This window comes from Mesoplodon bidens (assembly GCF_964165515.1).
Source record: "Mesoplodon bidens genome assembly, chromosome: 15".
NCBI classification, from domain to species: domain Eukaryota; kingdom Metazoa; phylum Chordata; class Mammalia; order Artiodactyla; family Ziphiidae; genus Mesoplodon; species Mesoplodon bidens.
Window position 1 is genome coordinate 68,227,312 of NC_138171.1, and position 143,200 is coordinate 68,370,511.

General features: G+C 47.9%; 1 protein-coding gene across 2 annotated transcripts; it reads left to right on the forward strand.

Annotated features, from left to right (window-relative positions):
• The first annotated feature begins 9,032 nt into the window (after positions 1-9,032).
• DTD1 (D-aminoacyl-tRNA deacylase 1) lies at positions 9,033-118,451 on the forward strand. Of its 2 annotated transcripts, XM_081256839.1 has the most exons (6): positions 9,033-9,161; positions 14,755-14,845; positions 16,785-17,020; positions 34,960-35,066; positions 109,745-109,912; positions 117,884-118,451. In XM_081256839.1, exons 1-5 carry the CDS (start codon positions 9,119-9,121, stop codon positions 109,895-109,897), a joined length of 630 nt encoding a protein of 209 aa, XP_081112965.1. In that variant the 5' UTR covers positions 9,033-9,118; the 3' UTR covers positions 109,898-109,912; positions 117,884-118,451. The 2 variants fall into 2 exon arrangements, with proteins under 2 accessions (XP_081112965.1, XP_081112964.1); XM_081256838.1 differs by lacking the exons at positions 109,745-109,912; positions 117,884-118,451 and adding an exon at positions 35,217-35,450.
• The last annotated feature ends 24,749 nt before the right edge of the window (positions 118,452-143,200 follow it).

Consider the following 143,200-nt stretch of genomic DNA (forward strand, 5'->3'; position numbering starts at 1 on the left):
AAGTGAGGACAGCGGGTTTCCTGCCCTTGAGTGCCGCAGTGTTCTCTCCGCTGGTCTCGTTTGGTTGCAAGTAACAAACCCACATAAGTGCGATTAAATCAGAAAGAGATGTTTATTAAAAATGTGTGTGGACAGGGAATTACCTGGTGGTCCAGTGGTTAGGACTCGGTGCTTTCGCTGCTGTGGGCGTGGGTGCAATCCCTGGTCGGGGAACTAAGATCCCACAAGCTGTGCAGCGTGGCCAAAAAAAAAAAAAAAACAAACTGAGTATAGACAGCTCAGAATTCAAGCAGAGTATGTTGAGGTCTTCGGAGGGCCTGGCAGCAGGAACTGGAATGTAGCCACTCACTGAGCCTGCCTGGGGATTGCCTGCCTTGTTGCCTTTCTCACTGCACACCAGTTTTGTCCCCGTTACTTCTGTAGTAACATCACTTTGCAGCTGCAGTGTCAAAGTCTGATCAGCTTCTTCCCAAGCCAGAGTTTGTCTTCCACTCCTGTGAGAGTCAGTTCCCTGTGTATCGGATCCCTTCCCGTGGATCACTGGGTCCTGCCTCAGTTAGTAAGAAACCAGCATTCGTTGCCCATTTGGGTAGTGTTTCTTGTGCGCAGCTATTTGGGACCCTGTGAGGACTAGGGATTCCTGGTAGGACAGGAATGGGACACTTCTGGATTGCTGCTATAGTACTGTCACCTTCAAACCTTTGCCTTGATTCCTCCTTGGTGTCAGTTCTACCTTGTGGGTGGCCTGAGCAGTGCTTTGGGGCAGTCAACCTAAGTGACAGAGGCTCCAAGATGGCAAGTAGCAGCTTCAGATGTCAGCAGCAGAGGCTCCTTACTGGACATCAGAGGTCAAGAATGGGTCAGTGCCAGGGGGGTGGGCACCCTGGTGGACCCCTGTAATGGGCATCAAACATGCAAGAAGCAGCATACGATGGTGGAAAGGAGTTTCTGAGTGGCTTCCCAGAGCAGCCTGCTTCTCATCACTCACCTTGGAATCTCAGTTTCATGCCTGGGCCCCGGCTGCCAGGGAGACTGGGAAAGTGCATTTCTGGCTTCCGCATCAGGGATGTATTGACCCTCAAAGTGGGGCATCTCCTAGATATAGGAAGGATGATCACAGCATGATGGGCAGGTAGATACCAGGACAAATGTCCACTCCAGGCAGCAAGCCAGACTTTCATCGGGAGGCACTAAGATACCTGCCTCTGTAGGTCAGTTTCCCCAGAGAAGGTTTCTCCACCCCGGGGTGGATGCCTGGCTGTAGGAATTCTGGGAGCTGAGAGTGTGTGTGTGAGTGTGTGTGTGTGTGTGTGTGTGTGTGTGTGTGTGTGTGTGTAATATATATTATATATATATAATATATACATATATATTTATATATGTAATATATATATATATATTCCTTCTAGTTTAAAACACTTCAACCCCAACTGCTTGTGCTAAGACCATGTTCTCTCTCCATAACGCTTATTACTGACCGACCAGTAAAACAGTTGTGGCTCCAAACAGCCTGGAGCTTCAACAATTCCCGTAGTTCTGCTGAATCTTGGCTTAAATAGGCCTTTGTGGACTAATCTAACAACCAAAATATAATTTAAAGTGTTCTTCTGGGAAAAGGTTTTCAGAATTCCAAACGTCTATCTTGCAGGTGCAGTTGGAACGTGGTCTGTTCAGAAGTTGGGAATCGCCCATTGAAGGAGAGTTTGCAGGATTGGAAATAAGTTTCCCGAAATTCTGAGATCTGGTAGTATTTAGAGGGAGTGGGTTTTCTTTTCTTTTTTTTTTTTTAAGATGTATGTATCTCCGGGGCGTGCGCCCCCTTCCTGACATCCGTCCCGCTGGAGGAGCCATCGCGGACCATTCAGATGAAAAGGACTCCTGAGGGATAGTGGAGCACCAAGAGACAAGGAATTGGGTTTTCTGGCCCTGTGGAGTACCACACAGCCCAGGGCTTTAGGAGAGAAAGAATCAACTTCTACGTAGTTTAAGCCATTGTGACTTTGGGTCCCTGCTACAGTTGATGTAACTCTAAGCAAATCACATCTCCCTATTAATTTATTTTTAAAAATGGAACCTAACTTTTCGTGATAGAAAAATCCCCTGTGTTTTCTGAGCTTTGGTTTCTTTTGAAGAAGAGGTATAATATCTAGCCTGTCTACTAATAGGGTTGTGACTGTCAAAGGAGAAAGTGTTTGTGCACACATGATTATTCTCAGGAGTAGAATGTCTTAGCTACTCCTGGAAATGAGGTGTGAAAGGCCTTTTTTCTGGTGATAAATGCAGTCTGCTTCTGGCTTTGCTTTCTTCCCTGTGGCTCCCCAGGGAGTTACCTCGTCACAACTGGCCTGTCCTCTGAAAACAGGGCTTCCATGGGTAGTAACTTGCTTCTTCAGCACAGCAGGTTAGCAGCGTGTATCAACATGGAAAATGGCACATCCTTGGGTCCGGCAATCTCACTTTCAAGAATTTGGGAGATTCCTGACAAGATTTAGGAAGATGCCTCTTCAACATCACTCGTTCAACATGGCCTCGAGCTGAAACAACCTCTTGGCCGACCGTGCTGATTGCCTTCCCAGCACCCACTGATCCCACTCCCCTTTTATAGCAGACCCTGAGCTCACCCCGTCAGGTGCTTCAGGGGGACTGGCCCAGGTCCTGATTGGTCCAGGTCAGTGTTTCTCCAGGGGGCACTGCAGCCTCCGTGGATGCGAGAGTCCATTTTGTGAGCTGCCCCAGGTGTTGCAAGAGCTTTAGCATTTCAAGTTCCTTGGGCACTAAACGCCTGTAACAATCTTCACACCTTGTGACAGCTTCAGACACCCCTCCCCACACACATTTCCGGTAAGCCCTGGGGGGCTCTATGCCCCAGGTGTTGCAAGAGCTTTAGCATTTCAAGTTCCTTGGGCACTAAACGCCTGTAACAATCTTCACACCTTGTGACAGCTTCAGACACCCCTCCCCACACACATTTCCGGTAAGCCCTGGGGGGCTCTATGCCCCAGGTGTTGCAAGAGCTTTAGCATTTCAAGTTCCTTGGGCACTAAACGCCTGTAACAATCTTCACACCTTGTGACAGCTTCAGACACCCCTCCCCACACACATTTCCGGTAAGCCCTGGGGGGCTCTATGCCCCAGGTGTTGCAAGAGCTTTAGCATTTCAAGTTCCTTGGGCACTAAACGCCTGTAACAATCTTCACACCTTGTGACACCTTCAGACACCCCTCCCCACACACATTTCCGGTAAGCCCTGGGGGGCTCTATGCCCCAGGTGTTGCAAGAGCTTTAGCATTTCAAGTTCCTTGGGCACTAAACGCCTGTAACAATCTTCACACCTTGTGACAGCTTCAGACACCCCTCCCCACACACATTTCCGGTAAGCCCTGGGGGGCTCTATGCCCCAGGTGTTGCAAGAGCTTTAGCATTTCAAGTTCCTTGGGCACTAAATGCCTGTAACAATCTTCACACCTTGTGACAGCTTCAGACACCCCTCCCCACACACATTTCCGGTAAGCCCTGGGGGGCTCTATGCCCCAGGTGTTGCAAGAGCTTTAGCATTTCAAGTTCCTTGGGCACTAAACGCCTGTAACAATCTTCACACCTTGTGACAGCTTCAGACACCCCTCCCCACACACATTTCCGGTAAGCCCTGGGGGGCTCTATGCCCCAGGTGTTGCAAGAGCTTTAGCATTTCAAGTTCCTTGGGCACTAAACGCCTGTAACAATCTTCACACCTTGTGACAGCTTCAGACACCCCTCCCCACACACATTTCCGGTAAGCCCTGGGGGGCTCTATGCCCCAGGTGTTGCAAGAGCTTTAGCATTTCAAGTTCCTTGGGCACTAAACGCCTGTAACAATCTTCACACCTTGTGACAGCTTCAGACACCCCTCCCCACACACATTTCCGGTAAGCCCTGGGGGGCTCTATGCCCCAGGTGTTGCAAGAGCTTTAGCATTTCAAGTTCCTTGGGCACTAAACGCCTGTAACAATCTTCACACCTTGTGACAGCTTCAGACACCCCTCCCCACACACATTTCCGGTAACCCCTGGGGGGCTCTATGCCCCAGGTGAGAACCTCTTATCTGAGCCAGTCAGGGGGAGTAGTTCCCATCTCCCTTGCTAGTGATGGGGTTAAGCATGGTCATGTGATCTCACGCTGGCTGGTAAAACTCGAGGGGCTTCTGGGCAGGGTGTCCCAGCTTCAGAGGAAGCACCGGGAGGAGATAGTCTCCCGTACTTCTGAATGTTGTGTCTGGTTAGGATGCCCAGTACAGCCACAGCCATACTGTAAATCTGTGACCCCCTGTTAGCCAAAAAATCAAGTTCACACCTGTATTCATTCAGCAATGTTATCTGAGCTCCAGGCAGTGTGCTAGATGCTTAGGATAGAATGGTAAGCGTGAGATACTAATAGAACACATTATCGGGCACTGGAGTGATTGGAAGTTGCCAGGAAAAAAAAAAAAGTTGCCAGAAGATTATGAGGGGAAAACCATAGGGTAGCGATGGAGAATAATGGGGAACCAGGACTCTTTGTCTGTGTGGTCAGAGAAGTTCTCTCCGATGAGGAGGCATTTAAGCTGAAAATGAAAGGAAGGAGAGGAGTGAGATGGACAAAGAATGGGGGAAGGGCATTCCAGGTGGAGGACCAGCGGATGCTGAGGTCCCGAGGTAGCAGCGAATGGATGACCTGAGCAATTTAAAGAAGATCAGAGTCTGGAACGTGAAGACTGTATTCTAGGAACCACTTGTATCTCTTATGGAGAATGGATTGGGTGAAGACAAAAGTGGCAGTAAGGAGACCACTGAGCAGCCGTAGTAGATGCAGGTGAGAGATGACGGGGCCATGGAGCAGGATGGCACTGGGGCTGGAGAGAAGAGGGCGCATGGGGTTCATTTGGGGGAATGAGGAGGTTTGTTGATGGACTAGATACTCAGGGAGAGGGAAAGAGCAATCATGAGTCACTTATGGCTGGAGGAAACAGTGGAGCCATTTATTTGAATCAGGGTGGCCCAGCTGGTGGAGTGGGGGGGGTTTGGGTGGACTGCAATTCAGTCCTGGCACTAACCACCCAGACTTAGCACAGACCCTGCAAGTCTAAGGGCACGTCCCCAAAAGGGCAGCCCTCAGTTCAGATGCCAGGTGCACCTTGGGGGTCCCCAAGCCACCTTTACTTCCGACCAACTGGCTACAAACTTGGGAGTTTTTTTTATGACTCCTACAGGTTTGATAACTTACTGCAGTGACTCACTGAACTCAAGAAAGCCTTATACTTACAGTTTTATTATAAAGGATACAAATCAGGACTAGCCAAACGAAGGAACACATCAGGCAAGGTCTGTGAAGGTCCCCAACAGAGAGCTTCAGTGCTCTCTCGGTGGAACCAGGGTGCAGGTTCCTCATCCGTGTGTTCACCAGCCAGGACGCCCTGCTAAGGTTCAGTGTCCACAGCTTTTATTGGGGTTCCATCTCGTACGCCCAACTGATGGACTCATCTGCTGTGTGACTGAACTCAATCTCCAGCCGCACCCCACCACCCCTCCTCAAAGTCCTACCCTCTAACCACATGATTGGTCTTTCTGGTGACCGGCTCCCACTCTGAAATGTTTCATTAGGAACTCCTATCCCTTGGGAAATTCCAAGGATTTTAGAAGCTCCATGCCAGAAACCCAGAACAAAGACCAAATTCTTTTTTATACGGCAGGGGTGGAAAGCCTGAATCCCATTTTCAGTCTGTTAATTTGGTTCATGGAAGTGGAGAGGTCAAGAAGGCATTTGGAAGCACAAGCACAGAGGATGTGCTGGGAATGGAAATGAAAACGTGCGAGTCAATAGCACAAGGTGGAATTCAAAAACATGAGGAAAGTGGTGATTTAGCTGGCAAAGGAGAGCGTGCAGAGGGAAGGAGGCACCGCAAGAGGTGCTGCTGGATGCTTTTGCCTCCTGATATTGACCTTTTCGAGCTCGATAAATATGTAAAAAGAATCCTGGTGTTTTGGTATATTTTTTAAATGTTTTATTTTGAAATAAGTTACCTTCACTTATAGCCCAAGTGGTCAACATTTTACTTTGCTTTATCACTCTCTTTATTTCCTCTGTATATATCATTCTTCGCCAGATCTGAAAGTTGGAGATATGTTGTCCCTTTACCCCTAAGTACGTGTGTGTATTTCCTAAAAACAAGGATGTTCTCTTACATAAAAATCAGGAAATTAATATTGATTCAATGCCATTATCAAATCCAGCAGTTCTCAAAGCATTCTCTGAGATCCTCCTTAGAGCTGAGATTTCCAACTATTTTTTTTTTTTTTTTTTTTTTTTTTTTTTTTTTGCGGTACACGGGCCTCTCACTGCTGTGGCCTCTCCCGTTGAGGAGCACAGGCTCCAGACGCACAGGCTCACCAGCCATGGCTCACGGGCCCAGCCGCTCCGCGGCATGTGGGATCTTCCCGGACCGGGGCACGAACCCGCGTCCCCTGCATCGGCAGGCAGACTCTTAACCACTGCGCCACCAGGGAAGCCCTCCAACTATTTTTATAATAACATATAGACAGTATTTGACTTTTTCATTCCTATTCTTTCAAGAGTGTACAATGGGGTTTTCAGAGGCTTCATGGTAAGTCATGATCTCATTGCTCTAATGTCAGTATATAATGGATTTATTATTGTCATTTAAAAAATTATCATGAGTCAATATTTAACAATTTTTCTAGGTTGTAATTTCTCGTACAAGTAAAAATCTTAAGATATAAGCTATTTGGGGTGTTCAATAATTTTTAAGAATGTAAAGGGGTCTTGAGATCAAAATGTTTTGAGATATGTTGATTTGATGCAAAATTTAAAAAAAAATTTACCAATTGTCCCAATATGCACTTCTTTCTTTTTATTTTTTTTCTGGCTAGGATAAAACTCAGTTCATGTATCACATTTAGTTTTCCTGTCTCTTTAAAAGTCCCCTTTAACTTGGAACAGTTCTTCAGACTTTCTTTTTCTTGACATTTTTGAAGGATCCTTCTAGTTATTTTGTAGAGTGTTCCTTAATTTAGGTTTGTCTGATGTTTCTTCATGATTGGATTCAGATTCTACATTTTTGGCAGAAATACCACAAAAGTGACATGGTGTCTTTCTTGGTCCAATATCAGAAGTATATTCATTACTGGTGATGCTACCTTTGGCAATTTAGTGTGCAGTATTTAACACTCAAGTATATTAGTATAGTCTTTTCTGGCCAAATGATTCTTCCTTGTTCTCCATTTGAAGCTTTTTCTTGTAGGAGAGGAAAAAGTTTCTCTCACTCTCCTGAGGTCCCTGGCTGGGTCTGAAAATTAAAGTGACAAAGACAGATGAACAAAAGAAAAGCAGGGTTTTCCTGGTGGCGCAGTGGTTGAGAGTCTGCCTGCTGATGCAGGGGACGCGGGTTCGTGCCCCGGTCCGGGAAGATACCACATGCCGCTGAGCAGCTGGGCCCGGGAGCCATGGCTGCTGAGCCTGCGCGTCCGGAGCCTGTGCTCCGCAATGGGAGAGGCCATAACAGTGAGAGGCCTGTGTACCGCAAAAAAAAAAAAAGAGAGAAAAGCATACAAATTTATAAGTTTTACATGACATGAGAGCCTTCATAAGGAGATGAAAACCCAAAGAAACAGACATGTATAATTTTTTTTTTTTTTTTTGCGGTACGCGGGCCTCTCACTGTTGTGGCCTCTCCCGCTGGCCTCATGCCCAGCTGGAGCGGCATGTGGGATCTTCCTGGACCGGGGCACGAATCCGTGTCCCCTGCATCGGCAGGCGGATTCTCAACCACTGCGCCACCAGGGAAGCCCGACATGTGTAATTTTTGTTGTTAGGTTTGACGAAGCATGAGTACTCATGGAGGAACATGATAGGTTAAGGAATATGAGGTAGGCAGGGTAAACTGGGGGAAATTTATCAAGGCCTGTTGGTTCAGATTCTTCTTGGTGTGCTTTTGTCTTTGGAGATAAGGCTGCTCCCTCCCTCCCAGTATAGATAGGGCACCTCTCACATTTATGACCTGTTTCAGGAGAGAAGGGTGGGGACCTGGGGCCCTCTACCTGAGCGCTTGCACCTGGACAAACATCTCCTACAGCAACAGATACAAAGAAACTATGAGACTGCAAATAACTGCACCCGTGCACATTCAGAGGGGCAGTTATGAACAATAAGACACGAAAAGGCCACAAACCAACTGCCACTTCTGAGGCGCCAGGAGGAAAAGCAGGGTAGAGCAGACCCAAGTTTGGTTCAGGAACATCCTGAACTCCCTCCCTCTACACCCACCAGCACTATTAGGCTGTAAGAAGAAGACACACTGAGAAGGGCTTGTTTTTATCAGTGATAATAATTTGTTAGAGTAATACTTGTACAGTCCTTTGCAGCTTTCTAATACTTTTGCACGGTGTATATTATTCAAATCTTCAAATCTGGGAGAGGGGCCAAGTATCAGTATTAGAGGAGGAATTACAATTACAGAATCACGTATCTGCGCACTGCCAGGACACGGCTAAGTCAAATGAATACCAAAACAGTTAAATGACTATTTTAGGCAGCAGATACTCTCCTGTCTGGTTTCTGAGGAGTTACAGAGGCAGGAAGACAAGGGAAAAAGAATTTGGGAGAATCTGGGGGCAGAAGGGTGGAAACATGGAAGGAGGCACACGATTAGGATTAGGATTCAGCACAAAGCTGGGATTCAGGGATGACTGTCTCTCAGGCCGGGGTCTGTGAAAAGAAACCGGGGCAGAAACTACTGTCTGGGCACCAGTGAGTCGGGCTGGGGTGTGGGGGCGGAGAAGGGGGTTGCGGGACTCCAGCATCCGGGCGGGGCTCATCTAGCTGTACGGGGGACAGGACCAAGAGTGGGCGGGGCCGGACCGAGAGCGGGTGGGGCCTCTCGCGGGGGCGGGGCCCCACGGAGAGCTCAGATGGGCGGGACCAACCGGTGGTGGGCGCGGCCTACGTGGGCGGGCCGTCGACTCGCGGGTTCGGGGGGTCGGAGCGCGCTTCCAGGTGTCCCCGGCAGAGGGCGCGGGCAGCTGCGCAGCCCGCGGAGTCCCGAGGCCGGAAGCCGCGCGGCGCCGCCCCGCTCGCCCCAGCCGTCGCCATGAAGGCCGTGGTGCAGCGCGTCACCCGGGCCAGCGTCACAGGTCAGTCGGGCGGGGCCGGGCCGGGCTGGACGCCCCCGGGCCGCCGCCGGCCGCGCGCGAGCCCGGCCCCCGCCGCCCCGAGTCCCCGCCGTCCTGGGGCGCCGTCCACGGGCTGCAGGGTCTCCGCCTAGTGTCGCGGTGACCGCGCCTCGTCGTCTTCTGCAGCGTTTCCTTTAGTCCGGAGCGCAGGTGGCCTCCCGCATCCCCCGAGCGTCCCCCGAGCATCCCCCGGCCCGCCCTTCCACGCGGTGTTGCACAGACGACGCGTTCGGAGCGTTTCCGGGGCACACACCCCCTCCCCAGCCTTCTGCTCCGCGTTTCCCTTTCTAGCCGGTTTTCTCCGTGTCCCGGTTCACCTGGAGCTTGACTTCCCTAAGGTGCCCACTCGTGACAGGTGCTCGTAGGGGTGGGTTCTGACCGTGTCTGCCCACGTGACCCGGGTGGGAGCCCAGAGGATCCAGGATGAGATGTTTCTCTTTTCCACCAGTTTCATGTGAACCGAGCCACGCAACCATCAGTCATGGCTTGAACACTGCGGTCTAGTTTGAACATCAGGGGTCCAGATGATTAATAGGTAGAAGGAAGTCCTTTTAAAAACTCAAGCCAAGATAAGCAGAAATAGAGACACAGAGGTAGAGAACAAATGAATGGACACCAAGGGGGAAGGGGTGGGTGGGATGGATTGGGAGATGGGGATTGACATATATACACCTACACTATTGATACTATGTATAAAATAGATAACTAATGAGAGCCTACTGTACAGCACAGGGAACTCTACTCAGTGCTCTGTGGTGACCTAAATGGGAAGGAAATCTAAAAAAGAGGGGATATATATACACATATAGCTGATACACTTTGCTGTACATCAGAAACTAACACAACATTGTAAAGCAACTATACTCCGATTAAAAAAAAAACCGAGTGAAGATAGTATAGATGTTAAAAATTCTTTGAATGATTAACTTTACATTGTCTTATAGTCTTTCCTGTTTTTATTGGCAGAATTCTAATATTGTTTCAGTTCAAGTAGTTCTAGATATCCTTTCCTTCAAGCCTATACCAAATGTGTGTTTCTATGTTCAGGAAAGTATAAATCTAAAAACGAAACAACAAAATCTGCTAAAGAAACGATCAAACTCAGTAAAACCATATATTTAGATCCGAGATTCTACTTTTCAGTTCTGGCTAATGATTTCTAAGCTGTTCTGATAAGTGATTTTTTTTTTTTTTTTTTTGCGGTACGCGGGCCTCTCACTGTCGTGGCCTCTCCAGTTGCGGAGCACAGGCTCCGGACGCGCAGGCTCAGCGGCCATGGCTCACGGGCCCAGCCGGTCCGCGGCATGTGGGATCTTCCCGGACCGGGGCATGAACCCGTGTCCCCTGCATCGGCAGGCGGACTCTCAACCACTGCGCCACCAGGGAAGCCCTGATAAGTGATTTTGGATATCGTCCTGGAGTAGTAGGGAATAGTATAGCTCTGGGATTTATGGAATTTTAAAACAAAGTGTTTTTTTTTTTTTTTTTTTTTTTTTTTTAGCATTTTAGTTAATATGTAACTTCACTAAAACTGGGAAAATTCATAGATGAAAAGATTTTCTTGCTTTTTTTGAGAAGAATCTTACAGCCTGGCCTGTGTGGTCATGATGGCCAGTGAGCAGACTTCGGAGAATGTAAGTTTTGATCAGAATGGAGAACTCTCCATTGTGCTGATCTGGAATATCAAAAACACATTTCTGTGAGATTAGCCGAGTAGTTTGAATGATCTTACTTTACTATTTAAGTTGTATGCTTTTAGTTAAAAACAACAAGTTAACTGTGCTGGAGGAAACTTTGAGTTAGCCTTGTCTTCTACTTGCATTGTAATGGAGAGAGGTTTTCTGATTCCTTTAGAATGTGACTGACTGGCTTCACTTCCCATGTGGCCTTTCTCGAATGGCATTTTATTTCAAAGGTTCTAAAATGTCACTTCCGGTTTTATAGGTGGGACAGAGTGTTAGGAGTCACATATTACGTGGCAGGCTCACTTTATGAGCTTGGTCAGGCACATTTGATGCCTTAACATGGTTATTGTGATGATCCAATTTTAAAAGCTTTATGACAGAACACTTCAAACATATTCATGTGGTTACACAGATGGAATAGTACCATAACCCCCATGTCCATCCCTCAGCTTTATAAGCCGAAATCTGAATAGAATCATAGAATGTTGGGAAGAGATTGGTTGGGTTTGAATGCGTTAATTTGCGAGCTAGTGAATTCTTCTCAAAGAGGAGGTCTTGGGTGATGCCACTGTACATGGCATCAAATAAACATTGACCAAATAGCTCAGGTCTTTTCTAGCCCTGTGACCTTTTGTCTAAAATGGTGATTCTTAAGTTTTTCCCCTTGGAAATCCGTTTGTCTATAATAAAACATCCCTTTAACCTCGTAATTCTTCTGCCTGAAGGAGGGACAAAACTTCTCCAAAATGAGAGAGCGAATTGTGTCATCTCAAGGCTTTGGTGCATAATTCATTTCTTGTTAGGATAATACCACATTATAAAAATATTGGAACTGTTCAAATAGTGATTTGAATCACTTCAAATAGTGATTCTATTTTTGAGAATCTATTCTAAGAAGATAATCCTAATTATAGAAAAAGCTTTAGAAGGATGAACAGGTGGAGCACAGAGGATCCTTAGGGCAGTGAAACTACTCTGTACGATACTGTCATGGTGGATACGTATCATTACATTTATCCAAACCGATAGAATGTCCAACACCAAGAGTGAGCCCTCATGTAAACTGTGGACTTTGAGTGATAATGAGGTGTCAGTGTAGGTTCATCATTTGGAACAAATGTACCATCTGGAGGACGTTGATAGTGGGGAGACTGCATGTGGGGCTGAGGGTATATGGGAAATCTCTATGCCCTCTGTTCAGTTTCACTGGGAACCTAAAACTGCTGTATATACGAAAGTATATTAAAAAAAACACCCAAAACTTTAGTGTATAAAGATTTTCACCACAGTGTTACCTATTGAAGTGAAAAATTTTAAAACAAGCCATTTATCCAGCCAAATAGGATGGTTAGTGCATCCATGGATGGAATGCAAATGTTCCACTGGATGGGCTGCAACTATTAAAAGATGCTTAGGAAAAGCTCATAATGTGGAAAAATCCTTATGAAATGTTAAAAAATGAGACACGGGCTTCCCTGGTGGCGCAGTGGTTGAGAGTCCGCCTGCCGATGCAGGGGACACGGGTTCGTGCCCCGGTCTGGGAGGATCCCACATGCCGCGGAGCGGCTGGACCCGTGAGCCATGGCCGCTGAGCCTGCGCGTCCGGAGCCTGTGCTCCGCAACGGGAGAGGCCACAACAGTGAGAGGCCCGCGTACCGCAAAAAAAAAGATGAGACACAAAAATTTATACACAATATTATTCTGGTAGTTGAGAACAAATATGAAGTAAAATCTGTGAATAGAGGAAATATCAAAAGGAAATCAGTAACGTACTAAAGTGCTTGTCTTCAGTTGTTCTTTTTTCTTTCCTGTTTCTTTTATTTTTTAAAGTTTTCTATACTGCATATGCATTACTTTAATGGTGGACATAGTTCAATCATCATTCTTTTTTAAGTTTTTAAAATATACTCGGGAAAATTTAAAAAATATATTGATATTGTAAGAAAATAATATTGACTTACTTAAAGAACAAATAAAGCCACAGTTTTCTAAAGCACTGCAAACAAGCAAGCAACCCCAGTTGTTTACTGCTTCTGTCAGGATAGCTGATTTCTGTTTCAGATTTTGAGTCAGTGGCTCAAAGGACAGTAAATCACTCATAGTCCATTATAAAAAAAAAGCAGCACAGAAGAAAATATTAAAATATTTGTGTCTTCTTAATCATAAAACTAAGAGAAGTTAAGCTTTAATAGGAATTATTTCAGGGACTTCCCTGGTGGTCTAGCGGTTAAGACTCCGTGCTCCCAATGCAGGGGGCTTGGGTTCGATCCCTGGTCAGGGAACTAGATCCCGCATGGCGCAACTAAGATCCTGTGTGCCGCAGCTAAGACTGGCTCAGCCAAAATAAATAAATCAGTAAATATTCTTTAAAAAAGAGTTATTTCAGGAACAAACTGATGCCCGTGCTCCCCTTGGGTCTGTCAGATGGTCCCTCGTCAGACACCTGCAGGAAGAGGGTTTCTCACTCTTCCTTAGCTTGCAGGATGTGGCAACATGGTACAGTCTGTGATGCCTTGTCGGGTATATTTATAAATATTATTATCTAGCAGAAGCGAATAATGAGAAAATGGCAGAATCGACCTTTCTCCTGATTGGAACATTAGGTCAGTATACAATAAAAGAACCAAACATCAATAATCTAATGAGCTTTGGCAAAAAGTTGGCCAAAAAAAAGGAAAATTATGAAGATCAACATTTGAAACATGGATTTAGTTTCACCACCATAATGATGTGTCTTGACCTAAGTACTGTGCCAGCACTGAGATACTGTCTAGTGGTAGCAGAGTGTACATTTGATGCTAAATACATATGCAAATGTTTGGAATAGGAATCTATGTTCAAAGAATTTTTTTTATGCATGGGCTGCCTCACTCAAAATGATTTGGAGATCATTGGCTTAGAATGCAACGTTAGTAATAAACTGGGAAATAATAGAAGTTTGCTGACTTGAAGCTTAACTTTTATTTTTTTTAATTTATTTATTTTAAATTAAATTAATTTATTTATTTATATTTTATTTTTGGCTGCGTTGGGTCTTCGTTGCTGTGCGCGGGCTTTCTCTAGTTGCAGCAAGTGGGAGCTACTCTTCGTTGTGGTGCGCAGGCTTCTCATTGCGGTGGCTTCTCTTGTTGCCGAGCATGGGCTCTAGGCATGCAGGTTCAGTAGCTGTGGCTCACGGGCTCTAGAGCACAGGCTCAGTAGTTGTGGCGCACGGGCTTAGTTGCTCCATGGCACGTGGGATCTTCCCGGACCAGGGCTCAAACCCATGTCCCCTGCGTTAGCAGGCGGATTCTTAACCACTGCGCCACCAGGGAAGCCCCTGGAAGCTTAACTTTTAAACTGTGTTTTTTATGTATGATATATTTATCTTTTCTGCAGTAAGTAGAGAAATCATTTATTTTTATGACACAAATGTTTTCCATTGTGCATTGTGTATTGTGTTATCAGGTTTGCTGATTTCCAAGAAGAGCAGGCATCTCCTTTTTGAGAATTACTGTAGCTGAGCTGGATTCTCTGGGGAGAAAAACTTTTGTTGTTACAGATGGGCAAATTCATAGAAAGTTTCAGGGGTCTCACCTAAGGTAGCACAGATGAAAACGCGGCCTGAGAATCCTGCGTAATGGTTGTTCACTTCACACCTCATTCATTCCAAATGTAAAGTCAGAATGGACAAAGTATGATTATCATACTGCATCGACGTAACCCCTTTCACGTTTCAGTACCTACTGACTTTGCCAGAGAAGTTACGAGAAGTATGTGTGATGTTTAAACTTTCCTGTGGATGCTCCAATGTGCTTCACAGCACCTGTTTGGTTTTCCCTTTTGTTTCCTTTCCCTTTTGTCTCTTTTCCCTTTTGTTTCCTTTCCAGTTGGTGGAGAACAGATAAGTGCCATCGGACGGGGCATCTGCGTGTTGCTGGGTATTTCCCTGGAAGATTCACAGAAGGAACTGGAGCACATGTAAGAGGCGGATCTCCACGTCACTGCCTTTCTAGTGGGACATGTGCTGGTCATCTAGCTGGCTGGCTAGCTATTTAAATAAATTATACATACATACATATATATATATATATATATATGGAACTTCCATAGTATTTTGCTCCTATAAAGTGAGACTCTGTCAGTTTTACCCATGTCCCTTTTTTTTTTTTTTTTTTGCGTTACGCGGGCCTCTCAGTGTTGTGGCCTCTCCCGTTGCGGCCTCTCCCGTTGCGGAGCACAGGCTCCGGACGCTCAGGCTCAGCGGCCATGGCTCACGGGCCCAGCCGCTCCGCGGCATGTGGGATCTTCCCGGACCGGGGCACGAACCCGTGTCCCCTGAATCGGCAAGCGGACGCTCAACCACTGCGCCACCAGGGAAGCCCCCATGTCCCTTTTGATGCAGTGTGGTTATCTCTGTGTCACAGATGGGGAGAGCGAGGAAGAGCCGTCACCCAGTGAGTCAGCGACAGGGCAGGAGCACAACTTAGCTTCTGTCCCTATTTGCTGCTGCAGCCTTGAACCATTCTCTTAGTGTGAAAACCAAGCCTCTTTTCATAGGAATGTTTTATGTTTTCAGTTTGAGCAGTATGATCTGGGCACTGTTTACACATGTTAAGAATGCCCAGTTGTTCACCATTCACATTAGGATATGGAGCTCAGAGAGGTTACGTTACCTGCCGAAGGTCATGCACACGTCCTTAGCAAAAAGCCTGACTCCACATTAGAACCTAGGCCACCTAGCCTGGAAGCCAGTGCTCTTTTTACTAAGGTGGGAGGTTTGTCATTGCTGTTGGCCCTTAGTACAGGCAGCCTGCCCCTCCTCATGTTCATTCTCCCCTGCACCACTTCGCACATGTACTTCAGATGCTTGGATCCATTTTCTCTGCCCCTGGTGCCCAGAGCCTATATGTGATGGTTGCCCAGTTGTCCCTTTTGTATTAGGTTGAAAACCAGACTTGGAACCAAGCTCCTGCTAAGGTGTTGATGACTAGTTCAATAACACTCACGGATGTTGGTATTTTAAAAGCTGTCCCCTGGATACGCAAAGAGGGAGCGAAGTGGTGTAGTGGTTAAAAGCCCGGGGACTGGTCTGAATCTCTCCGTGGCTCTGACAAAATGGAGAGCTAGTACCTAACTTGGTTAAGAGCAATGACTCAACATAAGGCAGACCCCGCTGTGGAGAAGGGGTGATGAATAGCACGCACCGCAGAGGGTGCCCATGTAAGGTGTCAGCGAATGAGTATTTGTTCAGGCTTTGAACAGGTCTTCAACATCATCCGGAAAGGTGGCTTCAAATGGTGGAATTGCAGCTTTCGCGGAGGTAGTTCTTTGTCATTCGTCTCAAGTCTGACCTTATAAATGCTACCTGGTCCTCCTCCTTGCCAGGGTGGTCGTCCTTTGTCATCCACGTGTATAGGGAAAACCCCGCTGGGGCGTAAGGAGCATGTGACATAGTTGTCAAGGTGTCTTTCCCCAGATTGTTTTGCATTTCTGCAATGACCATGAGTTTTCTCCAGGGTATTTGCTGAATTGTTCATTTTGAGAAGTTCCAAGAAAGGGTATAAAAGCGGGACATCGTTTATTCCAGTGTAGAGATGGAATTCTGTAAAAAATCAGAATTGAGCCCATGTTTCATCCGGTTCCCACCGGAAGCTGCTATGAATTGGAGGGGCTGACAAAAAAAAAAAAAAAGCAAATCACCAATCAACGCTAAGAGGTAGGACTATTATTACCCCTATTACAGATGCGGAAACTGAGGCACAGAGTAGAAAGTAACTTGCCTAAGGTCACCCCTCCTGTAAGTGATGGAGCCAGCACAATGTCCCTAGTCAGCAGGGTGCTGGTGACATTTGGGGGTGTGGGTGTGTCTGGGGGGCTTGTGATTCTCCAGGTGGCTCTCACCCCTGTTTTCCCCCAGGGTCCGGAAGATCTTAAACCTGCGTGTGTTTGAGGATGAAAGTGGGAAACACTGGTCGAAGAGCGTGATGGACAAGCAGTATGAGGTGCTGTGCATCAGCCAGTTCACCCTGCAGTGCGTCCTCAAGGGGAACAAGCCCGACTTCCACCTGGCGATGCCTTCAGAGCAGGCGGAGGGCTTCTACAACGGCTTCCTGGAGCAGCTGCGCAAGGCATACCGGCCGGAGCTTGTCAAAGGTAGGCGGGAGCCCAGCGCCCAGGAGGGCGTCCCCTGGACACTTCCCAGCAGGGGAGAGGCAATCTGCAGATGCAACATTTCCTTTTCCAGAAAGTTCACTGTTTACGCTTATTACTTTCTGAAAACAGCATGAGGGCCGCTGCCTCCACCACTGTTGTGCGTGTCCTCTGAATGCCCCAGTACTGTTTACCCTTCTTTATTCTTCTGTCCACATTTGGAACGTTTAGCAGCCCAGCAGTGCACTTGATACAGTGGTGGTTCATTTCGGTTGCTTATCCTGCGCAACAGAGAAATACAACTGCCAGACGCAAATGGGAGCCATGTGTCATTTTAAATTTCTAGGAGCCATATTAAAGAAAAACAAACAAGTGAAATTAATTTTAAAACTGTATTTCATTTAGCCCAGTATATCCACAATATTCTGATTTCACCCTGTCGTCAATGTAAAGAGTTATTAATGAGATAACTCACATTCCTTCTTCTTACTGAAGTCTTTCATCGTCACAGTGCATCTGGATTCAGACCAGCCACATGTCCAGCACCTGGTGGCCATGTGTGGCCCTCGGCTGTCATTTGGACAGTGTAGGCTTAACGGCTTGTCGTGGGGACTGCCAGCCTAGCCTGACTGATCAAGATTAAGCCTAGAAAACGCCTGAGAAGAGTGGGCCTGGTTTGTGGGAGGATTATGAATCGGAACTTATGAATCTTCTTAAGAGGGTGTGTTTCTAGTCTGTTTTCATGTTCCTAGTGTGCTTTTCCTTCAGAGTTACTGGGAAGCGTATTTAGCTTCCTTTGGTGATGCACCTCAGGGTGAGAACTTGCTCAGCAGGATGTCTGCTTCCGAGTCTGACCGCAGCTGCTCCTGCTGCTGTCGGACTCTCGTAGCTGTTGAGTAGTTGTTAATAGTTGACTCTGTAGTGTTTCCTACACTTTAACTTTCAGTGGGTTAGACAAACCCAGGTCCCTTTGTTATCGGGCCTGTTTTCAACCATAAGTAATAAAAGTCATGACATGACTTTGGAACTCTGTAGCAGAGCCCCACATCTCTGAGGATCGTCAGCTCCTCAGATGGCTCGTGTTCTGAGGAGTGATGTTCCAGCCCCTCACTGGTATTTCCTTTCGTTTTAATTCTCCTCTTACTTGTGTCAGGTGTCCATTTGCCAAAAGGACAAATGGATTCTATGTGATCAGGATCCTCCCGCCTTAAATTAAATCCTGCTCTTTACTTGGGTCCTGGTAGAGCAGCATATATTCGCTTCTTCGGGGAACATCCAAGTTTTAGAACTCCATTGGCACGTCCGGTTGTGGATGTCCACTGGGGTCCTCTGTCCGTCGTGGCTTTGCTGCAGACAAGGTTCTTCCCAGAATTAGCGATTAAGTCAAGTGCTTTGAATAATAATTTTTCTTGGCTGAGCCAAGGATTAATGCTGCCAGCATTGTCTTCTCTGCTTGATGTCTATAGAATCATCCCATTTCTGAGTAATCTCAGACGTATTTGGGGATGCACTGAAGTCCTTTGAAGGATGAGCAGAAGAATATCATGAAAGGGCTTCCCTGGTGGCGCAGTGGTTAAGAATCCGCCTGCCAGTGCAGGGGACACGGGTTCGAGCCCTGGTCCGGGAAAGATCCCACATGCCACAGAGCAACTAAGCCTGTGCTCTAGAGCCCACATGCCACAACTACTGAAGCCCGCCTAGAGCCCGTGCTCCGCAACAAGAGAAGCCACCGCGATGAGAAGCCCACGCACCGCAACGAAGAGTAGCCCCCGCTTGCCACAACTGGAGAAAGCCCGTGCGCAGCAATGAAGACCCAACGCAGCCAGAAATAAATAAATTTATACATAAAAAAAGGAATATCAGGAAAGCACAGGTGAAGGCCCTTTCCATGGGAGAACAGTGATGATCATGAAGGAATGCTGAAATTTATACATAAAAAAAGGAATATCATGAAAGCACAGGTGAAGGCCCTTTCCATGGGAGAACAGTGATGATCATGAAGGAATGCTTGAGTGAAAACAAAACCACTTTCATCTAAAGCCTTAAAGAGGAACGTTTTATTATTCAGTGCTTTGTGTTCCTAAAAACACCTTTTACGTTTTGAAAAAAATCTGTATTTCATCCAGGTTATTATATGAAGTGCCTGAAGCAATGTACTGTAAACAGTATAATTTTTTTTTTTTGCGGTACGCAGACCTCTCACTGTTGTGGCCTCTCCCGTTGCGGAGCACAGGCTCCGGATGCGCAGGCTCAGCAGCCATGGCTCACGGGCCCAGCCGCTCCATGGCATGTGGGATCTTCCCGGACCGGGGCACGAACCCGCGTCCCCTGCATCGGCAGGTGGACTCTCAACCACTGCGCCACCAGGGAAGCCCCAACAGCATAATTTTATAATGTATCAGAATTTAAGCTCATAGGATATGATACCTCTGATCATTTTGATGAAAAACCAACATGAATTATGCCACAGGTTTTAATCAGAATTTATTTTCTGCTCCTTTGGGCTTTCAGAGGCACTACAGTGATTTCCCAGGGCCTCACTCACTCTTCGCCTTTTATCTCCTTTATGGTCTTTAGTGGAATGAAGCGCAGGGAGCGTGTTTTACATGCTTGCTGTGTTTTGGTAAATTTTGAGATTCTGGCTTCCAGCTCCAGTACAGAAAGTCCTCTGTGACCTGGAGGGAAGATGGAACACAAACTGCTAAATACGTTTTCTTTCTTCTAGGATTTTCTGGACCTCTTTAGTGACTTTAAGACTTAAAGAGTTTCATTCAAAAATTAAAACATTTAACCCTAACCCTAAAAAATTAAAAACATTTTCCAGTTTTATTGAGGTATAGTTGACCTATAACACTCCATTAGTTTTAGTGGTACAACGTGGTGATTTGATATTCACATATATTGTGAAATGATCACGGCAATAAGTTCACAGCCATCACCTCACATGGGTTGACAGCTAAGGTAAGGGTGCTGCACCTCACATCCCCAGAACTTAGTTATCTTCTAACTGGAAGTTTGTACCTTTTGACCACCTGCACCCTCCAACTTTGGCAACCACCAGTCTCTTTGTATTTATGGGTTGGTTTTTTTTAGGTTTCGTAATATAAGTAAGATCAGACAGTGTCTTTCTTTGTCCAACTTTTTTCACTCAGCGTAAAGCCCTCACGGTCCATCCATGTCATCACGCATGGCAGGATCTCCTCCTTTTGTGGCTGACAGGTATCCCACTGTGTGGCGAGACCACATCTTCTTTATCCCTTCATCACCAGCGGACATTTAGGTTGCTTCCATGTCTTGGCTGTTAGTTGAATTAGACATTTATTTTCACTCCCTTCCTCTTTAATGACTGAAACTTTATTTCAAATGCGTATTTAATCTGCTTCCCTTACGTGTTGTTAAGGGCTGGATGGAGGGTGGCTCATCGTCCTTTTACTCCTCTCTCTTGCTCCTGCGCCTCCACTGGTACCCATTGCCTTCTGGCGCTTTCGCCAGCTGCAGCTCCTCTCCACTGCCCAGCCGTGGCTCATGGGCTGGATGGTGAGTCTGCTGATCCTGGCTCCCAGCCTGCTCGGTGCTGTGATGCCAAGCGCTTTCCCTGGGTTCCGTGTGGAATGGGAACCCTGGAGGGCAAAAGCTGTTTATGGTGTGGTCCTCAGATGTTTCTATTATAATTGTTACTATTATTAGTATTAGTGTAAAGCATGCCAGAAGACATCTCTCTGGGGCTTAGGATGTGCCAGGCGCCGTGCGAGAGTAAACACTCTTTGTGCTTACGTCACTGAACCCTCACAATGACCCTAGCAGGTGGGCACTGGGATCACCCCCATTCTGCACGTGAGAAGACTGAGGTGCAGCAGAGTAACCGAGGAAGGTCACTCAGCATCTAAGTGGCAAAGCCGGGAATGGAACCAGCCGGCATCTCTAGAGCCCGAGCTTCATTCTATAACTCACCCGCTCTTGATTTATTTTCCTTTTCATTATCCTTCTGAATTCATCACATCTATTGGGATGCCTTCTCTGCTGCTCAGACTCAAGTAGGTCCAGTAAGAGGGGAGCAGGAAGGCTTGAGGCCAGGGGGTCGTACATCTCGGAGCAGTGATGTTAATCCAGAATTTTAGTCCTGTTTCTGTTGGGGGAGATTTTACTGGTTCTTTCAAGTCATTTCTGTGCCTCCTGTGTCCGTAAGTCACTGTTTATCTGCCTGCCCCGTGCGGGGCTCTGGGTATATGGTGCTGTCCCTGCTGTGAAGGAGCTTCCAGTCCGGTGGGGAGAGAGAGGGCACATGGCTGCTTCTGTTAGAGCAGAGAGAGCCTCTCATTCTGCAAAACCACCTCTGCAACTGCCAGAGCTCATGGCAAACCACTGTTGACCTGTGGCTGGTCCAGAAGGGTGTGCACGCTTGTTTTCACTTTCATAAAATGCAGTCCAAAGAGCTGCTGCTGCTGGTGCCGGGGGCTTTCCTGTGCCCCCGCCGTCCCGCTGCCTTTGCCTGAAAACAGCTCTGACCCCGTGCAGCCTCTGCGCTGTGCACACACTCCCTTGTTTACCACTTGTGTATGAGCGAGTTCTCTCTATGGAAACAAGTAAGGGGCCAGAACCTTCTGTTATTTCGGTGTGATGCATGCTTTGAAGGACTGACCGACAGGGGTGGGTCCTAAGATGGCGGTGGCTGATGGTGTCTGTTCCCTGTTTACCTCCTTGACCCTTCACACTAATTCCCACCTGCAGGGTCGTTAACTCTTGATGCGTGTACTGGGCTTCTAAGTAGCACCCTGGCTACTCACAGTGGAAACACCCCGCTTGTTTCTCTTCCCCAAACTCTAGGGCCTCTTCCCCTCCTGTTGCCCTGACCTGGAGCACTGGACAGACGAACCTCAGAGCAGAGGTCAGGTTTACCAGGACTCTCCTGGATTTAGCGCTGGAAACCCTGCATTCCCAGAAACCCTTTGGTCCAGGGCAAACTGGGGCAGCTGGTCACCCTAGAAGCCGCTACGCAGCAGGGAGGTGCCCGGAGCTACCTGAGCCAGGTGGGGTCCTTAGTGCAGGGTGCACAGGTTCAGTCCTGTGAGCACAGCATGGGAGGTGAGGTGGGGCTGAGGGTGACCGTCCTCCCCACACCCACCTCATCTTATCCCCCAGGGCCTCCCCACATTGCTTGGCTTCTCGGAGTAGCTGGATTTCTACCACGGTGCCAGCAGTAGGTGCTCCAAGGGACAGGAAGTGGAAGCGCCAGCCCGTGAACCAGGTCTGGCAAGTGGCCCCACGTCACCCCCCAGATGCTGTTGGTCAGAGCAGTTTCTCAGCCCACCCAGCTTCAAGGGGAGGGGTGGAGACCTACCTTGCAGTGGAAGGAGTGTCAGAGTTTGTGGCCATCCTTACTCCCCCCCAGCTTGTAACTCTGGCACTCTCAAAGGGTTTTCTCTGGGCCCTCTTCAAATAATTGCTGTAGGGGGAAATCCCTACCGCGCAAATCCATCAGCTCTCCCCTCTCCTGCAGAATGAGCCCAAGGTGAAGGGTGCTTTATTGGACCCCCAGCCTGAGTGGGCCCTCTGCAGCCGGGAATCTCCATCCTTCGCATGAACGCTGAAAGCACCCTTCAGGGGGTCATTCACCACTCTCAGACTTGAGATTTGAGCATGCATTGCTTTTATAGTTAGGAAAAAAACAAATGTTATACCAGAATGGAATAGTTGAAAAGAGGGATCTCCACTCTCAAGCGTCTTGTTCCAACTCCGAGCTGTTTGTGATGGAGCCAGGAAAGCATTCACCCAAATCAGAAGCTTCCACGGTATTAAAAAGAGCTACCTGCGTATTCCCTGCGGGGCTGATCTGTCGTGGGCGGCAGAGAGCTAGAGAAATGTGGGAGAACGTGTAGGGAGTGCAGCAGCCGTCTGCCTGCCTCCCCTCTCTTCCCTCTGGGGGACCCCATCATACCCCAGCCCCTACAGGTTCATCTCGCAGAGAAGGTGCCAGAAGGAGGAAGACCACATCTAGTCTTTGCTTCATGGTTAGTGTTTAATTTTTCACGGGTTTGCTTAATTTTCTTCTCTTTTTACTACTTAAAACATGTTAGCAGCATGAGTGAGCTTTCAGTGGAAGCCTATTTTATGTATTTTGGTGATGGCTGTGATGCCAGAGGCATTATTATTCATGTAAATTTAGGAAATCACAATGTGGGATCACATTTTTGCTGTGATCTGAATATGCAGACCCTGAATCAATAAGGTTGTAAACTCTTCCTATTTCCCCTGCTGAAAGATTCAGACTTTTCTTTTCATCCTGAGTTATTTCAAGTCTTTGGACAGTGACAACAGTGAAAGGAGTTTCTTTCCACCTATACCTGTATCTTCTTTTTTTTTTTGCGGTACGCGGGCCTCTCACTGTTGTGGCCTCTCCCGTTGCGGAGCACAGGCTCCGGATGCACAGGCTCAGCGGCCATGGCTCACGGGCCAGCTGCTCTGCAGCATGTGGGATCTTCCCGGACCGGGGCACGAACCCACGTCCCCTGCATTGGCAGGCGGACTCTCAACCACTGCGCCACCAGGGAAGCCCATGTATCTTCTTTTTAAAAATTGCCTTTATTTCTTCTGATTGAATTGCTATTATAGATTCTGCTGGGCAAGAAGAAAGAGCTGGTCTCGCAATTCATGGCCAGAAGTATGGAGGAAGCTCTGGAAAAGAGATAAAGGGGACAAAAGAGAATAAGAACAGTAGGTAGAAGGAGTCTGAGAGGAAGAGGATGGATGGGGCAGCACAGCTACCAGGATGAGCCTGTCCTCATCTCCCTAGACCCAGAGGTATTCCTCGCACAAAACAACAAGACGCCGTGGTATGTGAGGTGCTGTGCCGTGTCCTCGGGGTCCTGAACCACTGCCTTGTCACTGACCCTGGTTTTAGGTGACACAGACACTTAGGCAGGAAAGGAGAGCTGGTAAAATCAGGTGGTTGTTAACTTTGGAATAATCAACTAAGCAAATCAAGGAAATCATGAAGAGCTAGGATTGAAAAACAAAAATGGGTAGAACTGGCCATTTGGGCAGAGGGAAGGTAAATTATGGTAGCTACAGAAATGACATAGCGTAAGTGTAAAGCAAAAAGAGAAATGAGGAAGTTGATCCTCAAAATACTGAAGAGAGGGCTTCCCTGGTGGCGCAGTGGTTGGGAGTCCGCCTGCTGATGCAGGGGACACGGGTTCGTGCCCCGGTCCGGGAGGATCCCACATGCCACGGAGCGGCTGGGCCCGTGAGCCATGGTCGCTGAGCCTGCGCGTCCAGAGCCTGTGCTCCACAACGGGAGAGGCCACAGCAGTGAGAGGCCCGCTTACCGCAAAAAAAAAAAAAAAAAAAAAAAAATACTGAAGAGAGTAAAAGAAAAGGAAGAACAGAAAATATGCATGGATTTGGCCAGAATCAGTCACAGGTCTCTATGAAACTCCTGCGTGACAGCTTTGGCCCAGGCTGCAGTCTGCCGGGTGGGCTCTGTCGGCCCTGCACCTTTTTGCGTGTGTGAGGCTGTAGTATCCCCAAAGCTTTGATCTTCTAGGGCTTTTACCACCTCATAGATGAAACTGGCATCTCATTGTAGTTCTAATGTGCAGTGTGTGTTTGAACAGTTTTCAGATGTTTGAGTGACTTATATTAAATTTCTGTGAACTGTTTAGGTTCTTTATTTCTGTGAGCTTTTTACATAAGCTATGACTTGCAGATATTTTTTCATTTATTTTGTCATATGTCCTTTGACCTTGCTTAGGGGATTATTTGCTGGACAGTCATTTTTCATCCTTAATTAGTTGATTATCATGTTTTGGAACTGTTTGTTGGATTTTTACTGTGCTTTTGTATCATGTAAGGTGTGTCTGGCCCACAGTACTCTTTGGAGTTTTCCTAGCTATTCTTTTTTTGGCCGCACCACGTGGCTTGCAGGATCTTAGTTCCCCAACCAGGGATCGAACCAGGGCCCCTGGCAGTGAGAGCACCAAGTCCTAACCACTGGACCACTAGGGAATTCCCCTAGCTATTCTTAAATGTTATTTTTCTATATGCATTTTAAAATCAGCTTGTCTAGTTCCAGAAAATAATCTGTTATTTTTATTTGATTTGCATTAAATTTATAAATTCATAATTCCTTTGTTTCATGATAATAATTACTCTTAGCGTATTTCCTTACCTCCCTTAACTGTTTCTTGGGACAAACTGCAGCCCTGGCAGGACGCCAGCCCTCAGCTTACCCTGGGCCCGTGCAGCTGAATGTGGCTGGAGACAACGTCCACATCAACTGGCCTCACGGTCATGACCTTGACCTGCAAGTTGGCTCAGCAATTGTGATATCATTCACTCGACTGTTCTCTCTCCTGAAAGCTCCATCCTTACTTCCCATTTTCCTGAGAAAACGGAAGCACTCAGAAGAGAACTTCCAGAATTCCGCCTGCTCCACCTGCTAGTATCTGCACCAGGAACCAGCCTGCCTTCCTTCGAGGTGGCTGACCTCATGCTCTCACCTGTGCAGGGACTGAGCAGGGACGTTCTTCTGCACCGTCTTCTGTCTCTGAGTCAGTTTTGCTCCCTCCGCCCAGACCATCCCCACCAGCTTGCAGGTCTGCTGTTGGTCCCCCCATTGTGGAGACAGCCTGTCAGCCCCACCTCCAGCTCCTGCCCCAGTTCTCTGCTCCACTTGACTGCGTGGTCTCTGGAGGGCTGTCTGCCCCCATCCCACTCCAGTCCGCCTTTGCCCCTCTCACCGCTGTAACTGCTCTTGGCGAGGCGCCATGCCCTCCACTTGGCCAGGTTAGTTCTCATCCTCAGCTCAGTGGCCCATCAGCAGGTTTAGTTCTGTTGCTTCCTCCCTCCTCGGTGGGACAGTAGTCGTTCACTGAGCGTTTAGGACTCCGCACTCTCCTGCTTTTCCTCGGGCTTCACCAATTGCCGCTTCTCAGTCCTTGGTTACTTCTTCCTACTTCCTCGGCTTTGTAACATTAGAGGGCTCTGGCCTTTGAACTTTTCTCATTTACACTGGGCCCTTGGGCATATTGTCCAATGGCTTTTAAAAGCCATCTAGGGAATTCCCTGGTGTTCCAGGACTCCACACTTCCATTGCAGGGGGCACAGGTTCGATCTCTGGTCAGGGAACTAAGATCCTTCAAGCCGCATGGTGTGGCCAAAAAAATAAAATAAAAATTAAATTCTTGGGCTTCCCTGGTGGTGCAGTGGTTGAGAGTCCGCCTGCCGATGCAGGGGACACGGGTTCGTGCCCCGGTCCGCGAAGATCCCACATGCCTTGGAGCGGCTGGGCCCGTGAGCCATGGCCGCTTAGCCTGCGCGTCCGGAGCCTGTGCTCCGCAACGGGAGAGGCCACAACAGTGAGAGGCCCGTGTACCGCAAAAAAAACCCCAAAAACCAAACAAACAAAAAAACAACCGAATTGAAAAATGGGTGGAAGACCTAAATAGACATTTCTTCAAAGAAGACATACCGATGGCCAAGAGGCACATGAAAAGATACTCAACATCACTAATTATTAGAGAAATGCAGATCAAAACTACAATGAGGTATCACCTCACACCAGTCAGAATGGCCATCATCAGAAAATCTACAAACAATAAATTCTGGAGAGGGTGTGGAGAAAAGGGAACCCTCCTACATGGTTGGTGGGAATGTAAATTGATACAGTTGCTATGGAGAACAGTATTGAGGTTCATTACAAAACTAAAAATAGAACTACCATATGACCCAGCAGGCCCACTACTGGGCATATACCCTGAGAAAACCATAATTCAAAAAGACTCATGTACCCCAGTGTTCTTTGCAGCACTATTTACAATAGCCAGGACATGGAAGCAACCTAAATGTCCATCAACAGAGGAATGGATAAAGAAGATGTGGTACGTGTAATTGAGTGGGCCAAAAAGTTCATTCAGGTTTTTCTGTAAGATGTTATCAAGCCTGAACGAACTTTTTGGCCAACCCAATACAATGGAGTATTACTCAGCCATAAAAAGGAACGAAAGTGGGTCATTTATAGAGATGTGGATAGACCTAGAGACTCATACAGAGTGAAGTTAGTCAGAAAGAGAAAAACAAATATATTAACACATATATGTGGAATCTAGAAAAATGGTACAGACGAACCTATTTGTAGGGCAGGAATGGAGATGCAGACATAGAGAACGGAGATGTGGACACAGAGGGGAAAGGGGAGGGTGGGACGAATTGGGAGATTAGGTTTGACATAAACACACTACCATGTGTAAAATAGCTAGTGGGAGCCTGCTGTATAGCACAGGGAACTCAGCTCGGTGCTCTGTGATGACCTAGATGGGTGGGATTGGGGGTGGGGGGTGGGAGGGAGTTCCAAGAGGGAGGGGATATGGAGATATATGTATACATATAGATGATTCACTTCATTGTACAGCAGAAACTAACACAACATTGTAAAGCAATTATACTCCAATTTAAAAAAATAGTGTATTTCCTCCAGCTTCTATTGATAATATTTGACATGGCCACAGTGCCCTTAATAAGACCAGGAAATTAACTTTGCTGAAGCGCTGTCGACTGACCTACAGACCTTGCGTGAATTCTGCCAGTGTTCCCACTGGCGTCCTTTTCCTGGTCCCAGGATCCAGTCCAGAACCCACGTTGCACTTGGTCGTTGCGTCTCTTCCTTAATCTCTTCCAAGGGGTGACGGTTCCTGGGTCCTTCCTCGTCTTTTGTGGCCACTTCGGAAGGGTGGCTAGTTTGGTCAGTTTGTCTGTCCATGTCCCGCAGCATGTGTTTGCCTGAAGTCTTCTCGACATTAGGTTCAGGTTGTGCGTTTTGGCAGGAACACCACGGAGGTGATCTTGTACATTAGATCCTGGGTACACGCTGTTGATCAGTCTGCTTATTTGCCAGATTTCTCTCTGGTCAAGTTATTCTTTTCCTCTTTGTGTAAATATCCTGTGTGGAGATACTGTGAGACTGCCAACATCCTGATATCCAACACACCCCACCCACTGATTTTATCTTCATCACTGGTCTTTGCTGCAGCAGTTATCACTGAGGTATTTGCCTAGTCAGTCCATCTTTTTAAGTGTCAGCTGTGCTGCCTGGGAGGTGGGGAAGGTCATCAGGGTGCCTTCGTTACCAACTGTGAAAAAAGCAGGTCACCACATAGTCTTTCTCAAGTTCAAAGGAGCGAGCTTCCCTTGCTAGCCGAGTGTTTCATTTTTAAATAGGCAGGGGAGTTGATTTTTTTCCAGTGCCTTTTTCTCTAAGTATTAACCTGGTGAATGCCCTTCCTAATCAGGGGCTGTGCTGACTCACCTTTCACTGGTCACTGCACCGTGTTCCTCTGGTGTGTGTGCCTGCGAGAAACTGCCCACATGTTCCTGTACAGTTTTTTGCCTCTGTATTCAAAGGCGAAAATGGACTATGCTTTTTTTTTTTTTTTTTTTTTTTGTATATCCAGTTTTTATGTTAGGGTAATACTAGCCTTGCAGAATAAATTGGAAAGCGTTTCATCGTTTTCCGTTGGTCTGGACCAATTTAATCAACAGAAAATATCTGTTTTAATAGATCTTGTCGGTCCAGCCCTTTGGGTGGCCTTCCTTGGTCACGGCCCTGGTCAGGATTCCCAGGACCCTTGAGCCCCTGTAGGCAGTTTGCCTGTGTCTCCTTTCCATCTGGAGTTTCAAATGCATCAGGAGGAAGCGTACAGATTTTTGGCGGGGGTGATTTAGAACGATCCCTGCATCTAGAATCATACCCTTTTCTCATTGTGGTTTGTTAGATGTATTTTCCCCCTTTGCTCTCTATCAGAGTTTTTAATATTTTTTCAGAAAACTAGCTCTTACTTAAGGAGACATACATAGCAACCAAATGAAATGTGTGCCCTTGTTTGGATCCTGACTGAAACAAACTAAGTTTTAAAAAGATTTTAAGATAATTATGGAAATTTAAACGAGGACTAGACATTTGATACTATTAAGGTATAATATTGTTAGATATGTCAATGGTTTTAAGGGGTTTTTTTTAGAGTCTTTATGTTAGATGTCATATTAAAATGCTTAGGGGATAAGGAAAAAAAAAGAAAACTAGCTCTTAATTTATGAAGTCTGGTTATATTTTTGTTTGATATTTTATTTTTTCCCCTTAATCTTCACTTTCGAAATTCTGTGTACCTCTTGTGTGTGGTCTATTTGGCTTCTTTTCCTGGTTCCATATTTCACGTACTTTCAGTCTTCTTCCCTGACAGGCGCATTTAAGGCCCAAAACTTCACTTTTGCTTGGCTCCTCTTTCCCCCATCAGCAGCTCCCGCGGGCCTGACCTTTGACATACACACAGAATCCAGCAGCTACACACGGCGTCTGCGGCCCCCGCCCCGCCTCTCCTCCCACCCAAATTGTCGCGACAGCTCCCTAGTGGGTCTTCCGCCTCCACAGCAGCCCGAGTGAGTCACTTCTCCACGGATGCTGATCATCAGGTTAGAACAAGCTTTCAGGTTTGGGAAACATTTTGGGATTCCCTCTGTCTTCTCAACAACAGATACAAGAACAATTACATATATATGTGTCCATGGGGGTGGGGAGCTTGCCGGCCACTTGAGCCCTGGGGCTCTAGCCCAGGAGGTGGCGGGAGCTGATGGCAGGTGGTCCGGAGCAGAGGCTCCCTCTGGACGAGGGTCAGAGTTTACAGGCTCAGTCCTTTGAATCCATCTTTAAACACTGAGGCTGCTCCTGCTGTGTGTCTTTTGTCCCCAGAGGCCCTGAATTGGGTCAGAACCTTGCCGTGAAGCCCCTCCAGGGCCACTCTGCTCCCAAGGTGAAAGACTTCTTCCCTAGTCTGTGTCCTAGACCGTGTCCAGCCTTGGCTCGGCCCAGCACACGAGAGGTTTGCAGTGAGGTGAAATGACGGTATTAATATATTCCAATAATAAACACATGAGAAACTCATAATAAAAAGCCAGCGACATGGAGAGGCCCTGAACTTAACTATAAACCCTCGCCCATTATCACAGTCCCAGGGAGAAGTTACAGGTCAAGTTTAAGTTCTGTGTCATATTCAGGTCTAAAGGAGTTAAAGTCTGAAATCAGACCCCGTGGCCGGACGAGCTCAGAAGCTGCCCTCCCTGGTTTCTCACTCAGCTGCTCTCGGTGGAGGGGAGTCTGCCTGGTGGAATAGGTTCTTTCAGAGCCCTGGCCTGGCTCTGCCACACAGAGTCCACTCTGTCACACACAGGTCCACTTGAGCCCTTCAGGGCCTCAGACACTGCATCGTTCTCTCGCGCCTCAGTGAGGAGACCAGGCATCCTTGGACACGGGTATCCCAGGCAGCAGGACGCCGAGGACACCGGCCGAGCCCGGGGAAGTCTGAGCAAAGCTGGTGGTCAGGGATGACCTTGCCTTGAGCCTCCCTGTCGTGCAGGATGGGCGACTTCAGAGCTTCAGCTAGGACGAGAATTTAACCTCCCAGCGAGGGGTTAATTTTGGTCCTAGGCATTTACCATCTTAATGTCCGTTTCCCCAGAAGCTGCTCCTGTTCTTAGGTCTGCAGTTGGAATTGGGGACGCCCCTTTGGGGACAGGTGCCCTCACCCTCCTGCGAGGAGGCACTTTCCATCCTGGGCCACAGGGCCTGTCCCCCAGTGTCTCTTACTGTGGAGTCCCGGTCCCCAGATGCCTGCTGCCTAGAGCGGGTGTCTCCCTCCAAGGCCTGGACCACCGCAGAACCAAGCAGAGACCGGCAGTTGGGAGGGACTTGGGCCCAGGGAGAAGCCGCAAGATTCCGGTCAAGGTTGCTGTTCTGCGGCCTCTGTGACCCTGAATGTGGCATGGAGTCAGATGGTGGTTCTGACGTGCCCACCTGGGCCTGGCCCTCACGCTCTGAGAAATCCAAAGGGCCTGGAATGTACCCTGTTTCTGACAACTGAGTATTTCCCCAGCCAAGGTACTTAGGAGACGCCGTTCCCTTGAGCCCTGGTCTCTGCTCTCCAAGCCCCCTCGAGCTAGATCCTTACCCCAGTGGTGGTGCCCCCCTGGGCTGAGCTCTCTGGGGAGCCGGGGGCCAGGAAGCAATCGGACTCTGTAGAACGGACAGAGCTGCCCTAGCGCCAGGCACCCCCCAGGGCCACACTCCCACGGGGACCAAACTCCTCCAGCCCCATGGCCCTAGCCTCACCACCTGCTTATTTTGAGTCCCCGATTCCACACGTTTGCTTGATTTCTTGGTCCCCAGCCTGTCACTCGATGTTGGGGTCTTCATCAGTAACCCCTTTCCCCTGCGTGCCCAGGCTCAGAACAGGTTGAAAGGAGAACAGAGAGGAAGACTGGGCGGTGAGGATGCATCCTGACGGCAGAGGGAGCCGCCTTTGGCGGGGAGCTTAGATGGGCGGGCCGGAGGCTCAGTGTCTGGTGCGGGTGTCCAGGACCGTCTGCAGAGGTGGGCCGAGCCCCAGCCGAGTCCCAGCTGCGCAGGGCCGACCCTGGAGAGCAGAGAACACTTGTGTGCAGGGCCTTCTGCTCTCCCCAGTTTTCTTCAAAAGCATCTTCTTCAGTTTTGTTTTCTGCTATTCCCCCCCGCCCCCCACCTTTTGTTCATATACTCCCCCCACCTCCCCTTTGCCCATATACCACATGGACAGTGGTAGGACTGATAGCAGTAGTCGTGACCAGGTTTCCTGCACGCTGACTGCCGGGCTCCGGGCCCGGTGCCCTGCCTGTACTAACTCACGTGCACCCTCCTTGTGGTGACTGGCCTGTTGTCATCCTGGAACAGACTGGGGCACAGAGAGGCGGGGCAGGGCTTCTCGTTGGGTGGTGGCAGGCAGGCAGCCTTTGCAGGTGAATGGGGCGCTCTGGTTTGGGGCTGGTAGAGCCCTTGGACCCTGCAGGGTTGGCCCCAGTGGGGAGTTTTCCTGCTGGAAACATGGGGGACTTATATTTAAGAGTGACTTGATTATATCATCACTGGAGCCTAGATGTAGTTTTGTAGATATGTTTCTGTCTTTTAAGATTATTTAAAAAAATGTTTTTATTTTCCCTGGCCAATGTAATTTTTCTTGGGGGCTTTACTCTTTGAGGTGGACTGGAAAAGAATGTTACCACTTTAAGATCTCTTAAAACATGTCTTTGGATTTGTTGTCCGAACAAATGGAAATTCAGATAATAGTTCTGTTCTTAACTGAAGAAAAACAGGAAAAGAAAATAAATTTCTTGCTACTTGGAATGATAAACACGGTGAAGCATATGCCGTATATCCTGACAACAGAAATTCAAGGTCGGAAATAATTCCTTTCCTCCTGAGTCTGCCTTCAGCTTCCCTGAGGAGTGCAGGAGCTGAAATTTGTTCCTAATTGTAGCCGTAATTTTAGCCTGCAATTAAACACATGATTTCATCCCAGCTGATGTCTTTTTAGCTCTTCTGACATGCATAACACAAAAGCTCTGTAGATTTGAGCGGCCACTTTAATCTGATGGGAAGTCACAGGAAGTCACCGTTATCTGAGCATGACTGGCTGCCCAGTGGGAACTAGATTCATCTTGCCTCTAAAAAGGGCACACAGCTCGGTTTCCAGGGATACTGTCTGTGCCTGTTCTGCTGAGACCCTCTGTGAGGTCAGGGGTCATCGGAGCGAGTGCCAGCAGGTGGGGCGGAGTTGAGCTGGTGGGAGTCCCTTGCTGCTGCAGCGGGTCTGGTATCCAGAGCCCTGGAGCCGAGCTGCTCTGGGGAGGGAGCTGGAGGGGCTCCTGGTCCAGGCCCGTCCTGGGCTGCTCTTCTCCTCGGCCTGTCCCCCAGAGATTGGCCTGTCCTCCGGAGGTCAGCCTGTCTCCCTGGAGGTCAGCTTGTCTGCCCAGGGGTCAGCCATCTCCCCGGAGGTCAGCCTGTCTCCCCAGAGGTCGGCTCTCTCCCCGGAGGTGAGCCTGTCCCCCAGAGGTCGTCCGCCCCATGAAGCCAGGGCTCCCTGCCCAGGGGAGCGTGGGGAGCACCAGAATGAAACAGGCTTCCCTCCTCCAGGTCCTGAGAGCCCATCCTTGCTGCGGTGCATGGTGACCCCCAGGGCCGGCATGCAGGCGTGGTCCCCGAGTGTGATGCTGAGAGCAGACCCTGATTCTGCACAGGCACGTGCCGGCCGCGGCCCTGAGCGCTTCTGTGCTCGGCCTCCTTGAACTTTCACCATGACCCAGGGCTTCTCGTTGGTCTCCCTGTGGTGCAGGTGGGATGCCGAGGCCTCGGAGCTGGCTGGGGACTGGGTCCAAGTCCTGTTGCCCTTCACATCCTGAACCCGGTGGAGCCTCCTCCAGGGAGCCCCTCTGATTCCCTCCCCATCCCCTAAGTGGGGGGACTCTTACCTCCAGGGTCGGGATTCCTCAGGGTTGAACGGTGCCGCATCATCACCACCCTGCACCCATCTGTCGCCTGTGAGACCCTGGGCCACGAGTGCCGGGCTGTCCGCGCCCCTGAGCTGAGCAGGGTCTTCTGGTCTCCAGCAGCGAGCCTGGCGCTTCAGTGCTGTGAGTTAGTCTTCAGCGGGGCGTGGATCTCGCGCTCTGTCTGCTCCGTCATGGTGGGAGGGAGCAGAAGGGCTCACGCTGGCTTTACTCTGTGGACCCGGCACCTTCCCCCTGTTGGGTTGATCAGGAACGGCGTGCAGTCACTCGAGCAGGCGTCCGCATGTGTCATCGGCTGCGTTTGGACCCAGTGCACATCAGAAGTTCTCGGGAGGGTGGAGGCAACGTTCAGATGACTGCGCGGCACCAGCTCTCAGAGCGTGTGCTGGGCTTTCTTTACAAACGTCGTTTGTGAAGAATGTCGTTCAGCGTTCGGGGGTTGATCAGGTACAGTTTGATTGATCGGACACAGTTGGCGTGGGTTTGGGTTAGAAGGTTCGGAATAGGACCTGGAGAGGCGCTCACGGGGTGGTCCGTGGCCACTTTGAGGACGCACCCCGGGGAGCAGGACGGCTCTGCAGCCTCGCTGGGGCGAGGGGGAGCCGAGTGGCCCCCAGCTCTGGGCAGTCCCGTCCTGCGAGGACCGAGGTGTCCCCTCGGTTCTCTGGCCTGTGGGACCTTCTGTAGGTTGACCTGCCTTTTGGCCTCACGGGGAGGGACCCCCCCCCCGTGTCTTACACAGAGGGGCCCGCGGGCCGCTCACAGGGCTGTGTATGAGGTGGTTCTGGGGGAGCCTCCTAAGCTCTTTGCCTACTGTGTTTGATTTGTTTAAAAACGTTCATTAGGAAACACCCAGAGAACAGACACCGGGGGCTCACCAGCCAGGCAGTCTCGTGCTTCACGTGTCTCTCAACCGCCCTGCCCGCCCGTGTGGAGGTCGCTACCGCCCTGCCTTTGCCGTTCGTCTTCCTGCCGTGTTTCTTCATGCATCTCTCTCCACAAGTGATAGAATTTGTTTTGGTGTTTGAACATACCATCTAAATGGTGTCGCACTGATGTGTTCTCGCCACTGTTTAAAGATCACATTGTGGGTTTGAGATTTGCTGCGTTGACAGGTGTGGCCGCCGAATGGTATTCTGTGGGAGAATTCAGGCAGAGATTCTGCATTGGTTCCCCTCCGGGACAGTCACACAGGGTCCACTTTCTCTCTTATAAACACTGCCAGAGTGAACACCCTTGGCTGTCTCCTTTTGGATAAGAGATTCTAGAGCAGACGCCCTAAAGTGGAATTCCAGGCTTGTAGGGTTCAGCTTGAACTTGACCTCCACAGTGGTTGTACACTTTATCTTCTCAGTGTCTCGCAGGCCTGTTAACCCACGTTTTCCCTGACCCTGCCCTCTTGCCAGGTCTGCAGGGCATGCGGAGGCACCTCTGCCGTGTGGTTTTGTGTTTTCCTTACTCGGGGGCGCAGAGTGGGGAGTTGGGTGGTCCTGCTCCCGGGTTTCTGATTACACTGATGGAGGTTAGCTTTAATCTGAGGTCTCCACCTCTTGTGACCATTGGAATTGCTCTTACAGACGGCAAGTTCGGTGCCTACATGCAAGTTCACATTCAGAACGATGGGCCTGTGACCATTGAACTGGAATCTCCGGCTCCTGGTGCTGCTACCTGCGACCCAAAGCAGGTAAGCCCAGAGTCAAGGGTCGGGTCTGTCTCCTGGGAGCCGGTAACATCTTTTGGCCTTGATTTAGTTCCTGGAGCACTTCTGAGTCTGAGGTGGAGAAAACGCCTCATCGTAGTAACCTAGAGTTTATTTGCTACATCCCTTCCCGAGAACACACCTGTCGCCCCGCGTGTCCTCTGTGCTGCGGCCTTGCCTCCACCTGACTCCATTCCAGAGCCCAGCCCTCCTCCAGGCCGGCCCCGGGCGAGGTGCCTGGGCGTCCACAGGCCGCTGGGTGGCAGCAGAGGAGCGGCACAGCTCCCCTCGGCCGGACCCGGTTCCCGAGTGTGGAATGGTTGCGTGGAGTGGGTTTATCCCAGGTGTGGGTAGATGTGCCACCTGAGGGTCTTTGTAAATCCTTATTTCTCTAAAGCAACGTCTGACCTGGATTTGCTGCCAACTCTGTAAGCTTTCAGAAAAAATTTAATTAAAACAGAGAAAGGAAATCTGTGCTAGTCCTTGTGAGCTGTGTGCTTCCCATAGGTGCTTAGCACTGCTGAAGGCTTTAATTAATGCAGCTGCTCAGTGGCCTTTGAGAGGCAGGAGGGCGGGAGGAGTGGAGCTGGGGACGGGCAGCCCTGTCCTCCCCCGCCCCCGCCTTCTGGGACACTGAAGTGGAAGGATGCAGGGGTGGCGGGGAGCATTATGTAAACGTAACGCTCTGTGACCTGTTCAAAGTCATCATTTCCAAGGGGAACAGACCTTTTCTCTTCTGTTACTGATTCTTTGGATTGATAGAGAAGCAGGATCACATCTGGCGCAGTAGTGCTGGGCTTGAAAGGTGATAATTGAGGTTCTTGGAATTACTGATAACATGAAAGAAATTCACAAGTGAAAAGTCCACATGAAAAATTAAACTTTTTATTTTGATGTAACTTGAGACTTACAGGCAAGTTGAAAAGAGTCAGAGTTTCCATAGGCCCTTTACCCGGCGTTCCCTGAATTTCCCGTCTTATGTAATCACGGTCTGCTCGCAAAATGTTGACCTTAATATTGATACAATACTGTTGGCGACGCTACAACCTTACTTAAGTTTCACTAGTTTTCTCTAGTGTCCTTCATCTGTTTCAGGATAATCTGGGATCCCACGCGGTGTTTACGGCCTTTCCCGGTCCTCGTGGCTTTGGTCTGCTGCTTCTGTAGAATGTTCCTCGGTTTCCTTCCCTGTGGTTACACTGAGGTTGTGCATTTGATAGGTTCATCTTTACCTGGTTTAGCAGGATACCGGCCTCTCCCGGTTTCCTCTTGCCCCTGGCTGTTCTCCCTCTGCTTTTATTTGATCGCTGTTTTGTTGTTTTGATTGATTATTCTGCTTCAACTGTATTTGGAGAGAAAATTTGGTCAAGTTTTTTTCATTCTTAATATTTTTCTAGAAGTGATAGAATAATACATGAAATCTTTAGGCTCTTCAACCTTCTTGAGCAAGCACCCCCTCTTTTCTTCTTTACCGTAAAGAAAAAGACAACATTTTAAAAACTTATTAACAGGCTATGCTAACTTGTGACAATAAGAAAGTTAGTTTCGTTGGTTCTGAAGCTTTTAGGAGGTTTCTCTTGAAATGCAGGAATTGTCCTGAGTCAATTTCAATTACTTGTTCTAGTTAATGGACTCCAGAAGCCTCAGACCCTATAAACTGCCCAGATTTCTGTCCCCAAGCTGTCAGGAGGTACCGGTAGGCAGGCACAGGGGGCTCTGGGGGTGGCCTGTCTGCCTTTCCCCTTTCAGTAAGAACAGGCTTCCTCTTCGGGCTTATAGCTGATTTGTTCACTTTTGTGTTGTGTTTTAAAATACAGGTTCTTTAAACCTGAACAAATGAACAATGTGTGTGTGTGCTTTTTTTTTTCCTAATTGAAGTATAGTTGATTTGCAATGTTGTGTTAGTTTCTGCCATACAGAAGAGTGATTCAGTTATACATATACATATATCTATTCTTTGTCATATTCTTTTCCATTATGGTTCATTATAGGATACTGAATGTAGCTCCCTGCTCTACAGTAGGTCCTTTTGTGTGTGTGTGTGTGTGTGTGTGTGTGTATTTAGGCATCAGGTGTCTTTTTAGTGTGTGACAGTGTGTTGGCGGGGAGGAAGTGCCGTGACCTTGTCCCTGCTCCGGGGACGGATTCAGGGCAGCATAAACCGGGAAGGTTCTTGACAGTGACGGGGGTAAAGGACAGTGTCCGACAGCTTGGGACACATCACGAGGACACCACTTCATGCTCCGCCTTAAACCCCTCAGTGCCTTCCAGAGACATCTGGGTTCCAACCTGAGCCACGTGCCCGGCTGCTGTGGCTCGCGGCCAGCTCTGCACCAGCCCCCTCAAGACCCCCGCTTCCCCTGCCTCTGGACCCTGGTCTCAGCGTTTGTCTCCTCCTCGGAGGGTATCCTCTGACCCCTCAACCCCAGTGAGCCCCCGTCAGCCCCTCGTCCCATTGCTCTGAGTCTTTTTCACTGCCTGCGGTGCAGTTTGTTCTGGAGTCGTGTGTCCTGGGCCCGTGAGCTGCGTGTCTGTGAATGTTCTTCTGGCATTGCCGTCGGCACAGAGCTGGCCTGGACTCCCAGGGGACTGGTGGTTTTGCTGACCTTTAAGGATGTGAGGTGGGGGAGGAGGCACCCTCAGTTGTTGTTTCCAAACTTGCACTTGAAATAGGGCTAAATTCCTGTTTTTAAGAGTCCCAGAGCTCTATTTATGGGTCATGCAGCTACTGCTGCTGAAGACTGGGCTGGTAAAGGCAGCTAGTTGTGTGTCCGCCTTAACCAGGTCTCTGCTCGTGTCTGGAAGTGGCAGCCCCTGCACGTTTCCCATGGCTGCATGGGCACCGCGCCCAGCGCAGTAGGGGCTGCAGTGTGGGTCCCCTGATGTTCCCGACGGAGAGAAGGTGGAAGAAGAGGGGTCGTGCTCGCTCTGAGGGACATCCCCCGAAGAACGGGGTGGAAGCAGTAGCAGAGCCACCTGACAGAGGCTGTCTTCCCCATGGCACTTTCGTGGAAGAACATGGTTCTGGTAGGAACATCCTGATTATAACCTAGAGAAGATCAGCTAGTGCGTGAGTTCTTCTGTGGGCGGCTAGATACAGGGAAGTTTCAACACCCTTGCCAGCCGGGCCTGTGGGGAGAAACTTCCTGTTGCTCTTGTTTTCATCTTAATTGCTTTCCCTTAGAGGTGGGTGGGGGGGTGGGAGGTGGTTCTTTAACCTGAGTCTCACATGGTTGGGATTGCACATGGTGAGAGCAGGTGGGGGCTTCCCCCCGCCCCAGGAGGGCATTTCAGTAATTGCAGGGCTCTTTCCTGGGGCCCAGGGCCCACCTAGTTCACAGTGTTGCCATTAAGTATTTATATTTTCACTGATTTAGTGGGCTTGTAAACCTCACCAAATCGAAAGGCTGGAAGGAGCTGAAAAAATGAACTTTCAAATACACATCCTTGAATTGGCTCATGAGTTTATTGACAGATCTCTGGGATAAGTTGACCAGTGAAGAATGGTGCCAGAGCTTTCCGTTTCATGCTTCTCTGATTATCACCGTCAGTTCGCCTGTAACTTTCTCTGCACTCGTCTTACCAGCAAGCACCCATCCCTTTGCCCTGAAACCTTGGGATGTCGAGATTGAGACACTGGTGGCTTCTGTAGGGTCATCTGTAGGGTCAGGAGGAAATGTGTGGGCTAGAGAGGGGGTGCGGAGGGAGCGCCGGTCAGCCTCATTTACCCGTACTTTTCAGTAACACGTGCTGCAGAATCCAGAAGGTGCAGCGGAGGACAGGCCAGGACACAGGTGGCAGCCCCCCTGCAGGTGCACAAAGGTGGGTCTGAGTAACCGCACAGTTCAGTATGAGGGACGGTCTAACGAGAAGCGTTCTGAATATAAGGACGAGTTATACTGATGCCCATACCTTTGCATTTCTTCATGGAAGAACATTTATTTAAATGTACGTATTCACTTTTTCGTCCTGTTTTAGGCTTGAACTCTGGTGCGGACTCCCCGGTCTCTGTTGGTGTCAGTGTGAGGTTTTGCGTGGCCTGAGCCGGGCCACAGGGCAAGCTTCTGGGTCTGGTTGCCACAGTGGCCCTGGATCCTGTCCTTCACTCCGTTCGCTGGTTCATTGTGTCACATTGATCTATTGGACAAATGTTGACTGAGGGTCCTGCCTTGTTTATACTGAAGTGTTACTAAGACAAAAGCGGGAACTTAGCAAGAGCTTCATCACAGAGTTTCTGTTGCTGCTTGTGTTCATCTTTTTTTGTTGTTGTTGTTGGTATTTTTTGTTTGCGGTACGCGGGCCTCTCACTGTTGTGGCCTCTCCCGTTGCGGAGCACAGGCTCCGGACGCGCAGGCTCAGTGGCCATGGCTCATGGGCCCAGCCGCTCCACGGCATGTGGGATCTTCCCAGACCAGGGCACGAACCCGTGTCCCCTGCCTCGGCAGGCGGACTCTCAACCACTGCGCCACCAGGGAAGCCCTGTGTTCATCTTTGTCACCGTGTCACCGTGGGTGTGCTGGTGACCTTGAGTCCTGGGACCTCACCTTGTACGGAAACCTTCCTGATGGGGCAGGGCTGGCACCTGCCAGACTGCTGGGGCTGTGGGCATCACTGCTGGTTTTCTCATCCTTTCAGCGCGAACATCCACTTTCCTGCATAACCGTCTGGCCAAGGGTCGGGTTTGGAGGCTGGGGGGCTTCTCTGCTCGAGCAGCCAGGGCCCCGGCTGAGTGCCATCGGTGCCGGGCGCCCTGCCCAGGGCATGTGTGTCTGGCTGGTCGGAAGGGTTGGGAGCCTCGTAGAAGTTCCCACCCAGGCTGGCTTCTTCCAAGTTGGGGAGCTGCAAGGGCTTGCTTTTGTTTTAGCGTTTTAATTTGTTTTTATACAGATGGTTGTCCTAACTCAGTATATACCATAGAGTTAAAAAGAAGCCTTTCCAAGAGATACATGACTGGCTCTGCCTGGAGACCCATTGATGAATTGATCAGTCGACAGAACTTCATCTGTGCTTCTTCAATCCATAATGGGTCACTGAAATTGTGAAAACTGAAAAGAGGGGCTTCCCTGGTGGCGCAGTGGTTGAGAGTCTGCCTGCCGATGCAGGGGACACGGGTTCGTGCTCCGCTCCGGGAAGATCCCACATGCCGCGGAGCGGCTGGGCCCGTGAGCCATGGCCGCTGAGCCTGCGCGTCCGGAGCCTGTGCTCCACAACGGGAGAGGCCACAACAGTGAGAGGCCCGCGTACCGCAAAAAAAAACCCAAACAAACAAAAAAACTTAAAAGAGTGTGTTTCCTGCTATTGGAATATGGCTGGTAAATTAATAACTGCAATCTTCTCCTCTTCCACCTTTGACACATGCAACATTTCTTAATCTCCAACTAGAGAAAAACATCTGTTTTGCTTTAAATAACTCTCTCAGGGCACTGATGGGTTAGTACATTTAAGGTTTAAGGGTTTTGTTTGTTCCTGTGTATGTGTTTTGGGCAGATTCTTAGTATTTTAATCTTCTAATCTCATTTGGGGATGTGTTAGAAAGACAAAACTCCTTACGTTACTGAGTTGGCCTACTGAAGATTAACTAGCATCTTTCTTTATCCCCAAGGGAAGGAGGTAAAGTTTATCCTGCCAGGGATTACACATTGAGCACAGCAGTAATGTAATCATCCAGACTCAGGATTATAATTGGGAATTCTTAGCTTTTTAGCTAAGTTATTAGGAGCTTCATAGTCCCGGGTAATTGTAGAAAAATGTTCGGCCAGTCAGCGGTATTTTGTAGAAAGCCTTGTTCAAACATCTGCGTTACTAACAGAGAGAGAAGAATGATCTGGAAATGAAGGAAATAAAAAGTGCAGCTCTTCCTATAATTTTTTAAAAAGGACTGCTCAGTAAATAAAACCCTTAACTACCCAGAGGTGTTTTGCCAACATTTGTCAGCCTGACTGACCCAGGGTTTATCTTTTTTTTAACCTGATCGCTCTTTAAGATAAGGTCAAGATGGGAGGGTGGGGTGTGAATTGGGTCACGTGGGGTGTGAATTGGGTCACGTGGGCTTTTAGGGGTTCATGAACCACGCTGGGCTCACCCAGGTTTTCTTCGTGCCTGTGCGCACCAGTGCTTTTGCTGGGAGGTTCCAGAGCTTTCATCAGACCCTCCGAAGGCCCCAAGGAAGCGAAGATGCTTGGGGGGCCGGGAGCAGTTGGGTTCAGGGATTACTGTTCTCTCTCCACCAGAGTCACTCAGGACCACCGACTGTAAGCGCCGAGGGTTTGTATTAAAGGGAGGAGTCTTGGACACCGCCCCACCCCGCCCTCCGCCCCCAGGTTTTCTGAATCCGAGTTCCTGGTGTGTCTGGACCTGGAAGGCAGAAGCGTAGCAGGTTTGTGTTTTTAACCAGTTCTTCCTGGGCCCTCCAAGGACACTGATGTCGAAGAACTGCTGGGCCGGAGGCAACTGGACGGTCGGACGTTGCCATTTTAATCTGCTCCAGGCGTTGGTCTCTTCTGGACCACGCTCCATCCCCAGCTGAAATGTCTAAAAATACTTTACAACCTGTGTTACTGCAGCTGCCAGGGAGCAGGCTGGCTGGGCTTGATTATTGAGGTCACATATGAGGCCGTTGTCATTCATCACCCCCCTCAGTACCCATCCCCCACCCCCCAGCGGCGATGGAAATATTCCCAGGGCACGGGGCCTTCTCGACGCAATTACAGATGTGTCAGGGAAAGCCGATAGAGCGACAGCGGCTCAGCACGTTAGTGACGTATGACAGGCCCTCTGCTGAGCAGCACTGAGGCCTGAGCTAGTGGTGGAATAACTCGTTTCTGAAGAGAGATGAACCCTAAGTGTGGGCGAGATTGTAGTGCTGTGTAGCCTCTTAGAGTTTTTAGTTGAAAAGCAATTTATAGTTCTCTTGGTTTTTTGGGTACCAGACATGGAATGCCTTACTCACTGGTCGGCTTATTGATTGGACTAGAATAAAAACCCGGGATGATCAGCACCTCAGTCTTTGCTTGGAGAATTGCAGTTTAAGGAAATGCATGATGTCGAGGCTTCATGGGCAGTTGACTGACCACTTTTGTTTAAACACACGTGGGACACTGTTAAACGTTCATCTTTTATGGTGCATTGCTTGTTGGGTTTATGGTAAAGGCTTTTCGCATTGAGCTGTAGGACTCATTTCCTGCAGGTTATTTTACTGTTTCTTGAATATAGTGTTTCTGTTCACCCCCCTGAAATGAATTCCCTCTCTGTTTACCTGTTGCTGTCTTCCCCATCTTTAAGGTCTGTCTCAGACAGTGCTTCATCCAAGGTGCTCACCTCAGTGCCATCCAGGCAAGGCCTTCCTGCCTTTGAGCCTTCACTGCGTGGTGTGGTCCACGGACTGAATACCAGCCATGTTTCTCCTTTGTTAGTTTGTTTGTTCATTTCTCCATCTATCCTTCCACGCTTGTGTCCATCCATCTGTCCAGTCCCCTACCTACCACCCACTCATCTGTCCACCCAGCAGGTACTCACAGGGTGCGCGCTGCTGCTGGCCTTGCATCGCGAACAGCACTGGGCAAAGTTGTACCCTCATGGTGCTTGCATTCTAGTGGGAAACATACACAGCAAGTATAATTTAAAACTGTAATATTATAAAGAAATCAAAGCCGGGAGAAGTGTAGAAAGGGCTGCTGAGAAGGGCCACCTCAGGCACAGGAGCTGGGGGTGGGGATGCTGAGCTGGGGGGGCCGCCACGTGGAGATGGGGAGGAGTGTGCTGGACAGAGGGGCTGGCGGGTGCAGAGCCCCGGGGAGTGGTAGGGGGAGGTCGGGGGTGCAGGGAGAGAGCGGGCACGAAGGCAGAGCCATGACCCCAGCCTCATGGCCAGGGTGAGTAGTGTGGGTTTTACTGGCAGCGAGCTGGAGGGTTACTAGAGGGTTACGTGTGTGTGTGTGTGTGTGTGTGTGTGTGTGTGTGTGTGTGTTCACAGAGCTGACTGAGACTGGATTGTAGAGCTGGCTGGGGCAGAGGTGGCAGGGGGCACTTAGGAGGTCCTGCAGCAGGTGGCCAAGAGCTGTGGACAGGAGCTGGACGCCCCTGGAGGGTCTCGGCCGCCCCGGTGCGCTGCCACCCCCAGCGGAGCTTCCCTAGAAAAGACTCGTGTTGGAAATCTTTTATCCCGTGGTGTGAGCGTCAGGACACTCTGCAAAGTCCAGCCCCCACTGGTCACTACAGGAAGGACCCTATTCCTGCCTTCCGTGCAGGACGGTGAGGGAATCCCGAGCTTCTTTGAGTTTCTAGGTTAAGATCAGACATTTCGACATCAAGGGGTGTGACACTTGCCCTGGTCCTGAGTGACCCTGGGCACAGGCTGGATGCTAAACCAGAACCTCTTTTTGAAGCGGTTCAAAAAGAGCAGATTTTGGGGATTCAGTTCCCTGTCTTCAGGTCAGCGTGATGCTTCACTATGGCCCAGCTTTCCCCTTAATGCAAAAAACTTTAATTATAAGAAGAAATTGTGAAAAGCCCAAGAATCAACATTTATATTGAATTTGATTTGTATGTACCATTTTAGCTTATATTGTCAGGGCAGTTTCTAAGTGTTCAGAGCTTGTCAGGGAAAAGAAAGGGTTTATTTTTGGAAGAGTGTGTCCCCCGGTGTTCACCGCTCTTAGGAATTATGGAGAGTAATTGTCAGGAGGGCGCAGCAGCTCCAGGGCTGGAGGAGGCTGGCGGCAGATCCAGAATCCCACAGCGGCTGCTTTTGCCTGCCTTGTTCCCCAGCCTTCATTACTTTTGTCAATATGAAACACAGAAGAATAGCTCTTCCATGAAGATTCTTCACACAAAATGTATTCCTCTGACGACTTTCCATAGAATGTGAAGTCAGTTTCTTTTTCCATTTTTAACCGTGAAAATGCAGCCTGCAGCTTCCGTTTCTGTGGAACAGGAAGAGCTAATCTGTGGCCTTGTTTGCATTTCCACCCTTCCTGCCCCGTGGGGTCACGGTGCCCATAGGAGGGCCGAGCCAGGTTCTGTCAGGGAGCCAAGGCGCTTTGACGGCTCGGAGGGCAGAGGCCGCTGTTAACTGTCGGTGTCGTTGCTGGCTCATGAAACCTTGGGGGATAAGGACAGTTATGTATAAGATTTCATTTCAAAGTCCAGACTTCATCTGGCCTTATGCCCTGTGGATTCCTTTTTTTTTTTTTCATTTCATGTTGTCCCTTTGCCCCCTTCATTTTCTACAGGGAAGAGTCTCTTATTCTCATTTAAAAAATTTCATGCAAGCAGTGTATTGACTAGAAAGTACCAGGTTAGAAATGTTATCGTTATTATTTTAAAAATTATTTATTTATTTATTATTTTTGGCTGCGTTGGGTCTTCGTTGCTGTGCGCAGGCTTTCTCTAGTTGTGGCGAGTGGGGGCTACCCTTCATTGTGGTGCGCAGGCTTCTCATTGCAGTGGCTTCTCTTGTTCAGTAGCTGTGGCACGCGGGCTTCAGTAGTTATGGCTCATGGGCTCTAGAGCGCAGGCTCAGTAGTTGTGGCACATGGGCTTAGTTGCTTCGTGGCATGTGGGATCTTCCCGGACCAGGGCTCGAACCCATGTCCCCTGCATCAGGCAGATTCTTAACCACTGAGCCACTAGGGAAGCCCAGAAATGTTATTTTTTATATTAGTAAGGTTTTTTTTTTTTTTTTTGCGGTACGCAGGCCTCTTACTGTTGTGGCCTCTCCCGTTGCGGAGCACAGGCTCCAGACGCGCAGGCTCAGTGGCCATGGCTCACGGGCCCAGCCGCTCTGTGGCACGTGGGATCCTCCCGGACCGGGGCACGAACCCGTGTCCCCTGCTTCGGCAGGCGGACTCTCAACCACTGCACCACCAGGGAAGCCCTGTTTTCACTTAATTTTTATATATGGTGTAAAGTGAATGTCATAAGGTTTTAGCTGCAGGCAAGTTGGAAAATAGGTACCAGTGACTTTCCCTGAGCCACATGAGAGTAAGTTGCTTACCTGATACCCCTTCACCCCTGAACATGTTAGTCTATATTTCTTGCAAGCAAAGACATTCTCTTATAGAACCCCCAAACATCCATTAACATCAGAAAAACTAGGGAATTTCCTGCCGGTCCAGTGGTTAAGACTCCACACTTCCTTGCAGGGGGCACGGGTTTGATCCCTGGTTGGGTAACTGAGACCCCACGAGCTGCGTGGTGTGGCTGAAAAAAAAAATCAGAAAAACTATCATTGGCATTTTAATACCATCCAGTCCTCAGACCCCATTCATGTTTTAGCGGTTATCCCAATAGCTGGTCTTTTGCAGTTGTTCAGAATCACGTTGCGTTCAATTGTCATACGTCTTTAGTTTCCTTCATTCTACGTTAGTTCCTTGGTCTCTCCTTGACTTTCATAACCTTGACTCTTTGGAAGAGTACAGGTCAGTTATTTTGAAAATGTCTCTCAATTTGGGTTTCCTTAGGATTACATTCAGGATGGGTGTGTGTACATACATGCACATGTGTGTGTGCATGCACGTGTGTGCACATGCCCTTGACCTCCATGGTATTGTTGGTATTCTACATTTACTGTCCTGAAACAGGCTGCTTTTCCCACCAGCAATGTTGTTTGTGTTGTTACATTTACAGCTAGTTCATTCGTTTTAACTGCAAGACAGGATTCTGTCATGTGAATACACTGCCTTTGATTAGCTGTTCTCCTTTTGATGGACTTAGGGGTTGCTGGCAGTTTTTTGCTGTTACTAACAATGATGCAAAAATCATCCTTGTGGGCCTCCCTGGTGGCGCAGTGGTTGAGAGTCCGCCTGCCGATGCAGGGGACGCGGGTTCGTGCCCCGGTCTGGGAGGATCCCACATGCCGCGGAGCGGCTGGGCCCGTGAGCCATGGCCGCTGGGCCTGCGCGTCCGGAGCCTGTGCTCCGCAATGGGAGAGGCCACAGCAGTGAGAGGCCCACATACCGCAAAAAGAAAAAAAAAAAAAAAAAAAAAAAAAAAAAAAAAAAAAAAAAATCATCCTTGTTTACATTTCTTTTGTGGATGTAGATTTTCGAGGCAACAGACTTTTATTATTATTTTTTTAATTTGAAATATTTCAAACATGCTGAACGTATGGAGAGTGATATAGCAACACTGAACTTGAGCCAGTGTGAATGTTGGGTCTAGAATCTTTAAGTTGGTAAAGTTGTCATCCCAGTCAGTAAACGGGAGTTTTACTGACACTTGCTCAACGTTCCTGTCTCACTGAGTGAGAATTATTGTTAATGATGAGATTGCCTCAAAAGTGTGTAGCTTTAGGGACTTCCCTGGCGGTCCAGTGGTTAAGACTCCGAGCTTCCAATGCAGGGGGTGCGGGTTCCATCCCCGGTTGGGGAACTAAGATCCCACATACCGTGCAGTGCGGCCGAAACAAAAAAAGTGTGTAGCTTTATTAAGAGAGAGGTATTTTGGGAAAACCAGTCAGACTTAAAAAGCAGAAAATGTGGGCCTACCACCCAGATGTGAACTGGGAATAAACTACCACATAGGCGCAGCCAACTGTCCTTTTAGTCTTTCTTCACGTCTCTCTTAATAGAATTTAATGAAACAAGTCAGGAGGAGGAATCACCGAAGGTTAAGGATAATGGACCTGAAAGACTTGGTTGGCCCCTGGGGAGACTCACCTCTCAGCTGGGTCCGTTCCTTGGCTCTGGCGTCAGGTGACGTGAGAAGTGCCTTCAGGAGTTCATTCGGAGCCTGCTTCAGGCCCCAGCATAGACCTGGGATAAATCAGCTCTGTGCTCACGCGTGACGTTTGGAAAATCAGGGGAAGGAGAGGGAGGGAATCAGGTCAGAGCCCAGCTGGCTTCACAAGCCACGGGAAACAGAATTCTCCGAAGATAAATAAGCCCATAAATTCAGGGCTTAGAGAGACGCTGCAGTGACAGGCAGCCTCTTGAGTTTTGCTGAAGCGTCTCATTTTTCACCTGTGGAAATGGAAACGCGCTGTCTCCTGATCCCCACCCACACCTCCAGGGAGAGCTCTGCGGGCCACCCTGGACTGCAGAGTCCTCGACTGCTTACAGCCTCGGCTGGAAGCAAGCTTGTGGCCGGCTGTGTCTTCCCACCAGGAGTAGAAAAGCGTGATCCACTCAAACACCAGCTCCTACAAGTTTAGGAGAGAGACACAGTCTCAGTACCTAGAAATGAAGTCTCTGTGTTCCGTCGGTGGGTGTTTCCTGGGTTTTGCTTCTAATGCTAAATAACATTCCTCCTGGCCTGTCTATTAATAGTGGAGTAAAGGGAACCACGGAGGTTTCCTAACATTTAAACTGCTTTGGACTCCTGTTCCTGGCTGAAGTTGTGCTTGATGGGAATGTGGCTTTCACTTTTTAAGTTCTGATACCTGGACTGTGGGTAGAAAAAGGAGAAAAAAGCTCACATCCTGAAAGACAGTGGCAGCAACGGTAACCACAACCAGGCAGCTCATTTGGGGCCCTTGGGGATTCATTTTCCGTGCTGTGTGAAGTTCTGTGTCAGCATTTTAGCATACAGCAGAGTGGACATCACTTGTTTTGGTCATCACATGAGGATTCCGGTGTGGATAGTAATCCTGAGGGTTTCTCCTGCATCCTTTCTAGGGATGCAGAGTGTTCGGCCTTTGAAGTGATGCCGTCTGGGACCTCAGGCGGCTGCTGCAGGTCTGTAGGCTGGGAAGTGCCAGTGTAATGGGTACCTACTCACATGTGTCCCCAAGGCCCTGAAAGAGACCAGGGCGGAAGTGAGCCCTCTCTGGACAGGAGTGAGAGCAGAGTGGCCACGTCAGACCTTCACCCTAAACACTATCGCCTGCTTTCTGCATTCAAAGCAAGTTCTGGTTCAGTGGGGATCGTGGCCTCTCCGGGCTGTCAGCACCCCGCTTCCTCAGTCCTGGACCTGACATCCTCACCTGACACCGTGTGCTCCAGGATGCTGTGTGTGGATGGGGCGGCAGACACACGTCGTGTGCACATCTGCCCTGCTCACGCGCACGCTCCCTTGTCCCACTGGACTCTGCTGCAAAACACAGAAGTCGAAGATAAAATTATTAAGCATTCCACGATGGCAGCGGCAGAGCAGTGGGCCAAGTGCAGGTCCTCTGAGCACGAGGCCCCGTGTGCCTGCTGTGATCGCGCGCCCGTGAAGCCAGCCCCGCGCCCTCTGTCATATTGCAGTCTGCACCTCCTCTTCCTCCCCCAGCGCCCACGCTCCCGGCCCCGACCCTGATCACCCAGCATCGTACTACAGCCTGCCCCTGCCCCCAGCCTGCTCTGTACTTCCAGGGCCTCCTACCCGCCCCACTTCTTGCTCTTTTTTAAAGGTTTATCACCTTCTAAAATATTATAACTGTAACTTTTGGTTACCTAAAAAAATCATCGTCTATTTCCCCTGCTAGAATGTAAGTTCCCAAAGGGCAGGGATCTTCCACCAAATAAGGGAAGGCAGTTCAGAATTGAATATTTGATATTTACTGTGTAAGAATATGACATGTCATAAAGTAGGCATTACACATTAATGGCAGAGGAAGAATTTCACAGTAAGCAGTAATTGGGCACCTGGTTGGCAATTATGGAAAAATTAATCATTTTACAGCCTTACTTTTTACTATACCTTAAAATAAATTCCAGTGGAATTAAAGAGATAAATGTAATTTAAAAAAATCTCACTGAGTGTACTGGCCTTCCTAGGTATAAAATGTCTTACAGCGTTACAGTTAATAAAAACAGATGGTGCTGGCTGAGCAAGAAACCTATCACCAAGGAGATGAGAGGCCTGAAAGGGAGACCGATTGTCTATGAGAAGTTTGGTTTGTAATAAAGATAGCGTTTCAGAGCAGGGCAAGAGGTGGGTTTTCATCAAAGGTGTTATGACAACTGGCTGGTTCATTTTAAAAACTGAACGCAGTAGCGATCTATAAACTTGTGTGAAAAACATAGCAGCTCTGTTATTGTATGAAACAAGCACATTTCCAAAGAATACATGTAGTGTGATTCCAGTTTTATAAAAGCAAAGACTATCTGTTGGTATGTAGTTCATTTATCTGCCTCACACTCAGGGACCTGCCATCTCTCATACATTCTGATAAAGAGAGGATTTATCTTTTTTAAAAAATTGAGATATAATTGTCACATAACGTTATATTAGTTTCAGATGTACAACATAATGATTCAGTATTTGTATATATTGTGAAATGTTCACAAGTCCACTTAACATCCATCTCCATATATAGTTACAAATTTCTTTTTTCTTGTGATAAGAACTCTTAAGATGTGTGCTCTTAGCAACTTTCAAATATGCAGTACAGTATTATTAACTATAGTCACCATGCTGTACGTTACATCCCAGGACTTATTTATTTTATTACCAAAAATGTGTACCTTTTTTTTTTTTTTTTTTTTTGCGGTACGCGGGCCTCTCACTGTTGTGGCCTCTCCTGTCGCGGAGCACAGGCTCCGGACGCGCAGGCTCAGCAGCCATGACTCATGGGCCCAGCCACTCCACAGCACGTGAGATCTTCCCGGACCGGGGCACGAACCCATGTCCCCTGCATCGGCAGGCAGACTCCCAACCACTGCGCCACCAGGGAAGCCCCCAAAATGTGTACCTTTTGACCCCTTTTACCCACTCTGCCCATCCCCCACCCCCCGTTTCCGGCAGCCGCCAGTCTGTTAAGAGAGGATTTATCTTAAACCTCTCAAGACTGGTCCCCTTGAGAGTCTCTGCATCTTCTGGCCCTCCCTGCGGGGCTCTGCTGACTGTATTCCTGGTTAGGTTGGAACTCCTGGGTCCTGGTATAGGGTGAACCCTAGGCAGCCTGCCCCACCTGAGACAGGTCAGTGTGATGTTTCTGGGGGATGATCTGAGCATCAGAGCTTCTCAAAGCTCCCCAGGAGATGCCAACATGCAGCTAATGCTGAAAACCACTGTTCTTGTTGGATCTGGTAAGAATTCCTCCTTTTGAGGCGTAACAAGATCGAGGCCAAGAGCCGCTCCAAAGGGTTAGGGCATGGGGCTCAGCAGATTCTCACAGTTATACAGAGACAGACGTGCATCTGCGGTACTTCTGACCAGCCCACTTATTAAAGGGTGCAGAATGCCCTCTGGGGTTGTCTGTCCAGAGGATGGAGATGGAGCCTTTAGCTACTGGTTCCCACCCCTGTTGGCTTTCCAGGCAGGCCAGCAGGCTCCCGTGACTTCTGAGAAGGCCCCGGGGCAAAAAGACCCTTAGTACTTGCTTGAGGGAGGGAGTCCCGGCTGTCAGCTGAGCTGGAACTTGCATGGTACCATCAGCAGCTGTGGCCAAGGGGACGGCGTGCAGGCACTCAGAGTGATTCTGTGTTTAAGTCGCATATCCTTATGCACCCCATCCTTAACATTAAGTGCACTTCTAGGCATTTTGGGGGATTCTCATTAAATGTTACCTGGAAAATTATAGTTGTAAGAGTGACATATTCTTTAAAGCGGCGAGGGAAAAGGCTCATTTCTGTTTATGTTTTCAGTCTGGTAGAGGAGCTCCTAGGAAGAATAAGTCAATCAGATCCTTAGGCAACGCTTTTTCTTTCGTTCCTGCTTGGCTCCTGTTTGGGAACCAGCGGGCTGAGCCTGGAGGGGCCCATCCAGCCTTTGGACCAAGCCAGGTGCAGCCTGGAGGCCTCGGCAGGTGGTGATGGGTGAGGGGACCCTTCTGGGGATGCATGCAGTGACTTCCTGGGCCCAGCTTTGTGAAATGTGTCGCTGTGTGGGTACCTCATCTTGGGTGTAGTCTTGAAGGACATAGGGTCAGGGATGCCACATACAGGGCCCCTCACAGGGTCAACCTTCCCAGCCCCCTCGGGCACCTGGGTCTCTTTGGGGAGTGCACTGGCTCCTTCAGCTGTGGGCACCCCCAGACGGGAGGGACAGTGGCACCGGGGTTGGAGGACAGGTGCTTGGAGCAGGTGTTGGCTGACTTGCTTTAGAAATGTAATTTTTTTTAACTTTTTATTTTATATTGGAGTATAGTTGATTAACAGTGGTGTGTTAGTTTCAGGTGTACAGCAAGTGAATCAGTTATACATATACATGTATCTGTTCTTTTTCAAATCCTTTCGCATTTAGGTTGTTACATAATATTGAGCAGAAATGTAATTTTTGCGGATGTGGCATTTAACAAATATATTGTGCCTGAGTACCATGTCACCTAATATTAATTGAAGAATAGTGACCAGATTCATGAATTATCTTTGCTTGAACTTAAATACTGATCTAATGTATACAAATATTTGAAAGTAGTAGTTGAATTTGGTGCTTTGAGTGTGGAATAAAAATATGCTAAAAAATGAAAGCAGCTTATGAAATACAAGTAATTTTACTTACCAGGGGCGTATAATAATATGAGAGGTAAATCAGCTCAACAGACAGCCAGTCTGCTTGTTTACGAGTTAACCAGACACGGATTCATCAACTTCTAAACTCTCTTCTCTCTTTGCATAGTAGCTCTGCTGTTCTTTCCAGAAGTTTCTTTTTTAAAAAAAGAAGTGCTGACCAAATGTAAAACTGATAGCTATTGGGAAGCAGCCACATAGCACAGGGAGATCAGCTCGGTGCTTTGTGACCACCTAGAGGGGTGGGATAGGGAGGGTGGGAGGGAGGGAGACGCAAGAAGGAAGAGATATGGGGATATATGTATATGTATAGCTGATTCACTTTGTTATAAAGCAGAAACTAACACACCATTGTAAAGCAATTATACTCCAATAAAGATGTTAAAAAAATAAATAAAGTTAAAAAAAATAAAATGCTTAAAAAAAAAGAAGTGTTGAACTATATCTAAAATAGATAACTAATAAGAACCTGCTGTATAGCACAGGGAACTCTACTCAATTCCCTGTAATAGCCCAATGGGAAAAGAATGTAAAAAAAAAAAAGAGTGGATATATGTATATGTATAACTGATTCACTGTGCTGTACACATGAAACTAACACAACATTGGAAATCAACTATACTCCCATAAAATTTTTTTAAAAAAGTGTTGAGAATGTTTTTGTTGGGGAGGGGTGGAGAAATGTATAACTCTAAAAGTAAACCTTGCTTTTGAAAAATGAAGTTGTTATACATGAAGGAGGATTATAATAAATAGCAGACTGTCATTGTTAATAAAAACAAAGTTGAGAACTAACAGTTTCTAAGCTTTGCATCCATGCGTATGATCGTCACAACCACCGTGAGAGGGGAGAAGCTCAATTCTCTCCTTGATTAACTTGTTCAAGGTCTTGGAACGCGGCCGCTAAGTGAGTGAGCTGGGTTCCAACAGAAGACAGTCTTTTAGGTCATCCTGCCTCAGGCTTCTTCTTACTGAACTTCCTTAACTACCATCTTTCTGATTTATAACATGGTCTGTTCAAACAAAGACCAGTGGGTGACGTTTGGTCCTTCAGGAGTCAGCTGATCTAGAAGTGGATTCATGTCCTTGCCAGTGACCTCCAGTTTACTTGTAGTTGCACTGAGGTTTACAGGTCTGTGTGTTCCTTTTCTCCCCAAAAGTTGGATGGTATTGACCAGAATCCTCAGTAGCTGCTTGCAAAGCCGTCTTTCAGGGCTTACTTATTCTGTTGTATTTCTCCAGGTTCTGGGAATCACTGGCCCATCTACAGAGCCTCTGTATCTCACAGAAGTATTGCCTGTGTTTGATAGGCTGGAAACAATTTTGTTGAGTAAAAGTTTAGGTTAATAAGGGAATCATATGCAAATAAAAGTGTCTTACAAAGTTAAAAGAACCTCCTTTTTTGAGCATTAATCGGTATTAACAGTGTTCTTTTTGGTAAGATCACCTTTATCTATCTATCTGTTTTACTGAGGGATAGTTAACATGTAATACTATGTTAGTTTCAGGTATACAACAGTGATTCGACGTTTAAATACATTACTAAATGATCATCATGATAAGTCTAGTAACCATCTGTCACCATACAAAATTACTATGGTATTATTGACTGTATTCCTTATGCTGTGTATTATGTTCCTGTAACTTATTTATTTTGTAACTGGAAGTTTGTACCTCAGTCTTATTCATCTTTTCCCAGCTCCCTCCCTCCTCAACTACCAGTTTGTTCTCTGTATCTATGAGTCTGTTTCTGTTTTGCTTTGTTTGTTTGTTTTTTAGATTCCACATGTAAGTTAAATCATATGGTATTTGTCTTTCTCTGCCTGACTTACTTCACTTAGCATGATACCATCTAGATCCATCCATGTTGTTGCAAATGGCAAGATTTCATTCCTTTTTATGGCGGTTTAATATTCCAGTGTGTGTGTGTGTGTGTATGTATACATATATATATATATATATATATATATATATATATATATATATATATACACTATCTTCTTTATCCATTCATATATTGACGGGCACTTGGGTTGCTTCCATATGTTGGCTATTATAAATAGTGCTGCAGTGAACATAGGGATGCATATATCTCTTTCAATTAGTGTTTTTGTTTTCTTTGGATGAACACCCCGAAGTGGAATTGCTGCATCTTACGGTAGTTCTAGTTTTAATTTTTTGAGGACTCTCCATACTGTTTTCCATAGTGGCTGCATCAGTTTACATTCCCACCAACAGTGCAGGAGGGTTCCCTTTTCGTCACACCCTGGCCACACTTGTATGGTCAGTTCATCTATGACAAAGGAGGCAAGAATATACAATGGGGACAAGACAGCCTCTTCAATAAATGGTATTAGGGAAACTGGACAGCTACATGTAAAAGAATGAAACTAGACCATTTTCTTATGCTATATACAAAAACAAAATGGATTAAAGACTTAATCATAAACCATAAAACTAGAAGAAAATAGGCAGAACATGCTTTGACATTGATCTTAGCAGTATATTTTTGGATATGTCTCCTCAGGCAAGGGCAACAAAAGCAAAAATAAACAAATTGGACTACATCAAACTATAAAGCTTTTGCATAGTGAAGGAAACTATCAGCAAAATGAAAGGGCCACCTACTTAATGGGAGAAGATATTTGCAAATGATACATCCGATAATGGGTTAATATCCAGATTATATACAGAAACCATACAGCTCAATATCAACAAAACAAACAATCCGATTAAAAAATGGGCAGAGACCCTGAATTGATATTTCTCCAAAGAAGACATATAAATGGCCAATAGACACACGAAAAGATGCTCAACATCACTAATCATCAGGGAAATGCAAATCAAACCCCCAATGAGACACCACCTCACACCTGTCAGAATGGCTGTCATCAAGAAGACAACAAATAGCTAGTTTGGGCACATTATTATTTTAAAAGGTAATCATGAGTTGGAAAATGAATAAATGTTTATGGATCATGCTTCTGTATTTTATCTGTAAAATATAAAGTTATTTCAAAGAGTGTTTTTGGTTATTAATCTGTTTCACTATGTTTTGATATTCCATTTAAATTTAATTTCAGTAACAACAAAACAAGAACTGAATCTTAGGGTCTACAATATAGTCTAGAAAATGTGGGTCCATTGGAAATGCTTCCTATTCAATATATTTGTTTTTCAAACAAGGTCATGAACTGTCTTAAATTAATCTAGATCTAAATAGCTTCGATTACCACTGAATTTATGTGAGTGATTTTCGTAGACTAATGAGTTAATCGGCAGCCCATTCTAACCACTGAGGTACTAGAGCAATTGCTTTATCTGCCTGGGTTAGTTTTCTTGCCTCTTTTATTGAACATAATCATTTCTGATTATTGCAAGGGTTAGTCAGCTTTAATTATGGCAGTTTTTCTAAAATTTACTTTTTTTTTTTTGTTTTTTTTTGTTTTTGTTTTTGTTTTTTGTTTTTTTTGCGGTACGCGGGTCTCTCACTGTTGTGGCCTCTCCCGTTGCGGAGCACAGGCTCCGGACGCGCAGGCTCAGCGGCCATGACTCACGGGCCCAGCCGCTCCGCGGCATGTGGGATCTTCCCGGACCGGGGCACGAACCCGCGTCCCCTGCATCGTCAGGCAGACTCTCAACCACTGCGCCACCAGGGAAGCCCTAAAATTTACATTTTTAAAACTTTGTATTATAGGAAACTTCGAACTCACATAAATAGAGAGGATGGATAGTGTAACAAATCCCCGTGTACTCAGCATCCTGTATCAGTGCCTATCATCCATCACAGAAAATTCACATCTTATGGGTATCCCTGTGCGTGGCCCGGCTGTGGGCACTGCTGATTGAGTCTAGCAGAGTACACGTCAGGGGTGTGTGTGGGGACCACAGAGAATAGGTCGTTGAATGGCTGTATTCTTTCCCTGTTTGATGGGCATTTAGTTTAATTTTTTTTTTTTTTTTTGCTAACACAAATAGGCAGTGTGGCAGTAAACATGCTTGTATGTAATTTTTTTCGTACTCATGTGAGTATTTCTGTAGGATAATGGAGGAAACATCTACATATGAAGGAGGCTTGGATATTTTCATTCTTCCCTATGAAGATATTGTGTAACCTGCTAAATTTTAGCACTTTTGCTCTTTTCTTAGAAGTTCTAGGTTAATTATTCTCTGAATGGAATTATCTTTATTGGGACTATCTTAAGAAATGCTAGCTGCCACAGCAGACACTAAGAAGTCTCCATGGATTAACACAACAAAAGGTAGTATCACCAAAGTACCGCCTGGGTTGGTAGGGGTCTGCTCCACTTGCTGACCCAGGGATCCAGGCTCCCTCCAGCTCGTAACATTGGCCTCCCCGGCAGAAGGAGAGAGGGGTGGAGGCACCTTACCAGCTCTGACGCGTCACCTCTGTTCACGTTTCTGTCAGGGTCACTCACTTCATGGGAGGCGTGGGGGTGTGCTTGGATGTTGGGTAAGCACCGTGGCTGTGCCCATCCTCAGCTGGCAAGGGAGGGGATGTTGTATACTTGACCGCCCTTGGCCTCCAGCCCCATGTTTGCCTGTCCAAACACTTAAAAGTCTTTGCCCCCCAAGGGAAAGGAGGTTTGAAATCAAGCTTAGACTCCTTGTGTCTCAGTCCCCTCCTTAACTATGGCTGTGTTAGAATAGCCTTTCCAAGTATGTTCTGGAAAACTGGCATCTGAGTCTGAGGAATGGATTTAGTGTCATTTATATTCTAATGGCAATATTCTTTTTTTTTGTTGCCTTAAATGTATTTTATTTTTTAAACTTTATCTTGAAAAGTTGCAAAAACAGTACCCAGGGGACCTGTATACCTTCACCCAGCTTCCCCTGGATAAATCCCAGTCCACAGATCTTACTTGTATTTTGTCAAAGGAGATACTTTGACAAGTAAAGCCAGAGTTGCTCTCAGGTTCCTGTTTGTACATCCCCATCACCGATGGGCGGTCTCTCTTTGCTCACAGGTACTCCTTTTTTTAAAATTTTAATTTTATTCTATTTTTTGGCCGTACTGCGTGGCTTGTGGCATCTTAGTTCCCCAACCAGGGATCGAACCCGTACCCCCTGCAGTGGAAGCATGGAGTCCTAACCACTGGACCGCCAGGGAATTCCAGGTACCCCTTCTTTACAAATGAACAGGATGAACTGAGAATCACCCAAAGACCCCAGTCTGGGCCCCACACTGCTGACTAACCTGTAACCCAGTAGTTTATGCATTATTGTTCTATTGACAGGATGCCAGGAAAACAAGAAGGAAAGCCTTTCTTATTTATTAGATAATAACAAAGAACCTTCAATAGTCTTGGAGACTTTTAAGAGAAATATGACCTAAAACTCTTCTTAGATCATAACTTTTCCATAATCTCCTCCGAGGCCACAGATAGCACTGCTAACCTTAATTAATTGAGTTATCCAAATATGGGCTTGGACACAAAGGATCAGAATGAGGGCGTCTAGATGAATCAGCAGAAAATCATTCTCACTGCTGCCTTAATTCAAGTCTACTGAATGCCTGGACTCTTGTAAAGAAATACAGGTATATTAGTCATCTATTGCTGTGTAACAAATTACCCAGACCTTAGTGGCTTAAAACAACCACGAACTTGCATTATCTCATACATTTTCTGTGAGTCAGGAATTCATTAGTGGGCAGTTTTGATGCAGGGTCTCTTGTGAGGTTGTAGTTCAGATATGAATTGTGACTGGAAGATCTGCTTGCTTTTATTATTATTATTTTAATTTAATTTTTATTTTATATTCGAGTCTAGTTGATTTACGACGCTATGTTAGTTTCAGGTGTACAGAGTGACTCAGTTATCACTCAGTTATCAGAGGACCCACTTTCAAGACGGCCTGTGTGACTGGCCATCTGAGGCTGGTTGTTGGCAGGAGGCCTTGGCTCATGTCCACACGGGCCTCCCCGTAGAGCTGCTTGACGTGACCACTGGCTTCTCCGAGTGAGCTGCCCAAGAGAGCGAGGTGGAGGCCACAGCGTCCTTCAGGACCTGGCCTCTCAAGCCACCCAGCACCGTTTGCTCAGGGTCCCGTTGGTGACGCACGTTGGCCCTAATCCGTGGGGGAGAGGGGCGGGCACACATGGCCTGAATTCCAGGAGGTGAGGCTCCCAAGCCGTCTTGGAGGCTGACGACCACGGTGGGAGATGGAGCAGAAGGGACAGGGCATGGTGAGCCTGGACTTGTCGTTTACTGAAGAGATCATCTTAGTTACAGTTCCCTCATAGTAGAGGTTGGGTAACCTCTACTGGATTTTAATGAAAAACAGAACAGAATCAAGAACCATCAGCATAAGGTGGGCCTCGTTGCACTTAGGTTTGGTGGCAGAAGTGGAGCTGTGGTCAGAAGGCGTGGACCCAGCTCTGACCTCTGCTTCCTGCAGGGGCTCCGAGTCTCCTCAGACACGGTGGGAATGATCCCTGCCCTGCAGGTCTCACAGGCTGTCATGAAGGGTGAAGTCCAGTGCGAGGGGATGCGTGAATTGTACGGCGTGTTGTGGGAATATTAATTATGATAATGAGGAAGATTTTTAAAATGCACTGAGAGGGACTTCCCTGCTGGTCCAGTGGGTAGGACTCCATGCTCCCAATGCAGGGGGCCTGGGCTCAATCTCTGGTTGGGGAACTGGATCCTGCAGGCCACAACTAAGAGTCTGCATGCCACAACTAAGATCCTGCATGCCGCAACTAAAGATCCTGCATGCCGCAACTAAGACCCGCAGCAGCCTAAACAAACAAACAAATAAATAAATAAATATTAAAAAAATAAAATGCACTGAGATTTGTTCAGTACTTAAACCTGGAAGCAACTGATTATGTTGTTCAGACCCAGTATCTTAGGATTATTATTATTTTTTTGTGTGCTGGATAAAAGCATTGGTGACTAAGTGTCTTTATTACAAGGAGTTGTGAGGTGAAAGCCCTGGGTTGGTGGCAGGAGCCTTCCTGGTTCTGTAAGGAGGTTGAGACACAGGCGGCACCTGCGTCTGGGGTCTTCTCGCAGCCTTCCCGTCTGGGCCTTGGCCCTGTTGCCCTCTCCCTTTGGCCAGTCCTGAATTATTGCCTCAGCTCCTTGTCATAGATGAGTATTTCAGTCTAAGGATCCCCTTCTCCCTCTCCCGTGGTGTGGATGTGAGAACTGACTCAGGGTCCTCAGCCATTAGGTCAGAAAGAGAAAAACAAATATCATATATTAACGCATATATGTGGAATCTAGAAAAATGATACAGATGAACCAGTTTGCAGGGCAGAAATTGAGACACACATGTAGAGAACAAACATATGGACACCAAGGGGGGAAAGTGGGGGGTGGAGGGTGGTGGGATGAATTGGGAGATTGGGATTGACATGTGTACACTAATATGTATAAAATAGATAACTAATGAGAACCTGCAAAAAAATATGTTTATTTAGTATAAAAAAGACTTAAATAGATGTACTAGTTGCTCATTTTAGCAACTTAGAGAAAATGGAAAAATGTAAAAAAATTCAATAAATCCAGGAGACATTAAGAGAAAATTAAATTTGACTAGATAAAAATTAACCCTCCTATAACGTAAAGAAATTCAGAAGATAAATGTTAGACTAGGAGAAAATATTCTCAACATTTTTGATTGAATTTTTTATTGAGGTAATTATAGGTTCACATGCAGTTGTAAGAGATAATAGTGAGATACTGTGAACCTTCACCCAGTTTCCCCTAATGGCAGAGCCTTGCAAAGTATGGTACAATCAGGACATTGAGACTGATGTAATCCATCCATCTTTAGGTAGTTCTTTTTTTGCCTATGGCTGTCTAGTAGGTCCAGCATCATTTGTTGAAAAGACTGTCTTTCCCCCATTTTTACACTTTCGTCAAAAATCGGTTGGACTTACTTGTGTGGGTCTGTTTCTGGGGTCTCCATGTGTCTGCCGCTCCCCCATCACCACACTGTCTTCTTTGCTCTGGTATTTATACAGTAAGCCTTGACGTTGAGCACAGTGACTCCTCCCACTTTATTCTCCTTTGTCAGACTTGTTTTAGCTCTTCTAAACCCTGAGCCTTTCCACATTAATTTTAGAATAAGCTTGTTATGTCTATGAAAACCATGCTGGCATTTGGATAGGAATTGCATTAACGCTCTGAATCGATTTGCAGAGACTTCTCTTTTTTACTGTGTTGTGGCGTCTAATCCATAAACATGGTATGTCTCTCCGTTTATGAAACATTTTCTTTTTTAAAAATAAAGAGCTAATTCTTAGAATGTATAAAGAGCACCTACAAATTAATAACAAACAAGAGGCCAAAAGACATAGGAAGCTGGGAAAAGGCTATTATTAGGCAGTTCCCAGAAAAAAAGACAAATGGTAACCAAGGTTTGAATAGAAGCTTAATCTCACCCATGATGCAGGAAGTGCAGATTAGAAAATCCCTTTGTTTTGTCTGGTAAAAATTAAAAGTTGATGGCATCATTTGATGAGAGTACAAGGAAGTGGGGCTGTGATACACTGCTGGTGGCAGCAAGCGGATGAAGCATTGTAGAAGACGCTTAGCAACGTTAATCAAAATTAGTAGCAGATAGAACTTGACTGAGCAGTTCCACTGCTTTGAGCATCTCCTTCAGAAGCCTGTGCGCCTGTGCACGGAGATATTGGTACAAGGATGCTCCATACAGTGTTACGGGAACAACCAAAATGCTAGTCAATAGGGGAAAGGCTGGAGAAATTACCTCGTTCATAGTGTAGGATACTGTGCACTAGTTAAAAGACTGAGGCCCACCTGTATGCACTGCCATCTCAAATTGTATAAGAATGGCCACCTGTATGTACTGACATCTCAAATTAGATAAGGATGGCCACCTGTATACACTGACATCTCAAATTATATAAGAATGGCCACCTGTATGTACTGACTTCTCAAATTAGATAAGAATAGAGGTCAAATTATACCCCTCCCCCTTTTTTGGTTCTGCTTTCCTTTTAAACAGATATAAAACAGCCATCTGGTCACTACTGACTTTCTTGTCACATTGTTGAACAGATACAGCTGCTTCAGATAATTCCATTGTGGCTCAGGGAGGCTAAATTACTGATAAATTAACTTTATTTTTATGGCTCTTATTTCAAAATCATTTTTATTGCCTTCATTATGTACCAGGAATGGGCAATAAAGGTCCAGGGCTGGGGGGAGAGCTCGAGCCTCAGCAGGAACGACGTGTCTCTGACTTTGCCCAGTGGTCTGGCCCTCCCAGTTCCCTGGCCCCTTGTCATCCTACTTGGGTCAGAAGGGCATTGCTAACCCCTCTGAGAAATGGCTTTTCCTTTGACAAGGTCTTAATAGGGCTGGTATCCTGAAGAACTCTTGTTTTCATGATCCAGTTTGGGAGAAAAGTTTCATAAAAAGTATTTGACAATAGTTGACTAAGTACCTTGATCTATGCTCCTTTCAAAATGGATTGTGCATTTAATTTAGTAAATCAAAATATTTATTTTTTTCAAAGAAATTTCAGAACAGAGTTGCTTCTCTGAGCCGAGTTCAGCTTCTGTACGTTGTTTTCCAAGTAAAAATACTTTACTGTGAATGATTTAAGATAAATAAGAAGGAGTAAGACAGTAGACACTGGTGTATCCACTCCCCAGCATAACAAAGTGTTCTTCTTACTTGTAGACTCTTTTTTTTTTTGGCCGCACCTCGTGGCATGTGGGATCTTAGTTCCCTGACCAGGGGCTGAACCCGCGCCCCCTGCAGTGGAAGCATGGAGTCTTAACCACTAGACCACCAGGGAAGTCCTTACTTGTAGATTCTTGAAGACATTCCAGTGAACGGGGTGGGGGAGGGGGCTGGCCATTTTAATGTCCCTTGTGCTAACGCCTTCTGATTGAATATTGGTGTCTGGGGCCCAGCTCCTTGCTGCTTCTTGTACTGTCCCCTGTGATGGGAAATCCTCCAGCACAGCTCAGATTCTGCAGCAATGAAACACCAGGGGAGCAGACTCAGGAAATGGCTTCTTGTGATTTCTCTGTAGATGAATTTTAATATTCAATACAGGGTTTATAGGAAGCTGTTCCCCTGCTCTTGCCAAGGCTATTGCAATACTGGCACTCTTCGGTGAGGCAGTGCAGGAGTCCAAATCTGGTCCCTTTCCCCCTCCTGCTTCACCACCTCCCCATCTGTCCATCTATCCATCCCTCCATCCATCCATCCATCCACTCTTTCATCTGTTCATCCATCCATCCATCCATCCATCCATCTATCCATCCCTCCATCCACTCCTTCATCTGTTCATCCATCCATCCATCCCTCTTGGCAGTCCTTCATTGACTGAGTGTTCTTTGAGCATTTCCTGTCATAGGGCTCTGTCCCGGGCATGGCCAGGCTGTTGAAGTCCTGCTTAGAGCAATAAGGGCAGCTTAGACCACCCTTGACCAGTCCTACCCATCATTCTGTATCTTCTTCTGGCCCTGCAGTGGCTTCAAGGTGGAGCCACCCTCCAAGCTGGTCCTGTACCTGGGGGTGGCTGTGACTGGGGGAGTTGATTTGATTGAGGATCTTGGGTCAGGCTCTGGACACTGTTTTAGGCACTTTGTATTTTATCTTCAAAGTCTTGGGGGGCCCTGGAAGGATTTTAAGCAGGGAAGTGACATGCTCAGCCGTTCTCATTCTACCTCTGGTAGTGGTGCGGAGTGCCTTGGGGTGGGAGGCAGGTGCGTGATCCAAGGCCAGCAGCTGGTCTGTTTGGAGGCCTGTGGGCCTCCCCCGGAAAGGGCATCTGGAGCTGGGTTAGAGCCCCCACCAGCCTCAAATCCCACCTCCTCCCTCTCCCTCCTCCAGGAGGGAGACTCAGACACACAGGCTGCAGGGGCTACAGACTTAATACACCAGTGGCCTCCAGAGTGGGCTGGGGGGAAGAAAAGCCATTTGGAGAACGGGAAGTAAATATCACCACTCCTATTTATATGCATCTGATTTTTAGAACATTCTATTTTTGGGGCATTTATAACGTTCCTAGTGTGTGAGTTCCACAGGAGATGTACGTACATTATATGTAAGTGAGTGTGCGTCACTGGGGGCACACGCCCCGTGCCTTTTACCAGTGGGGTGGATGCTTCCTGAGGGTGGAGACCATTGCTGGGGGGTGCCGGTCCTTGGGGGGCTGGGGTAGGGGTGTTGGCAGTTGTGCCCAGGTCCCTTCCCATGACTGGTTGCTTTACTAGGGCCCTGGCGTTGTCTGCAGCACTGTCCTCAGAAGGCCTGTGCTGGCAAGGTGTCCACTCAGCCCTCTGGTGGTGGCTGACCTGCCCACATGCCACCAGTGACTGCCCCCGGTGACCCAGGTCACAGTTGGGAAGCCATCCACAGGCATCCTCTGTTGTGAGCTGGACACTGGCTGCAGGGTCAGACCTGCATTCCCATCAGGCCCTGGAAGTGGTGGTAGTTCTTCCTGGGGCAGGTCATTCAGATTTTCTGGGGACCTCTCCTGGTTTGTAAAACAAGGCGGGCCTCCTGCGCAGGGCGCTCCAGTGGAAGGGCCTCAGGCAGGGCCCGGCACGTGGTGTCCCCACACCCTGTCGCACACACGGGCCAGCACAGACTGCAGACTCCTTCGTGACGGTGTCCAAAGCCAGGACCCCAGGGGGCTACCACTGTCCCCTCATTAAGGCCCAGGGTTCCCCTAACACACTGATTTCCAGGAAGATCCTGGCTCACCCAGCCTGGCTATCCACAGTTCATTTGGATGGTGCCCCTGAGTTCAGAATGTGACAAGTGGCTTTGATAACAAAGTGAAAGGTCCTTAGCATTTGATGAACTACAAACACTAAGGCTCAAACATCCTTTGCTGCCTTTGTTTGCAAGGGTTACTTTGTAGTCTGAAGTCTAAAAATGAAATGAAAGTCAATTTTCATAATCTTTGCAGTAACCTTGGAATATCATTACAAAAGAATGAATCTGATCTGCAGGGTTTATTTTTATAATCTCTTGCATGTTCCTTGCATAATGTATCTTTTCAAACTTTTTATTTTGAAATGATCTTAGAGAAAAGTTGCCAAAATAGTAATAAGTTTCTTCGTCTGTGTTGACATCTTACCTGAGCACAACACGGTTATCAAAGTAAGGAATTAACATTGGTACAGTACGATTACTAATCCTCAACCCTCACGTGAATTTCTCCAGTTTCCCCACTTTTCTGTTCCAGGACCCATGTTGCATTTGTCATGTCTCTTTGGTTTCCTCCAGTCTGGACACTGCCCCAGTCATGTTTATATTTATATCTTCATGATATATTTTTGAAAATGTGTAAATCTGAGTTGGTAGAAATCCTTTGACCGTAATTTTGTTTTCTCCTCGAAGCCCCTGTGCCCCCAGCTACGACCTGGCGTTTTCCGCTGGGTCCCAGTGGTGTGTGCCTGGCACGTAATAACGGCTCAGTGAACGGCAGCCATGGTCGGCATGTAAACGAGGCGTGGTCACTGCTGTGCCTCATTCCTCACTCCCTCATGGAGAAGCTGGTCATCGGTCTCCTTACCTGGCCCCTGTGGGCAAATGCTTTCAGTTTTCTCCAGTTCAGGTCTCCACGTGCAGGTGTGAGATGGGCAAGCGCCCCAGGACGCTTGTGTGCCAGGAGCGCCTGTTTCCAGTCAGGACGGCAGAGGCCATGACGAGGCCAGCCCGCTTCTCTGTTACAGACATCCGTGCTCAGGCCAATGCAGGCCAAGCCCGAAAAAGTCCAGATCTCACTGTTCAGGTTTGTGCTCAGTAAACCACACTTCCTCTGGGTAGCAGACTGCTTATAGGGTGGCCTTTCCCAGGACTTTGGGGTGCTCTAGAAACTTCCCCGGGGCTGTGGAAGGATGTGTACAAAGGTGGCTCTGTGTTTACAGACTGGGCGTGATATTGGGCAGAAATCTGTTGTGGTGGTAGGTGGATGGCAGAGAGGAGGAAGGGCTGTTTTATTCTAGAGTTTTCTGTAAAAATGAGTTACCTGGACTCTGGAGGTGTGCCCAGCTTTTTGTGTATTCAGTTCAAGAGTCCCAGTATGTGTGCGTGTGTGCATGTGCACATGTGTGCAAGTGTGTACATGTGCGTGCACGTACATGTGTGTGCATGTGTACACACGTGTCCGTGCACGCTGTGTACGTGTGTGCGATCACATGTGGGTACATGCATACATGTGTGTGCGTGTATGCATGTGTGTGCGTGTGTACATGTGTGCACCTGTGTGTCTGTGTGTGCCTGTGCTTACGAGACAGACACATAGTCACACACACGCAGAGAGTCAGAGATCAAGAGGCTCGGGTTTGCCCAGCACCTAGGGCTTCTCTGGGACACGGGACTTGCAGCATTGACCCTGGGACGGTCCCAGCAAACTGCAAAGGACCTACCTGGGGCAGAAAGTGATAGGGATGGTGAGACCTGAGAGATCTCCCGTGTGAAGTTTCTAGTCATTGTCTTCTGCCACTGGCTCATGTCCCTTTTTAAATAAATTCTTATTTTAAAAACTTTTTTAAAAATTAAGATTATCAGCACTTAATTAGTCTTGTTTTATCAACTTCCTCCCTGTGTTTTGCTGGAGAATTTTGAAGCAGTTCCCTGATACCCTTTCATTCCATTACATCTGATTTTTTTTTTTTTTCCCTTAGGATTTTTTTATTTTTATTTTTATTTATTTATTTATTTTGCGGTACGCGGGCCTCTTACTGTTGCGGCCTCTCCCGTTTCGGAGCACAGGCTCCGGACGCGCAGGCTCAGTGGCCATGCCTCACGGGCCCAGCTGCTCCGCGGCATGTGGGATCTTCCCGGACCGGGGCACGAACCCGTGTCCCCTGCATCGGCAGGCGGACTCTCAACCACTGCGCCACCAGGGAAGCCCTGATTTTTTTTAAGTAAAATTTTATTTTGGAGTAATTTTAGATTTACGGAAGTGTTGCCAGGAGCACAGACTTCCCAGATACTTCCCACCCATGTATATCATTGTCACCCTCTTGCATTTCCACGGCACGTCTGTAAAAATTAGAAACTGACATTAGTGTGTGACTGCTGATCAAACTCCAGGCTTTGTTTGGATCTCACCCGTCTTCCACTCACGCCCTCTCTCCGTTCTAGGGCCCAGTCCAGGGCACCCCATTACCTTTCCTTGTCTGGGACAATTTCTCCGTCTTTCTCAGTTAACAGAGGGAAAAAGCAGCATTTTTCATGACCCTGAAGTCTTGAGGCATTCTGGCCGGGTACCCTGCAGAATGCCCCCACGTCTGGGTTTGTCCCATGTGTCTTGTGATTAGACTGGGGTTATGGGCTTTTAGAAGGAGCACCACTGACATGAAGTGCCCTTTTGTGTCTCATCGTATCGGGGGGGGGTGTGACATCCACATGACGTAAGCCTTGGTCACCTGGCTGGTGTTGTCTTGGCAGGTCTCTCGGGCTGCAGGGTTGCTGTTTTTCCATTTCCCTACTCTGTTTTTGGAAGTGAATCCCTAAGCACAGCCCACCATGAAGGGGTTCAGGGAAGAGAGGGCTCTACCTCCTGGGGGCGGAAATACCTACATGTGTTATTTGTAGGGTTGCAGGACACCCAGATGACTTTGATTTTTAGATAAACAGTGAATAATTTCTTGGTGTTAGTATGTCCCTTGTGATATCTGAACTTCAGATTTAACTGAGCGTCCTGTATTTTGTTAAATCTGGCAACCTTAATTATTTGGAATTCTTCTGTAAGAAAAATCGGTCTCTTCCTCCCTACATTTGATTTTTAGTTTCATTGCACCATCTTCCTATGATAGTTTTCTTCCCACTTTCTGTCATTCTCTAGCAGAGTTTGATGTATTTTAGTGATTACACTTTGTCTACTTAATTTTCTTTTAAAACAACATGGAAAATTGTTTTGTTTTGTTTGCCTCACAAGATGAATTAGCGTGAGTGTGTGTGTGTTTAATCAAAGGATTTTTCTCATTACATGAGCCAAAAAGCACATTCGTTTCCAGCCCCTATAAATGAAACCCAGAATTGAAGGAAACAAGATTTGTGCTGAATTTGCAAGTGTGGATCGTGGGCGGGGCAGGGGAGCAGGATGTCCACGCTCCTTAAGCAGCAGCGAGCATGTGGATTCCACTGGACTTGACCATGCGTGGCAGGTGTGGTTGCCTCAGCTCCCTGACCTCGGGCAGGTGTGGGAGAGCGCTCACTGAGAGGATGTGCAAGTGCGGAGGGCTGGGTGGGCGGGGGCTTCCTGTTTCCTGGCAGTCGCCTCGCCCCTCCGCTGGTGCTGCGTTGCACTGAAGCCGCAGTTCTGCAGCGCCGTGGCCTTGGTGTTCTGTTCCCCGCAGCTGGTACCCATCAGATCAGGGCTGTCTTCTCAGTAGCAGGTGTCCCAGGACTGCCCGTTCAAAGGCACCCCAGCTCCCCCTGGACAGGAGGCCGCTGCGGTCCCAGGGCCCCAGGGGGGCCTCCCCAGAGCTGAAGTCGCCGAGGGGCAGGCAGAGGGGGTTCAGGGCTCGGTGAACGGGACGTGGCTCCTCCCTGCCGACAGTTGCTTTCCTAGTTCATTGGAAAGGATGCACTGGACTGGTTGAATGTCCCTTGGAGGTGAGAGCTGCCTGGCACATAGGAGGAGCTTTAGTAAATGTTGTCCATGGAATGAGGGCATCATCCTTTGCCCGGCCACGTTTTCGGGTCATCCTCAGTAATTGTTGCAAGGATCTACCTGCTCTGCCTAAACAGACTCCCTTTTCTGTGTTAACAATGCCGGTCCCTTGTCTTTGCTTAACATCAGTTTTCTTGAACTATGGGGGCTGACTCCTGCCAGGTCTGCACAGAAAGCCTCCAGCAGTCCCGGGGCTCTGGTGCCCTTCGATCCGAGCGCCCTCCCCTTTTCCCTGCGAGGATGCGGCTGCCTGTACCTCTGCTTCTGGAGGGTCCCTTTGCTGCCCCGTCTCTGGCACCGGCCCAGTCCTTGACCCGCCCTCATCAGGCTGGGATTGCTTTCATGGCCCGAATGAGAAACACTTACAGGTGCAAAGATGCACAGGGCAACTTATGAAAATACCTGCACATGCGTACAGGTAATACATTTAGTCTGAGGTTGCCAGTGCTTTTTTCATAAGGAAACAAGGAGCATCGTTTTCCATATAGCTTCCCGAAGGTGTTACACGTGTCTGTGTTTGGCTCTTGTAATCCTGTTGAACAGAACAACATATGTTTGTCAATGTGTTTACGTTTTTTTCAGATACCAGCTGTCTGTAGTACAAGTTTTTATTATCTATTTTTGAATTATGGTTTGAAACTTAAAAACACATTGTGAGATATTGCTGTGGAAAGGAGTGCTCCATGCTACCTGACTGTATGATTTGTTTTCGCAAGCTGTTTTGAGTTCTGAATTTTCTTGGATTTCTGTTTACGGCATGCCAGCGTGTTAAATACACAAATTGTAAAACAGTGAGGTCAGTTCCTAACCAGCTCTAAGAAGGAGCAGGCAGCTGTGTTTTCGGTGAGGACTCTGGAGGGAATGCGTAAGCCCTGGAGAGTGACAGCTACATTCTGCATTATTTGTAGGTGAGGATGCCGGGGGCTGGGCCCTTGGGACAGCGGCCCCTTCGTTGGGTCAAGTCAGCTTGACCCACACCTGTCGCAGGGACCCGTCCTGAGTGTGGCCCGGCAGGGAGCTCATGGTGTGAACGGGGTCACTGTCACAGAAACGAGCCCCCCCATGATTGTTATGCGGCGTGACTCCGGGTTGGTGTCCTTCTGGGTCTGGAGCCGTGGTGGAAGTGACAAGTGAAGTAAGCGACACAGCTCTCATTTTCACACAGACCACGACCTCTTCTGAACCGCTCACTGTCCTTTTATGAGGAAACTTAAATAGCTTTACTTGCCCTTTTCCAGATTTTTCTGCTTCTTTTTATAGCTGGACTATGAGGTCACCAGAAGGTTTTCTTTTCAGCTTTAATGTTACTGGATCGAACATTTTTGCAGCTGGGGCGCCTTGTTTTCAGATATTTGTTTCCCTTGGTTCTGGCTAACGAGCATCTCGGACACGGGGAGTGTCTCCCTAGAAGAGGGTTCTCTGTGGGGTGCAGCCCCCCGCTGTCTGGGCTCCATCCTCTTTAGCGGTTAGGGAAGGGGACACCATGGACCACTTGTTTGCAGACTGTCTTAGCGGGGACCCCTTTGTATACATATGGTTGCATCCTCAAGACTGTGGGGACCGGTGAGACCGAGCCCGCGGGGGCTTAGCGCTGCACCTGCAGGAGGCGGTGGGGAGCGCGGTCCCTGAGGCCACCTCCCAGGCCACCCAGCGCGGAAGCCGCCCCTCTGGACTCGGGCGTCCGTGGGCAGGGACGCCGCACTCCTCAGGGTCTGTCCTTGGTGCTGCTACCTTCCGCGGGCCAGCGGCTCCCTCTGACCTTTGGGCCAGACGGTCCTGCTCAGAAGCACGTCAGCCCCAGTGTTTCCTTGGCCGTGTTCCTTTTCCAGGTCACATTCAGCCTCTGTTGTCGGCCGGGCCCTTGGGACCTGCCCGTCTTCCTCGGCCACCTGCTTCTCACGGATAACCAGGGCCTGTTCGTCAGCATCTCGGGTGTAATGGTAACGGCACTAGTGGTGGTGACGGGGCCCGCGCTGTGTTCTCACCCTCGCCCGGGTGACCCGTCCTTCCCGTGTCCTTGCTGAAGTGCGGGCTGCTCACTGCAGGCTGGAGTGACTGTAATTGCCCCTCGAGGGTCTGCACGAAGGGTTTCTGTGCCACGCCTCGCACCCCGGGCTTGCTTGATCTTTCTCAGATCTATGATCACAGCCATCCCACCACGTGTCTGCTGGCTCCCCTGCCCTCGGGGAAGATGGGACCTTGGCCTGTCCCCGCCTGGGTCACCAGGGCCCGTCTCCCACGGCCTCCCTGTCAGGGCCGACAGCGTCAGCGGAAGCTCACTGGTTTCCTCACCCCCAGGATGGGGCTCGAGCCCCTTCCCGCCGCATGGCCGTGTGTCCGCTCTCGTTGCCCTGAGATGTACGTTATTTCCATCTGACTTCTCTAGAGCTCGTGCCCTGTTCTGCATTAAATTACAAACCAGAGCTCCCATCACCGATCACAGAACGGGCAGTCGACAAGCACTCACGGTCTGTTAGATCTGAAGACAGTCACTGCTCTGTGTCCCTGCACGAGGATGCGGGGTTCCTAGGCCCCCGCCTTGTTTTCCATCCGTCCACGGGAGCTTCACACCGAGCAGAACAAAGAAGACGGTGGGGTGAAACTCGCTCAGGTTTCTGTGCGTCGGGACCTCATCTCAGTGTTGTCCATTCACAGGCCGCTGTGGGTGTGGTGCCCTGGGGGGGGGCATCCACGTGCTTCTGAAGCTCAGGACGAGGCCTGGCTCCTCGAGTCTCGGCTATCCGCGGTGACAGCCTCACGGAAGTGGGGACGAGAGTTGCTTTGTCCCTCCTTGGTCAGCCTTCTTCGAACGTCTCCAAGGTGTAGATGCGCTTGAACCCGCGGAGCGTGGGGGGCCTGTGTCGTTGGCGGGAGGGAGGGGCCGCCCTGCATGGCTGTCCTCAGGCCGGGGGGGCGTTGGTTAGGGGGGCTCCTCTCTCCTTCTTCAGTATTTATGCCATTCTGAGACTTTGGTCTGATTACAGTGTAAATTTTGTTCTCTTACTTTCGTGGCTTATTTAATTGAGAACATCTGATGAAAAAACGTTTAAAACATAGCAGTTGTAAAGGATCTGGGGTCCCACAGAGGTTTTAATTGATCCTTATGATGAACGAAAGAGTATCCTGTGAATGGCCTCCCTTCCATTATTTCCCAAGGCCTTCATCCCATCTCGATCAGCGCGGAGCAGCGTCATGTGTTTGGCCAATTGCACTGTGGGTTATACTGCTTTCAAAGCCTTGACTTCGTAACCGAGAGGCTGCACCAGAGTAAGCTGGACCACTCACTCCAGTGCTGTTCGTTGCACCAGGCGTTAAAAACGGCATCAGTGTGGTCATCTGTTCTATTTTTTATAGACTCTGTCATCACTTTAATTGGTTGTTGTTAGAACAGCTGTTTTTTTTTTTTTTTTTTTTTTTTCTTTTTGCGGTATGCGGGCCTCTCACTGTTGTGGCCTCTCCCGTTGCGGAGCACAGGCTCCGGATGCGCAGGCCCAGCGGCCATGGCTCACGGGCCCAGCCGCTCTGCGGCATATGGGATCCTCCCAGACCGGGGCACGAACCCGTATCCCCTGCATCGGCAGGCGGACTCTCAACCACTGCGCCACCAGGGAGGCCCCAGAACAGCTGTTTTAAAAGGAAGATTTGGGCATGACTGTATTTGCTTATTTAATTTCTGATGATTTGCAGGACATTTATTTCTACATTAAAAAAAAAAAGAGCTGTGGGCCATGGGAGCAGGGCAACCCGTTGGCCCTTTCCAGACCTGGTCCTGGAGAATAATGAGGTGGCTGGGGAGGAGGTTTGCAGGGAGAAAACGTAAACTTGAAGAGCTTGGCCAGCAGGCAGAAACCTCTCCATTTACAGTCAGTAGGACATTCCAGAGCTATCTCAATGCCAAACCACCTTGCAGGATGGCTTTTAAGGATGCAGAAGCCAAGTTACCACTGTTTGCACATCAGCAAAATTAAAAAGAAAATCGTCATCCTGTTTAGAGAGACCATACCAGCCAGTTAAGGCTTTTGCAACTTTGATCCCTTTGTAAAGTACCAAGCTGACTTCAGACTTGGACCTGAGTTTGGTTTACATGCCACAGCTAAATAATCCAGTGATTATTTTTGGTTCTTTGAATTTGAGCGCTCATAGAAAAGCTTATCAATACTAACTTGCAAAAAAAAGATTTGCTTCCGTGTTTGTGCCAAAATATACTTCCTAAACTGGTATTTCATAGCAATGTTTGTAAAAGAACATTGTAACTCTGTTTTTTAAAGAATTTTACATTCAGAAAAAGCCTCTGAGGATAAAAGAATTCTTTTAAAGGTTCTTTATTCTTTTATTTTATTTGAATCGTCTTCCCTGCCTTTAAAAATTTTGGGGTAGCTGGGGGAACTTGTTGGTTAAACCTAGTAAGTCAGCATCGCGTCATCAGTGGAAATGGCCATGGTGAGTCCTGTGGTCTGGCAGTTTCCTTCTGGCTAATCGATACATTGGCTGATTTGGGGCTGTGTGGTTACGATTGTACAGAAAACGTCTGTTATGAGAAGACAGGCAGATGCTGCTCAACCCATCATCAGGCTTCCTTGGTGTAGACGACGTCTCCTGCTTCTGAGCCACGGGGTGAGCATCTGCTGTCATCCAGCTGTGTCCTGTCTTACTCACTCAGTAACTGCTTGTCTGATGAATGAATTGCCACAGAGTGTACAAGTGACCAGATGTCATTTGTCCCTAGGGAGTAGCTTGTTGGTGGAGTGCCACCTGGTCTCCATGGTGTTGTCATTATCTGTGAGTGTTAATTGATAACCATGCTGATTAATCTGCCCAGTGTATTAAAGTCTTAAATTGAAATTCTGAGGTTTTCTTGGATGTTAGTGTGATTTTTGTTTTTATGTGATGTTTTAAACCATTTGAGATCAATTGATCAACTTTTTTTTTTGAACTCACCTAAGCACCTTATGGTTAATAAAACGTCAAACCTTTTCTGGTGTGAAAAATGCTACAAATCAAAGAACATGTCTATGAGTCATATTTTATTTGGGGGTTGTTATTCATTTATTGGGGAAGGGAGTGGGAGGGGCTTAACTCTTTGCATGTTCCTACGCTTATGTAATAAAAAGGGTAAGGTCTAGAGTGATGAAAATTATTCTTGTCAAGTTTATGATTCTTGCCCTTCACAGAATAATGTCCGTGCCAGTTGATGAGGAAGGTGGGAGTGCGGTTTCTTTGAAATACCATCACTCATCGTCCTCAGAAGAACTTCAACTCTTTAAAACCTGGGTCACGTCTAAATTGACACTAAAAGCCTCACTGCTACAGGGTAGGAGAAGTGGCATTTCTAGCTTATGCCTGGGGAAGCAAGCACAGGAGTCTTTGATGGCTGAGTGGGCTTGAGTATTTTTCATCCAAGTGTCCTGCTAACCTGTTCTGGCAACATTTATCTGATCCTTTTTCTCCAAAAAAACAAAGTATCCAAAACGAAATAAAACCCTAGATTGAGATAGTTTTCTGTTTAGAATTCACAGTTAAAACATTTTGTTACATTCTATTCTGATACCAACCATTTGAGAATCACTTTTTCAAAAATATTGGTAATAAAGGGGAGAAGATGCCTCTTTTCTTAAGTTACCAAATTAAATTTCTCAAGTTTACATTTCCCCCTGTATTTGCATTGCTCAATTTATTTTTCCACGTAGATTTATATCAGAGGTACTTCTCTCCTACTTTCTTTTTTTTTTCCAGTTTACTGATTTGATGATATAAATATACATGGAAACTGTTGCAATTGAACTATTCTGAGCAATAATAATTTTGTTGACTTGGAAACCTGAGTTGTCTTGATTTCCAGTGTTTGTTTGCATTGCAGTGTTTAAAGTAACTGACAACCCTGAGAACCTTACCAAAAATTTGTGACAAAAAAAAAAAAGGAAAAAAAAAAAAAGGAAGGGGTAGGGTGGGGAATGGAAAAAATGCTGTTTAAATTACAAACTGCTTGTAGCAGTTACGTAGGGAGGGCAGTTAACCCATCTCACTTAAAATATGGTCATAACATTGAGAGTTAAAAATAATTTTGATTGTAGAAGAACTAGGAGCAGAAATCAAAAAGTCCGGATGAGTTAAAAGTTCATCAGAGACACTTTTGGGCGGCGGGCACCATTTCGAGTGTTTCTTTGTAGAAGGTCATCTGTGCTGTGGGCTGGCCTGCAGTTTGGGGCCACACGTGTGATCTTGTGACCCCAGGTTGATTCAGAGCGCTGTCTGTTGATAAGCTCAGGTGCTATCTCCTCTGGGGGGGGTTGGTGCCCCTCCGCTGCTGTCCCATTGAGAGTGTTCACCAAGCACTGCTGGAAGCTAGCTGGCCTCCCAGCTGTCACCGGAGGAGCCCTGGACCGCAGTGACAGAAACGCATCCCCGCCCCTGTTCCCTGGGGAGCTCCCTGCAGAGCCGCCGCCTGTGCAGAGACCTCCCTGCAGCCACGCGGGTGAGGACCCTCCGCCCCTGAGAAGTGAAGCCTGCCTGGGTCATGTGGGTCGTGCTTTAAGTCAGACCATGGGTGTTAGTTAGCTAGCACTGCGTAGCCAACTACCCCAAACTGAGCGGCTCAACACAATAGTAAATGTTTTTCACACAGTTTCTGTGGGTCAGGAATTTGGACCGCGCAGCTGGGTGGTTCTACCAGGGAGGCATCTCCTGTTAAGTTACAGTCACCATGTTGGCAGGGCCTGTTTCCTGCGTGGCCCTCAGGGCTGGCGAGCTGGTGCTGCCTGTTGGCAGGAGGCCTCAGTTTCTTGCCACGGGGACTTTGCCACAGGGCTGCTCCGGTGTCCTCCCAACATGACAGCTGGTTTTCCCTAGAGCCCGCCCTCTGAATCACACGCTGTCATCTGTGCAGTGTCCTGTGGGTACACTGGCCAGCCCTGTGCAGTGTGGCTACACAGGGTCACAAGGTCCTGAAGAATCTTGAAGACTGGCCGCCACACCATCCCAAATGTACCTTCCAGTCAGTAAAATCCATCCTGTCTCCCCATCATGAACTTAAAGATGAACAGAACGCTTACTGAGTGCGGGTACCATATAATGAATCATAACCTGGAAGCTTGCAGGGTGGCTGCCCAGACATAATAGAGGAAAGCTTCATCCTTGCTGAGTGCGTGGCAGAAGCATTTTATTCAAACATTCTTTTAAAATCAGTGATAATAGTTAATCTTGTCTTTACAAAGGAGAAAATAAAATCACCTTTTAATTCTACCCTCCACAGCACCAAATCTGTTTTCTGTGTAGTGCTTTCCCACACGCCCTCTATTTTAATCCCAAATTTGCAAAATGGGATCACTCTGTACTGTTTTATAACCTAATTTTTCCACTGATGATATCGTGGACATTTTTACACATTTTGAAATAATCTTTTCAACCTCAGTTTTAATGGGTGCCTACCATCCTGCCATGAGATGAATCCTAGTCTCTTTAACTAACTCACACTTGTTGGACATTTAAGTTATGTACTAGCCTCTCCTCTTAGGGGCGGTGCTGCAGTGAGGTGCATCGTGTCCTAAGTCTTGCCCCGCAGCCCGGGTTGATTCTTGGCATAGTTCCCAGACCGGCAACCACTGGACACACACTCAGGGTGTGATGCTTTTTATCAAGAGCCTCCTCCATCATGTCTTTAGCAGGCGCCCCTTCCTGAGCATTGGGCTCTTCACATCAATGTGAATTTTTGCCAGTTTGATAGGTTAAAAAGTGGAAAAAGACAGAAATTTTGTTTATTCGGAGTATGCCTCACTTAAAAAAAGGTCAGTTAATTCCTAATTGCCCAAAGAAGTTGTGCTGAGGTGGCAGAGGGAGGGGAGGAGCCTGGCCGCGTGGAAGGAACGGCCACGCCGTTCAAGCAGAAACCCACGTAGCCTCCCCTGTGAGAAGCCAACTCCTCCACCAACGATGGAGCCAAGAAATTGGAAAACTGACTGTTACGTTTCATCCCTCATTTCTCTCTGACCCCCCCCCCCCCCAACCTGCAGGTTCTGTCCAGCTGAAGAGCAGAGAGCACAGCACAGGGGTGCCCATCCCCAGGGCGATGGGTGTAGCTTCCGAGCATGGGGGGCAGCGACATCCTGTACCCCTTTGCTGGCTCCTTGGAGGGCGTTTCGGTCACACCTGCTCTCGGCTTCTGTGCTGTGTGACTTAGGGCTCAGGGGTGGACAGACCTTTGGATCCCAGCCTGGTGCCCAATGCTCGTGTGTCCTGGACAGAGACCTGCTGGTCCTTTGAAGAATTCCGGCCCAGGCCCCGAAAGAGCAGGACTTGGAAGGTGCCGGGAACTGCCACGTATTCAACTCCAGCTCCTGTTTCCCAGCATATTTCTCTCGTTCTTCTTCCTACTAACTGCCCCTCCCCTCTCCAAGAAAGGAGCAGAAACAGGCATTTCGTATACATTCTTTTATTCAAGTGACCAAGTAGTTAATCCCAGTCATAAATAAAGTACAACTGAAAAATTTCTCTTGCACGTGAACTTGATGGGGGAGTAAATATTTTCTTCTTCGGGGCTTTTGTTTTCTCTGCCTGGATTCACGAACTTTACAACCCTTTACAGCCTGCGTGCGTTTAAATGTTTGCAGCTTCAGTGTGCTGCTTCTCTCACCCTAAAGAAAACACACACAGCTCTTTCCCTTGAGGAGGTGAGAAGGGGCTGCATTTTTTGTGACCCGGAGCCCTGACTTTTGAACCTGATGCTGAAGAACCCGTGTTGTCTCTGCAGCACTGATGACTCAGGGAACATTTCAGTGAAGAGTCATTCCTGGTTTATTGTACTGTTTTGTTTTGTTTTTCTCTGGGGAGCTGTTTTCTATCATCCAGGATACTGGACACAGGGTGTTGGGGCGGGAGGCTGAGACTGGCTCAGTGGCCCCCAGTGTCCACCCTGTGCTCTAGGTGTTCAGCCAGCACCGCTTAATGAAGACGTCTTACTTCCCCAAATGTCAGAACCTTCCACAGAAACACATCCCCACAGCTCAAAGGAGACCTGCTTCAGCTTTACTGCGGGGAGGGCAGAGAACTGTGGGGCTGAGTCTGGTGAGAACTAGACCCCAAATGCCCTAGTTTCCTCCCTTTCCTTGACTTTGCTAAACTCTTATCCAAATACATCCACAAACAAAGGCACAGTTCAGGAGCGTCTGCTCTACCAAAGTCTTAAGCAGTGATTTGAGAAACAGAGTAGCTTCTTTTTAAAAATTAAGCCTCTACTCTGTACTGGACACACAAGTGTGATCTTCCTAAAACATGGGTGGTGAGAGGGCAGAGAGGGGCTTGATTCTACAACACTGCATCCTTGATGCTCTGGTCTCTTGGGTAGTCAGTGCTAAATGCAGGTTTTCCCGAGGTTTTCGAGATGATAGGAGAGCCTTATGGATGGAAATATAAAAGAAAGGCATAGAAAAGAATTTGAAACCAAGAGGCAGTCAAGACCCAAATGTCCGTGGCGCCAAGATAGGGCAGCAAAGGAGGCAGTAGAGAGAGACTGCTTGTGCACGGGAGGAATCTGGCTCTGACGGCCTCGGGTTGGAGGGGCTCTTGGGAGGGCCGGGACCCCCACCTCGGCCAGCATCTGCAGGTGCCCCAAGCCCAGTCACCTGATGGGAGGAACTAGAGCTGATTGTAAGAGGTTCCCAGGTGCCGGGTGGACTGTTAACACCCTCACTGGTAATTCAGCTTTACTGCCTGGAAATTGTTCTTTCTTTGGAACTGAGTCTTCCTAGTTTAACCCACTGCCTGCCTCTCACCACCTCTCGCTGGAGATGTGGTGTCTCTGCAGTTCTGATAACTTGCTGGCCGTTTTCTGCACAATCATGGTAATACACTTCAAGGAATTCGTATTTTGAAACTTGATTACAGGTGAAGCCATATTGTAACTGTGATCTGTTGTGAAAGAAGAGATCTGAAACGTGTGTGAAACTTTCAGGACTTGAAATGAATATTGTCTAAATGCTTGATGTTGAGATGAACCATTTACCATCCAGGAAGACAACATTTTACCTTTTTGGTGTCATGCTCATTTTCTGTCTCGACCTCCCTCTGTCCTGTCCCTTGTCACCTCCCCAGCCTCCCCACTTGCGTCATCCCGCCCCTCCCCTGCTCACCCCGGGTCCCCATAGAGAATTGATTTCATTTCTTTTCAGTGTACTTTGGACTTAGAATCAGTAAACTCTTCCAGACACAGGTCTTCTCCTTGCTGTCCTGTCCCTTGACTTTCTAGGAGATCGCTTTTCTCCATGTTTGGCTTTACCATCGGTGGGATGGCTCATGAGGGATGGAGGGAAATGCTGGCGAGATCCCAGGCTTTAAGTCATTTGAATATTAAAGAAATGTCAAATTTGCTGTCAGAGTTAAGCTCATAATGAGCCACGTCCTCCTGAAGTCAATCCAAGAGTAAGCCTGGTTTTCCTGAGGCCACACTTTTGAGTTTTGAAAGCTTTCCTGATTTACATTTTCTTTGATTGCAACTGAAAAGGCCTGTTGGCCTGACAACAGTTGCTATGGCGATCATACTTGTGGTTAGTGCTGTTGGGCAGGTGCCTCTTTGTTCACGGTGTGGAACGAGGTCCTGTTACACAGCGCCCGACGGTGACTCATCCCCGCCTTGCTCTCTGCTCTCTGATGATACTCTGGGAGCCGTGTGACGCACATCCCATCTGTGGTAGTGATTGTCAGTGGCCTCTGCTGTCTGTGATTTTCTAGGGAGTCTGGAACTTGAGGTCCGTTTTTTGAAGAACAGATATTAAAGATGAGATTTTAAAATAATTACCCTCTGATTTATATGTGACACTGACCTGTCTGATGGACAGGAGGGAAGATGGATAAACCGCTGCTGGGAACCGACCTAATCAACCTGGCCATGGCTCGTATTCTTTTTGGTGGGTAATAATCACTACCAGAATGTTTGAGGTGGGTGAGGGTTAGTTATTTCCCCCATAACCTCTCTGCAAGATGAGATGGAAACAGTCATCAAACCAAATTCTCCACAGGACTGATTAGAGACATGTGTTAAGCAGGTACGAAGCAGCTTCTCCCCCGTCCTGTCAGCTTGCTGAAGCCCCCATGCTGAAGTAGGTGCTGCATCTTCTAGACTTAGAGGCAGGAACTGTTACCTGTAGGGTCTGCACTGGGTCCCTGGGTCTGCATTAGGATCCTGGTGCAGTACCAGAGTACGTAGCATTGCTCACAGATGAAGGAACCTGGGGCACCTTTCCCAGGCATGGAGAACTACACACCTAGGCGGATACTTACACTCTATTTACGCAGGGTCGGGGAGTTTGCCTCAAATATTGTAGCCACTCCACATTTCATGAATACCATTTGTATCACTGGTGAGAACCTGTTATGCAGATTAACAAATCACTAATTTGCTACTGAGCGCCCACTTTTTAAAATTTTTTTAATTTATATTTTATTTTTGGCTGTGTTGGGTCTTCGTTGCTGTGCGTGGGCTTTCTCTAGTTGCGGCGAGTGGGAGCTACTCTTCGTTGCAGTGCACGGGCTTCTCATTGCGGTGGCTTCTCTTGTTGTGGAGCACGGGCTCTAGGCGGGCAGGCTTTAGTAGTTGTGGCTCATGGGCTCAGTAGTTGTGGCTCGCAGGCTCTAGAGCTCAGGCTCAGTAGTTGTGATGCACAGGCTTCGTTGCTCCGCGGCATGTGGGATCTTCCCAGACCAGGGCTTGAACCCGTGTCTCCTGCATTGGCAGGCGGATTCTTAACCACTGCGCCACCAGGGAAGTCCCCTGAGCACCTACTTCTGACATTCATTTGTTGGAGCATAGCCCGTTGCCAAGGGGTGGATAACGAAGCCCCTGGCACCGCTGCCTCTGGAACTGGGTCCTGATTAGAACATAGGCCGCCCCTCCTGCTGTGTCGGTTCCTGACAGGCCATGTGGCCAAGGCCTCAGGCTTAGGGAGATATCAGAGCAACCACGCAGCTACTTTCTGCAGCAGAGGCAGTGGCCTTTCACAAGGCAACCTGGAGCAAGTGGGAGCCCGTCCTGCAGGGGCTCAAAGTATAGAGTGAATCCCATTCAGAATGGATGATGGGTTAAACTTTGGCAACATCATCTTTTTTTTTTTTTTTTGGCTGCGTGGTACAAAAAGTGAGGAGCCCTAACCACTGGATGGCCAGGGAATTCCTGGCAACATCATCTTAAAATGGTTCCCTGAATTAGTGAGTTGATCACAAGGACAGTTTTCTACACTATAAAAGTCTCCCAGTTGGTTCCTTATCCCTAAAAGCACCATGGATAGGCTTCTGTTTGAATGTGTATCAATAATTTATTGGGCTCATATAGTTTTTAAGCATTGTTTCGGTGAAGTTGACAAATAGCCAGCTGAAAGAAGTAAGCATTCTCTACTCTTTATCCCAGTGATTGTTTTTTTTCGGTCTGGCAAGTGCTTAGTGGTTAAGTGATCCTGAGTCCCGAGCCACACACCATCCCACAGGAGCCTCCTGAGGGGGGATGGGAGTTCGTTATCTCTGGGTCAGATACCAGCTGGACATACTGAGCTATGTGTCAGTTTGGGGCATCTTATCAGCAATCAGATTCATTTACAGCCCAGTTTGCTTGCAAGGCGTGGAGTTCTTTTAAGCATTACAATGCAGCAGTCAGGTGAGGCCTTTCACAGATGCTTTTATGACTAGAGGTCATCTACTTGAGCTCCATTAATTTGCCTGGATTGCACATATTGTTCAAGGTTTACCTCACTGGGAATTTTATGGGCTCCATCAGAGGGTGTCTATTTTTGGAGGAACGTGTTTTACTGGAAGGTTTTCAATATGGAAACAAAACATCACTACCTAGAGAGGAATAAGAATAGGAATTAGAGGGGCTTCTTGTCAGAAACCATGCACACAAGAAGAGAGTAGAGAAAAATATTTCAAGTGGTGAAAGAGAATCCCACCAATCTAGAATTCTACATTCAGTGAAGTTACCCTTCCAAAGTAAAGGCAGGGCTTACCTGGTGGCGCAGTGGTTGAGAGTCCACCTGCCAATGCAGGGGACACGGGTTCGTGCCCCGGTCCGGGAAGATCCCACATGCCGCGGAGTGGCTGGGCCCGTGAGCCATGGCCGCTGGGCCTGCGTGTCCGGAGCCTGTGCTCAGCAACAGGAGAGGCCCCAACAGTGAGAGGCCCGTGTACCGCAAAAAAAAAACAAAAAAGTAAAGGCAAAATAAGAACTTTCTCAGACAAACAAAAAGTGAGACCGTTCATCACCAGCAGACCTGTGTTGCAGGAAACGTTGAAAGAAGTTGTTCAGGGCAGAAGGAAAATGATACAGGTCAGAAACTTGGATCTCCATAAAGAAGAGTATCAGAGAAGGAATACAGTAAGGCGAGATAAATGTTTAAATTTTTTTATTCTTAATTGACCCAAAAGTTAGCTGTGTGTTTAAATCTGTAATTGTAATGATGCCCTGGGTGATGCCAGCATGTGGGTGGGTGAGCTGCAGGGCAGCCGTGTCACCAGGGATGGGAGGGAGGAATCGGCATGCCCTTACATGGGACCTGCACTCCAGGCGTTAACACTGCAGTGTTATTTGAAGGTGGACTTGGATTAGCTACAAAATGCATATTGTAAGCTCTAGGGTGGTCACAAAAAGTTTTAAAAAGAAGTGTAGTTGGTCCGCTGAGAGATTGAGCACACGTTTGTGGAGACGTGTTTATCTCCTCCTATGTTAGATAAGATGTTTCAGTTGCCCATTTCAATCCTTGATCAGACTCCTCCTCTGAGGGTGGTGTGTGATACGTGTGTCTGGTTGATGTGATGTGTCTTTGCCCATTGTTGGACACTACATGCTGTAGCGTGACCGTCTTTGGGGTAGTTTTACAGTTTGGAGCTAGCAGTGTCCCCAGATGTGGGATGTATGTCCCCCAAACCTGAGCAACCGGACCAGGTGCTATGCCTCCCGCTTGGTTCCCAGGGTTGGCAAGGGCGGCCGTTTACTTTAGTTGCCTGAGGAATAGCACGGGTGGCTCCTGTCCAGGTTCTTCCTAAGAGCTTGACTGTTCCTTTGGGCCCTTGAGCACTGGCTGGGTTTATTGGCCAGACTCTGTGAGTCATGTGTGTCACCACTGCCTTATTCAGGCCTAGCTTGCGCTTCAATTTCTGATATTATATCATCAACGTGGAGTGTTATCACACTCAGGACCTGCATTTGGTACAGACCCTTCCTAACCAGATTACAGCAGTAGCGGGTGAATTCAAATAGCTGTGGCAACACAGTAAACGTGAATTGGGATTCTTTCCATGTGAAGGTGAAGCATAGTTGACTCTTTTGGGGTAGGTACTGAGACAAATGCAATTCACAAGATCAATGACTGAATGTCTCCTGTAGTTTGCACTTTTTCTTTGTCAGAATCCTGTCAGACTGCTGATGCTGTAAGCGTTACTACTTTACTCAAGCCTTGATCCCCTGCAGTTCATCTCCGTGAGCCACCCGCGTCTTTCTCAGGCCACACAGGGCTGTTACACAGAGAACATGCTGGTACTTCTAACGTGTCGTTAATTAAGGCGGTGATTTCATTTTGTCCACCAGGTATTCTGTGTTGTTTCACATTAATGGTACGAGGTAGGCAACGTGTCCCCAGTCAGACGTAGTATCCACCTCCACAGTACGTTCAGGTAAGAGGGGTGCGGCCAGTTCACATGAAGTCTGTCCAGACATTCTACTTCTCACCCAGACTGCATCCACGTATCCTCCCAGTCAGGGCCTCACCAGTGCGTCCTGGAGTCACAGGGCACTTGGCTCCACATCAGGGGGCCTCAGAAAAGCTTCTTCACTCGCGGGCCCTTTACCCACCCATGTGCGTGTGGCCTTGGGTCCTCAGCCGGGGTCAGGCTGAGAGACTGGCTCCTTCATCAACTCTCCTCCTGACTAATCGGTCATAATATCACCCCAGTGATCGGGGGTCAGCCTTCACATCACCATCCTTGCCTTCTGGCTTTTACAATTCCTCCAGGCTGTAGGACGCAGAGCAGATTTGTTTGGGTCCTGTCAGTGTCGGAGGCCTGGGGGGGCGTCCGTCTGTTGAGCTGCCATCGGTAACGTCACATTGAGACCTTTGCATCGACGCCGTCAATGTCCAGCTTATTCACCTATTTCTTTCTTTCTTTTTTTTTTTTTTTTTTTTTGGCGGTACGCGGGCCTCTCACTGTCGCGGTCTCTCCCGTTGCGGAGCACGGGCTCCGGACGCGCAGGCTCCGCGGCCATGGCTCACGGGCCCAGCCGCTCTGCGGCACGTGGGATCCTCCGGGACCGGGGCATGAACCCGTGTCCCCTGCATCGGCAGGCGGACTCTCAACCACTGCGCCACCAGGGAAGCCCTCACCTATTTCTTAATAACCATTTAGAGACTCTATGCTGTTGGGAGGGGTCTCTTGGCCACCCCCTTAGTCTTTCCCTGTTATCTTGTGAATCGTTCTAATGCTTTTTAGCATCTTAACCACCCTTAAGAGAACGCTGAGACAGCAAATCTGATACAGTGTCTCAAACTGTTCTCGACTTTGTAGCAGTGAGGTTACCTGGGCCCCAGGTTAAGGGGCCTTTTCATCACAGCAGTTTTCACAACCTCAGTAAAGGGCACACATGTGGATGTACATCCCAGTTATACAGCCAGTCCAGAACGGCTTCACATGCAGTATATCAGCCACTTCATCTGGGGTGTTCTATTTTGCATTCAAAGGAGGGGCAGGATAATTCTCCTTCTTCTTGTCAGCAAACTTTACAGTGGCCCAAGTCCAGTCTGTCAGGCTGGCTGTCCCCTTGGGAGCAGGCCGCTGTGTGTTTTCGTCATGTCAGAGCACCACTGATTGTTCAGTCGTGAGCTGTGGGCCCAGCAGTGACCCAGACATGCACCTCTGCTCTGCAGTATTCAGAACCAAGGGTTCTGCTTTTAGCTAAATTCTTCAGGAATCTGGCAATATTGACCTGTAAGATGAGATAGCTCCTTCACTGTACACCCCTTGGTTTCAGCTGCAGTAGTTTTCTTGGTTTTGCCCTGACCCCTGGCCACTTGGAATACTTCTTGGTGACTGATCGCAAGTCACAGATGTGCTATCTGTTATTCCAGCACAATTTTTCCATTTGGTAGTGACCATGAGGCTAGTGGCCATAGCTCAGACTGCCCGAAATCCAAGCTTGATGCAGGGCTGGGATCTGAGCCAGCACTGTCCGTTGCTTTCATTTTAGTTATCCCAGCTAACAGTAATCAAAGGATTGTTCATGGAGGCTGTTTCTCATCATCTTGCATTGTTTATGCGTCCAGTGAGCCAATTCCTTGGGAGTTAGATCCATCATTTCTAAATTCCAGTGGTAACTCACCCCCAGCAGTGATCACAGCACAGCTGCCGTCTGTACCGTGATGACTCATTAGCCACCAGACATCAAAGGTTCAGTGAGTCCGTTGTTCTAGGGAATCCCACTTCTGACACGTCTCACTTCTGTCTTGGGGTCTCCAGGACCACCCTCAGGCTCGGTGATTTCCTAGGAGGACCCCGAGGGCTCAGAAGTTGTTATACTTGTGGTTATGGTTTATTACAGTGAAAGGATACAGAGGAAAATCAGGAAACCAGGTGCAAGCCTCCAGATGTCCCCCAGGTGCTTCATTCCCCAGGGACGATGTGTGACCATACGTGTAAAATGCTGCCGACCGGGGAACTCTGCTCCATCCTTAGTGGCCCAGCCTTGTCCTGCAGGTGGGTCACATGGGCACAGGTACCTGCATGGCTGACCTCAGTTACTGAAGCTCCAGCTGTTCCCCACAATCACCTGGTTAAGTAAACTGTCTGGACAGAGTGACACAGGGCCTCAAGCTGGCAGAACTCTTCATCGTTCAGAAGGTTCCAAGGGCTCAGTTCCCCGGAGCCTCCCCAGGCCGGTCATGAAAATGGGCCTTTCTCAGATGTGTGCCGGGTTTGAGCAGCCCAGGCCTGCACACCTTGTAATTTTTTGTTGAAGGCCAGGTGTGTTGATGAAGGTATAGGTGCTGAGGTCGAGAGACCCTGGACGTGAGGATTTACGTTCGTGAGCCTGGAGTCGTCTCTGCGAAACAGTTGCTGTAGCTGGAGGCGCCAGAGGCTCCGGCCCCGAGGTGTCTTCATCGTTGTCTCCCTTCTCCTCCTTGGAGAAGGTCCGTCTCCAGCCCTTGGCTCTGTGAGCCCTCGTGGTTGCTGGAGCCCGTGCCGGGTGGTGAGGGCTGAGTGCGAGGGAGCATCTAGCCGTCTCCCCGTGAGTGTCATCCCCTCAGCGAGCCTGTGTCTTGGGCTGTGGCACCGCTTCCCCCTCCACCCCCGGCTCCCTTCCCCGCCGCCTCCTTCCTGGTCTGTTTCCCTGAAACCCTGACCCCTGTGGCTCTGTTTTTCGGCCTCACTTAGACGGGGAGCCTGGAGAGGATGGAGTGGAAGCAGCTCCCTTTCCAGAGCTGCGGTCAGGCTCTGTTGGGCCGGCTTCCCCGGGAGGAGGAGGCTTTGCTGTGGGCGGGGTCTTCCCCGTGGAGGCCGGCGCAGCGCCTTGTGGTGGGTCACATGGAAGTGTCAGGACCCCAGCGCGCGCCGGGCTCCACGCTCCGTGCCCAGCAGCCCGTCGGCGCCCCCGGTCCCGCGGCTCCTGCTTCCGCAGGCAGCCCTCGCTGTGTCTGTCTCCGGGCGCCCGTCTCTCATGTCACGGGTGGTGACCTTGGTTCAACCAGAGTGGTTGGTTTTCAGTGTTTTCTGCTTTCTCTCTTTGGATGGGAGTGATGCCCAGGGTCTGCACGTGTCGGAGCTGAAGCCGGAGTCTCTCAAAGCCCTGTCTAAGTGACGGGGCCTGAGAACGGGTCCCCACAGAGGCTTCTGGAAGGAGGGAGGGGGTCTAGATGGAGGGCAGCTGAGGGCCAGAGCCAGTCCCCGCCTCGGGGCACGGAAGGAGGGGAAGGGGGGCGGGGCGAAGGCGCTGGAAGCTGGGGGCGTTAGGGGTCCGAGGGAGGAGCGTGTGACAGAGACAGCGGCTCCTGCTGTGCGTCCGTGGCCTCGGGTGACAGGGGACGGTGCAGGGGCAGAGGGTCCCTCGGGGACAGGCGGCTGCCTCCTCCGGCCTGGGTGACCATGGCTCGAGGGCGCGTGGCGCCTGTGGTGGCTACACTCACCTCCGTTCACTTAGCAAATTTAGAGGACGGAGAAACAGGGTAGTTCATACCTAGTGCTTTGCTTTGGTTTTTCGCAAAGCTACATAAGAACTTGTGCTTTGATACCGCGTCACTGAGGACTGATGGGGGCGCCGGGTGATGCCGCCGGGAGTGTGGGGCAGGGACGCGGACACTGGGAGCAGGCAATGCAACAGAGCCCGGCAGAGGAGCCGCCGCTTCCCCCGCTCAGGTCGCCCTGGGCCACGTCCTCCCAGCAAAGCCCCGCGGCCTCTGGGGGCTCCTGGTAACCAGGAGCCTGCTGGGCGCTTCTGGGTCTCACCTCCTCTCTCTGGGGCTGCACTTCTGCCACCTGGGTCTGTACCTCCCGAGCACAGGGTCAGCATCATGTGGGGCGTGGGGACCCAGGCTGAGACACGTAGTTACATGTATAAATTACATGTTATTTATCTGTATCAAGATAACAGAGTAGCCATAGTTTGTGTTCTGTGCACACTCAGTTATTATGTAAACATTTCCCCATTTTAACTGTTCCTCTTTATCATGATTGTAAATGGCCACAGAGTAGTCCATGATGTGAATATAACAACTTTAAAAAAAAAATCTATTGTTGGGTGTTAAGTTGTTTCCTTTTTTTGGGGGACGGGGGTGCAGTGCTGTAGTGTGTGTCTGTACATATATTTCTGCCTACACCTCTGGTACCTTCTGTAGGGTAAAGTTCTAGAAGTGGAATTTCTATTATATTTCCTTATATATGTTGGTTAGATATTACCAGTTGGCCCTCAGAAGGCTTATAGTTTACATTCATAACAGCAGGGTGTTCTTGCCAATATTTGTGTATGCTTTTAAAATCTTTGTCAATTTTGTAGGTGATAAGTGATCTAGGTGTAACTTACATATCTTTTCTTATATGTGAGATTGACTCTTTTAAAATATTTACCAGGGATTTCCCTGGTGGTCCAGTGGTTAAGAACCCACCGTCCAGTGGAGGGGACGCGGGTTCAATCCCCGGTGGGGGAACTAAGATCTCACATGCCGCGGGGCAGCTAAGCCTGCGCGCCGCATCTAGAGAAAAGCCTGCGTGCTGCAACGAAGAGCCCGCGTGCCTCAACTAAGACCCGATGCAGCCAAATAAGTAAATGGATAAACAAATATTTTTAAAAAATACATTTACTAGCTACCTGTATTTTGTGTGTGTGTGTGAATTGCCTGTTTCTTATTTCTTCTTTTTTTAACATCAAGGTGTTCTTTTTCCTGGTGATTTTGTCTTGCCTTTTCTCCAGCCTGTTCTTCCTTGCAGGGGGCGGTGGCTTGGACTACTCATAAACCAGGTTACAGCAGACGTTCTTGTGAAAGAGATTTCATGAGAAGCTGACTCTCTCAGTTTTTCTAGAGATATTTATCCAGCACCTGCTTTTTGCCAGGTGCTTCTAGACACTGCAATATGACAGTCAGCAAAACAGGATATGCACAGAGTGTGTATCATGCATGGTGTGTTGTGGGGGGGTGTGTGTGGAGCTCTGGGAAACAGTACACACATAGACAGGTGTGTCAGGTGGTGACGAACGTGATGGAGAGTAAGGCCGGGAAGGACGGGGTGGGGGGGGTCCTGGTGGGCCGCGCTTTTAGGGAACAGTTTGCATCAAGGCCTGAGGGAGGGAGGAGCAGTGTCTTGGGAAAGGCGTTCCAGGTGGAGGGAACAGCCAATGTGGGTCCCAGAGAGGGGCAGTGCTGGGTGGGTTTGAGAAACAGCCAAAGAAAAGTGTGTCTAGCAGGGCACGTGGTATGTGAGGGTGGTGGTGCTGGTGGGAAGGAGGCGAAGGGTGCCAGGCCGGGGACGTGAGACCTCAAATCCAAACTGCAGAATTTAGGACTGTGGATTATTACCGAAGGAGCTTCTGATGAGGAAGCAAGCACTTCCCAATGCTGGCAACCCAGGCCGGACTCAGTGAAATAGAGAAGAAAAAGGAGGTTCATTATGATTGTAGTAAATAAATATAGTGTTTTGAATGATGGGTTCACAGTCTTTTGACAGCAACGAAGAAGGCAGTTTTCTAGAATTTGAGAAAACTTGTTTGCAGAAGGCTGTTTAACCTTAACTCCTCCTTAATCTTTATGCAAGTCTTCCTGACCTCCTCTTCTCCTACTTCTGAGGTCGTTCAGTTAGTCGTTTCTACCTTTAGGCAGGGGGCCATTTCCCACAAGAGCAGTCTCATGCTAGGGGCTGGTTATCTCTCTGAGTTAGTAAAACCCCTACCCCCGCCATCTGTGTTTGAAGCTGAAGTTACATCTCAGGACAAGAACACATTTCCTTGACTCTCAAAAGATATTTGTTCGTTCAGTAGTTGATTTGTTCGTCTTTCGAATATTTATTGATTGATTACCTGCTGTCCCATACATGGTACTGGGACAAAACAGAGCCGTTCCTCACTGTGGGGGTGAGGGAGGCATTCTCCAAATAGTCCTACAAATAAGTACGTAATTGTCAACTGCGGTAAATGCCATGAGGTGTAAATACAAGGGGTCATGTGAGTGTGGATCTGGGGTCCTGGACTCAACAGGGTGTCAGGAAAGCTTCTCTGAGGAAGTAGAGTTGAGCTGAAGAATGAGGAGCATTGAATGAGGTGAAGTGGGATGGGAAGAGCATCCCGGGGGCAGGAGCCACGTGTGCAAAGGCCCCAAGAAAGAGAGCAGGTGACTCTGGGGTGTTCTTCTGAAATGGCAGGGAAATGCATCACAGTTTTTTGTTTTTTGTTTTTTGTTTTGCGGTACGCAGGCCTCTCACTGTTGTGGCCTCTCACTGTTGTGGCCTCTCCCATTGCGGAGCACAGGCTCTGGACACGCAGGCTCAGGGGCCGTGGCTCACGGGCCCAGCCGCTCCGCGGAATGTGGGATCTTCCCGGACCGGGGCACAAACCCGTGTCCTCTGCATCGGCAGGCAGACTCTCAACCACTGCGCCACCAGGGAAGCCCCATCACAGTTTTTAGATGCATTTAAATACACTCAGGGTGTAAACAGTCACCCTTTGAGCATCTGGAAGGACCCTTTTCCGGAACAGTTTACTTTCCTAGAATAGGTAGCTGAATGCTATTTTTGTTGTCTGCTCTCATTTTATTTCCTAGTGTTTGGACTTCTAGCTACGATGCATTCACAGAAATTCCCTGAGCAAAGACTTCCTTCTTGGGGAAGCAGTGCTGGATCATGCAGAGCCCTGTGCTGGGGAGCTCGGAAGTCCTGGCCCCCTGCTCACCCACGATGGGGATGGGAGAGGGAGATGGAGCCCCAGTGGCCAGGAGGGGAGGACTGAAGGAGAAATCAAAAATGCAGAACCCTCTGAAAGCATTACAGACCATCATGGGTTGAAATTAGAAGCAGTGTGTGCATTTTTAATATTCTGCTCGGAAAAGGCCTGTAACCCATCAATGTTTAATGCCTGGATCATAATAGAAAGCTGAGCAACTCTCCCTGGCCCCGTGGGTTCCAGCCTGGTCCAGGGGAAAGAAGTCGGGTTCTATTTTAGGCCTGTCTTTGGGACCTGGATCCCACCGTGTAGCGAAACCCTTGAGATCTGAGTTGCCTTTTCTCTCCCCTATGAATAGGTCCATCTGATAGAAGAAAAGTAGTTTGCTCTGTGTTATCCACCCCACCCCCTTGTATATATGCTATGTGCTGTTTTCAGGGGTTATACACAATTCGGTATTTATAACTTTTTTTTACCAGTTTTCTCTCCAGATTTTTGTAGAATCAGTTGTAGACTTTCTTTAGGGTAGTTCTGTTAGGGATAGAAAAAGGGGGTAGAATACACATTAGCTGTCCCCCCCCCACTTTTAGCATTCATGTGAGCAGTGATGCGCTGAGATTTTCGTTTGCTTGTGGATGAGTGACCCCCTATCCCCAGGGAGATTTATTTGGACAGTGGCGTATGCGGGGGCTTTGGGGGACAGGGAAGAGTCTTTCATCACTAATAGTGTTTTTACAGCTGCCAGTGCATGTTGACAGTAAAGACCAGGGTGACTTTTAGTCAGTATTTTTTTTTTCTTTTTTTTGCGGTACGCGGGCCTCTCACTGTTGTGGCCTCTCCCGTTGCGGAGCACAGGCTCCGGACGCGCAGGCTCAGCGGCCATGGCTCACAGGCCCAGCCCGCTCCGCGGCATGTGGGATCTTCCCAGACCGGGGCACGAACCCACGTCCCCTGCATCGGCAGGCGGACTCTCAACCACTGCGCCACCAGGGAAGCCCTAGTCAGTTTTATGATTGTTTAAAACCATCTAGACTAGCACTGTCCAGTAGAGTTTTCTGTGATGTTGGGAGTGTATTGCGTCTGCGCTGTCCAGCACGTTAGCCGCCAGCAACTTGTGACTAGTGAGCACTTCAGATGTGGCTGGTGTGAGTGAGGAGCTCGACATTTAATTTCACTAAGTTTCGATTTAAATAGCCCTGTGTGGCTGGTGGTGACCGTCGTGGACGAGTGCAGGGCGAGGCAGTGCCCGCCTGTTGCCTGCACCCTTGGCCCTACTGCCTGGAGGACCTCATGCCTGGTGACCATCAAGCCAGCTCTCAGGCTGCCCCTCACCTTTTGGTGTCGGTGCCGCGCATAGAGGCAGAAGACAAAGTGTGCCCGTGACAAACATGACCACCTTGCTTGCAACTTAAGGTGCAGTGCCGAGTGTGTAAAAGAGGATACTCTTATTGAGTGCCTACTGTCTTCCAAAGATGTGAGCGCCATATCGGAACCGTGCCCTTCTCTGTAGTTTACGCCTCACTCGGCATGCCCATGGCCAGTGCAAGGACTGGATGGAGGTCCCCCTCTTCCGTGTGTGATTAGATAGTAACATGATGTTTGCAGATTAGAGGCTTTCTTTGTCAGAGATGGAGGTAATGGAATGGTTTCTGACTTCGTAGGGGTAAGTCTCTGGCATGTGGTGTGTTGGTATTAATATGAGCTACACGATCTCTGTATCTTTGCTTCCTCTGGCTGTTTTCCAGTGGGAATGCCATGCGTCTGGGGCACTTGGGGTGTCTGGGGCTCGTGGAGGAAGAAGAGGTCGTCCCCTCTGCCTTTGTCACAAAGTTGACTGATTTCGCCAGAGCAAGGACTAGCCCGACTAGTAGATAGGGTCGTTGAGGGAAGAGGACAGGTACTCTGCCAGCCATTGATCTGGTTGTCCATGAGGCCAGTGGCCTCAAGGGACGTCCTGGAGGCAGGCTCATCAGGCTGGAAGAGAGAACTGTGGCTCCAAACTGGGGTCGTAGCAGCTGACACCACCAGCCTAGGAGTTCCACTTACTTTTATAAAATCTGCCTGATGGTCTTCCTCCCCACAGGATAGAGCTGCAGATGAATTAATCAGCCCTCCTTCTTAAAATACCTCATACCTTGAACTCTTTTAATTTGATATATGCTGCTTGTATATTTGCACATTTTCTGGAAACATGACATGGATATAGATTCATCTTTTCTGCTTTTAATTGGCACCTGAGTAACCATGTCTCAAATTTTTGGTAACTGGTCAATTTGGTAACAGAATTATTGTTTGCTTTTCTTCCTGACCTTCTGTGCCTCTTCCTTGTGGTAGTTGGGGGTGCATGGGAAGGGAGGGGCTATTTGTTCTCAAGACTCACTTATATCAACGAAGAGAAAGTGGTCAGTGAATAATGTTGTTGTTTTCTACCAGCTTTTGTCCCAAAACTGCATCTTCAGCATGAGTCATGCTTATGTCCTTTAGCTTCTCTTCTAGCTCCTTAACTAAACACCTTGAAGGTACCAACCTTCACACCCACTGTGTGTTCAGTGCCAGTGTGGTGTCCACATGGGGGTGGACTTGTGCAGGGTGATGTGGGAGTGGAGGTCTACAGCATCGTTGGGAAGGCACGACGCTGCGTTAGAACAGGATAGGTTAGACCCGGCTGACCAGGGGTCAGGCGCCAGCCACATCTGGCTGTGGAAGTTTAAATTCACCAAAAGTAAATAAAATAAAAACACTTTCCTTCTTTATGGCTGAGTAGTATTCCATTGTGTATATGTGTGTGTGTGTGTGTGTGTGTGTGTGTGTGTGTATACATGCACCATATCTTCCTTATCCAGTCGTGTGATGATGGGCACTCAGGTTGTTTCCATATCTTGGCTATTATAAATGATGCTGCAGTGAACAGGGGGGTGCAGTTAGTCTTTTTGTATTCTTTGGGTAAATACTCAGAAGTGGGATGGCTGGACCATATGGTAGTTCTGTTCTTAATTTTTTGAGGAATCTCCTTACTGGTTTCCATAGTGGTGGTGAGTATGCTGTAGGGTGTATAGAAGTGGAAATATAATGTTGTATACGTGAAACTTATATAATGTTATAAACCAATGTTACTTCAATTTAAAAATAAAATTAAATGAGGATGATAGTACAACAAATGTTTTTTCCTTAGCCCCACAGGCCACATTTCAAGTGCTCAGTGGCCACATGTGTCTAGTGGCTGCCGTATTAGCGGAGACCAGGACATTTCTGTCACAGAGCAAGTCCTAGCAGAAGGACTGTGGAAGGCATTTTGGAGATGAGCTTTATTTATCCAGCCAGCAGGTATTGCTGAGCGTCTCCTTGTCAGGCCCTGTTCTGACCCCAGGGCCACCATGAGAAACAGGGAAGGCCTGGCACTCACGGAGACCCCCATGTAATAAACATCAGGACATCTGTGCCCACTGCTGCCTGGGGCCCCGGATGCTCCTGGGGACTGTCCCTCTCGTACAGGGACAGCATGTTTTACCAAAGGGGAGAGTGGCTAGTGCTGCAGAGAAACAGCCCAGCACATCCTAGGCATCAGTTTCGTCAGTGTTCTGAGCTCCATTTTCTTCCATCTGGAGAGTGGGGCTTGCAGTACCTGTCCTGTGGAGCAGCGGTAGAGGTGCAGAGAAAAGAGGTATTTGTAAAACCCAGTGCTCAGCACTCAGCATTAGATAGAGACTCTTATTACTCTAATCTTTTCCATCACAGAAATGGTTTAGAAGCTTGAAAAGCAACTTCAGCTGGAGGCAGGGGGAGGGGTGGCCTTTTCCGGGAACAGGAACCGCAGGGTCAGGTGCAGCTGCCAAGCTCCATCCCAGCATCCGCGAGGGATGCCGCTCGGCTGAGCGGATGCTCCCAGTGAATCCCTGGTGTAAAGGGGGTGCTTTGCAGACTCCTGTTCTGTCCGTGTTTTTATAGATGTTTTGTTGTTTATACCCAGGCTCCGTCGGCCTCTGTGTAAAGAGCACATCTTCACTCACTAGCCTCTTAGAATTCTCCAGGGGAGCAGAATGTGGGCTTCGCTCCCAGCCCTGGTGCGTTTCCCCAGGCTCAGGACTGCAAGTGTTTGAGCGAGTCAGGTCACCTGCTGGGACAGCCCCCTCGTCGGGGCAGGGGACAACAGCCTCTTGCCAAGATGCGACTGGATGGCCAGGTGACACCTGCAGTTTCCACATCTTTCTCCCAGATCTTATCTGGTCTCCCCAACCCTTCAGGTCATGCTGACCCCAGGTGTCTGCCCTAGATTTGAGGGTCCTGTGTGGGTGATTGAAATGCACGTTAGTGAGGAAATTCTTGGGACTGAATGGCATGTTCCAGCAGTCTAGAAAAGAGTTACTGTGCTCGTAGGTGACTGTAGTTTTTTTCTTATTTTTCATTAAAAAAAAACCTGAGAAACTAGAGGAAAATCTTGTACTCAAGACAGAGCACATCTTTTAAAAATGATTAAACAACATTACAAAAAAAACATTGAGCCAATGTGCTCTTCTTAATGTAACAATTTAAATTTCTTCTTTATAGTCTTTTCCAAATATTCACATAATCTTTGTTTTGGTGTAATCACCACGGACGTCTTCCAGTTAAATCTTTTCTTAAATATCTTCAGTGAGGATGACTGATTTTTATATTTAGCATTTTTGTGTTTGTATATTAGTTATTAAGTCAGTCTACTATAACTTACTAACTTTCCTTTATGGTTGGACATCTAGATTATTTTTAATTTTTTCACAATTGTAAGTAATGCCAAAGTGAACATCTTTATTCTGATAATGTTTTTTTTTTTTTGATGTAAGAGAAATTCTAAGAAATGGGTATGAACACATTTATGGCTCATATATATAAGCAAGTCAGTAAAACTTCATCAAAGCACACATTGAATTTTACTGTTCTGTTAGGCTTTTATAGAATCTGCTGATGTATTTGTTTTTAACAATAACTACATAGCTCAGTTCTGTATTGTTAATGAGAAATGACCTTAACTTTTTGTTATGGAAACATGTCAACAGTTTAGACAAATATAGCATATAGAACCCAATGGACCCAGCGTCCAGGTCATCATCACCCAGTTATGGCACCTCTGATATCATTAACCCTCCCACCTTTGGTTTTATTTTGAAGCAAATCTCAGTACTCGCGAGATTCAGAATTGTTTCATCTCTTTGATATCTCATTGTGGTTTTCATTTGCATTTCCTTGAGGATTAGTGATGTCGAGCATCTTTTCATGTGCCTGTTGGCCATCTGTATGTCTTCTTTAGAAAAATGGCTCTTTAGGTCCTCTGGGGGGGGTATCATATCTTCTTAACGCTTTCTGAAAATTCTGATTGGATTTTTAAATGTTCATTTCTATTTGCCGAATGATCTCTGCTCAGAGTCAGTTGTTCTGTTTATTCTAAGTGATCCTTCTCTTTTGAGCTGTGGATGCTCCCTCAAGTATCTGGATGTTTTGGGCTGTCTGTCCGTACCTAAGAATGCTGACCGGAGTAGGTTAGGTAGTTGGTAGGTAGTTAGTTTTACAGGTTGGTCGTTTTGGTCTCCAGTGGGTCTCTTCCTACCGGGGCACTCAGCCTACCTGCATATGTGGGCAGAAACCTCAGAAAAACAGTGCAGGAGCCCTGCTTGACTCGGGTCTTGAAAGGGTCTGTGCAAGAAGTGGAAAAAAGGGCACTTTACCAATGGCAAATATGAGAGACTTACAGCAATTCTAAGAACGGCGTTTTTGTTCTTATTTGTTTGTGTTTGTTTTTAAAAGTTATTTTTATTTCTCAACCATTTTGCACCCCAAGGACATTTGGCAGTGTCTGGAGACATATTTGGTTGTCACAGCTGGGGGAGGGGAAGTGCCACTGGCTTCTAGTGAGTAGAGGCCAGGGATGCTGCTGAACACCCTGAAGTCCACAGAACGGCCCTCACAGCAAAGCATTCATCTGGCTTCAAATCTCACTACTGCTGAGGTCAAGAAACACTGATCACGGAGAGTGTAGCCCTTTCAAAGGGCCGTCAGGGCAGGGTGAAGGATGGACCTTCTTCACATAAGAACCTTGACAGCAGTGCCCATTTGGGGTGAAACAGGTCTTTCTCATAGTGCAGGGCAGTACTGATGTGTTAGGAAAAGCACCTGCACTGTTCCTGGGTCTGTCTAGAAATATGTGTATTTTGAGGAAGGAGAATCTCGAAAGTAAGGTGGCTCTAAGCATTACTTCTGTCCTCTGATTTCATGGTTAGCAAACTTCCTCGCAGAAGGCAAGACTTCCTGGTGGCTTCCTGGAAAGGGACTTGTGGCTGATGACAAAGGTGTCTCTGGGTGGGGTGGAGCAGCCTTTGTTTGTACCAAAACTATAGTGGGCGCTTTTATAAGTATGTTTTCTCCCACACAAATGGCATTCATAAAGAAAATAGTAGTGATAACACACGTTAGATTTCTGAGACAGTTTGCCTGCTGTGTCCCTGGCTCCTAGTGGGGGATCTCCGTCTGGATCCCAGGACCGGGAGCTCCGCCTCTGCTCCGGGCGCCTGGAGCCAAGGTTTCAGTGGAATTCCCCAAAGTGCCGTTTTCTCTGACGGGCTGCGAACTCGAGAAGTTTGTGCTCAGTGGTGTTTTCTCCTTGCCTGTTCTGTTTGGAGGCCAGTCAGGTTGTTGGAGCCGATTGGGCAGAGCAGTGGCTGAAGATGAGGGGCTGTCGCTCGTGTGTGTTCTAGAAACATTTATTGCATGATCTGTGGTCACTGAAAAAGGACGTATGTAACGTGCGTGCGTACAAAGCCTACCGTTAGGGTGACTGCCCCCCACTTTCAGATGGGAGCCCCAGCCGCTGCCACCCAGGGCTGTCCCGGGCCCTCACCTCACAACCCCCTGCCTCCCCCTGAGACACCCCGGTGCTGTGTTTTGTGCTGGTCCCCCCCACCCCTTTGTCCCGAGCGGCTTCAGCCCACGCATGTGTCCCTGGCTTTCTTGTTGGGGCTTGTCTGCTGCACGTCGTTCTTTTCTGTCGGGCTCGGCCTAGCGGTGGGACCCTCGTGTTTCAACGCCCTCCGCCACCAGACAGGTCCTTGGAGCTGAATTTGTACTGTTCTCAAACAGCTGCTTTTTTTAATTGGTGAAGAGAGGGGAATTCTAGGGTTTGATGGCTGCAGCGATAAATTTTCCATAGCAACACCTCAAATGGTAAATCAGTCTGTACAGAATGTCTCATAATGTATTTAAATCCTCTTTCTGTGGACATTTAGATTGCTGCACAGTTTTTACTGTTGTAAAAAGCAATTCAGTGAACACCCTTTTGGATGTATCTTTGTGCACGAAGCCACTTATTTTCCACGAGATAAATTCCAGGAGGTGAAACTATTGGGTCAAAATGTGCAGACACTTAGTGTTTGAGATGTGTGTTGCCAAATTGCGCCCCTAAGGTCCACATGTACTCTCCATCACCAGCATTCAGTGTTCCTTTCCTTAAACCCTTGCGAAGGCTGGTTTATCATTGTTTAATGATCATTGTTTAACCTGATTATCATTGTTTATTATTATAATTAATAATATTATCATTGATTATCATTGTTTAATCCTTGTCAACTTGATGACTCATAAACTATCTCATTGTTTTTATTTGCATCAATTGCTAGTGAAGTGGCACTCTTTCTCATAAGCTTATTAGGCATTTGCGTTTCATCCCATTTAAGAAGTTGCTTGTGAATCTGAATTTTAGATCCCGATAAGTTTAATTTCTCATTTACATTTTATATTTCCTTCTTCACCAGTTAGTTTTGGGACTTGTCACTCAATTTTATTGGTTATATTACTTAACACAATTTCTTTTTTTTTTTTTTTTTTTTTTTTTTGCGGTACGTGGGCCTCTCACTGTTGTGGCCTCTCCCGTTGCGGAGCACAGGCTCCGGATGCACAGGCTCAGCGGCCATGGCTCACGGGCCCAGCTGCTCCGCGGCATATGGGATCCTCCCGGACCGGGGCACGAACCCGTATCCCCTGCATCGGCAGGCGGACTCTCAACCACTGCGCCACCAGGGAGGCCCTTAACACAATTTCTTTATTACTCTCTCAAGAGGCTGGAGTTCTTCTGTTATTTATTTATGCATTTATTTTTTAAGGGTGGGAATGGCCATAAAACATTCTGGATACTTGCAAGTTTGGGAACATCCTGGTTGATCCGGGAATGCTTGGGTCGCCAGCTTTTACCTTCAGGTTCTACAGGTGTTGTCCCGACGGTTGGTTGGCCTCCTTCCTTCCCTCTGTCTACACATCTGTCTGTCATCATGCAGTCATCCCTTTGTTCATCCAACACACGTGTCACCAGTGTTTTACTGCATCCTGGCTCCCTGCTGGCATTTAGTGGTGTGCCCTCCGTGTGGATTTCTTTACCTAAATTTCCCTGATTGTTGGTGCCTCCAGGATATACTGGAGCCCATGGGATGTTCTTCTGTAATGTCTTTGCTTATTGCTTTTTTGGTATCTGCTCTGATCTCTCCTTTTCTCCCATCCTACATATATGACTTATAAGTTTCTATTTTTTCCTCTGAGTATTGGAAGGATTGCATGAATTGATTTTTCTGAGTCATTAATTTTTTTCCATAGTCTTGGATCTGTTGTTAACTATATCTACTGTATGAGTTTTCTTTCTTAAACAAATTTTAAATTGCTTATTAAAGCAATTATGTGCATAACTAAAAATCATTTAGTACATAAAGGCTTGTAATGAAAAATAACCTTTTCTGCCTGTTTTCCCTCGTCCTTGTCCTCGTCCCCACAGGCAAGTGCCTTTAACATATTTTAAGCTATTTCTTTGGGTGCTTCCCCCTCTGTCCCTAAATAATAAACTTTTACTGTTTCTTTTTTTAAAAAATAAATTTATTTATTTATTTTTGGCTGCGTTGGCTCTTCGTTGCTGCGCACGGCTTTCTCTAGTTGCGGCGAGCAGGGGCCGCTCTTCGTTGCAGTGCGCAGGCTTCTCATTGTGTTGGATTCTATTGTTGCGGAGCAGGGGCTCTAGGTGCACGGGCTTCAGTAGATGTGGCACGTGGGCTCAGTAGTTGTGGCTTGTGGGCTCTAGAGCGCAGGCTTGGTAGTTATGGCGCACGGGCTTAGTTGCTCCGCGGCATGTGGGATCTTCCTGGGCCAGGGTTCGAACCCGTGTCGCCTTCATTGACAGACGGATTCTTAACCACTGTGCCACCAGGGAAGCCCAAACTCCTACTGTTTCTTGATGTTTTAAGCTCTGACATCATTTATTTCATGCTACTGTAGAGGGGGAGCCAGCACTGCTCATGCCACACACCCTCCCATCTTTCCAGCGTTTTGATATCATTTTAATGGAATCAAAAAATGGTGTTTATGTTGCCATGACCCTGTGACTGTGGGTCATCACAGGGCCAAGTCATACCCTGTCGTTTTTTTCCTTGTTCAGCCTTTTGCTTTTCTGGGAGTATGTCCTTGTCTTTCTTCTCTTCTTGAAATCTTGTTGGAAGCACTGTATTTTCTGCTCCTGCTCCCAGACCTCGGAGCCCAGGCGTTCTCTTTCGAGGCCCTTCCTGCGGGAGCCCCGTCCACCAGAGCGCTCGCCTCACTCCCCTGCCCTGTGGATGGGTGGCCACCCCCTGCCCCTCCCCGCGTCCCGGCTGCCGAGCACCCTGGCCTTGACTTCTCTTCAGGTTGTGTGCACTGTTTTTCTGGGTCCCACATCTTCATTATTTTGCACAATAATTCTTCATCGTTCCAAATCTGTTCCGTTGGCATTTGTACATGTAAGACCCAGTGGGGCAGAGAAAAGGTCTCCCCTCTTTTTTAAGACTCTTGCAAATTGAAGAAACATTTTGAATCATTTAAGGAACACTACTAGTTTAAAATGCTCGTGAACAGTTTTCTGGTACCAATTATGCATTGAAATACCAAAGCTGAAATTGTTTTAGTGTCTCCTGAAACTTCGCTACAGCCCGTGATTATTAACCAGACACGTGCCAAGAGAGACTCCAGCCTGAGGCAGATGGTTTTTTGGTTTGTTTTTTTTTTTGAATTTTAGAATTTTATTTATTTTTTTATACAGCAGGTTCTTATTAGTTATCTGTTTTATACATATTAGTGTGTATATGTCAATCCCAATCTCCCACTTCATCCCACCACCCTCCCCCCCGCCACTTTCCCCCCCTTGGTGTCCATATGTTTGTTCTCTACATCTGTGTCTCTATCTCTGCCCTGCAAACCGGTTCATCTGTACCATTTTTCTAGGGTCCACATATATGTGTTAATAATGTTAACGCAGATGTTGATGAAGTAGGTGCCTGTTATTTCTGCCTGCAAAGAGCAGCGGCCTAGAGAGGAGGGGGAACTGATATCTCAGCCGTGGGGCGGGAGAAGCCGGCCTCCGGCCTCCGAGCGCCACAGCCACTGCTGCTTCTTCAGCAGCGGGGAAATAGTTACCTTCTTGCCCATTACTCTCGAAATTTTATAATTAGCCCCCATCGAAGGAAGAGGCCAGGCCACAGGAGTGGGTTGTGTCGTGTTAGAAGTGCAGTTGATACCTTGTCCCCAGTGGGGTTAGGGAATGGAGGACAACATAGTAAAAATCCTGGCTGCTAGAATATATCGTTTGCCATGTACATGGGTGACCAGTTTTCAGAGAATTCACGTGTATAGTGAGATGTCACAGGACTGTACTGCATCCGTCAGCGCCTTCAGTGGAGGTGGAGTCCTCATCACCCCCATGGCCCTCCTGTGTCTGGGGTGCCCACCAGTGGAGAACACTGGTTAACACGGGGCCTGTAACACATAACAAATGATCATGTTAAAATGTGGCTCATTTCAAAGCATGTAAAATGCTTCTGGTTTGGGTGCCCCCCGCAGTGAAAGGTTTTCGGTACAGGTCTTCCCGGTACAGGAAGCATGGTGAGGAGTGGAAGCGAGACAGGGAGGGGGACCTGCGTGTCGGTGACCCCTGGGCACCCCCTGGGGGGCCGCATGGAACACATCTCAGCGTGGGTGCCGTGCGGCCTGAGGGGGCTGGAGGTGGACCCCTAGCTCTCGTTTCCCCCTGGCCGAGATCACGTCCAGAAGTGCTTGCCTCCAGACATGTCTGCTGCCCACACTCAGGCCAGATGCCCCTCTGGGCCCGGGGACATCTTCAGGCCGAAGGTGCAGGTGCTCAGGCTGGAGGAGGTCAGACGTCGTGGGCTGACACTGCAGGGACCTCTGGGCTGGGGGACGTGCAGGCCCTGACAGTGTCTGCCGCGGTGGTAGAGAAACCCACGCCTTTGCTGACCTCGATCCCATGATGGCCTGAAACAAGCCGCCCCGGGTCCTGAAGGCTGGAGCCACCCCAGCGTGGACGTGGACGGGAGGAGAAGAGAGTAAGAATAATGGGAAAGACAGCCGGGCACCCCACCCTCACTGCCACTCCGTATGCCCAAGAGGGTTTTTGTAAACAGTGGGGAATTAGAAAATAAAATTAGATTGCACGATTTCAGATGGGAACGGATGCCTCCTTGCCTGACTTTTTTCCTTTTTAATTCCCACGAAAACCTCAAGCAGAGTTAATAATGTATGAAAATTAGGTACCATGTGTGCACATTGCTGTGTAATGTTTTTATTAAGCAGCCAGTTGATTTAAAAATAACACATGACAGTTGACATAATGGCAGATGCTTCAGAGTGTATGGAAACATCCTCTTTGAGTCTTCTGTCAGATTTTCCATTACACAAGGACATTTTTAAAAAAGAAGCTTTCAGAATTATCACATAATATGAAATTATATCAAGTTACAATTCGATAAAACAAAGTTGCCCAAATATAAATTCCAATTGCTTTTTTTAAAATGGCCTAGTCAACTAGAGCTAATCTGTGGAAGTAGGTTTCTACAGATTGTTTAAAATTCCACAGTTAGATTCACACTTCGGTCTTCTCGGAGTTTTGCGAGTCTCATAGGCTGATGGGAATTTGCCTTTTCTTCTTCCCCCTTCCCACTCTCTGCCCTCTGGCCTGTAGGCGGCAGAAAGAAACAGGGAGAAGCAAAAGGTCATGGACCCAGGGGTGTCCAGTAGCTCAGGAGATGTCCCGCCCGTGGCACGTGGGCATCGGGCTTGGGTGGAGGTGCCCGTTCCCGGCCTTGAGCACTGGCCTCCGTCATTCCCTGAAGGCTCCACCCCTGAAGGGGTCCCCGCCTCACGTGGAGGGGCTGTGGGCTGCTCTGGTCGCTGTGCATGGCCTCTTGGGCTTTCCTGCATCTCCAGGCGGTGCTGGCAGGCCGCCTCCGTTGTGTGTGGTCGAGCGGAGCCCCGGGCTTCCACCTGACCCCAGGAGGCCCGTGGAGGTGGAGTACTGCTCCACTCCACAGTGCGTCTTGCTGACTGCCTCGAACGTGGTAGTTATTCAGCAAAACAGTTCTCTGGTGTCAGCGTGCTCTGCAGGGTGAGAGAATGGTCAACACACTGGTTTCAATGACTCGGCACAGTCAGGGCATCTTTTCCTGGTGGTAGGAGGTGGTGGACACAGGAAAGACAACGAGCCTCGTGGAGTGAAGGTTCTAGCGCTGTTGAAAAGGGTTCATGGGCTGGTGGGTTTGGGGCATTTTGTCCTTTAGCTCCTGTCCTTCTAAGGGGACGTGCCAGCCATGTCCTTCTTCTGCAGCTTCCTGTGGTCGCCCGCTCGTGCCTTCTGACATCAGCAGAGCCACAGGTGTGGGCCAGCGCCCGCGGAGCCATCATACCTTGTGGTATTTTACAACATTAATTGCAGAGGGGACATTTGATCTTTATGACTTTCTTGGAATCTTTGTAAGGGGTTGGTTGGAACAGAACCTTTCCATCTACATCACGGTCTATAAAAATCCTAGTAACTGACTTCATGGGGCTTGCGCTTTTCTTTTGTTACTTTCTTCACTCTCTAATTAGATTTTGCTCATTCACGGGACAGAACAGTCTGGCCGGAAATAACAGCATTAAAATAACTCAAAGGCAGGGCTGTACCTGGCATCACCCTAGCAAGATCAGAGCAGGGTTGGCTGCCCCGGACCTGGGGCTAACCTCAGAAGCCCCTGTCCAGGTGAGCTTCGGCCTCAAAGGAGCCAGGTCGACTGGAGGCTTGGCTGGGAGTCTGGTGGCCTGAGGCTCCTCCCAGCCTGGCCACTGCCTGGCCATGGCCTTGAACTTGCTCTCTCAACTGACTCCACTTCCCTTGCGCTCAGAAGCAATCTGGGAGTAATAATACCTGCTCTTGACTTCTTGGAATGCTCAAGGTGACAAATTGGTTGTCACAATCTAAGGGGCCATTTATTTCCCTAGTGTGAAGACAGACTTTACAGGGATGAAATTAAAATCTCAGGTTATATTCCTGGGCCCTTTGAGGAAGGAGTTGCCCCTTTTAGTCAACTGTAGTCAAAAAAGAAGAAGAGGAAGACCTGAAATCGTTTTTGTGGGACTTATGTGAACATACAAAAGCATCTACAAGAAGCTGTAATTTTTCACATCATTTCCCCAAATTGTGTTGGAAGCAAGTCTGAGATATGGTCTCGCTCGGAGAACTACCCTTCCATCAGGGGTTCCTGGGCCCCTGTTTTGTTTGGAAATGACTTGCAAAGAAACCATCTTTCTTGAACCCCTCCAAAACCGCTTCTAGTGCCTGTCAGCTGCGTGGTTTGGACGTTCCCGAAAGAGGCAGGCGGGTGGTGGCGACTGCAGACACAGAACTCTCTGCCAGCTCCTTTGAACCCTTCCAGCCTGGACTGGTGTCCCCAGCTGCAGAGCAGAGCCCTTGGCTGAGCTTCCCCTGCACACGTGGAATCTTGGGGACGCCCAGAGTCTGACTGTACGCAGAGCGCGTCCTGGGAGCTTGTGGTGTCCACGGCAGCCTGGAGGTGCTCCTTCATTTAATGTTCTATGTCATCAACCACTGGATCAGCCCACAGGGTGAAGGGATCTGCCTTTGGAGATGCTTCAGCAGCGCTGTTCTATGAGAAAGACCAGGGCAGGTAGGAGTAACTCACATGTCTCAGAGCCTGTCCTCTGGTGCCCAGGGCAGGCGGCCTGGCAGTAGAGGCAAAGAGGGCAAACTACCAGCCTGAGTGTCTCCGCTTCTCCCCTTCCAGTGGTCTGCTGTCCGCCCCCTACCCCGGGAGGGGTCCCTCCCCTGGAGCGCCCACACGGCACCCTGCTCTGTGGGTCCCACGTGTTTCCTTCTCTTGTGCTGCTGAAGAGCGTTAGTTACGCCGCCGACAGGGGCTCGAGCTGGAGCCTCCCGTCCCCCGGAGGCCATCACCTGGTCACTCCCCGCCCCCGTGCTCATTTGTCCAGTGTCTCATGCGCACTGCGGACTGCCCATCACCACTGCCGTGGTCATCAATGGAGACTCAGGGCTCTCCCACACCCAGCCCCCCAGCCTGCCAGAACCCCGTTTGTGTCCCAGTCCTGGGTGACAGTGACCCCACAGTGCGCTGACCCCATGCGCTCCCGGCCGGACGCCCCCCTTACTGTGGGTGCTGCGCCCTGGGCAGGACTCGACCCCCTCCCCCGCTTCTCCTGGTGGCCTTGACCTCACTCGGCCCCTCGCTCCTCAGCCTGTCTTGTGCAGCCCTTGATGTCCAGTTCAGTCACCTCTGTGTCATCAACCTGTGCCCAGGGGGCCTGCAGCGTGGCTGGTGGTGAAGCGTGAACACAGAGTCCCGTGCTGGTCCTGGGAGGCCTTCTCCTCCCGCCTCCAGGGACTCCTGTCCTGCCCTCAGCCCTGCTTCCGTCAGCCCTCCCTGACCTTGGGGGCCTGCCCCCCACCCCCCGCCAGCCTTCCACATGCTGGCCGCCCTGTGTTCCCTGCTATGATGCTCTGATGCTCACTGCTTTCCAGGGCTGCCCCGTATCAGTGGCCGGCCTGGGCCAGACTGGTCTCCCTCACCCTGGTCCTCCTCTCCCGCTGCCACTGACGGGCCCCACTGACAGGGCCTTTCCTTAGGTCAGGATCAGGGGCCCTGGAGAGCTCCCTCTGGGCCCTCATTGCTTTGGGGGCTTCCCCATCCCGCTTCCTCCTCCAGCCTCGTTTCCGGCTCACTCATCTTAGGTTTGAGCCTTCTGATTCTTCAGCCACAGGGTATAAACATACAGTCACGTTGAGGTCCTACAGCGGCTTGTTGCTGAACCACCATGGAGCAGGATCCGGGTTAGGGCCGGTTTCTCTTTAATTAGGCCAAGGGAGTAGGCTGAGGTCCCTGCGTGTTCTCCACCGGCGAGGACAAGTGCTTCAGGCAGGATGCTGGGGGCGCCGGTGCCGTTGGCTTCACTTCGAAGTGTAGGGATGGTGTTAGCTCCCTTCGTGCATGCCGAGGGCTGAGAACGGAGCCTGGCTCGTGAGTGGGGGTCGCCAGTTATTTATGTGATGGACAGTCGGCCCCGGGAAGCCAGCGCTCTGCTTGGTTCTCCTCTGTGTCCCTGGCACCTAGGACAGGGCATGACGTGTAGCCCAGTGCTCAATAAATATCTCTGACATGAAGTTCATAGATTAAGGAAGAGGGGCCACATGAAGCCCTGGAAAGAATACGGAGTTTGGCGTCTCGAGGCCTGGTCCCATCTCTGCCTTTTGCACACTGTGCATGACACCTGAGCAAGCCCCCCACCCTTTTGAAGGCCCATTTCTCCTTTACTTCGATGAGTGTGTGATGAGATGCTTTGCTTTCAGCTGCACATGCTCCAAACCTGGCCGAGTGTGGCTGAAACAGGGAGGAGCTTAGTGACCCCCCACCCCCAAGAGGATGGCTGATTCCTCCGGCTCGACTCCACCTCTCCCCAGAGGCTTCTCTGTACCCCTGGACACCCCATCTTCGTTCCAAGAGCTGCCACCGCTCCAGAGGTCCTTGTCCGTCCCCGGGTCTCCGTGCACCTTTGTTTATTTGGGAGAGACACCTTTCTCTGAAGCCCCCTGGCGGTCCCTCAGGTCCTGGTGGCTGTGAATGCTGTCCCCTGCCCATGTGACAGCGGGCTCAGACAGTGCTACTTCTGAGCAGAAGGCTGTTCATGCCAGCAGGGAGAGAGGAGGGAGCTGGAGGATGACTATAGTGTAGGCTGCCGACAGTGGCTTCTCTGGGGGACGCTGATGAGAATACAACTTTTACTGGGTTGTTCAGAGAAGTCGGGATCAGGTGGGCGGAGGTGCAAAGCGGGGTACCTATGGGGGTCTCTATCTACCCCACTGACTTTATACCTTTGTGCAGATGCTTGTTTAAAAAGAAAATGTGAGGGCTTCCCTGGTGGCGCAGTGGTTGAGAGTCCGCCTGCCAATGCAGGGTACACGGGTTCGTGCCCCGGTCTGGGAAGATCCCACATGCCGCGGAGCGGCTGGGCCCGTGAGCCATGACCGCTGAGCCTGCGTGTCTGGAGCCTGCGCTCCGCAACGGGAGAGGCCCGTGTACTGCAAAAAAAAAAAAAAAAAAAAAAAAAAAAAGAGGGGCTTCCCTGGTGGCGCAGTGGTTGAGAGTCTGCCTGCTAATGCAGGGGACACGGGTTCGAGCCCTGGTCTGGGGGGATCCCACATGCCGCGGAGCAGCTGGGCCCGTGAGCCACAACTACTGAGCCTGCGCGTCTGGAGCCTGTGCTCCTCAACAGGGGAGGCCGCAACAGTGAGAGGCCCGCGCACCGCGATGAGGAGTGGCCCCCGCTTGCCACAACTGGAGAAAGCCCTCGCGCAGAAACGAAGACCCAACACAGCCAAAAATAAATAAATAAATAAATTTATAAAAAAAAAAAAAAAGAAAATGTGAATGCCCTGGTAGGGCTTGCGTGAGGGCTTGTCCTCCGCAGTGTGGCCGCAGTCTCCATCCTGCCCTAAAGTCTTATAGTTACTTCACTCATTTTGCTTCTGCCTGGTCCCTCAGGGCATTAGTACATCTGCAGGCCCCCGTGACAGAGCATCGTTCAACTAGTTTATTTGTACATTAGGCAATCAGAGCATGGTCATCTTAATTAAAAAGTTCTTTATTTTCTCAGTGGATTTAGGCGTGAGTCAGGGAGGTTTGGGTCTAGATATTCCAGCCCGCCCTCCTCTGGCCCCCCTCTTCAGAGATCCACCGTGAGAGGCATGGGCTGGCCTTGGGACGGTTACCTGGCCCCTGACCGTGTCTTGTGCCTGGAGTTGCCTTTGGAAGGTTTGGGTTTCTCTTCAAGGCGCTAGAGCCTGTATGGTTTGGACACTGTCTCCTTTGCAATATGGACACTCTCAGATGATTAAAAAGCAAACAAACAAAGAAACAAAAGTCCTCCATTTTGGTGTCTCGGTCCTGTGTTCACAGGCCTGTGCGGTTTTTATTCTCCTTGACGTAAGTGTGCTCGTTAACCTGAAAGCCGTGAACATGCTACAGGAGTCTGTGTGCAGCACCAATTTCTTTTCTTATTTTTCTTTCTTTCTCATTTGTTTCCTCAAAAAAAAAAAAATCCAATTGCTTTCTTGCCTTAAGATGTAAATTCCACATTTTGGCTGCATTGGATTCCAAGTTTTCCGAGAAAAGGCTTAAATTTATTAGGTTAGTTCACAATGTTCCCTCAGAGAACTTTTACTTTGAGGCGTGGAGCCATATGTGGTTGGGTTGTTTTAAGATAAATAATGAAGGAGAATCAGCATTACATCGTTTACAGAAACTTGGGCTATGCCTGTCCCTTCGATAATTGTCACTCGTGATTCAGTGATTCACAAGCTTCGTCCAGGGCGGTAGGGATGGAGCTGGGGTGTAAGGTCGCGCTGATGTTTCTGCCGTTTGGCTCGGCGTTGATGGCGCCTCTGGGCCAGTGCAGAGTCAGACGGTGCTGTGGGGCCCTGAGCAGCCTCTGGGAAGCCTGCTTCCGTTGGGAATTATTCCCCATCACCCTGCCAGGATCTGGCTTCTCCGCAGCATTAAAGAGTAGAAAGCGAATAACAGGTTGGATCACAAACAAGCCTTTGCGTGAGATGGAATCTCAGCAGTGTGGGAGCCTTGGTTTGGTTGTGTCACTGGCGATAGTCAACATTTTTTTATATTTACCTCTAAAGAGGGGAAACAAAACTGAGAAGGCCTCTTTTTTTTTTTTTTTTTTTTTTTTGCAGTACGTGGGCCTTTCACTGTTGTGGCCTCTCCCGTTGCGGAGCACAGGCTCCAGACGCACTGGCTCAGCGGCCATGGCTCACGGGCCCAGCCGCTCCGTGGCATGTGGGACCTTCCCGGACCGGGGCACGAACCCGTGTCCCCTGCATCGGCAGGCGGACTCTCAACCACTGCGCCACCAGGGAAGCCCTGAGAAGGCCTCTTTTGGAAATAAAAATCATGTTTTCTCAGTGTCTAACTTGGAACATGTTCACGGTTATATATGTGCATTCGTAGATGTATCCATCCACCTACAGATATGTACACATATAACACACACGTGTAAACACACATACAGACACTGATGTGAATGTAAACTGCTGACAGCAGAAGGCGACTATCACAGTTCACTGCCGAACACTGATTCCCAGATGTTTGGATTTCGTGAACCAGGGACATGAAATATAAAAAAGGAAGGGGGCCAGCACGAATTGCCAACTTCATGTTTTCTAAGGTCATTAAAATTTTTTTTTGGTGATGGACGCTAACTAGACTTACAGTGGTGGTCATTTTGCAGTATGTACAGCTATGGAATCATTATGTTGTACACCTGTAACTAATATAATGTTACATGTCAATTATATCACTATACAAATTTTTTTTTAGTTGTAAAATACACATAACATAAAATTTACCATCCCACCCATTTTTAATTGTACAGCTCAGTACGGCTAAGTACATTCATGTTGTGCATCCAAGATCATTTTGCAAGAAAAAGAGCAAGACAGAAGGGCCCCCATTTACCATCCTAATCATTTCTTAGAAGAAAGAGCATTTAACACCAAAAGGGAAACAAGAAAGGAAGGCTGGCATCTTGATGAAGGAAATTCCTCCCACATCTGCGGTAGAACAGCACAGAGAAAAATAATCGTTCATGGAAAAATAATAGTGCAGAGGGAAATATATAGCAAAGAGCTCTTTAAAATGCTAACCTTTTCGTTTAGCAGTGTATACAAATGTCGAATCATTACATTGTACACCTGAAACTAATATAATGTTGTCTGTCAATTTTATCTCAATTAAAAAATGCTAGCCTGTTGTCATCTTTGCTCAAGATCATCCTATTCACCGTGCCGGTACCTGAGCTGTTTTTTTTACCAGGCCATGGCCAGAGGAGCTCAGCTTTGCCACTAAGTGCACAGTTTAGCAGTGATACTTTTTCACAGCAAGACTTTGTTGACGAAGGAAGCTGTGTGTTGCTTTACATCCTGGCACGAGTCTTACCGTCAGTGGTCCGAGGGCCAGTAGCAAGCAGTCCACGTCTGACAGCAGTCAGCATCTCTGTTCTAGAGCTGGTTTTGTTGTTATAGAAGTGAAAGCTGACAGTTACAGTTGGAGCCCATGTATATTCATCCCACTATGATCCCATTCTCTTCTCTTTCTTCCCAAAGTTAACTGGACTTGGTTTGTATGCTCCCAGTCCATCCTCCATTTGCCCGTTAGTGGCACGTAGTGCTTTGTGAAAATGGGATCCTACTGTTCTGGCCTCTGAAGCTTACATTGGTTTGTCTAACGTGGGTTTAGAGACGTATCTGTTTTTTTTTGTTTTTTGTTTTTTTGCAGTACGCAGGCCTCTCCCTGTTGTGGCCTCTCCCTGTTGTGGCCTCTCCCGTTGTGGAGCACAGGCTCCGGACGCGCAGGCTCAGCAGCCATGGCTTATGGGCCCAGCTGCTCCGTGGCATGTGGGATCCTCCCGGACCGGGGCACGAACCCGCGTCCCCTGCATTGGCAGGCCGACTCTCAACCACTGCGCCACTAGGGAAGCCCTAGAGACGTGTCTGTTTTGATACATGTCCATCTGCTCTAGATATCGCTCTGTGGGACTGTGCCACATTCTAGTTACCTGTCCTCCTACAGTGGACTCTCAGGTTGTTTCTAGGTTCTTGCTAAATACAAGCAATAGCACGGTGCACGTTCACAGGAGCCTTTCCTGCAACACGAGAGGGAATTTATCCAGGTGAGCTTTCTGGGAAGGGAGTCCTGGGTCAAAGGGGAAGTGAAGCTGTCATTCAAAAAATTGAATTAACTTGTTAACCAAGCCAGTTGTTTACTACAGCTGTTCAGGCACCTGGGGTTGGGAGGTGGGGGAGATAATATCATAAGTCCACCATTAATAAACTTGGTTTTCTGGACCAAATTGAGAGATGCTGATTGTTGATCTACCTAAAGGTTTAATTCAGAGTCTGAGAATAATAAAGTGATGATCTGGCAGGTTGGTTACAGTAACTTTTCTTTGCGTCTTTACGGGGCAGAGATCAGCAGGGAACAGCTGGCCCCTCCCTGTTTCCCCCTTTCCACGTGAATGGGAAAATGTTTGCAGGCTTGACCTGGGAGGCCCATGAACCTGGGTGTTACCGTGTGTCGAGCTTTGTCACAGATGGTTTTTATGGTCCAAAAAAATCCCGTGACCATGGCTTGGCCCATCTCCTTGGATGAGTTTCTTGGCAGGTCTTTCTGGGGTGGCCGAACCGTTGTGCAGAGTGTCAGCGGATCCGTCTTTCCACTCTCTGGTCTGTGGTCTCTGAACAAGCTGGGGAGACACCCAGGGCAGCAGTGGCCCCGGGTGGCCTGTGGGACGTGTGCCCTGTGGCAGTGTCCCCGTGTAGCCACCACGCAGCCCGCCAGGAGCACCCAGGGTTTGGGCTGTGGACGAGTCAGGCTTCAGTCTCAGGACAAACCGAGGGCCCAGGCGATGTCTCATGTGCCTGATGTACTTTATTCACAGCCTTCTCTCACCTTCAGCAACTGGTGGAGAAAACAGTGAGTGGGAAGACAAAGTGGTGAGAAAAAAGCTATAGAGACATCAAAGAAAAAAATAACAGACGAAAAGCCTTTTCATTTACAGGCTCTGCTCAGCCTGTCAGAGAAGGCTGTTAGTGGACCCTCCCCAAAACCCCAAGACAGGCTGAGTCGTGGGGAAATCTGACGGACGTCATACGTCTGATGTGTCTGTATTAAGGATGCTGGTGTCTGACAGACACTTGGTGTGGGATCTGGCACGTCGGAGCCGCTGCGATGCCCCATGTTATCAGACAGAAAGCGTTTTTAGTGGTTGCTGCCTGTGAAGTAATTGGTGCTTTGGACATACAGGCACGAGTTTACATTTGTAAAATAATTCTTTTTCTTTTTCATAACCAGCTGTCGAAGCTTGAAAAGCAACAGCAGAGGAAAGAAAAAACCAGAGCCAAAGGGCCTTCTGAGTCAAGCAAGGAAAGAAGCGCTCCTCGCAAGGAAGACCGCAGCGCCAGCAGCGGGGCCGAGGGAGACGTGTCCTCGGAGCGGGAGCCGTAGGGGGCCAAGACGCAGGTAGGGCCCCCCCGGAGCTGCGTCGGCACCTCACGTCGGGGGCACCAGTCAGGGGTAGACGACAGGGTGGCTTTGGAGGCAGGGCTTGTTTTATGGCGCCTCCTTGTGGTTTCCTGAGATCTGCCTCCAGGGCAGAGAGAAGAGTTGAGATGCGCCCACGTCAGGCAACGACTGCGGCTCCTGGCGCTTCTAGAGTGCTCCAGACGCGAGCTCCTGCCTCGGCGCTCTCAGCAGCTGCGGGAGGCCTCCCCTCACAGCCTGCGGCCTCCACGTCCCCCGCGCGGCGCTGCCCGTTCACTTTCCCGAGACGGGAGTGCCTCACGGTTCCCTGTAGCTTGGGTCCACCTCCCTGCCTGGAGGTCACAGGCCTCTGGAGCTTGTCCCAGCCGCCCGATGGCCCTCGGCTCAAGTTCATTCCCCGTGAACACATCACATGGCAGCATTCTCAGGAGCAGGGAGGGGACAGTCCCGCCAGAGCGCTGGGCAGTGCACCGGTGCCGGGACTGTGGGCCGGGTGGACAGGGATGTGGCCATGGCTCCAGGGGTCCAGGGTGGGACCTGGAAGGCCTGGTAGAGACGGGGCGACGGGGACCGAGGGCAGGGAGTGGCCCAGCGGAGAGCAGAGGAGGAGCCGGAGTTGTGGGTTCGGGCAGAGGCGGTAGGGAAGGGACACGGGGCTCTTTTCGGGAGCTTGTCTGAAGGCAGGGGCGGAGGAAGGGCCCGGGCCATACAGGGTCCAGTGTGCAACTCGGAGAAATGTGGGTTTTGTCCTGGGATCATGGGGAACCTTTTGAAAGCTGTCAAGTGCACAAGTGACACAGTCAGATCCCGAGTTTCGAAAGGTGACCCCAGCAGACGTGGGCAGCAGGCTGGAGGCGACAGGCCAGTGACAGGGCAGTTGCAGAAACCGAAGGAGCCAGGCCGGGCGTGCAGTCTGGAGCCTTCGGCTTGTGGACTGTGGTTCAAATCAAGTCGGCCTTGGGTTCGCCCTGGAGATGCCACATGGTGAGAGGGAACACTCGTGAGATGGCTTGTGCCTTCTGAAGGGGGTGGGGACCAGGAGTCTCCTGCGGAGTGGCCCCAGGATGTCTGCTGCCGGTGCTGAGAGAGATTGCCGAGCCCACAGCGGACCAGCCGGCAGACGTTAGTAGAGCAGACGGGCAGGGTGGAGAACTTGGAAAGGAGGGGTTGCTGAATCATAGTTTTATGGGGGGCTGTGGGGGATTGTCAGTCCTGTAAGGCCCTGTTGACTTTCCCCAGTCACCATGTTCTGTCCAAGTGTAACTCCGGGGAGGTGACAACCGTGCTCACGGGTCTGGGCTCACGCGTGTCACACACCCAGGCGAGCGTGAAGCCGGAGTCACAGGGGAGCCCTTCACACTCGGCCTCATTTGTCGCCCCACCTTGTTCACAAGCCCCACCTTGTTCTGGATCTTGATGCTGTGGCCTCACGCCGTTGGTTTTTATTCGTGAACTGAAACAGTTGTTATAAGTTAGGGAGAGTCTTCTGAATGTGGAATTTGGTGTATAAATAATGTTAAATATTCATGAAAACACAGTAACCTTTTATGTGGCATTTATGTTACGTAGAACTTCCCCTCCAAGATGATGGGGATTTGCACATCATTGACAATGGTCAGTTTTGTTGTCAGAAATACCGCCAGTGCTTCTGATTTACGGTCCATCCAGAAATCCGAAATCTGGGGGTGAAACGTGCCACATAAAGACAGTGCACAGGGCGGCTCTTTAGGTTAGTTTTCTAATTATGCTAATTAATAAAGTGGGTCCAGCAGGGATTCAGAACCTCGTCAGGTGCTTATTAGCATCCTACCAATTTCTGTGTGACAGTGAGTAAGTTATGTAATTTCTGCTTCCTTGGTTTTTCTTCTGTGAACTTAGTGAGTGAAGCTCATCCCTTCAGCGATGTGGGGAGATGCAGGCAGGCACGAGCCACCATGCCCAGCAGAGCACCTGGTTTTAGCCACGCTCCTGGATTTGCAGACCTTAAAGGGGTTAGGCTAAGCGGCAGCTGATACTCCACGGATATATTGGGGGTTTTGCTGCCCGTGGACTTTTGTTGCCCCTTCTGCTGGACTTTGTCATCCCATTCAACCCCCAAAACCACCACCCAGTATTCAGATGTCTGTAAGAGCTGAATTACGTGGTGACAGACAGAAGGTAACCTTGGCATTGGCCCTGTTCCACTGAAAAACAGCAGCCCCCCCACCCCCCGCTCCCCCAGTGAGGGGAGCTGCCGTTTTCATTTGCTGCAGGTTTCATTTACTTTTCTTTAAAAACAGAAAGAGCCCTGGGGAGCCTCACAGGCCCTAAGGGGAGCAGCTTTGAGTTTCCGAGGCATGAGGGAGAAAAAAGAGGCGAGATAAAATGGAATGAGAAGCTGCATGATCTTGGGTGTATGTTTCTTTGAAAATGAGCTCAAACCTCCTTGGTTCGGAGGACCTCCCCAGGGCGCCGCCATCTCTCTGTCACATTGCAGACATTTCTTATTTTACCAAATGGACGTGAAACTGCTAAAATTAACTTCTCCTTTGTCCTGTGTCTCATTCCTTCGGGCTCCTCATCGTGCTGAGAGGATTCACAGTTTTCTGTGCGGCTGCAGCTCAGTTTCCCCCCCATTCTGGCCCACAGCTAAAAGAAGGAGGGCTACTTCTCATGAAAAGAGTGTGGTTTCTGCCTGTGATCACAGGCTGCAGTATCCACTCGTTTGAGTATTGACTTAACTGCCGTCATGAGTGTGTGCACGAGAGGGGCGCGCTTCGGGCCAGCACCCCGTGTTTCTGTCCTCAGATGTCAGCCCTCGAAACCAAGCAAGGAAAGCGTTTGGGAAGCTGCCGTCTGTTTGCTTTTCCAACTTGACCTTTGTCTGTATAGTGAGACGTGTCCTGGCCAAGCACATTTCTTCCTGATGAGCTACAGCAGGGGTGTGTGTGTGTGTGTGTGCGCGCACGCGCGCGTGCTCTGTAAAAGGCTATTCCATCACTTTGCACTGCTTTTTTCCCTGTAGAAGGTGGGATCTTTTATTCCCAGAGCTTCACTTTGCTTCCCTGTGTCAACATTCATACCACTTTTCAAGTCCCTGTGCATTTCATGGTATAAAACACACTATGCCTCTGAGGTAGTGTTTTTATTTTTTTTAACTTTAAACAGCCTTTTCTCAGTGGCTGCCCTAGAGTTTGCAGTATACATTTTTTTCCCCTTCTTTCATAGGCATAAGCTAGTACTAAAATCCCCAAAACACTTATGGTGTTACTTCATGATATTGAAGTACAATAAGATTTTCAAAGAACACAGTGACAAAATATTATTTAATCCAAATTCACCGTTATATGGGCCTATGCTTTTTAAAATCCATGATGTTTATATTTACTAAGATCTGGAATATTTGAAAAATAATGTGGGGATAATGGGAAATTTTTACGGAATTCTAGGATGCCCAATAATGCCTGGATAGCATATGCAATTAGTGGAAAACAATAATCTATCTTATGTGACATATCAGTCAAAGAGAAATGATACCTTCCATTGTGAGGTTAATGAGTTATTCACAATTATGTCATTTATAGGATATAACAGAGTTTGTGGTATACATTTTTAACAAATCTGAGCCCACCTGCAAACAGCCTGGCCTCCTCACCTGTGCAGGTGCCTCATGGCAGCATCTCCCAGTCCCTCCCTCATGTTCCTCGTGACCTGTGTCACTCACGCCACTTTCATGTGCTCCACAACCCAATGCATTGTTGCTGTTATCATTTCATAAGTAGCTTTTTAGATGAACTAAGAATAAGAAAAAGAACAGATCTTATTTTACCTTAATTTCATCTCTCATGCTGTCCCTTTCATTATGTCAGTCCAAGTTTCGGAGCCGTATTGTGTCCCTTCTGCCTGAAGAACTTCTTTGAGCATTTCTTGCAGATCAAAGAGAGTCTTTGTTTCTCTTTCACTTTTGAGGGATAGTTTTGCTGGTATAGAATTCTGGTTTGGTGATTTTTTTTGTTGAACACTTTAAATATTTTATTCCACTCTCCCCTTGCTGGCATAGTTTCTTCTGAGATGTCCTCTGTTATCTGCAGCCATGTGCCCCCTCCTCCCACTCCGCCCTCAGCTTCTTTCAAGACTTTCTCTTTGTTTTTTTGCAGTTTGCATAGGATTTGCCTAGGTGTGGTTGCTGGTTGGTGTTCTCTGCCTCAAGGCTCTGTGATTCAGTGTCTCCTGTCACTAAGTTTGGGCCGTTCTTGGCCATTGTTACTTCTCTGTTCTCTCTGCCTTCTCCTTCTGGTGTGTGTATGTTACCCCTTTTGCAACTGCCCCAGTTCTTGGATGGTCTCTTCCTTTTTCCATTCCTTCCTCTCTTTGCAGTTCAGTTTGGGAAGTTTGTAGTGACCTGTCTTCAGGCCCACTGATTCCTCCCTTGGCTGATGAGCCTGTCAAAAGCACTCTGCATTTCCTTTTGATTCTTTCTGGGGCTTCCATGTCTCCACTTACATAACCCATCTTTTCTCGCCCCTTGTCTGCTTTTCCCAGTAGAGCCCTTAACATATTAATCATAGTTATTCTTCCTTGTCTGATAACTCCAGCGTCTGTGTTAAACATCTAAGTCTCATTCTGATGATGGCTTTGGGTTTTCTGAGCTTCTGGAATCTATAAATGTATGTCTTTCAATACATTTGGGGAATTTTAAGCAGTATTTCTTCCAGCGTTATTTTTTGCCCTGTTTTCCCTCATCTTACTGGGAGGAGATTACTGTTGCCAAACCGAAAGTGTTGTTCTGGCTTCTGTTATACAGGATGTTCTGCTTGCTCGCTGGTACGGAGCAGGCATATTATGTCACTTTACTGGCAGGGAGGTTGGATTTACCTCATGCCCAGGCTTGCTCCTCAGTTGCCTTATTTATTAGAAATAAATTGGCAAGAATCTGGCCATAATAATTGATTCTGTTTATTGCTCAAGTGCAGAGCTAAGCTTGGTGATAACCTAGAGTGTGCTAATAGAGTAGGCACTACCTGTATGTGGATATTTACATGTAAATTAATTAAAATGAAATAAAGTTTAATTTCCTTAGTCACAGTAGCCACATTTCAAGTGCTCAGTAGCCACATATGGCTGGTGGCTGCTGTGTGGCACAGAGCTGATACAGGACAGCCAGTCACTGCAGACATTTGCTTGGGCGGCACCAGCCTAGAGGGATCAAAGTAAAGTTTGAGACTGTCATCTGAACCACTGTCAGTTCAGTAAGACAGACATTAAATATATACAAATATACGTTACAAATTCTACATGGGGTAGAATTTAATCCAAAAAACAAAAACTAACTGCTGTCAGAGTTTGTTCCTTCCACAATCAGGCGACATCAGTTGGTTTTTTGTTTTTTTGTTTTCTTCCTGCTTGCTTTATTAGTTCACACCAGGCTTTCCTTTCTCAGTTAAAAATGGCATCCCTGTCCCCATGTTCTCACCGCCAAGTCAGGACCCGCATGTAGCACTCACGCGCCAGAGGAGTGTCTGCTCAGACAGTTCAGTGGAGGCCTCACTGGGGTTCCTAACATGCTACAGGGGCTGCATGAGTCCTTCACTGATGACATCGAATTCCCAGCAACTCATGTTTTTCCGTGGAACAGCCTGCCTTTTCTGTGTAAACGAGCTCACATTAGATTCCCAGCTGTGACTGGAAGTAAATAAATAAATAAAACTTGGATTGGGTTCTTTTGACCGTGGTTTGGAGAGCCAGTCTGTGGTGTGTGCGTATCCTGACTAGCACTCACGTCTTCTGGTTGCTCGAATGGCCTGAAGCCAGAAACAGATCAGCTGGAAGTCAGCATCTTTGAGAGACTCCATGTTTAAGCAAGCTGTGGAGGGATCCCTTGCTCCTGATCCTGGTCTATTCCCTGCTGCCCCCAACGGTTGAATGCAGTGAAAGAGAACCACCCCAGCAGCTTCTTTCATAAGGCCATGAAATGGTGGTGCCAGGCTATTAGACACCTCTTAATGCGTTTATAACATTTTCTCTAAGCAGGTGATTCTATGTCTCTCTAATTTTACAAAGTTAGAGACATACTGTCTGCATAAAGGTACCTGCTTTTGTCATAGAACAGACTATCATGGACATCTTCTCGATCGTTCATTCTTTTGTAGTAAACCTTACCATCTCCATCTGCACAGCAAACATTTGAAGCATAAGTTTACTACCACAGTTCATTAAAACATGTAGAGTATTTAACTGGTGCAAATGTAAAAGAATAATGTATTCAAGCAGGATCCCAAAGCTCATTTTAAGTTCAAAAGCAAAGGTTTTAATCTGTGCCAAGAAGATAGAGTTCCCCAAAGGTGGAATGTGGGAACTCATTTCAGGATTGCGGTTACTAGTACTGCAGGTGAGGAAAGAGGTATTAAGAGGCTCCAGGTTCTTAAGTTTGGGTTAACATCTTGATTAAAATATAGGAGCAAGTGGGTTGCTTTTCTTGACTTTAAAATGGGAGTATTACGGTCTCCAGGAATTAGGTTGTGTATTTCCCTTGTGGTTTTTCAGGTATTTCCTAGGAAGTAGTGTTGTACTTTGGCAGCCAGGGTTCAGAGCACGAGGGTAGGCCTGGGGAAATTTTGATTCCTTGTGTGGGTCCAGATAGACCTGAAGAACATGGACAAGATGCAGTTCCAACCAGCCTTTCCCATGTGGGCCTGTGAGCCTCGGTGTCAAGCTGTGCTCAAGAATGGAAGGCTGGTCATTCCATGGAGGCGTCTGCTCATAACGTGACCCTTTCTTGAGAATGTGACCTGTGTTGAGTACATCTGGAAGCATGTTCACAGATGTGGCATCACCACATGCAAATGACTTTAATCTTTTGAGTTTACTGGAGTTCATCCAATTAGAGTTTAGGTCTGAGGGAATAGAAACTGCTGTGTGAAGTTTGGGATTCAGTTAAACTTGGATGACAAATGCCTGCCGCACAACTCTTGGCACAACCAGCTGGCTTTTGTTGTGGGTTCAAAATTGCAAAAGGAAACTCAGGACACTTGGACATTTTATACGGAAGAACCTGCCCTCCTTTGAGCAGTATTAAAGATATTCCAAGAACAAGCATTTAGTTTATACTCTGACCCTATGCTTTCTTTAGGCTCCCCACCCCTCTGCCTCCCTCATTGTTAAAAGGATGTGGAAATGAGACTTCTGTATTTTTTTCAAGGGATTTGTCCATCTTATCCATGTCTAATTTGTGGGCATAAAGTTGTGGTATACCCTTTTTATTCTTCTAATGTGTGTAAAATCTGTATTGACGTTGTCTCTTTGATTCCTGATAGTCCTAACTTGTTTTTTCTCTTTTTTCTTGGTAAGTCTGACAAGAAGTTTATCAATTTTATTGACCTTTTCATTTATTTTCTCTTTTGTTTTTCTGTTTGAAACTTCATTACTTCCTGCTCTTGTTATTCCCCTCCTCCTGCTTGTTTTGGGTTTACTTTGCTTTTATTCTTTTAATTCCTTAAGGTGGAAACTCAGATTATTGACTTAAAAGCTTTCTTATTTTCTAACGTACGCATTTAAAGCTATGAATTTTCCTCTAAGCACTGCTATAGGCGAATGTCACAAATTTAGGTTGTTGTATTTCAATTTCCATTCACCTTAAAATATTTTCTAATTTGCCATGTGACTTCTTTTTGATGCAAAGTCCATTTAGAAGTGTGTTGTTTAATTCCCAGATATTTGGTTGGTGGCTTTTTGAGCTCTAAAGGTGAAGTTCTAATAAATCGGCGTCTCTTTGGTGAGAAGGTATTTGGAGTTATACATGACAACACAGCAGATTTTTCACAGTAAAGTGAAACACTGTCATCCTCTTGTCATTGTAAGAACTGAAAGGATATCTCAAGCTATTTTGTTATGCTTGGTCATATATTTTAATATGAATTGAAGGCAAATTTTGGGACTCTTCTGAGTAATGTATCTTATCTTTGTTCTTTTTAGTGCATTATCACTGGGCAGAACTGGATCCTGAAAAATTCATGAAAGATGCTAGGCACCTACTACTTTAAGGATTTGGAACTGAATCCTGAAAAGGAAGATGGAAATAAGAAACTGGGAACATGAATAGCCCTGCAAATACAAAAACAAAACAAAATGAACCCACCAAAGTAGTGTTACCGTTTTCTGTTGCTGCTGTGATTTAGTAGAGGAGGGGGTGCTGCCAGTGTGGGGAAGGTGCCCCATGCACAGGGCAGGCAAAGGATACACCTAAGCGTCCCCCTCAGAACGGCTGTGTTGGTCCCTGTGATGTCTCAGCTTGCTCTCGGAACGGGCTGGCCCAACATCACTTGTCATCGAGTCCCCCTTTCACACTGTGGTGTATTTCCGCGTGTCCATGGTGGGTCCCAAGTGCATTCCTGCTGTCTGTGTTTTTCCCATCACTGGCTAAGCCAGGGCTCCTGTTAGGTTGTAAAGAGAATAGTCATCAATGATAATGTATTATGTGAGACCTTTGCATCTTGTAAATTTTATCTGTTTTTTCTAAACAGAAATAAACTCCAAAGCTCAACAGACTACTTTATTCTTAAACAAATCCTGCTAATCCTGCTATGTTTCTTTTTAAGGATTTTGTCTGTAGAGATACAATGTGTCTGACCCTTCTCTGTATGTATGTACTTCTTTTCAAATAATTCTTAGCAGGAGGTCTTCCCTGAGTGGTGCACACAGGCCCCTGGTTCTATGGTGAGAGCCTGTCTGTGGTGATGTATAGCTGATGCCCTTTTCCTTGGACACAAGACAGCAGGAATGGGGAGTGTATGTGGGAAGGGAATCCTGTTTCAGAAAGGCCAGATGACTGATACCATGTGCGTGAGGCTCAACATCTGATTTATCTACCTTTGGGACGTAGGGGAGAGGCTTCACCATGTCGTACCACACAGCTGCCCTTTTTCCAGGAACTGCATGGTTGTCCACGTATCCAAGTCCCCACAGCAACATGAAGAAAGAACCACATTCTAGCAAAGAGTTTCTCAGTTAGTTTTGATCTAGTGGTACAACGATAGTGATCATTTTTAGACTTTATGGGATGTCAATAGTAATATATCTATTGCCATACATAATATACATTTATATAACATATCTATAATATACTAATGCTTATATAGTTATCCTCTCTTGAAATACTTCTTGTCTAACTATAGAAGAGATGTCCTTATTTGGCATTTTGGTAATGCTGAAACTTTTTTTAAAGCCTACAGCACTGGCTATTCCCAGGCAGTCTCCCATATAAGTACTAACCAGGCCCGACCCTGCTTAGCTTCTGAGACCAGACGAGGTGGGGCGTGTTCAGGGTGGCAATGCTGACACTTGATCCGCGACTTTGTAATAAGATCTGAGTCCCTCTACTCTGACCCAGTTGTCTGCTTCAGATAAGAACATAGCTAGAAAATATGAGGGGAAAAAAGCTCAAATCACATCTCCAGTGTACGTTCGAGTACTTGGAACATAGAGCTGGAAAGGGGTTTGCCACATTGCCTTATTCTGACCTGATGCAGATGGTCCAGTAGAATCCTCGATGGTGTAAACCTCTCGGTGTGAAATGCCATCCCGGATGCAGAGCCTGGTCAGCTCCCCCAGCTCACAGGCACTCAGGTCCGGGGAGCTCTCCCATTTCCGTGGTCTATGTTGGTTTTTACAGAGTGAATTCAGATTCACGCTAAAGTTACTTGAATCTCCAGTGTTGTAAACTCAGCTGTAGGATGGTGGACTTGCTGAACAGATTTTTCAGACGTTTTCCTGCCACAGTGTTTGAGCACCAGCAGCTCATGCTCAGTGAGCAGATGCAGCCTGTCGTGGGGTGATGGTTGAGGGGACCGCACAGAGAGAAGAGCCTGCATGCTCGACGTGTGGATGGTGGTGAAACAAGACCCTCGTTGCTCACACCCCGGCTCGCGAATCCCACTTCAGAGGGACTCAGACACGTTGGAGTGTGAGTAGCAGCGTGTGGTCAACTTGCTGAAAGGTCTGAAAAAGGTAAAGGGAGACAAGGGGAAAAAAACAGAACTCTGAATATCTGAAGGACGTGGAGGAGATGCTGGGTTAGAAACAAAGCTGGGAGCAATGGGTGTAAGTGTCATTAACACAGATGCTGTCTTGATAAATGAAACAACACAATTCAACAGGGGGTGACGACGTTGAGAGCATTGGAGCAGAAGTTCTGAGCCTACTTACGTGTGGCGGGAGCTTTTATTTATTTTCATCAGAGTTCCACGGTCCCCTGCACACACCGAAGTTCGCAGGTGCTCAAGTCCTTTATGTAAAGTGATGTGGGACACTCGGCCCTCTGTATCGGCAGTTTCGCGTCCGCGGGTAGTGGGGGCTGACTGGATTTTAAAAATCCTCCCTCCCTCACAGTATGCAGGGAAGATGGTAGATGTCTACTTTTGTAGCATTGGATGGAAGGAGGCTTTTGCATCATCCTGAAGGTCACTTTCAACTCCTAGCCACAGAGAAGCAGCATGTACACCCTAAAGACTGGCTGGCGAGGGTCAGATCTGACCACAAGGCAAGGTTATGAAGGAAAAAATGAAAGCTCAGGAAGAGACCCCATGACATCCACAGCTGCATCAAAGAGGTCCTTAATTTCTCCCTTCCCCCAGCTCCCTTCACTCTCCTTCTGAAGATCATTTCCAGCTCTTGCTGTGGACGAATGGCTAAAATTAGACTTGGGGTGTAGTTCTGCTTGCAGAGTGTAGAACTCCCAGTCTTCACGTCCCAACATCTCCAACTCCTCCTTTCTGCTTATTTATAAAGCTCGCTGTTTATTGTCCATTAAAACATCGCTTGAATGAGGATGGGAGGGAAAGCCATGTATGGCTTTCCTGAGAGGTCTTGGCAGACCTCAGGCCTGGGACTTTACACAGAGCACTGCCGGACGGCACTGGCTAGCAGGGGCTGTTTAATCTTGCCTTTCGTGGTTTACTTTAGAGGAGACCAAGCTCTTCTGGCGACACAAAACATAGACCAAATAAAGGCGCCTTCCAGGGCCGGACACTCCACAGTATCACCGCACCTCGGTGGTCCTTGCGAAGGCATCTTCTCTGCCGGGTGGCATCCCGAGTGGAGGTGGTTGCCAACTGACAGAGAACAGAGAAGCCATGCCGAGGTCACGTGGAGGTCAGCAGTGTAGCCGGGACTCCACCCCAGGTCTGCTGAGACCAGCTGCCCAGAGGCCTTGTCTCCCCAGTGGGCAGAGCTGCACTCACTCTCAAGGTCACTCTCAAGGCCACATTGTGTGAGAAACTGCTGAAGAACTAGAACAGATTGTCCTGGAGAAGATGGACAGTGATGAGGCCTGAACGCGTGGCAGTGGCCGGCTCACCTGCCCCCGAGGGGTCTGTTCCTGCTCAGCCTCCTGCCTGTGCCCCCCCACGCCCCCTCCCTGAGTCCAGGCTGCCCACCTGCTGGCGGTGGTTTGGACCTCCCCTGCTCTCCCCCTCCCCCTGGCCAGCCCCACCTCGTCCTGAGGGTCTCAGCTCCTCTGGAAGGTGGGCCAAGCCCACCTCCCTGCTGTGGAGGAGCTGTTAGCTGCAGCCCCTCCAACAGACACCCCAGTACACTGCCAGCTCCATGGCGGAGCCTCTAACCCACCGCCCCTCAGGCAAGAGTCAAAAACAGAAAAGTTATTTTAAGGCCCCCTACAAGTATGGAATATATTATCAAAAATGAGTTTAACAAATCTGAAATACCATCACTAGAAGATATTGTGCTAATGAGAATTTAAGGTTCTGTTTACCAGAACCTCTAAAAATTTAACGCACTAACCTCTATACCCCAGGAGAGAACAAGAACATGAATGGCAGTGGCCGGAGACCGACTTCCTTCAAAACTGATTTTCCATCTTCATCTCTGATACCATCAATGGGGGGCTCTACCTTTGATATTTAGTCCAGGTCTTCTGAGATGAGGTGCTTTAACTCTATTTTTTAAAAGACCTAAATCAGCAATGAATTGCAAATTTAAGAATTCCCAAAGTGCCTGGCTGAAAAAGGGCAGAAATCTGACAAATCAGAAAGCTCACCTCTCTGGTTTTGGAGTTACACGTGATTTGTTCTCTGAGCTTCATCCCCCATCTGTTCACTTGGCGCATGGTTGTAGGGTTAAAGGAGAGAGTACGCCAGGCCCTCAGCACAGGGCCTCCCGGTGGCGCCCCCGGGCACACCAGGCAGGTCCCTGAGATGACTCAGCCCCACGTGATGGAAGCTGCTTTCTTGCAGTGGCTGCATCCCTTCTTTGGCTCACACCAGGCCTGCAGATGACTAAAACCCCACGCGTATCCCATGTAATCACTGTCTGGCCAGTGAAAGATCCCCAGTGAAGAACTTAATTGTATTCCTGTTGGGTGCAGGCCTCTTGGGCCCCAGTGTCATCCCGGCTATTCCTCCAGCTTTGCGTCATCTTCAGATGAGTTTTCTGTCCTTATCCAGGTCTCGGCTAAATGCGCTGTGTAGCACGGAGTTGGCACCCTGTTTGAGATCTTCTTACAGATCAATAGATGCATCAGTTATGTTCTCACTCACCCCACACTCCTCCTCCCCATGTCGTTGCTTTTGTCGAAATCAAGCTACACTATTTTCACAGTATTTTGGTGATTAATCCAATGATCCCATCAAAAAAAATTAGTACAGCACAACCTACTTGTGAACTCATGCTGGCTTCCGATGATCGCTGTGTTCTTTTCCATGGGCTCACAAACGATCTATTTCATCACCGGTTCTAGAATATTTTCAGGAGTATACGTCTAACTGGCCTGATGTGTCTGGAATCCATCTTTTTGAAACTGGGATTTTGGACAGGTTTGGTTTTCTGTCCCCTCTCTTCTTTTCAGAATCTTTTTCCAAGTTATCAATGGTAAGTCTGTTCCTTAATTGCATATTTAACTTGTTTCAGAATTTTGAAACTTCATTTCATTCAGAGAACCTAGTCTATGTCTCGACCGACCGCAGGGCCCCATATCCCCTTTCCGATGTTTATTTTGCCTTTTCTGAGTTTGAAACAAATAACTAACTTAAAGTGAGCACTTAGCCGTGACCAAAGCTATTCTAAGTCCTTTGTGTGTCACCCCTTGTAATCACCAGAGCCCTTTATTTTCCCATTTTACAGATGAGCAGACTGAGGCTTGGAGAGGCGAGGTAGCTGGCCAGAGCTGTGAAGGGTATAGATCTCACCCCATTTACAGTAGAAAGCGAGCAGTAGTGGAAGCTGGCGTCAGCCTCTGCCGGCCCCCGAACCCCATCCCCAGGTGACCCACCGGGCCTGGTGATGCCTCCAAGACAGACCGCCTCCCGGCCCTCTCCGCTCCGTCCACCCTGCTCTTCCCGGAGGCTGACTGCTGTTGGGTTTGGACAAAGGAGGTGTCTGTGGGTTGTCCAAGGACCCGGTGATGAGGGCAGGTGTGAGTCCCCCTCATTGTGGCTCTGGGTGCTTCTCCCCCACCCCCTGGCCCACTCCTCCTAATCTCCACAGCCTAATGGCGACCAGCAGTGGGAGGCGTGAAGTCATGAGGACCGTGGCCCGCTCCCAGTTAATTTCCTTGGAAAATTATGGGGCTTCTTCTCCTATATTGTTCTTTCTGTGTCACATCCATTGTGTCACAGCTTTCTCTGGCCCCCTGCCCCCCTTTACCGTAAAGTCCTGGGTAGAGGTCCCGTGGTCCCGGCCGTGCAGTCCTAATGTTGCAGGCCAGAGCCCAGGGCCGCCTTCCTCTCCCAAAGAGTACCTTCAGCTAAGGGAAGAGATAGCAATGCCCAATCTCTTGGTGTCCCCAAGTCTCTTGGTTTCTACCCAGAGTGTCAGAACTTTAGAACTGCACTGTCCTATACAGTGACCACCTGGCCACATGTACCGAATTAATTCAAATACAAATCCAGGCCCTCGTTCAGCAGCCACATTTCAGTAGCCACGTGTGCCTGGTGGCAGCTGTATCGACAGGGCCCTTAGAGAACATTTCCATCATTGCAGGACGTTCTAAGGACAGCTCTGATCTACAGATGCGTTCCAGGCTTCCTTCACAGGAAGGAACCCTGGGCCTCAGGAGCAGGCAGGGCAAGCGGAGGCTTGGTCGGCCTGTGTCTCGGCGGGCTCGCTCCCCCAGCTCAGGGGTGCCAGCCTTAGGAGGACAGCAGCCACTTAGCAAGCCCATCACCTCCAGAGCCACGTCGTCACCTCCGCTCCTGTATTAGATGACTGTCCTCCTGGGGCGATCACAGCCATTGTTCCCTCTGCTGCCTCCGTTTTATGCGTCTGTGTGCGCACCGCTGTGCATGCATTGCTGTTGGGGCCCCGGGTTTGAGCTCACCGAGGCCTGGAGGAGACGTCTGCCTGTTGAGCATCACACAGTGGCACCAGGACCTTCTCTTTCTCTTACTTCTATTGCTTACAACTCTGGTTCCCTTCTCCTCCACCATCTCATGTAGGTACCATCTTTTTTTTTTTTTTTGGTAAGTATGCTTACTTCTACTCTTAGAAAATTTCACATACATGATACAAAATTATTAACTATAGTCACCACCCTGTACGTTAGATCCCCAGAACTTATTCATCTCATAACTGAAGGCTTGTACACTTCTTTAAAAATTGTATGTTTCAGGGCTTCCCTGGTGGTGCAGTGGTTGAGAGTCTGCCTGCCAATGCAGGGGACACGGGTTCGAGCCCTGGTCTGGGAGGATCCCACATGCCGCGGAGGAACTGGCCCCGTGAGCCACAATTACTGAGCCTGCGCGTCTGGAGCCTGTGCTCCACAACAAGAGAGGCCGCAATAGTGAGAGGCCCGCGCACCGCGATGAGGAGTGGACCCCGCTTGCCGCAACTAGAGGGGGCCCTCACACAGAAACGAAGACCCAACACAGCCATAAATAAATAAATAAAAAATTTTTAAAAAATTGTATGTTTCAGGTGTCCAGCATTACAATTCGACATCTGCATACACAGCAAAGTGGTCACCACTGCAAGTCTAGTGACCGCGCATCACCACCCAGTTGCCCCTTCACCCATTTCACCCAACTGCCAACCTTATTTCCCTCTAGTAACCACTGATCTGATCTCTGTACCTATGAGTTTGTTTTTGTTTTATTTTGATTGTTTTGTTTTTTTAGATTCCACATATTGTGAAATCATGTATCAAGAGTATGTGCTTTCTCTGTCTGACTTACTTCACTTAGCATAATACCTTCAGGGTCCATCCATGTTGTTGCAACTGGCAGGATTTCGTTCTCTTTTATGGCCGAGTAGTGTTCCCTTGTGTGTGTGTGTGTGTGTGTGTGTACCACATTTTGTATATATATCACATCTTCTTTTATTATTTATTTTAACATCTTTATAAGAGTGTAATTGCTTTAAATGATGTGTTAGTTTCTGCTCTATAACAAAGTGAATCAGCTATACGTACACATATATCCCCATATCCCCTCCCTCTCGCGTCTCCCTCCCACCCTCCCTATCCCACCCCTCTAGATCATCACAGAGCACCGAGCTGATCTCCCTGTGCTATGCAACTGCTTCCCACTGGCTAGCTATTTGACATTTGGTCGTGTATATATGTCCATGCCACTCTCTCACTTCGTCCCAGCTTACCCTTCCCCCTCCCCCCTCCCTGTGTCCTCAAGTCCATTCTGTATGGTATGTCTGTGTCTTTATTATTCCTGTCCTGCCCCTAGGTTCATGAGAACCATTTTTTTTTAGATTCCATATATATGTGTTAGCATACGGTATTTGTTTTTCCCTTTCTGACTTACTTCACTCTGTATGACAGACTCCAGGTCCATCCACCTCACTACAAATAACTCAATTTCATTTCTTTATATATATATATATATATATATATATATATCTCACATCTTCTTTATTCATTCCTCCTTTGCTGGACACTTTGGTTGTTTCTGTATGTTGGCTATTATATATAATACTGCAGTGAACATAGTGGGTGCATGCATCTTTTCTAATTAGAGTTTTTGTGTTCCTTGGGTAAATACTCAGAAATGGAATAGCTGGATCCTATGGTAGTTCTATTCTTAATTTTTCGAGGACTCTCCATACTGTTTTCCATAGTAGCTGCATCAGTTTACGGTCTCACCAACTATAGAGTTTCCTTTTCTCTACATCTTCTCCAACATTTGTTATTTCTTGTCTTTTCAATGATAACCATTCTAACAGGTGTGAGTTGAAGGCTTGTAACCTTTGACCAGAGTCTTCCCATTTTCCATGCCCCCCAGCCCCTGGTAACCATCATTCTACTTTGTGTTTCTAGGAGTTTGACATTTTTTTTGATTCCACATTTAAGATCATACAGTGTTTGTCTTTCTCTGTCTGACTTATTTCACTCAGCATAATGCCCTCAGGTTCATTCCATGTTGTTGCAGATGACAGGATTGCCTTCTTTCTCTTGGCTGAATAATATTTCCTTGTGTATATTGACCACATCTTCTTTATCCATTCATCCATCTCTAGACACTAATGTTGTTTCCGTATCTTGGCTATTGTGAATAAGGCTGCAATGAATGTGGGAGTGCTAGTATCTCTTGGAGATACTGATTTTGTTTCCTTCAGATATATACCCAGAAGTGGGATTGCTGGATCATGTGGTAGTTCTATTTTTAATTTTTTGAGGAACCACCGTACTGTTCTCCATAGTGACTGCACCAATTTACATTCCCATCAACAGTGTACAAGGGTTCCCATTTCTCCATACCTTCACAAACACCTGATATCTCTTTTTAAGAATAGTTATCCTAACAGGTCTGAGGTGAAATCTCGTGGTTCTAATTTGCATTTCCTTGAAGATTAGTGATGTTGGGCACTTTTTCATGTACCTGTTGGCCATTTCTATATCTTCCTTGGAAAAATGTCTATTCAGGTCCTTTGCCCATTTTTTAATCAGGTTACTTATTTATTGTTTGCTATTGAGTTGTATAGGTTCCTTACATATTTTGACTATTAATTCCTTACCAGATACATGGTTTGCAATATTTCCTTTCATTAAATGGGTTTCCTTTTCATTTTGTTGATTGTTTCCTTTGCTGTGCAGAAACTTCCTAGTTTTAGTCCCTCTTGTTTATTTGGGTTTTTTGCCTGTGCTTTTGGTGTCATATCCAAGAAATCATTGCAAAGAACAATACCATGGAGTTTCTTACCTATATTTTCATCTAGGAATTTTATGGTATCAGCTTTTATATTTAAGTCTTTAATCCATTTTGAGTTAATTTTTGTGAGTGGTGTAAAATAGGGGTCCAATTTCTTTTCTCTACATGTGGTTATCCAGTTTTCCCAGCACTATTTGTTGAAGAGACTCTCTTTTCCCCATTGAGTATTCTTGGCTCCCATGTCAAATATTAATTGAACATATTTTATAAGCATATACATAAATTAGGTTTATTTCTGGTTTCTCAGGTCTCTTCCATTGGTCTGTGTGTCTGTTTTTATGCTAGTATCATACCATTCTGATTACTTTATAATATAGTTTGAAATCAGGAAGTAAGATGCTTCCAGCTTTGTTCTTTCTCAAGATTGCTATGACTGTTTGTGGTCTTTTGTGGTTCCATATGAATTTTAGGATTTTTTTTCTATTTCTGTGAGAAATGCCAATGGAATTTTGCATTGAATATATAGATGGCTTTGGGTAGTTGGACATTTTAAGAATATTAATTCTTCTAATCCATTAACAGGTGATATTTATACAATTATTTGTCTCTCTTAATTTCTTCCATCAGTCTCTTATAGTTTTCAATGTATAGTCCTTTTACCTACCTTGGTTAAATTTATTCCTAAGTACTTTATTGTTTTGATGCCATTATAAATGGGATTGTTTTCTTAATTTTTCTTTCCAATAGTTGGCTGTGTGTAGAAAGACAACTGATTTTTGTATATTGACTTTTTATCCTGCAACTTTACTGAATTTCTTTATTAGTTCTAACAGTTTTTTGGTGGAGTCTTTAGGGTTTTGTTGGTATATAATTGTTGAACATAGTCTCTTATGATCCTTTGTATTTCTGTGGTGTACAAAAGTATTAAAGTCTCCTGTTTCATTTCTGGTTTTATTTGAGTTTTCTTTCTTTTTTCTTTTGTCTAGCTAAAGGTTTGTCAGTTTTATCTTTTCAAAAAACCAGCTCCAGGGCTTCGCTGGTGGTGCAGTGGTTGAGAGTCCGCCTGCCGATGCAGGGGACGCGGGTTCGTGCCCTGGTACGGGAAGATCCCACGTGCCGCGGAGCGGCTAGGCCCGTGAGCCATGGCCGCTGAGCCTGCACGTCCGGAGCCTGTGCTCTGCAACAGGAGAGGCCACAACAGTGAGAGGCCTGTGTACCACACAAAAAAAACAAAAACCCAGCTCTGAGTTTTATTGATATTTTCTGTTGATTTTCTTGTCTTTATTTCATTTATTTCTGCTCTGATCTTTGTTATTTCCTTCCTTCTGCTAACTTTGGGTTTATTTTTTCCCCCTATTTCCTTGAGGTATAAAGTTGTGTGGTTTATTTGAGGTCCTTCTTTTTTCTTAAGTAGGTATTTATCGCTATGAACTTCCCTCTTAGAACTGCTTTTGCTGAATCCCATAAGTTTTGGTATGTTGCGTTTCACTTTCATTTGTTCTGAGATTTAAAAAAATTTCCTTTTGGTTTCTTCTTCGACCCATGAGTTTTTTAGAAGTGTGTTGTTTCATTTCCACATATTTGTGAATTTTCTGGTTTTCCTCCTGTTATTTATTACTAGTTTCATATCATTATGGTTGGAAAATATCCTTGATATGATTTCAGTCTTCTTAAATGTGTTAAGACTTGTATTATGACCTAACATATGATCTATCCTGGAGAATGTTTTTGTGTGCTTGGGAAGAATGTGTAGTCTGCTGCTGTTGGATGGAACATTCTGTGTATGTCTATTAGGTTCATTATTATCTAAAGTGTAGTTTAAGTCCAATGTTTCCATATTGATTTTCTGTCTGGATGATCTGTCATTGTTGAAGGTGGGAGTATTGAAGACCCCTACTCTTACTGTGTTGTCTCTTTCTCCCTTTGATCAATTAGTATTTTCTTAATATATTTAGGTCCTCCAGTATTGGGTGCATATATATTTACAATTGTTATAGCCTCTTGATAATAAATTGACTGCAAGAAAGTGAGCATCACAAGAAATCTAGTCACATGAATTTTTGGTTTCCCGGTGCATATGAAAGTTATATTTACACTATACTGTAGTGTATTAAGTGTGTAATATCATTATGTCTAAAAAAGTACATTCCTTAGCTAAAAAATAGTCTATTGCTAAAAAAATGCTAACCGTCATCTGAGTCTTCAGCAAGTTGTAATCTTTTTGCTCATGGAGGGTCCTGCCTCCATGCTGATGGCTGCTGACTGATCAGGGTGGTGGTTGCTGAAGGCTGGGGTGCCATAGTTATTTTCTTAAAATAAGACAACAATGAAGTTTGCTGCATCAATTGACCCTTTCACAGACAATTTCTCTGTAGCATGCAATGCTATTTGATAGCATTTTAACCACAGTAGAACTTCTTTCAGAATTGGAGTCAATCCTCTCAGACCCTGCAGCTGCTTTATCAACTAAGTTTATGCCATATTTTAAATCCTTCATTGTCATTTCAACAATCTTCACCGCATCTTCACCAGGAGTAGACTTCATCTCAAGAAGCTACTTTCTTTGCTCATCCATAAGAAGCAACTCCTCATTTGTGAAAGTTTTATCCTGAGATTGTGAAAATTTAGTCCCATCTTCAGGCTCCACATTTAATTCTAGTTCTCCTGTTCTCAGATGTTCTGTAACATCTGAAGTTACTTCCTCCGCGGAAGTCTTCAGCCCCTCAGTCATCCATGATGGTTGGAGTCAGCTTCTTCCACACTCCTGTTAATGTGATATTTTTACCTCTTCCCATGAATCATGAATTTCTAATTGGATCTTGAGTGGTGAATCCTTTCCAGAAGGTTTTCAATTTACTTTGACCAGATCCATCAGAGGAATCACTGTCTATGCCAGCGAAAGCCTTATGGAATGTCTTTCTTTTTTTTGGGAATGTATTTCTTAAATAATAACACTTGAAAGTAGAAATGATTCCTTCATCCGTGGGCTACAGATGGATATAGTGTTAGCAGGCATGAAAACAATATTCATCTCATTATGCAGCTCCATTAGAGCTCTTGGGTAACCAGGTGCACTGTCAATGAGCAGTAATATTTTGAAAGGAATCTTTTTTTCTGAGCAGAGGATCTCAGCAGTGAGCTTAAAATATCCAGTAAACTTCTCCTCTCTAGCTACTAAAGTCCTGGAAGGCATCCTCTAATATAAAGCTGTTTCATCTCATTGAAAGTCTGTTTAGTGTAACCACCTTCATTAATGATCTCAGCTAGATCTTCTGGAGAACTTGCTGCTTCAGCTTGCAGTTTTATGTCATGGAGACAGCATCTTCCCTTAAATCTCATGAACCAACCTCTGCCAGCCTCAAACGTTTCTTCGTTTCTTCATTTCTTCTGCAGCTTCCTCACCTCACCCAGCCGTCATAGAATGAAGAGAGTTAGGGCTTTGCTCTGGATGAGGCTTTGGCTTAAGGGAGTGTTGTGGCTGGTTTGATCTTCTATCCAGACCACAAAACTTTCTCCACATCAGCAACAAGGCTGTTTCTTCTTCTTTGTGGGCTCGCTGCTTCCTGGGGCCTTTAGCAGATGCCCAGTTGGCCCTGCAGCTTTGCCTCTGCCCTGTTCGCTGCCCCCTGTCCATCTTCACTGTCACGCTGGTCCACGTTGCTCCCACCTGGACGACCATGACCACTTCTGACAGGCTTCCTGCTTTCCCTGCCCGCTCCCTCCAGTCTGTTGTCTATACACTGAACGATGTGAAACAAGCCACTTCCCAACTTAAAACCTTCCTCGGCTTCAGCTCCAGCCTCCTTATCGAGGTCTGTAAAGTTCCCAGTGCCTTGTGCCCACCTGGCTTTCTGCCCCCCGCCCCTCCCCCATTCACCCTCTCTGACCTCACCTCCAGCATCACCAGTGTGTTCTAGTTAGTCCAGGTCTTTCCTGGTCTTAGCACTGAAAGTCTGACATCCCAGGAAATAGGGATGGTTGGTCACCCTACATCAACTCCCTCTGCTCTCAGACCTCACCTCCCACTCCTCCCCTTTGTTCTTTGTGCTATTAACATCTTTGACCTTTGTTTTCCGCATTTGAGCCAAGCTCCCTCCTACCTCAGGGCCTTTGCACGTGCCGTTTCCCTGCTGGAATTCTACTCTGTCTCCAGCTGGGTTCTCTAAAGCTTCAGGCCCATGCTCAGTTGTAATAGTTCCAAGAGGCCTTTGTGAGCGCCCAGTGTTCAGGAGGATCCCTGTCCCTCCCACCAGTGCTCTAAGAGCACTCTGTTCTTTTCCTTCTGGCGCTTAGTGAAGCTGGACAGTCCACTCCCTGGTGTGTGGCCTGGTTGCTGTCAGGCTCTTCCACTGAACTGCAGGCTCCTCAAGGGCGGGTCCATCTGTCTTGTTCACCGGGAAGCCCCAGCCCTGGACGAGGGCCATGACTCTGTGGAGTAAATGAGTAAATGTACGTGGAGATGGTCACCTGTTCGGGAAGTCAGTTTCCATCTTAACTAGCATTTTTAGTCTTCTCACAGAGAAACAGGTGATTTTCTATTGCTTGAACTATTTTTTTTTTAAATGAAAGTTTCTTATCATGATCCTCATTCCGTTAGGATTTCCCCAGATCTGCCGATGATTCGTGTAGATGTTTCTATCAATATTTGCTCCATCGACCTTCCAGTTAACTCTTAGTTTCCTACTAGGAGGGGAGGAGGATAATAGCATATTTTAGTGACAAAAGGATCCAACCGGATCTTTGCTCTGTCATGTGGGGGGCACGAAGGTGACCGCTTTCCAAGGTCTCATGCCAGGAGCCTGGGTCGAGTGCCGTGTTTACCCCCTGCCGTGGGCTCAGACAGCCTCCTGGCAGGTGCCGGCACCCCAGATGCACGTGCCTCTGGAAGAACACCGGTTTGAACTGCACGGGTCCACTTCCACAGGGATGTCTTTCAATAGTAAATACTATATATATATAAAATAGTAAATATGATCTGTGGTTGCAGAATCCGTGAATGCAGAACCACGGATACGGAGGGCTGACTGTAGTTACACACGGATATTCGACTGCTCAGAGGTTGACACCCCTATCCCCTGGTTGTTCAAGGGTCACCTGTACATCACTCGGAGTGAACGTACACTCAGTGGCTTTCCATATGAGGCTTCAGGACTGCCCTTTTTAAAATTAAACAGACAAGTCTGTCTTCTCAGCCTCTGCTTTCTGTGGACCAGGGCAATGTTCCCTGCAGCCCCGGAGCAGCACAGACTAGAATCAGGCAGTGGAGAGGTTCTCAAATCCACCTGCTTGTCACGGTCACTTGTTGAGTTGGTTATAAAAACAGATTCTGGCGAGGGCAGTTCAGCACCTGAGCTGGCATGTGGTGTGTTTCTGATTTGGGAACTGCTTCTCTAACCAAGTGGTTCTCAAAGTGGGGTCCCCAGACTAGCAGAATCATCACCCCCCGAGAACTTGCTGGAAGTGCAGATTCTCCGGCTCCACGCCTGACCTGCCGAATTGGACACCGAGGGTGTGACCTGGCAGCCTGTGTTGTAACCAGCCTCCAGCTGGTGCTGATAGAGCTAAGCATTGAGCACTACTGCCCTCACCTCTCCAGGTAGGAGGCCCGAGAGGCACGCACCAGGGTAACAAGCATCGCATCTCTGGGTCTACCAGGGGCTCTTGGCCTTAGCTTTCTAGAACAGTCACCTGGGGAGTTTTGAACAATCCCAGTACCCAAGCTGTGTCCCAAGCCCATGACATTCCCCAGGCAACTCCAGTGAGCAGCGAGGCTGAGAACCAGCGGGGTGGTAGACCTTGCAGTGCACTTTCCCCTTACAAAGCTCCTTAACCACACCCTCCTTCCCTTAAACTATAAAGATAACGCATGAGGGATAGTATCTCATGTTTAAAAATGCTTTTGCAGACATGACCCCTGAGCTGGAACAACCTTGTGCTACAGCCAGAGACGGATCAAGAAGGAAACTGACTTGCTCGAGATCAAAGAAATAGAGACTGGGCCATGGCTTGAGCCCAAGGCTTTGTTCATTCATTCGTTCAGCCGTCTATGTCAGCTACTGTACTAGTTTCCAGACACACAAAGATGATGGAACTGAGCCCTGATCCCAGGATGCCCTGTCTGCTGAGAAGACGGGCAGACAGATAGACAGGTGTGCAGAGCAGAGTGGCAAGTGCTTCAGTCCAGGATCTGGAGGAGGCTGAGCAAGCTTTCCAGAGCTTTCGGGGGAAGTGACCTCTGAGGGGCATTTGCCGGGCAGCTTGCTTGGTGGTCGGGGATGTGCAGGGGCTGCTCAGGCATCAACGGACAGCTTATACAAAGGTGCATCTGGAGCACGAACCTGGAGAAACATGGAGCACCCTGGGAACCTCAGGGAGATTTACTCTCTGGACAGAAGGCGTCATCCAAGACCTTGCAAGTCTTTCCCATCTGAGTCTTCCTGTGATCCATAAGCAGGTTATTCAATAAAATGGGGGCGGTATCTTGAGGGCAATACCAGTCCAGGTTCTGGACCATTTTTGGTGGGAATCAGAGGAAATGGGCTTTGGTATCAGGGTCTTGTCTCTGTCATCTGGGCCAACCACAGAGGAGGCTTTGCCTTCTTTGTGGCATAATGAGGGGGTGCCCTCCTGGGAGGGCTCTGGGCAGGAGATGACAAAAGCCGATGGTGTCCCAGAGCTCAGCATTTGTAGAAGGTAGAGCAGGGAGGCTGTAAGCGTCCGGGCAGAAGCCGCAGGTCTGGCTTCCCATGTCGTAGAAGTTCTTAGCGGTTGTGCCTTGGTCGGGCCATTGGACCTCGGAGCCTCTTTCTTGTCTGTGTGGTGGCTGTGCCTCCCGCATGGCATTGCTGTGAGGCTCAGGGCGATGATGCCCAGGACCCCGTGCAGCGGGACAGCAGCTGCTCAGCCAGGGCTGCAGCGAGGGGAGAAGGGGCTGGGAGTGGGGGACGGGGACTGGGCTCCGATCAGGTGCAGGGGGCCACGAAAGGCCTGCCGGGGGCTTCAGGTTCCAGGTTTCCTTCTGGCACACGTGGACGCAACTCCTGCAGCTGGAAGAAACATAAATACCACGTGGACAGCTGACAGCAAAGAATGTGCTCCTGGCATTTCTCAGTACTTCCTGCAGATGGGGCGCTTCTAAGTAAGGGCAGGGAAAGAGGAGGCCCTCCCTTCCCCGGGGGTGGTGGCTGAGTCCCAGAGAAGGACGGACCAAGCTGTGCTTCGGTTGAGAGCAAGGTCTCAGGCATAATTACAATCCTCCCAACCCCGGAAGGCTTTGGCCCTGCACAGAGAGGGATCGTTTCCCCTCACACACGATATTCCGGACGCCCCTCCCCAAGATGATGATAACCCCTTTCAGTAAACTCACCTCTCAGAAAAGCAGTCTATATTAACAAAAAATAAACTATGTTTTGGCATTTGGGGGCCAGTGATATGAAGACACTAGAAATATGGAGAAAGATCCCTGGGTTTCCAGGAAAGTGGGATTATGACCTATCATAATAAACAGTTTAAAGGATTACATTTTAAACCTTTTGTATGGAAATAATTTCAAACTTACAGAAATGTTGTAAGAATAGTGCAGAAAAAATACCCTTATATCCTTTATCCAGATTTGCCTATTGCTGACATTTTGCCCCATTTGCATTATCGTTCCTCCCTGCTCCCTTTGCATATGTGCAAGTCCAGGTGTCACGTGTGCTTCTGATGGACGGGCTGTAAGGCAGAGGTCCCAATCACCACCCCTTGGGTTCAATTAACTTGCTAGAGTGGCTCACAGAACTCAGAGAAATACTTAACTTACTGCATTAGCAGTTTATTATGGAAAGATGTAACTCAGGAACAGCCAGATGGAAGGGATGCACAGGGCAAGGGGTGGGGAAAGGCTCAGAGCTTCCGTGCTCTCTCCGAGCTCGCCACTCTCCCCAAACCTCCATGAGCCTCTCCAGACCCTGTCCTTTTGGGGTTTATGGAGGCTTCATAACTTAGGCGCAGTTGATTAAATCACTGGCCTCTGGAGATTGGTTGAACCTCCAGCCCCTCTCCCATCCCCAAGATCCTTAAGTGAGGTCCAAAAGTCACCTCACTCACATAATAAAGAGACCTTTGTTGCTCTTATCACTTAAGAAATTCCAGCGGTTTTAGGAGCTCTGTGCTGAAGACCAAATATATACTTCTTATTATAAACCACAGTATGACACCCGGTAATGTCCTTTGTTGCTACACTTTCACTCGGGATTCAGTCTAGGATCAGGCTGCCTTTCTGTAGCTTCTTTTTCCTCCAGACTAGCCCAGGAGCAGATCAGTTCCCCGCTGTGGGCCGTAGTTTCCTCATCTGTAAGATGCGGGGGCCTGAGTTCTGTGATACCTGATGGCCTTTAGATATTTAATTGAAGTCCTGCTTTCTAGAGGGTTGGGACTAGCTTTGTATTTGAGGGAGCTTACGTCTCACTTCCCTCTCTAAAAGTGGACTGCTGGCATTGGAAGCAAATCTAAAGACTCTGTCCTGGTCTCTAAGAGATCTCAAAGGTTGATGGTTTAAAGTAATAATAGTAACAATGCATTTGGTGATTATAGCATATGGATAAGTGACATGAATGACACAATGTCACCAGGCATGGGAGGGAGGATTTGGGAATCCTCTGTTATAAGGTACCTGCACTACACGTGAAGTGGTGTAGTGTTAATTGAAGGTGGACCTAGATTCGTTTCAAATGTATACTTTAAACTCTAGAGAAACTACTACATGTTTTCTGTAAGAAGCCCACTTTAAATATAAAGACTCTGATAGGTTAAAAGTAAAGGGATGGAATAAGATATACCATGCTAACACTAACCAGAAGAAAGCTGGAGTGGCTGTGTTAATTTCTTCAGAATGAGGAAAGTTATTATGGGTGAAGAAGGGTGCTACTTACTGGTAAGTGGGTCATTTCCCCAAGAAGACATTACAATGTATGTGCCTGACACCAGATGGTCAAAATATGTGAGGCAGAAATTGATAGACCTAAAATCAGAAATAGACAGACCACCATTAGAGATGGAGACTTCAGCATCCCCCTGTCAGAGACGGACAGGTCAGGCCAGCAGAAAATCAATGAGGATGGAGTTGCCCTGAACAGCACTATCAATCAACTTCATCTAATTGACTTTCACAGAATACTCCATCCACCATCCGCAGAATCCACATTCTTCTCAAGCTCGCATAGGACATTCATCAAGACAGATCACATTCTGGGTCATGAAACACATCATAAATCTAAAAGACCAGCAATTGTACAAAGTTCTCAGGCCACAATGAATTAAACTAGGAATGAATAACAAAAAAAAAATGTAGAAACTCCCCAAATATTTGAAGATTAAACAACATACTTCTAAATAATTCGTGGGTCGAGGAAGAAGTCTTGACAGAAATTTAAAAATATTTTGAACTAAATGAAAATGAACATGCAGCTTATTAAAATTTGTGAGGGGAAGCAAAAGCAGTGCTTAGAGGGAAATTTATAGCATAAATGCATATATATTAGAACAGAGGAAGGAACTAAAATTAATAACCTAAGCTTTCATCTTAGGAAACTAAAGAAGGAAGAGTAACTTAAATTTAAGGCAAATAGAAAAAGAGAAATTAAAAATATATTCAGTCCATCCCCCAACCCTGAAAAAAAGATGTGAGAAAGAAGCAGCTCCACTGCTTGGAGAAATAATTGTGATAGTAATTGAAATAATGACATTAACGATGGGGGTGGTAATGATGATGGTGATGATGGGTGATAGTTCCATAGTGCTGTTTAGGTACCAGCACTGCTCTAAGCAGATCTCATGTGCTCACACATTTAAAACTTACAGTAACCCTCTGGGGAAAATACTAGTAGAACCCCCGTTTTACAGGTAAGGCACAGAGCCATTATGTCACTTGTCCAAGGACACACGGCTACTCAGGACAAGAGCTAGTATTTGAATGAGGCCATCTGGCTCCAGAAGAGGCAGAACCACTCGGTTCCTGTTCCGTGTCCTGTCCAGAAGAACAGTGACTGGTCTTCTAGAACAACGTAGGTAGATTAGGAAGATGTAAACGGTAGAAGGTGGGGCCGAAGATGCCATCACAGGCTGTGCAAGAAAGACAGTTGCTCTTATGACCCTAGGGAAGTTGTTACTAATGTTTGAGAAATCACACAGGATAGGAGTGCTGCCAGGAGGTTTGTGGCAGGTAAGTTCTCAGCAGAAATTTGCTGGGGGAGTGCCACATGCTGCGTTCCAGACAGGACATTTGTCAACAAAGGAGATGAAGTCAAGCTCATCAAGAAAGCAAATTTGTACCTGAAAGGAGAGCCTTGAGTGATGCCAGAACCTAGAGCCCACTTTCAATGCAATACAGTTAAACAAGTTTATTTGGGTGAAATAAAACTTGCAAAATACAGGCCAGGCAGGATCTAGGTGAAGAGGAGTTTCTGCAACAATGAACTTGGGGTTTAGCAAACCACAAGCTACAGATGAGTTGCAAGTATGATGTAGCTGCCGAACATCTGGTTCTGTCTCCAGCCTCACCGAAAGGGATCTTGTGTTTGTGCTAGCGACTTTCAAGCTGGACCCCGCATCAGAGTGAAAGGACTGAAACACCTGAGTCCTGCCCCCAGAGATGCTGACTCAGTGAGTCTAGGTTGCGATGAGAGACCGAGAATGCTTAGAAGCTCTCGCAGTGGGATTGAGAACTACCGGTCTCACAGGCAGCTGCCCCAGAAGTGAAGTCAAGGCAGTTCTGAACATCAAAGTGGAGAGAGTGCGAGGAACTGGTCCATCCAGGGTCAGCCTGGTTCACAGTAGGGACCCGAGGCCAATCTCTGTCCAAAGATACCTCCCAAAGCTGTTACTTCACTTTAGTCTTGGTTCTTCAAAGAGCCCTTAACCCTGGTCAACTCCACATGCCAGAGGAGCCTTCCTCAGTGCTGGGCTTTCCCAGCTTTCATGAGAGATGCCGTGGGGATGACAGTGGTGGTTAGAAAAGTGTCTCGGAGGCAGCTGACACACAGCAGGTCCTCCTCCCCAGAGATGCTGGGTCTCTTCCTGTCTCTCCTTTGCTTGCTTTCCGGGTGTGAGGCGTGTACTCTAGCCATGCAGCCTTCCCGGGTGGTGTGGCACCTGGCCTCTGTGATGGCCCCTGAAGACTGTCACCTCCTGGTATTCAGGGCCTTGTGTGGTCCTTCTTTCACTGACCTGTGTGATCAGTAGGACAAGGCAAAACTAATGGTGTAGGACTTCAGGGGTAAGTCAGAAAAGCACTGCACTTCTACCTTGTTTTCTTGGGGAAGCCAAGCATCACGGTATGAGGACACTAAAACACGGCAGTGCCCATGCTTGATCCCCGCAAGGAAAGGAACCAGCTATAGCACCAACCTGCCACTCGTGAATGAACCACCTTGGAAATGCATCCTCCTGCCCAGTGGAGCCTTCAGATGATGCAGAATCAGCGAACACCTTGCTGAACTGTCACCACAACCGCACACCTCCGACCTTCTTATCACATGAGAGAAACAAACCACTGATCTAAACTCTAACCCATGGCCTGGCTGCCTGTGTTTTGTAAATAACAGTTTTATTGGAACGCAGCCACACTCGTTTGTTTGTGTGTTGTCTGTGGCTGCTTCCACGCCACAGTGGCAGAGATGAGTATTTGTGATGGAGACTGTGTGGCCTGCAGCCTAAAATATTTACTATCTTTTCTGGCCCTTGGAGAGAAAGTTTGCCAAACTTTTATCTGAGCCATTGCTTTTTTGAAAAAACTTTATTGAAGTATAGTTGATTTATAATGTTGTATTAATTTCTACTGTGCAGCAAAGTGATTCAGTTTATGTATATATACTTTTTCATACTCTTTTCCATTATGGTTTATCACAGGATATTAAATATAGTTCCCTGTGCTGTACAGTGGGACCTTGTTGTTTATCCATCCATATATAATAGTTTGCATCTGCTAATCCCAAACTCCCAATCCATCCCTCCCCCACCCTCAGCAACCACAAGTCCGTTCTCTATGTGTCTGTTTCTTTTTTGTAGATAAGTTCACCTGTATCTTTTTTTTTTTTTAGATTCCACATATAAGTGACATCATATGGTATTTGTCTTTCTCTGTCTGACTTACTTTGCTTAGTATGATCATCTCTAGGTCCATCCATGTTGCTGCAAATGGCACTATTTCATTCTTTTTTATTAAGCCATTGTTTTCTCCCCCTTACTTGCAGCTGAACACAATACTTAAGTGATGAGTGGTCCAATCCACAGGGCATTTGCTCTTGAAAAACCGGGTGACTCAGTGATGGGGAAGCTCGTGAAGAATCTTGTCAGAAAGACCACCTGGCTTTCTAAACTCTGCACTGACTGAAGATTTTGTTCATCTACAGCATTAGTGAGGAAAGAGAGTCCACCTTAGCTGCTTCAAGAGACTTTAACCAAAGGACTTCCTTTTTTTTTTTTTTTTTTTTGCGGTACGCGGACCTCTCACCGCCGTGGCCTGTCCCGTCGCGGAGCACAGGCTCCGGACGTGCAGGCTCAGTGGCCATGGCTCACAGGCCCAGCCGCTCCGCGTCATGTGGGATCCTCCCGGACCGGGGCACGAACCCGTGTCCCCTGCATCGGCAGGCGGACTCTCAACCACTGCGCCACCAGGGAAGCCCCGAAAGGACTTCTTACAGAGGTGAGGGAGGGTCAGGAGAGCAAACACAGGACATTGCGGCAGCCAGAGGCCCTTGCCTCCTGCAGGCCTGTGGGGAGAAGGGAGGAAGTGCTGCCGGAGCCCGCTGGTGCCCTGAACCCCACTGATGCATTAGGATCAGTGAATAATCATGGTTCGAGCTACCTAAGAATGCAGATCCAGTTTGAACGAGCTGGGTCAGGGCAAAATTGGGTGCTGGAGCAACTACCCAGAGGAGGTAGCCTCTGGAATCTCTCTTGCTGCAAGTCTACCGTCTGAGGAATTGTGCAGAGTAGCTTGTGGCCTCATCTGTCTGCACCATTACTGCCTCTTTACTTGATTTTGCATGAATGAACTGTTTTCCATCTAATCGCAAATGCCCAAACCAGGTTTTAGCTGTCATTTTATACAGACTTTAAAGCCACGAGTACTATCTATAATGAAAAGAGAAACGGACTTCTTGTAGCATTTTTCACCCCCAGGGAAGCCCAGAATGTTCAAACTCTCTCCAAAGTACAAAGGAGTCTCTTCTCTAGAGATTTCCCAATTTTATGTTTATTGGGTCAGAGCAAAAGAGCCCTTGAAAAGCAGAACCAGACAGGATCTTCTCCCACTGCCCCCCCGCCCACAAGAGTCTTTGGCTCAGAGCTCAGCACTCCAGGTGGTCTCACCTGGTGAGGTGCACACACGGCTGTGCTGACTGTTACTTTGGGGGTATTGGTGGTCTTACGTGTCAGAGCAGGACTGCCACATCTCTTCGTTTGCTGAGACCCAGGTGCAGCCCCTGCCACGGTTCAGATGTTTGAAAAAAGGGGCCACAGATGCCTTCCCCCGGGCGGCTCCCGAGGACTCTGCCTGCGGTGCAAGCAGCTTCAGCGTAACTGCCCTGCTGTACACGGGCTTGCTTGCCGTTCCAGTTACTATTGCTATTTACAAATTACCGGAGAACTTAGCTGCTTAAGACAACCAACTTATTATGTTTAACAGATTCAGTAGGTCAGGAAGTTAGGCAGGGCATGCCAGGGATAACTTGTCTCTGCTCCTTGATTTCTAAGGCCTTTCCTGGGAAGACTTCAGTGCTGGGGCAGGGGTGACTTCACACTTGGGGGCTGGAATCGTCCCAAGGCTCCTTCGCTCTCATGTCTAGTGCCTGAAGCGGGAAGACTTGAAGGCTGAGAGAGCTGACACTCACCCTCTGCTTCCCCACGTGGTTGGGCTTCCTCAGAACATGGCAGCCTCCACATGTTGACCTTCCTATGGGCCAGCTCAGGCTCCAAGCTCTGGTGTCCAGTGCACAAGGTGAAGCCGCATGCCTTTTTTGATCCAGCCTTGGAAGTCACACAGCATTATTTCTGACATTGTCTATTGCTCCAAGCAGTCATAAGCCCACCCAGATGCATAGGAAGGGAAAACAGTCCCCACTCTCTCCCCGAAGGGAGCATCAAATAATCTTAGGGTCATGTTTTAAAACTGCCATACTTGCAAATGGGGGAGCAGTTTCCTGCGCCTGGTAGAAAGTGACAGAAACTTAAACGTAGCATTTTCTCATCTGGAGGTTGGAGGAGCCCACCCAAATAGATGCACACAGGGCAGGCTGAGTGGATTCTGTTGTCTGCAAATAAGAACCCTGCCCGATAGAAACTCTCACTAGCTCCCCTAGTGCTGTAGTGTAAATGTTGAACAGCAGACTCTTTGTCCCCCACTGAAAGCAAAAGAAAGCGAAAAGTCCTGTATCATTTTGTGCCTCCATCAGCAGTGTATGAGAATTCCAACTGCTTTGTCTTCTTGCTGACACCTGCTTTTGTCAGCACTTTATTGACGTTGGTAAAAGAAGGAATATAATTTTAAAAAATGATCCAATATCATAATGTGACTTTGGATGGGGACAAGACATTAACACACACACACACACACACACACACACACACACATTTTTATAAAGCTTGAAATGCAGTTTAAAAAAAAAAGCATGTTTCTTAGGTCTTTTGTGTCCAGCTCATTTTTAAAAAAATTTTTTATTGGGGTATAGCTGACTTACAGTATTGTGTTAGTTTCAGGTGTACAGCAAAGTGAATCATTTGTACATATACATACATCCACTCTTTTTTAGATTCTTTTCCCATACAGGTCATTATAGAGTATTGAGTAGAGTTCCCTGTGTTATACAGTAGGTCCTTATTAGTTATCTATTTTATATATAGTGGTGTGTACATGTCAGTCCCAATCTCCCAATTTATCCCTCCCCAGCTCCTCATTTTTTGACCTATATGGTCACAGATGGAGAATTTAGGGAAGTCTTCAAGGTCTTGTTTGATTTAAACTAGAAAACCTCTCCAAATCTGCGGGCATAGCTTCCCGAATTGTTCCTGTCTTCTCCTTGAAGAAGGGATGTCTCATCACTGTCCAGGACAGTTTTCTTCACATCCCGGATTGTCCTATGAATGTGGGAGGAGACTATGACTAAAGCAGCTCAGGTATGAAAGTTCAAGCCCACGACCAGTCTGGAATTTAGGCGTCATTTTCATTTTGAATAAGGAAGCACATTCAGAGAAGAGAGGCATATGGTTAGCAGCTAATTAACGGCCTTGGTGGAATTCTTATCAGTTCAGGAGACGGTGCTAATTTGAAACCATTGCCAGCTCCATCTGTTAATGAGCTGTGCTCCTTCCCTCCACGCTGCCCCCCAGTGTCCCCCCTGACTCCCAGAGTCTGTTGCAGCTGCTGGGGCTGGCGTCTGACCTCGGCTGCCTGGCTTCAGCTTTTCATCCACAGGGAATTTTCTTGTATCACCATCCAAGGCAACATTCTCAGTACATGATCCCTGATGCCCAGAGAAATCCTTGGTTATTGGTGTCAGGGTCTTTTACAAAGGGACTAGGACCCAGTGCAGTGTTGTGTTTGCTGGTGTGTGTGCGTGTGTGTGGCAGGGATGGGGGAAATAGAAGGCAAGGTGGGTGACACAGGAGGCAGAGGGGTGGTAAGGTCACTCATTCCAAAGGACCAAATAAATTACTTCCGAGTAGTCCATCATGTCAACATTTCCTGTTGCCTTTTCTTCCCTCCTTGGTGCTGGCAACCAGACCCTTTGGGATCCGGTGACTGGAGGACAGGCACGCGCTGAACCGCTCAGGTCCACGCAGCCCATACTCTGCCTCTTGAAAAGTAGACATAGGAATTGCATTCATTATCTTGTGCTTCACCTTTGAGGCTTGCAGAAAAAGGAATTTTACTGTCAGGCCTCAGTGGAGGGAGTCCGTTCCCCTAACAGTAAGGAAAAGACTAAAACAGCACACAACGGGGCCTGTAAAGTGTGTCCTTCTTGTAGGATGTCAGACCCAGCCTGTCATCTGGTTTTAACTAACTTGCCCAACTACAGGCACAGCTATACTCACTCCTGAATTCCACGACGGCTGTTTATTCCTGTGTTTTCTCATCATTTGTGTTTGTGATTCTGAGGTGGCAGATTTGATTCCCCTTGATTCTCCTCCCCACTCAGTGTTTGAC

What these genes read in the sequence shown, in the direction of transcription:
- DTD1 (XM_081256838.1), top strand. Translation starts at nt 9,119, where the DNA reads ATGAAGGCCGTGGTGCAGCGCGTCACCCGGGCCAGCGTCACAG. An exon ending in CACCCGGGCCAGCGTCACAG is followed by an intron (nt 9,162 to 14,754) that starts GTCAGTCGGGCG and finishes TTTCCTTTCCAG; the next exon opens with TTGGTGGAGAACAGATAAGT. An exon ending in CTACCTGCGACCCAAAGCAG is followed by an intron (nt 35,067 to 35,216) that starts GTAAGCCCAGAG and finishes TCCCTTCCCGAG; the next exon opens with AACACACCTGTCGCCCCGCG.